Raw genomic sequence first — 144,179 nt, 5'->3', positions numbered from 1 at the left:
AGAATCTCAAAACAAGAGATTAAATAAAATATGCAACAAAATGTATGGGATGAAGAAGTGTAGAAAACGTACCGCCCATTTGTCTACCAATCGCAAACCAGGAGCAGTTTTTCTCGTCTCCAGTATACGTGCAGGGTACGCTGCATCCGCCATTAACTGCATCAAACAAGCTCATCAACTCATCAATAAACAGACTATATAACCCAATAAGATGAACAATATTCACTATAAACTAAACTGAGCTATGAAACCATAGAATCCCCTTTTTACTAATCCAATAAACTTCTTACTGATCATCACTACGTTTATGTGAATGTAACCACAACAATCACTTGAGAGTACCTTGGTAAGGGTGGCGATACCGCTCATCCTCTGCATAAAGTTGAGCACAACTCTTTCAGCAACAACAATCTTGTGAGCGTTTCCTGATACTTTCCCGAACTTTAACCCTTTATGAACATAATCACCATCCTTACGCATCCATTCCACCTTGAGAGATGATTCACAAACATATCTCAAGCACTAAACATCACTCAAACCAAAACCAAAAACAAAAGCATAGATACAAACCTTCAAAGAGGGATCAACTTGCTCAAAAATCATCTCAGCAAGAGCGATTCCAGCAACAATCCCATCTTCTTTCGCCAAGAAATAAGCTTCCACTTCCATATCAAACGGTATCGTAGCCATACACGTCACATCTCCTATCAAATAATTAAAGAACCCATCAAATAAAAATCGAAACTTTATGATACTAATTAAAGAAGTGATGTGAGAGAGAGAGAGAACCTGTGTCACCAGCATCTTCGGCTAGGGCAAGTTCGATGACTGCTTTAAAATCGTAAGTGGGATGTGAAGGAGGCTTTATCGCCATGGAACCGTGTGAAACGGCAGCTTGAGTCACAGAAGCAGACATTTTCACGACACTCCTGAAACAACAGTTCAAGAGAATTGAGATTTAACCGAAAGCGAGGGAGAGACCGAGGTTGGGGATTTGTCGGATAAACCTTTGAATAGCGTAGAATTGAGGCGACAGCAACCGGGAGGAGACAGAGATCATTGTAATTGACTCTCGAGTCTGTTTCTTGGTCCTTCCTGGTGGCAATTCTGTTAATACAAATATGTCCCAAGGGGAAGATAAGAGTGGTTGAACAAAAACTAATTGGGCCTTTTATCGAACCTCAAGCCAAGCCCATTTTAATCAGGCTTCATTAGCCTGAAAATATTTTGAAGTTTGCAAACATTTGTTAATATTTCTGAAATTGTGTTAATAATATATACATTATATATGTTATCATAGGGGACGTTATATATATAATGTCTCCTATGATTTTTTTTGTTTTTGATAACTCTGGTATCTGGGCAGCCACATTCTCAACTATCCCCCGAAAGGAGTTCCGCGCCCTAACGGAAGGGATGTTAAATCCGTTATGACCAAGACTCGAATTCGGATGGCGGAAAGTACAACTGTACCTCTTTTACCACCAAGCTACGAGCGCTTGGTTATGTCTCCTATGATTTATAGAAGTCTAGGTAGACCAATCTCTTGTAGAGGAACAATAAAAAAGAACAGAAAAAGGAAGTTAGACCAGATTTTGCTCTTATGTCTTAACTAAACTTGTCATTTTTGGTTCAACCAGTTTTTCTTGTCTAAAGTCTATATATGATATGAACTCAATAATGTGTTTGACCAAGAAAAAGATATGAGCTCGCTAATGTATCTCTTGAGAGTTTTCCAATCAGTCAATAAATTAGATATGTCCAGACCGACCACCGTAATTATTCTTGTACTTACAAATACCAAGTAACCACGTTTTTTTTTTGTCGTCTCCAAGTAACCACGTTTATGTGTGTGTGTGTTTTTATAATATACAAACCTATTTTATAAGTACCTCTTAAGAGTTTTCTAAACAGTCAATAAATTAGATATGTCCAGACCGACCACCGTAATTCTTATACATACAAATACCAAGTAACCACGTTTATGTGTGTGTGTTTTTTATAATATATACAAACCTCTTTTATAATTCAATTAAATATATTTCCTCCTAACTATTTCAGCATGTACATTTCTAAATTTCTTATTGTTGCATTACTTTTCAATTGACTGCTAGTAGAATACTATTATATATATAATAATCTGTCAAAGTTGAAAACTAGAGAAACACAGTTTATGGTATTGAAAAAAAATATTTATGCCATGGCATGAAATACTAGCCTGTGTTTACGTATATATATATAACTTAAATAAAACAAGTAAATTAATTGTTCTACATAGGCTGCTGAAGTGAATAAAACACACACCAACGTTCAACATAAAACATAAAACATGAAGCAACTAACTAAACAAGTAAGGAAAAGGTCAAACGTTAGAAGAAGCAACCTCTCTACTTCGTTCATTTGAAAAAATCAATAGTATCAAACAGCATTCAAATCAAACCGTTGTCTCTCCCTCATTCCGCATGTGTACTACATATATGTTGCTTCCATCAAAGCTTTCTTATCATTTCCATAATTTCTCTCTTAACTCAAAATATCTAAATTCAACGTTCCTATAACCAACCACCAATCATACCATTCTATTTAGATTTAATATTGCACGTTTCTATATATATCTGACCTACAAGACCGAGGTTTTGCATGAAGCATGAGGATCATGTGGAAGTTTATTATGGTGTTTTATTTTATTGCTTTAGTAGGATCAAGAGCAACCTCTGCGGCCAGGCTGACGATATGGATGATGGATAAAGAAGATGTGGGAAGAGTGTTTGATTTGCAGAACAAGCTCCAACGAGGTCCAGTTCCTCCTTCACAACCTTCTCAATGCCACCATAGACTAAGCCCTCTTTCTCGTTCGGAGGTTTATTATCCCCAATATGTTAGATGTCCTTGATCATTGCTCCTTCATTGACCATGATCAGCCATATTCTTATTCTTTCTATTTTTTTGTATTGTATCAGTAAAAATTTAATCCGACTCATTCAAAATCGAAGAGTCGTATATACGTAAAATATGTTTTCGACATAAATTAATCAATTTTGTGTTGTAGAATTATTGACTTGATCATCGACGACTAACTAATTAATAGAGATGCAATCTAAAATGTAATCTAGGTTCTGGTCTCATAACGCATCACTGAAAAATGAAAGAATTTAACATCTATCTTATTAAAATAGAAATATTACAACTTTTTCTATGTGGATTTTTAAGTTGGACCTCCACATATTAATGCTAAACTAACCTACCTATTATTAAACGTGACTTTTTGTAACCTTATTTTACTTTAATGATTTAGTTTAAATGATCCGATATTAATTAATGATCAGATTTATAACAACCATCATTATTGTTTTCCCTAACGTGTTTTGTTGTTTTCTTATTATTATATGATTTAAATAACCCTACATTTAAGCAATCTATATCTTTTCTATTTTATTAAATCATTTCTTAAATATCTTTTACTTTCCTTAAAAAAATCCAATGATATTAATTTAGGCAAATCAGTTTACCATTGCTTTCAAACGAAAAATATTTTCTAAAAATATAAGATGCTTATAATAACAGAAATGTAATGAATATCTTTTCAAAAATAAATGTTCTTTGTTACTGTGGAGGTTTATATTAATAATATGGTGATATACATAACTCAAATATATGTATTTCCATGTTCGGCTACCTTTAATACATCTATACTATTAAAGTACAAGCATATTTTGGATTTTTACTCTTTTTACCCTTACCGAAGAACCTTTCTTTTGTATTCATTAAGGGTATTCTGGACATTTTGCGCCAGTTTCTTCTTAATTATTTTTTGGTTTGTCATTAATCACCGGTTTCCTAATTTAATTTCGGCCTGCGATTATTTCTTTGTTTGATACTGCATCGATTATTTCCATGTTTGATACTATTATTAACCACCGGTTTTCTAATTCTAAAATTATTAATTTTGTCAACAATCATTATCATTTCTTTGTTTTGGATTTTTACTCTTTTTACCCTTACCGAAGAATCTTTCTTTTGTATTCATTAAGGGTATTCTGGACATTTTGCGCCAGTTTCTTCTTAATTATTTTTTGGTTTGTCATTAATCACCGGTTTCCTAATTTAATTTCGGCATGCGATTATTTTTTTGTTTGATACTGCATCGATTATTTCCATGTTTGATACTATTATTAACCACCGGTTTTCTAATTCTAATATTATTAATTTTGACAACAATCATTATCATTTAGAACGATTTTGAAAAATATAAATATATTTTAAACAAATTTCCAACTTATGATCACCGAATTTGTCTTATCATTAGAAAAAATCACAATATTAAAAATACCGGATTACAAACAGGTAATTCGTTCAACCGCAGGTCCGAGTCGAGTTTCAAAACACCGATCAAAACTATAAAACTGTTATATTGATTTATATTTAAAATATCTACTTCAAAATTAAAAACCTAAAAATACATGTACAATATAGTTTTAACCGAACATAAACCCGGATATAAACCACATATATGAGACGGGTTATATAAATGCATATACAAGACGGATTATATAAATGTGATTATATAAAATTTTCACCAAACATAAACCTGCGCTTTGAAAGCGCGGATCAAAATCTAGTTATAAACATTATAACGTAATTTTGAGGGAGGATACATATATCATGTTCATACGCTTGGAGAATATAAATATTTGGTCGTTATATGACACTATGTGCGACTCAGAATGTTCCACCGTTGATTATAAAACTATAATTGACAAAAAATTCTAATGTTATGAAACTGAAAAAAAAAAATACAGTCATATCGTTGTAGCATTTCCAAATTTTCTTTTATAATATTAAATATAGGTTTTCTGTTCTAAAAAAAATTTCAAAACTTTAAATTTAGAGTTTTGAAGAGTGAAACTTCATATTTGAAATTTCATTACTCAAAATTTTAAATTTGAAATTTTATCTTACAGTTTAGATTTTTGGCTTTACAATTAATTATAATCATATTATGATCCTTAAGCATTTTGTCATTTATCGTTTTACTCCTTAAAATTTTGATATCTCATAAATATTTCAGATTTATTTTATAAATTCAAGTTTTACAAAAAAGTAAATAAATTTTTAAAATAAAATTTATACTACTTTAAAACTAAAATTAGACAACAAAATGTTACAAAAGAGACTTAATTAATTTTTAAAGGCACATGAAGACGTAATTATTACACAAATTTAAATATTACAACAACACTAATAGTCTGATAAATTTGTTCTGGAACCTCCAAAGTTTACAAAATATTGTCCAAAAGTTTTGTGTGTAGCCGAAGATGTAGCATTACGAAGATAATTTTATAAAATAATGCAATATTTTGCTTGTAGTTTAATATTTAGTTATATATTTTTATTTATATTTTTTTATTTATATGTTTTATTTGCAACATATTATTCTTAATTGGTGAATGGTTTCAAAACGAGATGAATTACCAGCTTCTGTAAGTTACTTGAAAGATATCAAGATCGTGAAAAAAGTTTCCACAACTTCTAACTCATTCATATACCAAGAACGATAAATTCAAAGGTGGAGAGCCTCACACGCAGTGCAAGGAATCATCCATCTTTATCATCCATATAGATGCAGAACTACCGGTTTGATTCGCAAAGTCTTCATTAGTATGTTTAGTTTGACGATAACAAAAAAACTATTTTAGTTTAAGATTTTATTAATTAATATTGCTACTATAAAATATGTGCTAGTTATTTGTAATTTTTTTATGGATTTACATTAATTATATTAATTATAACAAATATAAAAACTATATAAGGAAATATAAATAATTTTTAAGTTAAGTTTGAAATTTTGCTTTTGGAGAATAACACTTTGAAATTTCAAATATAAAGTTTTGCAAAATTTAAAATATAAAATCTTTTTAGAGCTACTCTAATCTGACTCTCTTTTTTTTTTTTTTTCTAATCTGACTTTATCCTTGTTTATATTGCGTCAACCTAATCATTAGTTGTCCATTGATTACATATTTACATATAATGGAATTTTGTCATGTTTTAATTTCTAATTTAGCAAAGGATTTTAGTTATACATATCAACCAGGCAAATTAGTATCAACAGTGTGAAAACGTATGTATGATTTCCAAATAGGTGTGAAACGTACGTTAGAAAAGCCTACGTATGTCGCATGCACGCTTTTTTTTTTTTGATCGTGTCGCATGCACATTACATTACTAATCTCGTTAAAATGATCAGTTATTATCGTGTTTCATCAATATATACACTGAAAACTTTCGTTAAATTGATACATTCATGGCAACACCATAAGAAGGCGACAAGAGGAAAACTAGTTGTAAAAAAGTCAGTTTCTCTCTCGCCCTTTTTCCAATGCAGAATTGTTGGTCACTTTCCGGTAGCGCTTCCGTCTTCAAACCACCGTCACCTTCCTCAGGTGAAGCTCCCCTCCCGCCTCCTTCCCCCCCAGACCCTCCAGATCCCCACTCTCCACTTCCCCTCAACCATTACCCATCCCTATCTGAAGCCAAAAAGAAACTTCCTCATTCCGCTTCTTGTTCTAACTCTCCAGCCTCCCCCTCTACTACTGATGTTGTCATGACTCAGTCTCATCAACAATACTCCTTCCCTACTGGATCTGTCTCCGCGGACCAGAAAACTAGCTCAACTTCCTCTGGATCTGAAAAACAGATTTTAGCTACAGTAAACCCTTTACCAAAAGGCTCAGATGCTCTACTAGAAACCTTTACTGTTTTACCTCCTAGAAGTAATTCTCCCCTGCTCACTAATGGTGCCTCTTCCCAAAAGAATCTGGCCCCATCTTTAGAACCCTCACATGTGGCCTCTGCCCCTGTGGACCCGATGGAAACTTCCTCGCCTCATCCTGTTATTTTGTCCTCTCCCCCACTAGTTTCCTCTTCACCCGACATTCAGAATCCCTCTCTCCCTCTCTCTTCTCAAACAAAATCCTGTCCCCCCTTCTCAAACAAACCCAATTCCTTCAACTTAACAAAACTCCGCTTCTCCTCCAGCTCAAACCCTAGCAGAAAAACTCAGAAACAAAGGAGACAAGACCCTCAAACGCTTGGCTCCAGTTACTATTGCAGAAAATGGAAGACCTCGTGTTATGATCCCGGACTCTGTTTTCCAGAAAGGGGCTGATCTACACAAGAATTTCATAGTTTGCTATTTTAATGGGAGAGCTCCGCCTTTTAACCAGATCCAAAGTGTGCTCAACCATCTCTGGGGTAAAGGTAGAAAGCTCGAAATTCACAATAACCCGCTCAACCACTCTGCAGTTGTTCGAATTCAGAGTGAATATCTGCGTGGTAAAATTCTGGAAAAGAATATATGGTATGTTGGTGATTCTATGTTTCATACCGCTCAGTGGACGGCGGGTCACACTGCGTCAACTCCACCACTCCGATCTATTAAGCTTTGGGCGCATCTCACAGGCATTCCTTTGGATCTGCGACACCAAGAAGGTCTCAGTTGGGTGGCTGGCCTAGTAGGGGATCCTAAGGAAACAGATGACTTCACTCTCAATATGGTCAGCTTAACTCTTTCACATGTTATGGTTGAACTGGATCTTACAGTGCCCTGCCATCTGTTGTGGAGTTCACTCGTCAAAGTGGAGAAGTGGTGGAAGTTCAGGTTGAGTTTCCCTGGCTCCCCTCTACCTGCTCTCACTGTCATGAGCTTGGACATGTTGTTCGCAACTGTCTCACCTACACCCCTCCTCCTCCAGTGCTCCCAGCAGACGGAAATGCAGAAAAGTCAGTCAGTACTAAAGGAAAGTCAATAAGCGTAACAACAGGTTCCTTAGCCTCTCCCTCTCCAAAAGCTATTGGGACCTCCTCTCGAACCAAGCAGTATGTTCCCAAAAAGCCAAACTCAGCAAAGATTAAGACTGCCTCTGGCGTTGAGACACACCCTCCTTCTTCTCCCCCCTTACCATTCCTAAACCCACCTTCTCCTCTTTAAAAAATGTCTCTCTCCCTGTAACTCAGCCTAACCACTCTGCCATTTTGCCCTCCTCCCCTCCACCACAAAGTCCTCCTGACAAAACTTATAAACCATCCCTTAAGCGCTCCCGTTCATCCCCTTCAATCTCTCCCCCGTTACCAACTCCCAACCCTCCTCAGTCCCCTTTTCTTCATCCAGGCTTAGCTAAATTCATCTCTGAAACCTCTTCTTTTGTTCCTCCTTTAAATAACCCTTTTTCTGCCCTCACTAATGTTTCTGAACTCCAGCTTGCTGGAGACCCCCCTTTACCTTACCAATGAGCGTCAAGCTCTTTTTTTGGAATGTCCGTGGTCTCAATGATCCGGGCAAACATCGGAATTTTATAAATTGGCTCCATAACTATATGCCTCTTTTTGGTGCTTTGCTGGAAACACATATAAAGGAACTTTCTCTTGCCCAGTTGATGAGTAAACTTTGTTGAGGTTGGCACTTCACTTCCAACCACGCTTCAGATGATGATGGTCGCATCGTTCTTATCTGGAGAGACCCAGCCCAAGTCCGCGTGATCTACCAGTCTAGACAGGCAATTACCACTGAAATCAAGCTCCCAGATTCTCCTCCTTTGTTCTATACTGCTGTTTATGCTTCAAACCAAAGCGATGAAAGGACTGATTTATGGGCTGAGCTGCTGCATCTTCACTCCTCTCTACCCCTTCACGATAAGCCATGGATGATAGGTGGAGACTTTAATCATATCCTTCATGCTTCTGAACACTCAACTATCAGTGATAATGCAAGTACATCGACTATCTATCAATTCCGGGACTGTTTGCTTCAGCTTGGTGCCTTTGACTTGAGATATCAAGGCCCAACCCACACTTGGATGAACAAACATCCAGTCTCCCCCATTGCTAAGAAATTGGATAAATGTCTGATCACAAGTGAGGTGATTTCTGCTTTCCCCCATGCTACTGCAACCTTTCTTCCCATTGACTTCTCTGACCATTCCCCATGCCTCATAGACCTAGCCTTTGAACTACCCAAAGCCGGAATCCAGCCTTTCAAATTCCTAAACTATCTCATAAAACACCCGAGCTTCTCTGAGGTTGTTCGTGAAGCTTGGTTTGAGGCCGGAAGCGTATCAGCCAACCTAACATCTCTGTGTTGGAAGCTGAAAAGCATAAAGAGAAGTTTAAAATTACTAAATCGAGATAATTTTTCACATATCCAGGAGAGAGTGAAAGAGACTTACAGTTTGCTTCAACTTGTGCAGGTGCGTGCTTTAGATGATCCTTCCCCTGAAACTTTTGCAGAGGAGCAAGTCTTGAACCAGAAATTGCAATTCCTGTGTCAAATAGAAGAGTGCTTCTTCCTGCAGAAATCCCGAATTAATTGGTTAAAGGAGGGTGACCTCGACACTATCTTCTTCCATCGTGTCTGTCTCACCAGAGCTAGCTACAATGCTATTCGCTCGTTCCTTCTCCCCTCTGGTACTCTGCTCACTGATCCATTGGCTATGAGTGCTCTTGCTGTAGGGCATTTCAAAGCGGTTCTTGGTCCGGATGGTAGCTTGCCGTTGTTGTTGTTTACACCTTCTGATTGGTTCCAGAGTCTCACTCAGTTCCGATGCAGCCTACAACAGCAACAAAAGATGTTACTTATGCCTTCAACGGAGGAGATTACAAAGCTGATGTTCTCTTTGAATCCCAACAAAGCACCGGGACCCGACGGGCTAACGTCAGCATTTTTTAAAGGAGCATGGAGTATCATTGGAGTGGAAGTGGTGAACTCAATAACTAATTTTTTCAACACTGGATTTTTGCCAAAGTCTACGAATTCGACGATCCTTTCTCTAGTACCAAAATTCCCAGGTGCTTCTAGGATCACGGATTATAAGCCTATCTCTCTTCTGAACACTATCTACAAGGTTATTTCAAGACTGTTGGTTCGAAGGCTTAAACCTATCCTTATTGACCTCATCCTACCGAATCAAACTGCCTTTGTGGAGGGAAAACTCTTGCTTGAAAACACAGTTCTTGATAGTGAGTTAGTAAACGGGTACCATAAGAACAAGGGGGCTAGAAGAATTACCATAAAGGTGGACATCGCCAAGGCTTTTGACACGCTTTCCTGGGATTTTCTCTTTGCGGCATTAAGTAGCTTTGATCTCCCTCCGCCTCTGCTTAATCTACTCAAAGCTTGTGTCTGCACAACAAGTTTCACTGTTGGTTATAATGGAGTAGTAAATGGGTCCTTTAAAGGAAAACGAGGCCTCCGCCAAGGAGACCCGCTCTCTCCTTACCTGTTTGTCATTGCAATGAACTGCTTGTCCATGATGCCCGATCAAGAGGCTCGCTTAGGGAATCTTTCATATCACCATCACTGCCGGAAAACAAGACTCACGCATCTCTCCTTTACAGATGATCTCATGATCTTCATTGATGGATCGCTGGACTCGGTGCAGAGAGTTCTTCAAATCTTTCACGAGTTTGAAAAGCGATCCGGCCTAGCTGTAAGTCTGCAAAAATCAAGCTTCTTCTCTTCAGACATCTCTCAGGAAGAAATCTCAACAATACAGGTTTCAACGGGAATGCCTCATCGTACCTTGCCAATGAAGTACCTGGGAGTTCCAATGGTCACCAAGAAGCTTACTCTCCATGACTGTGAACCGATGCTGCATCAGATAAAACTGAGATTCTCCTCCTGGTCTGCTAAGGCGCTTTCCTTTGCGGGCAGACTTCTCTTAATCAAAACCGTCATAGCTGGGATCACAACGTTTTGGTGCTCTTCCTTCTTACTCCCTAAGGCCTGCATAAACAAAATTAACTCTCTTTGTGGTTTATTTCTCTGGAATGGCAATATTGAGGGACATCATTCTGCACGAGTAGCTTGGGATGTAGTGACACTTACAAAGGAGCAAGGAGGCCTGGGGGTCAGGGATCTACATGTCTGGAACAAAGCGTGTATACTGAAGCTGCTATGGCTGCTTTTCTTCCGTCCGGATTCGGTGTGGGTTTGTTGGTTTAAAGAGGTTGTGCTCAAAGGCTCCTTGGCAAACTTCTGGACAGTGTAACCAAGTGCCTCTTACTCTTGGCTAGCTAATAAGCTCATAAAGTCAAGAAGCCTCTTCTACCCTTTAATAAAGAGACGAGTCGGAAATGGGCTATCCACTAGCTTCTGGTTTGATAATTGGTCGCCTCTCGGCAGCCTTCATGAACTGCTCAATGGCTCCACTTCACGACTAGGTGTTCCAAAGGAAGCTACTTTTGCCTCCCTTCATCGAGCGGGTCGCTGGATTCTCCCTCCTGCTAGGACAGATGATCAGCTAGCCCTTCATATCCACCAAACAACTATATCCCTCACAAACGATGATGATCAGTACGAATGGATATTGGATGGAAAGAAATGCAGCAAGTACAACACTGGAGGTATCTATACTCACCTACAAGGTCCCAAGCCGTCTGTTCCCTGGGCGCTTGTTGTCTGGATCAAACTCGGCATTCCGCGACAGAACTTCCTCTCTTGGTTGGTGGTGCTTGACCGGTGTCCAACTAAAGACAGACTGATCAGATGGGGACTCCCGAATGTTGATCCCAACTATCTTCTTTGTAATACTCATCATGAATCTCGGAATCACCTCTTTTTTTACTGCAGTTTCAGCGCAGCTGTCTGGAGAGCTATTACTGATTGATGTCAATTCCAATCGCCTGCTGGATGGGAAGAAAACTTGAACAGCTTGATTCATCTGAGGGGGAACAAAGAGTTAAGACGACTAACCCTCCTAGCATTCCAATCAACTGTCTACTGGCTTTGGACGGAGCGAGACAAGAGGCACCATCAACAAGTCTTCCGAACAACTGACTCTTTGATCAGGACCATTGATAAGCAAATCAGGAACCGGATACAAACTGTAAGATCCTCTAATCCCCGTGCATGCTCGACGATGATGCAGCTGTGGCTTTTGCGTGCTTGATAGTGATGGTACCGCTTCGGCTTCTCCTTCACCTTTATTCTTTCTCTCGATGAAACCGTCAAGTCTATCGATGGAATTGGACTCCTGCGACCTTCACAAATTTGGGCCTCTACAATTTCTCTTATCTCATCAACTAAAAGTTCCTAAGCTATGTGTCTCATTTTAAAACACTGGGCCGAATCCATTAAGTATCTTAGCCTACTGTAGGTTTGTAATAGTTTTACATTTCCTTTTGTTTTTAATTAAGAAAGAAGTTACAAAAAAAAAACACCATAAGAATTTGCTTTTTCCAGCGTGGAAAATAAAACAAAAAATAGTGGGAAAGTAACAGAAAGAAGCGGGTGAAATTTCAAAAAGGCAAGCTGACTTTATTGTCACTTTACTGAGTTAGTTTGTTAGTAAAAAATAAATCATGTGTATCGTGACTTTATTGTGGGTTAAAAACTTGAGTTGTTCACAATGTGACTGCAGAGGCATGTTAATTTTTGTTCTTCTTTTAAGACACGTTATTCTCTCTTCCAAAATCATTTACTTGGCATAACAAACGCCTACCAACGAAGAAGGAGAATAGGAGTCTTGTTGCTACTGGGAGTTCCTAGGAATATGTTGATGTTGAAGGAAAAAAAAAAAAGTCTCGGATCTTCTATTTGCTAGAAAAAATCAATAGCGCAAGTGAAGTCTAAATACACATTTTAAAAAGCCCATTAATCTGCAATGAAAACCCATTAATGTTTAGGCCCACAACTTCCACGACAAATCTATTTTAAAGAAAACAATTAATTTTATATTCAACTATTGCATTTCAGATTTGACTAGTACATTGTAGTTAGTTATCGACGCCACTGATTTGCCGAAGAAGACAGATGGCGAGATCGTGCTCTATCTGGACGCCTATCTTGATCTCACTTTCTCCGATGACCGGTGATTCAGCTAAAGTTTCCCGGCGACGGGTGATTTTAGCCACAAGTGTAGGTTCTCCTCAGGTTCGTACAACTTCTCGAATAATAGATCGAATTAGTTTTTTTTTTTCTTTTTCTGGAGAAAGATGCGTGCTTGCTCTCAGTGTGAATGAATCCGAGGCTTTTAAGATTAGGTTGTGGTATTAGGGATTGTTTGATCAGGGGGGGGACGATGATGATTCCCTGAAACTCATCTGGTGGACATAATCATAGATTTTGAGTTAAACTGGGCAGTTTCATCGAGTCTGAGCTAATTATTTGTAAATAAAAATAAAATTTGAATTAATTATTTAAGAAAAATTGGTCTTGTTCATCACGAACTATGTCTGCCACTGTGTATGATGAATGTAAATAACATTTGCTCATGACTTCAGCATCAGATGTTTTTTTAATGTATTGCAAGCGTTAGCTTTCTTAGTTTGTGCAGAGCTCTTAATTAAGACAGTTTTGCCTTTTTCTTGCTAGCCTTTACTTGAAGCAAACATTAAGGAACCGCAAGTCATTGATTCCAAAGATGTTTCCAGGAGAAACACGTTGCTGTATCTAACGGCTGGAGTTCTTGGTGGGGTTAACTTGCTCCATGGTGAAGCTGCAGAAGCTCGAGTAGGGAGAAAGGAGAACAGGAGAAAAGCTTTAGAGAAGCTGAGAGGGAGAGCGAAAGAGTCTGAACCCAAGTCAGGAGACGAGAATAAGAAAGAGTTAGACGCTGAAATATTTCCTCTACTTCCTCCACCTCTCCAACCACAAGCTCTTGGACCTGTTGTTGAAGCAAACTTGTTGCCATAAAACCTACCTCTTCTTGCTTTGCACAATGTTGATAATCAAACTAGATTCCATTTCATCATCATCATCCAACAAAATGACACAACATAATGTTCCGTCATTCTGTGTTAGGACTTCTTCTATTACAAAAAGGGAAGAAATATGTAACCAAGAAAGACAAATTATAATGTTCTCTCGCGTATATTAATAACTATCGCGGGCCAAACTATGGACTTTTTCCTTCTGGCATATAATAACTAAATAGTAGCCCACTAAACCAATGTGTCGGATGTGGAGGCCCAATATGGCTTTTTTATATTCCGAAACGTTAAACCCACAGAGCTTTCATGAATTTTAATAGGGAAAATCGCATAAAAATTCATTAGTATAACTTTAAACCTTGAAATTTTTTCATTAACACTTTTAATCTTCAAAACGACTTTTGTATCGTAAAAAATCTTCAGAGTAAAAAGTTGACCTGTTTAGCAGGTAATTTTTCAAAAATAATTATTTAATTAATACAAAAACAAAATAAATAAATTCAAATAATAAATAAAAATCAAAACTTTTAATAAAATTCACAAAAAATGAAAACATAATAAAAAAACTAAACTAAAATTTTAGAAAATTAAATAATTTTTTAAAATTTTAACAAAATAAAAATAACTAAAATTTTAATAATAATAAAATTAAATTTAAATAGAGAAGAACTAAATAAAGTCCAACTTTTTTAAAAAGAAAATTTAAAATAGTTTTTTAATTATAATATTTTTTCAAAAATATATCATATCATCCTGGACAGTAACAATTTCAAATATATCACTAGTGACAATGATGGTTTCTAATTTTTATTTCATTAATGAGTTTTTATTAAATGTTGTGATTTTTGTTTAATTTTCTGATTTTTTTATTTTTTTGTTTAATTTACTTATTAAATAATATTATTTAAAATGTTATTTAATTAGTAAAATAATCAAAAAATTAATTAAAAATCAGAAAATTAATCAAAAATCGTAAAATTTAATAAAAACTCATAAATTAATTAAAAATCAGAAAATTAGAAAAAATCAAAAATTAATTAATATTTAGGAAATTAAAATTCAAAAATAAACGAGATCAAATTAAAAATGGAAAAATAAAAAATTCATATATTTCAAAAAATGAAAATTCAAAAGTTTGAAAAAGTTATTTCTGTCATTTTCAACGATGATGTTGAAAACTATCATTGGAGATATGGCAATTATCGTCATTATTAATGGTTAAGTGAGAAACCATCATTGTCAGTAGTGGATTTTGAATTTTGAATTTTCTATTTTCCATTTTTTTTAAATTGCGAACTTTTTATTTAGTTATTCTCTATTTAAATTTAATCTTATTTATTATTATTTTTTAGTTATTTTTAATTTATTAATATTTTAGAAAATTATTTAATTTTAAAAATATTTATTTAATTTGTAAAATTTTAATTTTTTATTCATTTTGTAACTTTTATTAAAATTTTCTATTTTTATTTATTTTTGGATTTTTATTTATTTAATTTGTTTATTTTATTATTTAAATAATTAATTTTGAAAAATTACCTGCTGAACCGGTCAACTTTTTGCTTTGGAGATTTTTTATGATACAAATATCACTTTGAAGGTTAAAAGTGTTGGTGAAAAACTTTAAGGTTTAAAATGATAGTAAATGACACTTTGAGGGTTTTTTATACGATTTTCCCGAAAAATTTCTATGCTATATCATGATTTATAACCAAGAACAGGGGCATACATCTTTCTTACACCGATATAAAATTACAGATCGAAATTTTTGCTTTGCGTTGTTGTTTATGAACTTTACGGATCCAAATTTTTCGTATCAGATCGAAATAATTAGATTGAATCAATTTAACATATAATATGTCCATCTCTACATTTTATGGATATGAGAATAAATAATTAATTAAATACTATTATTTTTTTGTAACTTAAGATTCAATACTATTATTAAAAGGTAATATATCGTTATTTTTTGTTAGATTTTAATTTAATGTTTATTCGTTGTAACCCTGGTTTGTTTAAGATTCAAAAGAGAATCAGTACACAAAGCCAACACATCAGCTTTTTAAATCTTGAAATAATAGTGTTGATTGATATTTTTCAAAGATTCATCGACACAACATCCACTAGTTACAAACAGATAAACTGCTTGAAATTTTAAATTCAGACATAATAATATTCCACACATTAAAGCTTTTAGTAGTATTTGGTTTCTTGTTGTTTGTATACACACGCATGGCTGTGTTATCCATGAGAAATTAAAGTGGTGAAATGATAGATATGTGAGATGTGAATCTTATGCATGTTAAGTAGTTTGGAACGTTGCATCTAAATGTAAGGAGAACGACCCTACAACCGGACCAGTGTTCGTGGTTCCTCCAACATTGCCCATCACCTTTCTCTCTCACTAGCCCCATTAATTAAGACTATCTATTTTATTCGATTTAATTTTTGTATATATGGTACGTGCTGCTTTCTCATTTTGTTTCCACTTTGTTCATTCCCTTAATTTCAAGCATGTTTCACTCATATTGCTTTAAAAGAAAGCATACAACACAACACACAGAAGAATACATGCAAGGAAATCAACTGATATATTTATGATTTGTATTCTTAACCTTGTAAATTACACGTGTAATGTGAACTCTTACAATAACGTTAAGAGCAATGGCCAAGCTGTCTAACTTTGATGGTCGACTTTTATGTCGTTTTGTTCATCGAAAAGGATATTAAGTGTCCCTTCGTCTTTTTTTTTTCCTTTTTGTAATGAAATTAATTTAATTAATCAAGTATTTATGAGTTGTTAAAAAAATCAAATTTTATGAAAAACTTACTGTTTATACTTATTAAAATTGGCAATATTACTTATTTTACGTACCTAAACTTTGACAGAGTTCGAGATATGAAAATAAAAAAATCAAATCAGTATTACAATAATGAAAGGATAAATTATTAACAATCCACAGATTACTAAGTAGTTTTATAAATTCTGTTATTTAGTCATTCTTAATTTAGGGTCTGGTTGAGGGGTTTAATTAAACACATCACTTGCATGCAGATCCGGTTGAGGGGTTTTTTTGAATACTGACAGTTACGATTTTAAATGTTGTTAAAATATTTGTATAACTGGTACAGTGGTTAGAAATTGATGCATTTGCAGAATATTTATGACTGGTAACTATCAAATATAACAATGGTTATATAAAATTAATAATATTTACTTTTTATATAATTATAAAAAATATTAAAATTTATATTATTAAACATAAAAATTATATTTATAAATTTATGCTAATAATTTTTTACAAAATTATAGAAGATATTTTTGTTTTAAAGATTTGTAATATAAATTAAAATATTATATATGTATATAATTTAGTATTTATATTATTCAATTTAAAATTTTAATTGAATATTTTTATTTATATATAGCTTTTATTAAAAAAATGTTTTATCCTTCTCGTAATCATCTGCAACCACAGACGCTAACTGAAACCAATTTTTAAATTAAGAAGTCTAGAGAATTTTGAAGCAATTTATCGTGTTTTGCAACAATTACTAAAAACGTTAATAACCCTTAAAACTGCGTTTGCGGTTGGTAGTGAAAAATAAGTCATGCCCTTACTCAAACATTCTTCAACATATCCTATTCAATTTTTATTTGCATTTAGAACCTGACTCGTTGATATGCAGTGTTTACGGTTGCTGAAGTTTATGGATATGGATGTTACGGTTTTTAGCGTTATTAAGCGATATGTACGACTAACACAATGGTTAAAAACTGGTGTATTTGGAAGATATTTTTGACTAATTGATTATGAGATACTAAATTAGTTTAATAATAAATTACCAATATTGTATATTATAATATTATAAAATATCAAAATATAATATTGCAATAATTATAATAATTTTAAATATAATATAATTTAATAATATATATATGTTTATATATGATTTTTTAATTTAGATGAAAGTTATGATTTCAATAAAATTTGTTTTCAAGATTTATATTAGAACTCTTAAAAGAATATTTTATTTTGTTTATATATATATATATATATATGTTTAAAAATTATAGTGAATATTCTTAGTTTAAAGTTTTATAACAAAATAAATTATGATACTGTACGCAAATTTAAATAAAAATATAAAATGTATAAATATTTTTATTTATAATATTTTCATTTTAAAATTTTAATTTAAAATTTTCAAAAAATTTAAAATTTATTTTATAGCTATTTATCCAAACGTCTATAACCGCAAATGCTATCGCGACCAATTTTTTTATTTTAAACGACTTGAAATGCACTTTTTGTGATTGTTGCAAAACACTTATAAGTGCTATCAACTACAAAAGTAGCGTTTAGGGATGGCAGCGGAAACCAATCTGACCTTAATATTCTGATCACAAAGGTTTGTTAAAATCGTCCAGTATCTATATATATGGCTCTTAGTCATTTTATATGCACGACAAAAACAAATTAACAATATTGCATCGTGAATCTAGTAGAATAAAGTAAAAGCATTAAGAGAAAATAATTGAGAAATCATGTCTAGAAGATTGAAAAGGGTAAGAACAAAGTTTCACGTGAATTTAAATACTCTTTTAGATTGAAGGCCACTTGACCATAGCATAGAACAGAAATGTCTTTCCAAAACAAGCAAACGTACATTTTGTTAAAACCAAACAACCACTTGTATATAATACAATATTTATACAACATATATCCACTGATTGGATTTTATGAGGGCCATATTGTAGTTTGCATAAATTCATCGATGAGACTCTAACCAGTAGCTTCTGTTAGTAAGATTCATACATATAAACCAAATAGTAGAGGAAGGGTTACCGTACATAGATAAATAACAAAATGGTGTGAACAAACATGAATCAATCACGAATAAATAAGAACACTTACATTTTATCCAAAAAAAAAAGAACACTTAGAGAAAAAATATGATTAATGAAAATATCCTTTTTAGTGTTTATATATTGATTGTATGAATGAATAATTTACAACAGTTTAAACTCGTATTTATACAGCATCAAACTCGGTATTCTTTATAACTTTAGAACTCTTTTTTAATAAAGTGATTTTTTCATAATCTTAAAAGGAAAACCATAATTACGATGTCAATCTATAACGTAGGGATGGGCATTTTACAGGATACTTGACCCTGTAACCGACCCTGACCCGGAAACCGGAACTGAAATATATAGTAAAATACTAACGGGTATTAATTTAAGAGAAATTGGATATTCGAAACCCGAATGAATATCCGAAGATAACCGAACATATGTATTCTTATATTTCTAGTTTACATCTCTCATTTTATTTAGAATATTTATATTAATGCTCATTCACTTAAAATGAAATATAGTTTTTTCATGTATTAACAAAAATTAGATACTGATCCGTGCGCCCGCACAGGTGTTTATTACTTGTAATTAGGGATGTTTAATCAAGCAAAACCAAATTTATCGAATTAATTAAAACTAAACCGAACCGAAATAGAAAAATGGTTTAGATTTGGTAATACCGAACATAACGAATGGATGTTATTTATAAGAAACCGATGTATATAGATATGGTTTGATATATAAACCAATCAAACAAAATAAACTGAATAAACCGATCAGTTAAAATCCCCTAGACTATATTTGCGAAGTGATTTGCCACATGTCCTCTCTATAATCGATTTCACAAAATAAATATGACATGACTACTGAAATTGATGACATGGCTTCCGAAAAAATATGACATGGATAATTTCATTTAATGTTGATTTATATTTTTGGCAAACTTATTAGAATATGGTAATAATTCATTTATTATATTTAATATTGATATTTCTTTTTGTTAATTTTTTAAATATGGTAATAGCTCATACATCATCTATAAAATAAATATATTCATATATCACATTTTAAATTTCGAAATATTATTATTTTGTATAATTATACAATTTGTATTACTAAAACTTTCAAAAATTTCTACAATTTTTATAAAAAATATCTAATCGTAAGATCATTAGTTTCTTATATATCTACAAAATTTATAAATATTTTTCAGGCTAATTTTTTTGATAATTATACAATTTTATATCATTTTATTAGTTTTATACAAATTGAATTAATATATATTTGCCACATGTCCTCTCTATAATCGATTTCACAAAATAAATATGACATGGCTACTGAAATTGATGACACGGCTTCCGAAAAAAATATGACATGGATAATTTCATTTAATATTGATTTATATTTTTGGCAAACTTATTAGAATATGGTAATAATTCATTTATTATATTTAATATTGATATTTCTTTTTGTTAATTTTTAAAAATATGGTAATAGCTCATACATCATCTATAAAATAAATATATTCATATATCACATTTTAAATTTCGAAATATTATTATTTTGTATAATTATACAATTTGTATTACTAAAACTTTCAAAAATTTCTACAATTTTTTTTTAAAAATATATAATCGTAAGATCATTAGTTTCTTATATATCTACAAAATTTATAAATATTTTTCTGGCTAATTGTTTTGATAATTATACAATTTTATACCATTTTATTAGGTTTATACAAATTGAATTAATATATATCAAATTTATATTAAATATTAGTAAGAAAATAGTGAAATCTATAATATTTAATAAAAAAATTAAATATAAGTTAGATTTAAAAATTCCTTACTGCACATGGTGCAGAAAAACACCTAGTATAATAGTATAATTATATGTATATTATATAATAAATAATATATACATAATTTATTTTATAGATATGATCTTCATATTTAAAATATCGATTTTAGTAATTCAATATTTTATTTTAAGTTAAAAGTTTTTTTATTTATTTTTATCAAATTAAACAAAATATTTGTTTGCCAAATATGTGTGCTAATATTTAGTTATTTAATAGTATTATGGGTTACTATTTTTCTTATTTTATTCTATAAAAAGTATTACTAATATTAACTTAATATGTTTACAAATTATTTAAATAGTAAAAAAATAGTCTCTTTGAAAACCAAAATATTTCCGTGCTATATTAAAGCCTACAGAAGATTCACAAAATTGTATAAAAAACTAAATATATTTATGATTTTTGGTATAAAACTGAATAAACAAAAAACCGACGATACATAAACCGAACCAAACCAAGTAGATATGTTTTTAATATGGTAGTTATTTTTTATAAACCAAAAACCCAGAAAAACTGAACTGACCGAACCAATATCCAGATTAGACACTCCTCAATGTAATATATAGTATTATGATTTAATTATAATTTATAGAAAGGTTATAAATATTTATAAATGTCTCAGTTGTTTTTTTTACGGCAAACGGCTATTCTATTACTCAAGCTTGAGGTGGTCTGGGCAACCAGACCGGAATAGAACAACCAATAAAAAGTAGCTCCCTATAAAATGATCTCGCTGTCTTAGCTAGAAAATCTAAAAACTGAGTCCGCGCACGAGGAACATATGAGATTTTGAAGTCTGGAAAGCAAATCTGTAGCGTCTCTATCCTCTCCAGCTCTGTGGCAAAGCTTGGCCAAGCATGAGGCTCCTTGATCATATCAATCAGCTCCTTGCAGTCCGTACCGAAGCTATGACATGTCGAATGTTGAAGTATATTCTCCATCGCCCATTGCAGTGCTTCTACTTCCGAGTGCAAAGCTGATTCTCGTCTAGACATATTCTTTGTTCCCAAGAATTGGGGCCTTTTCACCACTATCCATCCAGACCCACCCACAACCGCTAAATTGATCATGATCTGTCCATGATCCATCTATTAAGCATATATTTTCCAAGCTTATGACTTGGGATTCTTCGGGAATGTTCCCTTGAATTACTGATGGCACCACCTCGTTTGCAGCAAACCAAGCCTGACATTCACTCTCAGCATATCTTACCAGTTCCAGAGAATCCCTATCTATCCCCCTAAAGAGTTTATCATTTCGAGCTTTCCAAATATACCAAATTATCCAAGGGTAAGGATCTCTGTCTTGTTCAGGTTCAATTATACTGTTTTTCCTCCAGAATAGATAATCCATGTTCGCATAGATGCTTGATACTGGAAAGATATCTTGATTCGTTGGAGTCGATGATAGTGCCCAAGCTTGCAAAGCATGCGGACATTCAAAGATATCATGGATTACTGATTCCTCTGGTTCCCCTCACCTTGGACAGTAGTTGTCACATCTCGCCTTACTAAGTTTCTTGTCACAGCCACTTGTCCAGTTAATAATTGCCATATAAGATGACATATTTTCTTTGGCGTCTTGAGCTTCCAAGCAAAGGCTTGTAGCTTAGTTACACTGGGTTCTAGCACTTCATTTTCAGTCTTTTTCTTCAGGAGCATCTGAGCAACCCAATAACCGGATTTGACCGTATATTGACCATTCTTTGTGTAGCTTCAGCAGAATGTATCTCGTCGATGTGTCCTGCTTATAGCCAAGCTCCTTATGAGAGCTATATTCTCAGGATTGACATATTGTTCCAGCAAACCATCATCCCATGTTTTTGACTCCTGATTAATAAGATCGCTGACTCTCATATTTGGATTCATAATTGGCGCTATAGGTGTAGCTGGCCTAGCGGGTGTCGTTGGGATCCATGGATCCTCCCACACTTTAACTTCATATCCAGAATGTATTTTCTGTCTTATCCCCAATAGCAAAAGTTCCTTTGCTGCAGAAATGCTGCTCTACACATATGAAGGACTGCTTACAGTATTTACTCGTAAAGGCGAGCACATCCTGTAGTATCTTCCTTTCAGAACTCTGGCCACCAAAGAATCATGGTATTGTACTAATCTCCATAATTGTTTTGCCAATAATGCCAGATTGAATTCATGTATCAGTCGAAATCGAATTCCATCCTCCTCTCTTGGTAAACAGACTTTTTTCCATTTCGATCAGTGTATTCCTCTTTTTGGGGGATTAGAGCTCTACCAGAATTGTGCAATTGTGCTAGCAAAATTTTCACATATTGTCTCAGTTGTTTATATTGTAATTAGATGTTAAACTAGTGAAAATGATGACTGAATATATTTGATGATTTTTACTACATAGACCATTTTTATATTGTATTTATTTATAAATTTAACCATTTAATATGTTTGTGTATACTAATACGTTAATTTTCTAAGACAAATATTTTGTGGCAAATATTTTTTTTCTTTTTCACACTTACGTGCCTCTTAGTTTATATTGAAAATATATAAGAAACATACAACACTTAAAAACATATATAAACAGTTTTAGAAATAGATAATATTAATATTGAGAATATTATAAATTTTTAGCTGAATATCAAAATATGTTAAATTTATTGGTTAGCTAGATTATAGGAAGTAGTAAATTTTAGTTTAATTAAATAAGGAGATTATATTAAGAATTCTAAAACAATCGGCAAATTAATATCTATCTATTTTTTAAATGTTACCTCCAAACTTATTAATCATTTAATCTATTAAAATAAAAAAATTAGTTAATCGAAAGCTAAATTTTTAAATAAAAGAAACTTAAAAATGAAAAAAAAAATTCTTTCAAAATCTAAATAACCGAATCCGACCAAAGTACAAAAATACCCGAATAAGTTTTATACTCCTATATCAAAATATCTAAAAATCCAAAATATCTGATCCGAACTCCCGCTGGAGTCAATTTTTCCTGAGTTTACGATGGCCACATCATTCACAATGTCCGCCCCAACGAATGTGACATTTAACTAATGCAATGACACTTAATTAATTTCTATAATCAACACAAATGATAAAGATACAAAAGATCTGCTAATTTCAAAGTGGATGCGTAATTGAAGTTGTTTAGTTTATTTATCTTTGAACGGATTAAAAATCTTTTTTCGTGTTACGGCCGATAATATGTGTGGGAATCAGATAAAGTCTACATTTTGACTGTTGATTACTTCCACGAAAATGCTGAGTTAAGTGATGCAATCGAAATGCGGGTAAAACTGTGGTCCACATTGGTATATTTTGGTGCTCGGATCTTGATGTTGGAATACACATGTGGGGAATTTTCTTTTTCATCAAACTTTGAAATATACGTTTAAAGAGTTCAGAACTTTTAGATAAAGAAAGATATCGATCGACGTATGTGTGATAACGAGAAAAATAAAAAGCTTCATATTAATCAATTATTTTAACATTTCAAAAAAGGTTTAGTCGCAAGAAATAAAAAAGGGATACGTTTGTCGTTAAGTGAAGTGCTTCGTCGCTTTCGGAAGAAGGATGCATGTTGGTCGATCTATGCATTCATTGAATTTCCTTTATATCAGCTCTCCATTATTCAGTTTTGATTTAGTTTCGGAATAATTGCTTCCTTTTCCAAATAATATTCCGATGCCTTGTTATTATATGCATTTGTACACATATATTAACGTTACTAGTAATCAATCTCTTCTACGAAAATCAGATAAAATGAGATTTACACTACGTTGATTGTTTCACATAAAATTACACTTGATATTTTCCAAAAACATTTTTTTTTGTCAAAGTTTCCAAAAACACTTGATATTTTCCAAAAACATTTAATGTATAATATTTAAGGAGAAAGCAAATAAATAGAGCTGTTTTATGTTTGTTTGTATGCTCTGATGAGTGTTTATGCTTAAGAGTACTATCCCAGCTTTTAAAAGTTTAGATTTTCTTTTTTCGATTTGTATATATAGTTGTGATATTTGTAGTTTATTTCTTTTAATTTCGGATATATGATCTTTGGATCATAAGGCCGTTAGATAGACCATTTGTTGGTTTTCCGCAGGTGCCACGCAGCTCGTAAGAACGTTGATGCAACTACGTACCATCCCTAAAACACGCCAGATGAACCGTGTTTGATGAGTCAAGGCAATTATAACACATGTACCGTAGTGGAATGTGCTTAGATTGTGTCACATGTAAATTAGCTTTCCGCTAGGTGTTGTGGAACGTTAGCTGCTCCGATAAATGGTGGCTTGCTGGCATTCCGGGTAAGATTGACGCGAAAGCTAGTCACTGGTGAAGTTGATACCTATGTCCACGTGCCATTATCTGACTAGTTAAATAAATTTTCTTTTCATCATTGTACAATCATCAAAATGTGTTACTACGGGTGGAGCATATATATTTCAAATCTTTTGTCAAACCTGAAAGTGGTAGACCGAAGCAACAGCCAGCGTAACTTGACGGTCGCCGTCCGGTTCCAATTCTTCAAAAATATCATAAGTTTGTCTCGCAAAGCCATGTTTGTTGTAAGAAATTTAAATGCATAGCTAATAATACATCCCTTCCACTTCCACCGTACGATCGTAGATATGTATATTGTATATTATTCAAGACTAAAACTCCTATTTTAACATAATTTACAAATCTAATTTTAATTTTGTTGTCATCGATTAGAACTCACACAAGATATCATCACCAAACACATCAGTTGCTTACTTGATTATAAGTCCTAGTAAGCTAGGTTTAGTTAAATGCACAACAGTGATATCATATATGTGTAGGATTAATAAAAGGTGCAAACATTCAGTTAATAAAAAGATATACACAAACACACGGGTGTATCATAGTGCATTACATTTGCTTAACGAAAATCTACAAATAATTAACAGAAAAAAACAGAAAACAAATAATTAAGATCGATGAAAGAGAGGGTTTTTTTGGCGTGTAATGAAGACAAGATCCTTAATCCCTGCAATCTTGTTCACTAAATCCTAAGTACTTTTGTTGTGTTCCACAAATTTGGAAACAAAACCAAAACCAAAAGCATATCTTCTTCTTGTTCACAACTTTACACTCTCCCCCACGAAATCAAAGCTTTTGTTTATTTCCTGGTTTCTGATGAATAAAATAACCAATCTCCGAGGCGTTCTCAAAAGCCAGTTGAAGTTGAAGGCGCAGGAACCGATTCAAAGGCCAAGAAAGATATAGTATACCAAAGTTATTGGTAAGGCTATGAGCATTCCAAATATAACCCTGCATCCATTTTCACCATCACAACATGTGTTATTTGGCTCCATTATATATAACATATTTGACCAAAAATTAACATAATGAAAAGGTTTGGAACTTACGCAGTGCTGAGAATCGTTGGATGCACATTGTACTCTTTTGCAAACACAAACGGGACTATTCCTTGAGGCAACGCAGCCTATATACATAATCAACATCATGTATCATATACTATAAACCTAGATTATCATGGATCATACAACAGAACAACAAAATATTTGTTTATACCTGAACGATGGCTATACGGAGGAGGTCACCATGTAGCCCAATGGCGAGCGAAGCAACAGCCATGATGGCGGGTCCGGTTAGAAACCTGACGGCCATCGCGAACGTGGCGACTGAGTTCCCACAAGCAATGATTTTGGGTTGAAGTGCCATGAACAAACCTTAATCATTACACCCAAAAATTAAATCAATCAAAGGAATAAAAGAGATTGACAGCAGGAGCTAGGTCAGCTTCATGGTGAGCCCACAAATAAGTACACAGACAGCCACTAGCTCGGTGTGGGGACCGGACCCACCAAAATGTCTGTGTCACAAAGATCAGAGGGTCCGGGCTCTCTTTGGGTAAATGCGTTGTACAGTCCATACATATGACTTTTACCAATTTCACGCTAACTAACTAAAATGCCTAGACCCACCATTTGCATTTAATGGCACTTTACAGATAAGATAGGAAGCAACTGGACTAAAAGTTAAGTTTAGAATCTTAGGATTACATCATTAAAGCTTGATCTGCATAATCATTCTCCTTTAAGAAAAGATGAAGCAAGTTTTATTACCTAAGCTGAACATAGCCATTCCAAGACCAGCATCTGAGAGTATGGAGATAGATTGTTGAAGTATTTTGGGCATAGCCACATGCCACCTGCTTCCATAAAACGTCATACCCAATTAGTCCATGTTACAATGCTTCCATATCTAAGATATATTAATATTACTTCCTTATCCAAATCGGTTTGGAAGAAAAAAAATGATTGGACTGACCGGTAAGCAACAAGAGCCCAGATTAGACCAATAAGACTGGAGTAAGTGTTTGGGTTTCTGATGAGTTTTCGCCACACCATTATCAGAATAAGACGCGTCACAACACTTGCCGGTGGCATATGAGTTCCCTTCCCACCGCCACCACCGGTATCTCCACCGGCTGCCTCTAGCTCAGCCGTGGAATTGGACCCCACCTTGTTCAGCCCTGCCGTTGCTTTTTCTATCTCTCTCTGAACCTCTCCAACGTTGATATCATCACCACCTGGCAAAACCAGAACCATGATTAAAAAAACACAAACTATAAGTGGAACACTTGAACTCAGTTTTGTATTAATACAAACCTCTAACATCGCTCTTCCGAGGTGGATCAGCCACAACCATCCGGATCTCCTTAGCGCCTTGTTCAGATTGCTCAGTCGCCACGTGTTCAGGCGATGCGCTCGAGCTCCAGACAAACATGTGAAGCTCCTTGGCGTCATGGCTCCCTTTCTTTTCCAGCTGTTGGTTTTCCGTAGAAGCTTTATTCGGTTTAACCGAACCCGCCGTACCGGAAGAAAACTCCGGATTCGGAACCGGGTACGACCCGGCTCCTCCTCCTGCGGGAACAGAACTGTTAGGGTAAAACCCGTACTTCACAGCGCTGCTCTCTTCGAAGTTGGACGCTCGTGGAGTCGGACCGTGAGAAGACTGAACGGAGTACATATCCGCCGGACCAAAGTTAGACAGCCTCCCGCCGGGAAACCCCATCACCGAGTAAAAATCAGAGTGGTTAAAATTCGAACCTCTCGGAGTCGAACTCATACTATAAATCTCGGCTCCGGTTAGATTCGAAGGCCGAGGCGTCATCATTAGAGACCGCCTCGACGCGTTCGACTTCCTAACCGTGACGTGAAGCTTCCCGTCGTTCCCGATCTCAGCATCGGTCTCAAGAAAATCATGTCCGTCTAGAGACACCACGTCGGACTCCACTTTAAAGGAGACGATGGAAGCCCCCGTCTCCGGGAACTGCTCCATGATGAGAAGCTTGGCGCCGCGGTACTCGAAGAGAAAGAGGAGGAGAGTGTACCAGATGATACACTGAAGCACAACGACTTGGACCATGAGAGATCCGGCTTCGACTCCGTACATGGCGATCAAGAGAGGGATCCCCATGACGAGAGTGTTGGGAAGCGTGCTGAGAGAGAAGATGGTGATCATCCACTCCAAGCTCCCTTTCTTCGTCAGGCTCGCCCATAGGCCGAGCAAGACGAGCATGATGATCTTCTGGAGCGTGTCGGCGGCTATGAAGCGAAGGTTCATGGCGTAAGGGTTGTTGGTGGAGATGAAGTGGAAGGAGAGGAGAGGGACGGCGAATATGGCCACGAAGCGGTTGATGCCGGAGCACTGGTCCGGGGAGAATATTTTCCACCACCGGACGGAACCGTAGGCTAGTATCATGGCGACGTAGAGCGGTACAACCGCAGTGAGAACGGTGTACAAGTCGTGCCACGTAATCATTTTTCTGGTGAGTAGTGAGTGAGAAATAAAACCGTTATAGAAGAAGAAAGTATATACTAGTTTTAGAAGAAGGGAGGGCCTCTTATATAGACTTTAGAGAGGCAGTGATAGTTGTCATCACTCATCATCAGCACACGATTACGTTTAAGTGTGATTAATTTATCGATTGTTTATTAGTAATTTAATTAAATGGTTGTGTAGTTTGAGTGGGGACACGTGCTAAATAATAAGTGGGTGAGTTTCTGGCGGGACGTGGACAGTTTTTATGGAATAGTCGTGTTATGACTGCTTTCGTTAAACACTTGATTACGAGCCATCATACAATACATAAAAAGGTGGTGAAGTTTCCAAAATTTTAAAAGTTGCGAAAAAACTTGTCGAATATTTATTGTTTTCTTGACAAATAGCTATCACAAAGCAGGGTTGTCCAAAAAAAAAAGCTATCACGAAGCAGGAATAATACTGTGTTGCAATATCTTTGTGAGTCGTTTCTTTATATGTTTTTGTAAATGTACATTAATTTTAGATTCCAAATAAATTAAAATTTGTATTCGTTGTTACAGAACAGCGATGAAAAATTACAAGAACAAATTTAGTTAGGTTGTTAGGTCAGAAGTACTGTTGGATCGTTGAATTAAAACACAAACTTATTCAATTGTGATGACATTGATGTTTTTCTTCTTCTTTCCAAATCATGGAACTGAGACTGTCCCCGTAAGTGAAATAGAAAATTAATAGTACTAACTAAGAGGTTAATAAATCTACAACTATACTTATCAGAGGCAGGCTAGTGGCTAAACGAGAGGTTGGTTTTGTTGCGTTTATGATTTGAGCTCTCATGAAAATGATGTTTTGAGCATGTAAAAATTTATTAGCAAAAACAGGTATTTGGTTAAAAGGGATTAGAAATCAGACCGAACCCTTTTATTGGTTAAAATATGGTTAGATATATCGATAATAATATTTTATTTTGTAAATATGTAAAATTAAATTTTAAATCTGTACATAGATTTAAAACGATAATTAAAATGAAAAAGAACGAAGCAAATTATGCAGACCACACAAGGGGACCTCAATTATAACCGACCCAACAACATATACTCTATTTTCTAGACGAATATAGAGTTTGAACTTTGACCTAATACTACTTGATACGAACCAATCATGGGACGCTGCAAATTATTTAAGATAGTATTTGATGAGGCATTTTTGTTAATCAACGACATAATTTTAATACACACCTACTCACATGGTGTAACCGAAGAAACGAGAGCACGAGTCACATCACCAATCATCCCTTTTGTTGATTCTTCACATAACTAAACTACATTAAAAATACAAGCTAGAAGTCTATAATATCACGATTAGTATTACAAAACTAGATTATAGATCGTTGGATCGAAACGTATCGATAGTTTGGCGTACCAACAATATCAATGTCTTTTTCGTTTGCGATATAATAATATTTACAATACATGTTTTGATGTTCGTTATGCAATATTTCACCATTTATCAAAACGTATGGTACATATTATGATCTGGATTCTGGACCCATTAGAAAAAAAGATCACAGCTGTAATTTTCTCAAAAGAGCTAATGCGTCCTTATTCCTTAAGCAGATGTTGATGGGTTCTGCTAACCAGTAATAGTGGTCCACGTGTCTTAATCAAATAATAAAGACACTATAATTATACCACGTGACACGCACATGGTACAGTCCCATGCATGCCTTTCCACCTCGCGCCGGGTCGTCGCCGTCGCTACCAAACCAAGGGCTCAAAAAGTTTTTGTATACAGGTCCCAAATTTTATTTTAAAAGACTTATTTTGGTACTTTAGGGGCCTAGCATTGTAATGTGAACTTCGCATTGGCACATGAAATAGTGATGTTCTCTATATATTTCAAGTGTGGATTATCCAATTATACTTTTAATGGTTTTCCGTTCTTTTCTTTATCTTTTGAAACTGGCTTTCAATTAAAAACAAAAAGAAACTAGGTGTTTTGCCCGCACATGCGGGCATAAATTTCTTATAAATACTTATTAGTTTATGTCTTATTAATCTAAAACCAGCATAATAAATTATTAATTATGTTTTTAAATAGTTAAATCAAACATCAAAATATTTATATATGTCGAATACTTTTAATCAAAATATATACTTATTATTGTATTAAGTTTTTTTAAAACACTCATATCTTAGAGATAGTTTAGAAAATATACTTATATTTTTTGGTTGACTAATATTTAATAATAAATTATTTTGTATCTTATTTTTTTAACTTTTATAATAAAAATATTTTTTTCAGATAGGCACAAGAAAAATAATATATATAGAAGAATTATCTTTTTTTTTATAGTTCTAAAATATTATTTTGTAATCAATTATTTAATATAGCAAACTTTATATCATTAAAATAAATTAGTGAATAGTTAGAAACTAATAATAAATTAATAACTATCTAAAAGTCTAAAACCTAATAAAAATATGACAAATAAGAAAAGCTAATATAACATATAAATTTAATATTAATAAAATAAAATAAAATTTGTTTTTATTTATATAGAATATTCATCAAGATTATTATTTTAAATTAATGATTTAGTGACTCAGCTCAAAACAAATAATACATCAATGATAATTTAGCTTAAAATTAATAAAAATATGACAAATAAGCAAAATTAGCTAAAATCATGGAGAACATGACAAGTAAGCAAAATCAATTCATAAATAATAGTATAGATAAAATGGTACAGCCATTGGTGGCAGAATTGTTTTTACGATATAACCAGATAATATAAGCTTTGCCCAAAATATAAGAAAGTCCATAAGCCCAAGTTGTTGAATCCAGACACATGACAAGAAGCCCAAGTCAGAAGCAGGCCTTTAAAAAACGAAGCCCATATACCTAGGGATCAAAACGATCAGCTTTTGATTAGAGAAAAGCGTTGTTCAATCGTTTCTGTGACGAAGAAAAATATCTGATCAGTCTGGTATCTGCTCAGTAATGATAACCACATCGGTAATTAGCAGGATCATGGCATCAATAGTGAAAACCAATTCAACATGCAGAGACAAAGACCGAAGTAGGAGTTAGAAACCCAGTAAACGGATGATCTTAAATGTCTAGCGAGGAAGCAAGGTAATGCGGCTAATGCCCCCAGAAGAGATGTTAAGAACGATTCGTCATCCACGCTTCATACATTCGCGTGGCAAACGAAGGGTTTGACTCCCTGATAGCAGAGATTTTATTCCTAACCGTGGAATCAAATGATTGAGTCAATCGGTTTGAATTGTTGGCGATGGAGCCTTTCATTCCGCTCTATCCATATGGTATAAACTAGGCATTGCCAAGCTAGTATCAAGACTCTTTGCCGAGCAATAGGAGCATTCCATGAGCTGATGTCAATAAGCGTTTGGGTCCATTCAGAAGTGGGGGTAATGTTAAGCTAGATGGGCCCTCACACTTAAAACCAATTGTGATTAGTGGAGTGACTCATTTATTTTATATATTATTAAAGATTCTTTTCCAATACCCGATGTGAGACAACTATGTGTCTAATACGCCCCCTCGAGATGATGGTTCTCTAAGCATCAATCTCGGAATGTTCGGGCAAGGATCGATGGGCCGACTTTGGACTGGATCGATGTGGATCGGGTTAGACTATATGAATCGGGCTCTGATACCATGTTAAGCTAGATGGGCTTCACACTTAAAATCAATTGGTGATTAGTGGAGTGGCTCATCTATCTTATATATTACTAAAGATCCTTTTATAATACCCGATGTGGGACAACTATATGTCTAATAAAGCCACATCGAGTTGCTACTTGATTCCATACGGCATTCGAGTAAGGACATATAAAATATATATGGTCTCGACTTTCATGAGATGAATTGCATAGAAAGCAAGTAGGGTCAACTTGTAATCCCCATTGGTTTTCCGTTCTTTAAAACACTCATATAACCATTGATATTTTATCATTGCATATGATAATTAATATATGTCTCAATTTATGTGCAAAAGATTTCAGAAAATAAAAGGTAATGATCTCAAAACCCGAAGAAATTGAAGAGTGGTCATTCACCAACAAAATAATAATTAACAGTAATTTTCCCTCGTTTGTTTATCATCTGATATTTTAGGTTTGCGTAAATAAACTAAAAGAATATTTAAAGAAAGTATTTTCAAACCATAAGCACTATTAAACACCTACATAACCACAACCCAACTATTAAAAATTAAACTGCATGATATAAAAGTCAAGTAAAATAAAACAAATAAATATTACATAAAAATTGAAAATGTGATGAAACAAAAAAAATCTAAAGCATCACCCTTCTTTCTTTTTTTTAAAAAGAAAGAGGGAGTAGTGATAACTTCTTTGTTTGATGGAAAAGGGTATACTATTAAGTATTAACACTGTCAAACTATGGAACATTTTTAATTCTCATATATTTAGTTTTATTTCTTGAGTATTTAAAAATAAGTTTCTAAAAATTTCAGGTTCTAATGATATATTATGAAAATGTATCTTGTTTGTGCTCGGACTTGCTGAGACTAGCAAATTTTTTGCATCTATGAAATCAATAATTTGAATTTTAAGAAAAAATTAAAAAATAATTTTGTTCTTTAAAAATATAAAGGGAAATAATTTAGTTGGAAGCTTACTTAGTCCAGTGGTTTGAATAAAAGTTTATTAATATTTCTATATCAGGAAATCTGAGAATCAAGAAAACACAGATTATGCAAATAACGGAGAAAACAAGTTACAAGAAGTCTTCAATATGGTGCATGACGTATCATCAAACATGGATGACGGCTCGGAGTAACACAGTCAGACGTGTATTTTCATATGGTGGTAGAATTATCGGCTGTAAAACCGTCTATGTAATATTTCTCAGCATTATAATAGCATAATTAATCAGATGTTTAAAAAAAACTAGAACTTCTTTCTCTCTCTTCCTATCTTTCTATATCGTCTTTGTAAAATGTTGGTTTTTGGTTATTTCATCAATTCTGCCAAATATAAAAGGCATGTTTTATGGAGGTATTGAACGCTATGATTGGTCTCTTTGTGTTTCAGGTTCATATAATTTTGGTACTAAGTATTATTTTAAATTCATGATTTAAAAGATTGATTTCAATAACATGAGATTGTGAATATAAGATCTGAAATTTCTAGTAATACAAACTGTTTGATAATTTTTTGACGTATGAGATAAAATGAATTTTGACATATGACTAAAAAGAATATGTATTAAATCCAAGACTATGCACATGAGGATTTCACTTGCATTCGGATTTCCAAAGCTAAATTTGTGAAGATCTATCGATTTCAACTCAAACTAATTGATCATAAGTAGAGTGGACCAAGTCACATCTCAACAATCTCTTTCGTGATAATAGTGTGTATAACCGTTAATCTCAACAAAATCTATCAGACTCATTCCGAAATATTGTTTTTCTTTTAGTAATTTAAATGGAATTGAACCTTTCTGGACCACCAATTAGTGGGATAATCTTTCTACTTTTAGGACCCTAATGAATACGAGTGATGATTTGCTTTGTTACTATGATAAGTTTTTTATCTTTCAATTTAAAACTAATTAGTAGTATTAGAATGGTTCGAATCCTTTATATGTTACTCGAGTCTCTTTCATATTTGTAACTAGGGTCGGCCCGCCCTACGGGCGGGAAGTTATAATAAAAACTATTTTGTATAATTTTTTATTAGTTTATGAAGCATTTAAGATCACTATTGAAAATGATATTATAGACAACAAATAAAGAAAAAAATTCTGAGATCATATAGTTATTTTTAATAAATATCTTTTGTTTGATTTAAAGTGATCTAATATACTTTAATATTAGTGCAGTAGATGCTTTATAATCTTAGACCAAAGAATACAGAACAAACTTTCTGTGTTTTGCAAACTTTAAATTTGACTAATATCATCAAAGTGATGCTTCATAATTGCGAGAAAAAATGAATATATCTTGTTTATACTATTTGGGCAGAACATGTTTTTTTACAAATGTTTATTTTAATCTTATATACATATATACTTATGTCTTTCGCATATGCACCCCGAAAATCCTAAAAGATTTATTAATATTTAAATTTTGTCATATAAACATGAAATACACTTTATTTTGGAAGGTTTTAGTAACAAAAATAATTTTTAATATTTATTTTTTGAATTGACTATACATTAATTAAAGAAAAAGATATTTATGTTTATATATATATTTTAATATTTTGGCTTATGTATATTTTATTATGTTTAGAAATATGTAACTTTGATTCAAAAAAGAAATATATAACTTTGATTCAAAAAAGAAATATATAACTTTGATTCAAAACTACACAAAGCTACTTTTAAGTCTCATGTTACATGCTATTTACTATACTACATTTGAGGTCAATTTAAATATGTGTTTTTACATTGTGAATCTTTTATTGTTCCGTGAGAAATTGATGTTTTTTTTGAAATTTGGCATGTGAGAAATTGATGTTGCAGTATAATTTGTAAAAAACCCAGAAGCATGCCAAACTAAATGAAAACACACCAACTAAATCATAATACACTTGTTTCCTTGTACAACAAAATCGTTGTCCTGCGGTGAAAGAGATATGTTTGACTTTTCTATCTGAGTTGAATTCATAATCCATCCATAGCTACCTGTTTTTCTCTAGCAAAACATTCTGTTGTTTATGGACTATATTTGCCTTTCTCCGTTGTTGTTACAGGATGGTCCAACTGAAGCATCGTCCAAGACTAACACACCTTGGCTAAATTCACAGTAATCTTTGACACTGTGTAGTTTCAGAAGTTACTTGAGAGACCATCTCCAATACTCAATCGTTCACAAAATCAAGCTCCTCTCCTGTTTTTTTTCTTATATGAATTGTATCAGACCTAGTATTATTTGTAAGATTCATATAGTTTTAAGTCATTTTGTCCTCTGCCTATCTCAACACTTGCTTGCAACTTGCTTTTTTTGTTGACGGCTTTAGTATCATCTTTGTTTAATAATTTCAACTGATCTTTATGTTGAACGAACTGTTCAGCAATGCCAAAATCTGAGGATATGTCGTGTAAAACAAATCCAAATGGTGACTGCAGCTGATACTTTTTACAGCATTGAATGCTCCCTTTACTTAATTATTCTTCTTTAATATTTTTCAAGTGGTTCAATCTTTTGTAACGCTTATGGTAAAGAACATCACAAAGCTGCCAAAAATTTAATAATTATATCAAAAATTAGCTAACTATAATGGGAGACGATTTTTTACGACAAACAAAAACATGAAAATAAGAATCAACCACAAAAATAATGATTTACACATAATATAAAACCTAATTATTTAGAGAAACACAAATGTTATACAATAAATAGAACAAACAGAAAATTCTATCCAGTTTTATCAACATCCCACGGAAAAATCATATTTTACTGAATAACCAATTTTAAATACAGATCAGTTCCGAAACATTCACACCTTGAAGCAACCTTTATCTTCGTCTCATCCACCTCACCAATGGGAGCCATTGATCTGTCTCCCTGACAGAATGTCATCGGTGTATGTTGCTGTTGCGTTCAATGAGCAACCACTATGATGAAACGATATCGAAGGAGGCGAAGCTATAGGTGGAAGGAGTGTAAAGTTTCACAGATAAGGTGGAGACAGTCACTCAGTCATAATGACAGAAGCGGTGGCATGGAAACTTTTGTTTAAATCCATGTGTTCTTCTTATTTGAGCTACTTCCAGTAATTTAAAACAAAAACAAATCATAGATCTTGTAGTCATAAGAATCATAAGTTTACAAAAAGAGGCTTTTGATTCATAAAGTACACAACTTTCTTATGTATAAAACCAAAAAGAGTAGAGAGTTGAGTAACATTACCAACATCATCATCGACAGTAGGAGGTAACACCAACTTCTCCAAAGTTCTCCGGTGAAGAACAAATTAATAAGTTGAGTATTTTGAAATATTGGGCTACAAACGTGAAACCTTGCAGTCAGAACACAAATGAAGAAAAAAGCCATGGAAAGGATTTGTATGTGGTTTCTTACGACTCGAGAGGAACTGTAACAGTCAGTGGTGATCCCGATGACCCAGTTCCATAAATTCTTGGATCAATTTAGATAGACTTTTGAGCCAATCTAGATGCCATTCGCCAATCCGGCCTAATCAGAGTTTAGAAGATTGATCTGACAGGAACTCCAGACGGTTATACTATAAGAGAGATTGGAGAGATGAAGAGAGTACGAATTTTGGAAGGGAAATACATACATATTTATATAGAAAGCACATCGCTTCGCCGATTCGATCCACGAATTGAAGACATTGCCATGGACGTCTGAATTAATGAGAGTTAACACAAAGATACCATAACGCACACCGTTTCAGAAATCGCGAAAGAGCTCAACCATCACCGGATCGTCACTCGTCGATGGCGTAGGAGAAGGGTTAGAGCAAGCCGCAACATATCGGCCCAGTATAAGGGTTTGCAAGCGTGAAGCCCAACGCACAGAGATATAAAAAAGCCCATAAACCAACGTTTAAATGAAACGATGTGTTTAAGCAGAATGGACACGTGTCAGCACGTCATACAACCAATTTGTGACATGGATGCTGATGTGTCAGCAGGAGAGATCTAACTCTCTTTTATATATATAGATGTGGGATCTCTATCTCCAGCACAGTCTCTGTTCATTTCCTTGACTTCCAAACTTTTCCCCTTAGCTAGTGACTTTGAGCTTACCCAAACTCTTTAATCCATGAATAAGCTTTCACAATCTATTTAGGCAAGCTATATGACAATATGCGTGAGTTAGCTTAGATAGGCAAAGCTTTGAACTATAAACGGCCTGCTGTTTTTCTGCACCACCACTAGATGGCTAATATCACCATTCTGCACTTTTGTGAAACAAATCTATCTTATTAAAGTAGAAGTACTTTAAGCTTTTGTTTAGAAACATAGATAGTAGTAAAAAAATATAATGTTGTTTGGATAAATGGATAGTAGTATATTAAGAAAAATAATAATGGGCTTAATTTGAATCATATATTATTATGGCCTAAAATATAATTAACATTATTTTTGGGTTTTGTATGATTGTTATTAATTTGTTAAAGAAAATTATAAAATTATTTATAGTTTCTTTTGAAGGGATTTTTGAATAAATAAAGAACAAAATGTAATTTATTTATATAAATATATATTTTGTATGATATTTTCTGTTTTCATATATTTTAAACACTTTTCACAAAATTTCTTGATATATAATTTTAAAAATACAGTATAACTATATAAGTGATTCACCTCATGAATTATTATGTGTATTTAAGAGTGAAACACTATTATTAAGTAAAAGAATTATTAAATTACAAAAGTATAAATATTTATAAAATTCTTACTACCGTGTTTACGGGTCACAAATGCCTTTATAACACGATACAGAGCCAAAATACGTAGTTTAAACAATAAACAACAGTAGTAAAACTGAAATCGTTAAATGTTAGTTTTCTAAGTTTGTAAATACTGTAAATTCATCATAATTATTTATCAAAAAGGTATATACATATTTATTCCTAAAATTTTGGAAGATTTTGCGTGGGGATCTTCTCATTTAAACCAAAGTCCAACACTTGATCTCCACGAAAATAGAATAGAGATTAATAGCAACTCGGTTACCATTAATTATTCCTAAATAATTTCACATAAATTTAAATCTAGCAATTTTTAACTAATTTATATATTTGGTCATAAATTTTAGAAAGATTTGACGTGGGTATCTCCTCATTTAAATCAAGATCTCAAACTTGATCGCCACGAGTTAGAATAAAGGTTAATAACTACTAAATTGCCATATCTTTATTGTTCATAATTATTCCTAAATATTTTCACATATATTATTGTTTAAATCGTATGAAATCTTAGCATTTAATCTTAATAAAATCATTTTCGTTGAACACTTCAAAGTTGTTGCTTCTGGTGGTACAATTACGAAATACAAAGTTTAAATAATAAGCAATACAATTTCGTTCAACCAATTTAAAGTTCTGAAATGTTTATATATATCATAAAAATAAAAATCAACCCAATATCCATGTGGATGCGCGAATCAGCTTCTAATATTATTTACCACAATAAACTAAAGTAGTAAAGATTGTACCCATTAACCTTTTGTTTTTCAAGATTTTATATATATCATAAAAATAAATACCCGTCCAGTTGGGCGGGTTAAGATCTAGTTGAGCATTAATGCTTATGCACCTATTGAGAGTCACATTCGAACTAGTGCATTTCAACTTAGCCCACCTAAATTTTAATGGGCCTTTACTATATATCAGACCCCTTTTTCAAATATATCAGACCCTTTAATTTTTTTTTTGTGATCAAAATCAGACCCTTTAATTTTTTTTTTGTGACAACCCCTTAATTGGCCGAACTAGGAAATTTTGTATTGTTTTTCTTAGACCGAGGTTATTTAATTTCATGATTCTAAATTTAATATTTTAAGAAAAAACAAAATCCAACACTTCCATTTAAGAAATCTAATATGTTTATTTTGATTTACTGATATGTATTTTTAGTTGAATGTTATCATAAGGATTTTTTTTGGTTAAAAATGTTCTGCTACGGGCTTGAAAATATTGATTTTGAAAACCATATTATTATATTTCCAATCCAGAATTAAGGATACTAGATTTTTGATTAAAATAGAAACATTTACAAGGATTTGTTGTGCGCGCATAGAATACAATCTCTAAATACTATTTACACGAAATCATGTGATAATTTGTGTGCCTTGTCTGACCCTCGTTAATTAACTTATAAGCAATAATAATTAAAATATGTAAATCAATGTTCACGCTCTTTCAGCGGAAGCGTTTTCTTGGCTGGAGCCGCCATGGAGGGACTCGCTGCAGTGGTGACTCGCTCGCAACGAGGACACATAGTGAGGCTCGAGGCGGTGGCCGCCGTGGATGGCCCCACCTTCATGGCTCTAAGCTCTTCTACTTCTCTGTGGAGCCTGTGGTTTTGCTCGGTTAATGAACCAAACCACCTTTTAAGATACTCGCATTCCATCTCAGTTTGCTTTAATTTGCTCCTAAACCAAACAGAGTCAAAATGGTACGGTACGAGTTAATTATTTGTTTATGTAAATAGATTAAACTGAAAACAAGAATCAAATATTCTTGTCGACGATGCAAATATATATATATATATATATTATATCAAAAGTATATATAATAATGTAAAGGAAAAAGAACCGCATGAAGGGGCAAATGAGTTATGAGTCAAAGGGCATTGATGAGAAAATAAGTACACGATTCTGGACAGAAGGAAGAAAACACATTGATTGATCTACTGGATTTATTAACAAATAATGACATAAAATGAAAGAACAAAGAGGCTATAAGATAAGTATTGTAACAAAAGTGTGGCTATGATTATAGTTATATTTTGGGAAACCGTCATAATAGTTATACCACCAGTTTTGAAACTCTTCTTATTTATTGCACCTTATAGATACCTTTCACATCTGTTCACAATTATTGAGAGATCTAAATTTATAATTTATTTTATATTAAAATAAGTAACATTTTCCTTTTTTAAGAACGAGTGATAATTTATATATTGATTAATACTCTAATACGTTACACCTGAACAAATGAGATTCATGCAGAAACTGAAGAACTATACGTTACCAATAAAAAATGTAATAAGATTAGTGTGAAACATTGAGACCTTGACACAATGACATGTGAATATATAGGTAGGTATATGTTCTTATGTATACACGTATATATTGACGTACACGAGCCAAATTGTTTTCAAACATTACTTACTCCAAGTTACATCACACACTAGAAAAACGTGTTAATGGATCGGATATCACAACTGGCGGCTTCGAATTGCCGTCGTCACTTGTGAAAGTAACCATGCAACAACATATACGCGATGGAACATATATAACTACTTCCACATTAATATAGTTTTTCTATTATCAATGTGTGTGTTTAATTGGATGTCTGTTAATTTCTTTGTGTAAATTGTTTGACTTGAAAAGTTCAGGTCAATTGAAAATTTTAGTTTTCCTTTTGTATATGTAGCAAGTGGTGATTCATGTAAACTACTTTTCGAGAACTTAAGACCTCGAAGGAAAGCATTATAAAATAAAGATATGTTAGAGGAATGAGATATAATGTATGAAAAAGACAACATTAACTTTTTATTATTTAAGGGTACGACTTGTATGTTAACGGGGTAGGTCGAATCCGATTCAGATTTCGTTTTTTTGTTTGCTTTATTTAATATTCCGTCAACGTTTAACGCTTATGTAATACTCCTATCTCAGACTAATCATCGACCACTCGCTTATTGTATTACATTATTATAGTCAGATATTTTTATTCACCAATGATGTAAAAAGGTGAAAAATTAATAAATGAAAAAGAAACCGTACCTTGCTCTACGGTTTTGGAACCAAACTTCAATTTGTCTTGGCCGTAGCATCAAATGCTTTGCAAGTGCTTCCTTTTGTTTCTACATTTTACGAAAAGGAAAAATAGAGAAACATAAGTATAAAACACTTATTATGCTAGAAAACTATTGATATTATTGGTAGGGAATAAAAATTACGGGATTAAGGGTATGATTCTGTCTGAAACTATCTTCAAGAAGACGAGACTGTTCTCTTGTTAAACGGAGTTTCTTTCGCGGAGGAGCAGAACCACCAAGGCTGAGTTCTTCATCGTCTTCAGACGACGGCAATCGATTCATGTCTAGCTTTAGCTGTTCCCTTCCTCCTCCACTTCCTTCATCTGAAACTTATTGTGCGTATAACATTAATAATAACGTTTTATCAAAAAAAAACATTAATAATAACGACAAACAAACGATATATCATGATCAAAGAAGTAAGAAGATGAAAACATAATTATTGTCTTTTTAAATATAAAAACATGGTGATGAAAAACTAGTTACGCATACATGAGATCTTTTTTTTATTATGATATTTCCTTGTAAAATGAATTAATAAGATCGGATCATCAACCAGAAGAATCTGAACACAAGTTTATACGGTAGTTATTTTGTTTTTTTTTTTGCTAAAATATACAGTAGTTACTTATGATCATATTTTTTACATAGTGTATTAGATTATGTATATGTTGTATTTATGGCTTACCGGAAGGAGGAGAGGAAGAAAAGCCTGGAACGGAGATAGTAAGATCCAAGTTTGAATAGTTTTCTGGTAAAATAGCCATTAATAAATTGATCTAGGGTTCTTCGAGAGGAAGAAAAAGGAAAAGGTAAAGTTAGAGAGGGAGACTAATAATAAAGAGACAAACTTGAAGCTGGCGATGCCTTTATATTTATATTCACATTCACATTCATATGCATATATAATTATGTTTATATAATTATATATGTATGTAGATGTGTATATGCGCACGCACGCATGCGTAATCCATATCATAGAGTACTATATGCTAATGCGTACGTATATTATTGCCGCATGTACATAAATAGTAGTTTTATCATTATAGGATAAGCAATCTACATGTAAGGAGAATATAATAAGATGCCTACTAATGTATATGTGTCCACTAAACAAACTTTATATTATTAGTACGAAACTGTATGAACGTATGTAACTTAAAGTAGTTTTAAATTTAATTTAAAAATGTATAAATTTAATTAAATTTACTCTTTGATTAATAAATACAAGAGCGCTGGGCTTTTGACTGATGTTCGCTGGTCAAAGGCAGATGAGAAGAGTATAAATGGCACGTGTCGAACAGTAAATCGATGGCGGAGTAAATGCTGACTCCGTGTGTGAGACTAACCAGCAGGTTTTCTGTTTGTTTATGTTATTAATTAATTAGCTTTTACTATTATCTACTCTGTTTGATTGCTTCAAAAAAAATTGTTGTTTTTATTTTAAATCCAACATTTGGTTACGAAGTCTCCTTTTCCCCCTGAGGAACCTGAGCCGGCTCAAATTTTAGCTTTGTGAATATGATGGAGACCCTGAACACTTCTTACTCTATACGCATTATCTCGCATATTATTTAGCATTTATGTACATTACTTTTTCTTTCATTTTTATACATATGCAGATGATGACGTTTGTTATTTTAAAAGAGAGTGAAAACATAACTGGTTTGAAAATTATTGAAACAGAAACGTCTATTTGATAATCATAACTACTACATTAATTTGGGTTTGTTGATTTTCTTTGTACCGATTATAGTCATTTAATAAAAGATGAGAAAGTAAGATGTTTACAGATTCAATAATAGTACTAGTTTATATAATTATGGTCAATGTCCATCGGCAAACCATGAACGTTTCACTAGTCGATTTGAAAGTTACTTTTAAGTTTTGTTTGTTTTCTCAAAAACTATCTAGACTAGAATTACGCCGAGTTAGAAACACTTTTTTGTATGCATAACTTTTTCAACAATTCACATGCATTTTATCATATTTAAATATGAATTATGATTTGATCCAAAAAAATATGAATTATGATTTTGCAATAAATTATTAAAAATCTGGTAACTTATGTGTATGTGTAAAGCATGTAATTTATAATGATGTGGTGCATTCTAGGCCACCTGGCTGCATGAGTTATATATAGATATGCTTAGTTTTTTGGCATTATGGCATATATAATCTATTGGATTTAATCGCACTCCTTTCTTCAACTGACTTAATTATTTGGTGTCTGCAAGATTATTAGTATATCCAGATATCGTAATCATGACAATTATATAGTATCTGCTTATACATATTTGTGTTTATATCAAATAATATTAGATTTAAACTCTATTATTCTCCTACTATTTTAGCTTAAAATTAAATTTTGGATTTTTTTTTAGATTTGATTTTTTTTTTCACATTTTCTAAATGTACATGTTTTTCGTATCTTAACCATAAGTTTAAAATAAGATAAAATTATGATAAACATAAAATAAAATTTTAAATTATATTTTAGTAGACTTCTGATGAAATTTGCTTAAATTTTATGGTTTAGTAAGTCTACTAACTTTAGATTTATGCATAATTCATTAAAAGTCTACTAGATAATATTTATTTTATTGATTTGAAAAAATTGTATATTTAGAAAACATGAAAATAAATATGAAAAATTCAAAATGGAACTAATAAGTTAAAATAGTAGAAAATTAAACACAGAATGTAAATATATATACTTTGAAAATAAACACAAAATGCATATTTAAAATTTATAGATGTAAATCTTACTTGTGGGTGGAGGCGATGAAAACTGTGTAAGAAAATACATTTAAAATAAAATAAAATTATGAAAAAACATAAGATGAAGAATTTAAAAATAATAATTTAGTAAACTTGTAATGAAGTCTTCTTAAATTTGTGGTTTAGTAGACTTCATTTGTAGTCTATTAATCTAATTTTAAAAATTTCATAAGATATTTAGTTTAGGAATGACACAAATTTGTTTTGCTAAAACAGAAACAAAAACACACTTTTGTTCTATTTTTTTCCGTAATTATCCTTTCTATTTATCACAGAAATAATTTTATGAAATACTCATATACACATGCTGGTAATTTTTGGTTGTAAAACTTGTTAAATTAAAGTTTCTAAATATGTTATATGGCAAGAAGATGACATATTCTACAAAAACAAATTGCATGGTGGAAACTGAATTCCAAGTTAAACAAATTATTCTATTTTCGCTAGAGTTAGTAATCTATTTTTAAATAGAAAATTTGAATATGAAGAATGTAAAGTCTACACATTCTAAAAGTAACTAGATTTACTCTGAATGCAGCTTCTATTTTTTCGAGAAAATTTAAAATTCTACGAATATGAAATCTAAAGACACCTGAAAAGTTTACATATGGTTGAATCTACTTACAAATTAGTTGTATGTTCTCTACACAGCATAGATGTTTCATTCCATGGATAAAAATAACTATATTTCCGAAATATGAAAAGTTACGCTACAAAATATACTAAAAATATTTGAAAATCTTTTTATTTTACTAAAACTGTTTCAGCGATTTTTTTGTTAAAAAACTAAAATTAAAATCGACTTTCATTTGTTAAAAATTCTTTTTGATTTATTTTAAATAAAATTTAAGAATATGTATGTATATATATATATTTAAAATTATAATCTTATATATATTTTCATTTATTTCTTTTGGTTAAGATATATTAAATCAAATTGTAGAAATTTTTTTAAAGTTGATATAAAAATTGTAAAACTATCAGAAAATAAAACATAATTCATATAGTAGCCTGATTTTTTTATTTACATTTTGTTTCATTAAGATTTTGATTTAATTTTTTTTTTTTTTTTTGTTCAAAATTCACTTTTGAGCTGTTATATTAAAGTGTTTTTTAAAATTTTAACTGATAAAGTAAGGGTTAGATTGAGAATTTTAGTAAATATTATACTAAAGTGAATAATTTAGGTTGGTTTTATAATAAAGAGACAAATAGTGTGTGTGTTCTGTTCTATTTTTGCAAATTTCCAAAAAGAAAAAAAATTACTGTAGCAGATAATTTTCAGATCTAGAATATCTTTACATTTAGAAAATGTAAAAATAATTTTAAAACTGAAAAACTTTTAAAATAAAATTTACAGTCTAAAACAGTGGCAAAATAAACAAAAAGAGTTTGAATGTATAAATTTATTTGAATATAAACACAAAATACATTTAAAATTCATAGATCTAAATTTATATTTTTGAGAGAGAGAGTTGAAAATTATGAATGAAAATACCTTCAAAAATATGATACTATGGTGAGAAAGACATGATAAAATTTTAAGAAGTTAAGCTAAATTTTCTCTTCAAATTAAAGAAATTAGAGAGAAGTGTAAGAGTTTTAGAGAAAACTGAGAGAGCAATAGAGAGAACCGTATGTGAACTTTTGCAACTATTTTAGAGAGAGAGAGTGTAAATAGTTTTTATAGAATAAAATTCTAGTTACAATAAACTTTTTTTGATGTTTACTAAATTTAAAATTGTGGAATGTATTTCGTTGAAAGTCTACTCAGTAGATTGTTCGAAAGTTTACTATGATAATTTTGTTATTTTATTTATTCTTTATTGCTTTAGTAGTTTTAACAAAGGATCTCATGATTTTTAAATACTAGTCTGAAAGACTAAGTTTTAGTTTATACAAAGAAATAAAATTAATAATGAAAAAAATAAATTAATTTAAATTGTTTTAATTTTTGTAGTTTCAAATTTTAGTTATCTCATAAGAAGTCTATTATAACCTAAAATCAAGAAAATTTTCTTTTAAGTCTACTAAACCACAAATCTCAAACTCTAATAAATCTCAACTTGATAATCACTGTATCAAATACGAAAAATCTTCTAAAATATTCATAACTCAACATCTATATGCAAATTTAAATTAGAAAAAAAAATTAAATCTAAAATCTAAATTTAAAATACATACATTTTTGAACCTATTGTTACCAGACCATAAGTATTTTACAAACATGGTTAGCAAAACAATTTATATTCTTTCAAATTGTTTAATTATATTAAATAATAATTTATATATCTCATATTAGTTCACACATTGATGATTTATTATAAATCTAAATAAACAAATTTTTATAATTTTTTAAAAAATTATTAGATCAAATTGAATAGTATATTTAGTAAGCTTCCTAAAAAATCTATAACTAGAATTTTCTGTCACACGGGGTAGATTTTGTGAACCAAAAAAAAAACGGGGTAGATTTTTACGTTAAGTGTACGCTTTAGGATGACATAAACAAAAAATAACTTTCTAGTTTTTGTTATAGACAGATAGATAGTGATTTTGTTAACATTTATGTTATTTTTTATTTGATTAAATATGTGGTTTGCTTTTCTATTGAAATTTTATGATATTTTTGAATAATTCATCTTTAAATAATTGATGAAATTTAAAATTATCATTAAATATTATATTAATTTTAAGAAAAAAATAAATATTTGATATTGTTTTACATGAAATTACATAATTAAAAACAGCTAGTTATTATCTATTGTCACGATGGATTAAAATTACTAAACGGTAAACATATTAAATACAAAAAGTAAAATGGAAATCATATTTAAACTTTTACATATTCAAATATTATTATTTGAAAATTACTAAACATCAACTAAATTAAACTTGGTTAAGAAAATAGTTTTGCGTTTGGAGTGTATATCAGAATTTAGCTAATAAATAAATGATATGTTGACAAAAAGGTAACGGTTATAACAAATATATTCGAAACAAAAAGCTTCTCGATTAAAATATATTTTTATGCACCAGCAGTTTATGGGACTAGCATAAAAACAAAAAATAAACTGGTATCGATTTATTTTACATATGCAATTTGGTAAAGGAAAGCTGTTTATATTTGTTGGTGCATGCTGATTTGCGTTCATTACGTTTCAAAAATAAATAAAAAACATTAGAGTCAATTTGTTAATACCAGACCAGATATATTTGTGTAGTCACTAGTGACCAGACTCACCACCACCATATTCTTTGTGCGGTTGATCGCACACAACTACAAACATTCTTTAGTTCCTTTATATCTGTGAACATTAACATGATCCATAAAATACTAATATTGGAAAATGGTAAATGGCTTTAAACAGAAGATTTAAAGTTTGTTAACCTATCATGCCATTTTTCTTTCTTTCAAAGTCGTAGGACCACTAACCACTCTCTTCGGGTGGGATGGATCCAAATATCAGAGATATAGGTTATTTGGATCGCATCCGGATTCGTCTGATCCGTGAATTTAATATTAAAATTTAGATTCGTGATTTTCGGATATCGTACTACTCGTGGATATATCCAAGTTTAGATTCGTAAAAATAACTAAAAAATAAAATATATTTTTAAAATACTAAGATTCTAAAAATAATACATAAACTAAATATTTATACAAAATTAATATATATATATATATATATTTATAATATTATAAAACTAATTTATGTATAAATATTATTATATCAAATATAATTATTAATAAAATAAAATAAATTTTTTTAAAAAGATTTGGACCGGATATTCAAACATAAAAATTAAGATATTTAGATTTTATTTTAACGAATCCAAAATTTTACTATCCGGATCCGATCAATCTTATGTTTGAAGCGGATCCAGAACGAATTTCAGATCGAATCCAGATGTGAATAATAAAAGTCATGCCTATTCTCTTCCACCAAGATCCAAGGGTTGCAGAAGTTAATTTGTGTGGATGTTAAAGCTTCAATTATTACTGTCATGGAAGGAGCATATCCCCAATTTGTACAAACACCTTTTGTAGCTTCCGATGAGCAAATCATTCGTCTCGGGACGTACACAGATTATATCTTCCGACATCACTATCTTATAAAGTCAAAAAAGTTTTTGTTTTGTCTCATAATCATTTTCATTCTACTCTTTGGATCAAACCCCATTCTATTTTTACTTCTTCTTTTCTCCTACTCATAATAAGGTTTCAATTTCAGTTCGCACACAATAGACAATCATCTGTAACACTAATTAACAAATATATTAAGGAATTAAAGGATTGTGGAGTACCTATTATTTATTGTAACATTACAAGGATAAAAAAGCCGGCATAGTTATATGTGGAAGAAAGCTTTTGGTCTTGTAGTGTTCAAATTAAACATGAGAATTGTCGTTTCATGATTGTATTTATCAACCCCCACCTCCCATGCTAATTTCTCATAAAATGGAAATATCGTAATGTAAAATCCCACGATCAATCACAGTATTACCTACTTGTACCAAATTATAGCTCATAACACAAAAACAAATGTGAATATACGTGGATCCATTTCAAACAAAAACGATGATCTCTTGATTATGTTTCGTTTCTCAAAACATGTCTGATATTCTTTAATAACGATCCATTCAATGATCAATCCGTAGATATTGTTGTAGAGAAGCTAAGCTATAATCATACGATGGACAGATTTGCTAGTGACAAGAAGACGCAGCATGATGAAGGACACCGTTTTGCGCACAACAAATGTCCATGAGAAGTGAAACAACTTCACAACACTTCAAGTTTCAATGTGGAAGAGAAGGTCTTTTTGTTGGGTGCAAAAGACAAGGAGGAGACAAGGAGGTTGGTGGGACCCAATCTTTGATGATTGGGTAGGAAACATTTTGAGGCCCACCACTTGTTTCATTGTCCCTCCCCGTGAATCTTCTCATTGGTTGGCTACCTCAGAAAAACTCCTGTGGGGTCCCATCACCATTCATATTACCACTTTCTATATTAATTCACACTCCACAAAACTCTCGTATAAACTAGTTAGTAGTAGTGTATAAAGCAACCACTAGTTTATACTTTTATAGATCCCATTAGTTTCAAGTCACATTCAAATGATACCGCAAAGCTCTGCAAGGAATCAACTCCAACTCCAAGTATCCTTCTTTTAGAACGCAGAAATTAAAGTTAGATGAAATCAATTGTTGATCCATACTTTTAACCGGTGTCAATGCATATATAAATATTAATATTCAAAAAGCTTTATAAAAAGTATAACAAGGATTTACAAAATTATTATACGATATTTTATATCTGGATTTTTACCACAATTTTGTTTGTAATCTTTAAAATATATCTTTCTCCATAAAACAAATTAAACAATCATTCAAAATTGATCTCTATTCCGATTCTGTTGATCTGTCTTCACGATCTTCATTGTTGAAAAAAATCTTTCAATATTTCCAATAGCAACATGCAAAATCAGAATGTTTTCTGTTACTTCGTTTTTTTGATTCGCATGATACTCTAATGTTATTTTTCGATCAGCAGGATTCCATGGTAGATCATCTAAATCATTTTGAAATGGAGATGAAGCCGTTTTTTTAAATTGTTCAAAAATTTCTCCATAAGTATGTCGACAACAAAAAGGTTAAAATTGTTTAAATATATACAACAGGGAAAACAAATTAGATAATCTCACAACACATTAAAATTCAGAAAATTACGTATGAAAAATATGCATCAACAGAATATTCAAACTTTACATAATGCATAGAAAGACTGTTACTCTTGACAAAAAAAAAGAGAAAGACTGCTACCAAAATAAGATGAAACTAGATAGAATCACTAAACATATTAATTTATAAATATAAATATAGACTTGCAAGTTACCAATGGATACCATAAAAAGTCTGTTATATTTTGATAAGCTGCTAGGGAAGATAACCAAGTTTTGGAAGTGAGAGGATAACTATTTTAATTAATAGTGTGTCAAAAATTAAAATTAAGAGGGTTCGGTTTTATAAGAATACATATGGGCATTTCCAATCCTACTCAATTTTCTACTCCAAACATCATTTTGGAGTAAAAACCTCTCCAACCCCACTTCGTTTTCAACTCCAAAATGGAGTAATGGCTAGGGTTACTCCATTTATGGATTAATTTTACACATTACTCCATTTTGGAGTTGAACTTTTTTATTTATGAAATGATCTTTTAAATCTTTAATGTTCTTATTTTTTACTTAAATAATATTTTAAAATGATACAATAACATGAAAAATAAGTTATTTCTTTATTTAATAAATTGACATAAAATGCATAACATAATTAAACAAAATAAATAATATAAAATAAAATAACATAAAATAAAATAAGTGATTTAAATGTCCGATTTCAAAAACTTCTTACTCGATTTAGGAATATCAAAGATTAAAAAGCTCATTTTTTTCATTACGAAATGCATTAGTTGATCATTTGTGGGAAAAATATTCCAGTGCTTATTATTGAACCAACTTATATATTATGTTTTATTCTATTTTTATGATTTCTTATACCTTTTAATAATATATGTTTAATTTAAATAAATTATATTTAAAGCATTTTTAAAAACATAAAATAGTTGGGGTTAATTGGTACATTTTAATATGTATAAGATATTATTAACAATTATTAACTATTTTTTGGAGTAAAAAATGGAGTAATACATTGGAGTAAAACTTTACCCCATTTTGGAGTTGTACCATTTTGGAATAAAATTTAGAGTAATTCATAGGAGATGCTCTAACCGTGACTAAATTATTTTAATTAACAGTGTGTCAAGTGATAGATATCCTATTAATCCATGCACATCCGCCTCTGGATGACACCAAACATGGCATGGCCATATAAAATACTCTGAAAATGACCATACTATACTTCTACAACATGTTTTGTCATGTGGTACCGAAATACCAAACGGCAAATGACATATATAGTATAGTATGTGCTACGAAACCGGTATATACATTGACTTGGTGCAACCTTTTAGTCTCCTAGAAGACAACGTGGCTGTTTCATGCTAAGCTCAACTTCCAGTGCGAAAAACTTTTCTAGGTTACGAGACTCCTAAAACTGAGCATCAAAAGCAAAATATGAATGTAGATAACATAGACGTTGGTTAAAATGACAATAACAGAAGAATGGATGTTAATCAAAGCGGCGGCCATGTCGAAAGTAATAGTAGAAGAGGATTAAGGAAAGAGGTACTTCACCAAGTCCACCTAGCCTGGATGGAGAGAAGTATCTGATTCAATGGGCTTTCGAATCTTCTTAGAGCCTCTTCTTTGTCGTCACTTTTCATTAATATTATGCATCTCAACTGGTATGTATTCCTCTAAGTGGCATGGCATCAGTAAACTGAAGGAACACTGAGTTGCAGACACAATGCGTATTAGACGTTTGAATACATGGAACATGTGAGTTTCTACCTGATGCACTAAAATGGAAACAGTCTACGCAACAATAAACTTATACCAATTATATGCTTGAACCGACCATATCACCCAAGCAAGGCATAGTTCTAAAGGGGTGAAATATATGATTTCAAGTTCCAAGAGAAACCATTACACAACACAACATGACACCAGAGCAACGACAATGAAGAAGAGAGAGAAAGAGGGGTAACAGTTAAGTGAAAACTCATACAGTAACGCACAACAATCAATGGTTTGCTGCTAAACAACTTGAAATCATTTTTTGTTTGTTTGACTAAGAAACTGCAGAGGAAACACCGATACACCTGGAAGCACAGATACTATCACTCCTCACTAGACAAGCAGACCGTTTCGCTGCTGCATTGCCTACTTGTGTTGTCTTCTGTGTTGTTGTTGATGATGATGATAACCCAGTCTCCTTGTTTGGAGTCTGTGGAGGTGTAAACACCACAGAGGACGAAGACGGTTGGGCATGAACCAAATCAGCACCCTCGTCCTCTGATGAACACACCCGTTCTCTGCAACACAACACCAAAACTGGTTATATAACTTGATCCACTAAAAAACTCATGGTAGTTATGTCTCAAGAAGTAAGTAAACTAACCTGGGGAGTGAAGTGTACTTTCTCTGGACAGGTGGGGAGTTACGTTCCTCTTCATCTTCCTTGTGATCTTCAAGTCTGGCAAACTCTTGTTTGAACTGTTCAACTCCGCTTGGGTAAAGAAAATGAGAGTTGATGTTCTCTTCTCCTTGTACATACTCTTGCAACATCTGTGGATGGTACTCCAAAATCTGTTTCATATCCATAAAGAACACCAACTCAAAAATCTCATTTCAATCTCTAAAGCATATGATTCTTTTATTTTACCTCTCTATACATGAGCTCTCTCACATCATCCCGAGTCAACTTCCTCCTTTCAAACTCGAACTCAAGCTTCGAGATAGGTTGTCTCGAGGGTTCATAGTCTACATTTGCCAATCCTTGAAAATACGGATCAGCCAATGCCTGAACAAGGAAGCATCAAGAATCATCAAAAAAATGAAAGGCAAAGGACACTGAAGTTTCTTTACTCTTACCTCTTCAGCAGAGGGACGGTCCTTTGGATCAAAAGCAACTAAACGCTGAAGCAACTTCAGCGCGACAGGATCGATATTGGGGAACTTAAGAGTGAAAGGAACAGGATCCTTTCGCCTCATGTTACTCAAATACTTTCTAGCCTTCTCATTCCGAATCTACATTTCCATCAATAAACAGAGAGAGCCTCATGACACACACACAAAACCAAAAGAAACTTGCAACCAAAAGCAAGTTTATTCTGGATGGGAGGGGGGAAGCCTCTGTATTGCGATTTTAGCTTCCATGAAAGATAGAAAAACAAAACAAACCCTGGAGAGAGTCACTGGGGACGGAGTTCCAAGCAGATCCGTGACAAGTTCAAGCTGGTGCACAACGTTTTTTCCAGGAAACAATGGCTTTCCGGTTAGCATCTCTGCAAATATGCAGCCAACGCTCCACATGTCAATCGCCGGTGTGTACTGCACAAACATACCAGTTCCATAAGCCTCACACATCAAATCATAGTATGCATTAGGCCTAGGCAAGAAAAAAAAACAGAACCAAAAACCCGAACCAAAACCAAACAGATATAACCAAAACTGGACTGAAACCTTCAGATACCCGAACGGTTCCTATATTATACTATATCGGAAATAACTGAAAAATATCTGAAATAACTGAACCGAACGGATACCCGAATATATAAAAAAGTATATTAGTTACTAGGATCGGCCCGCCCTTCGGGCGGGATGCTACTTAAGAAATAATTAAAGTAATTAAAAATATTTAATATAATTTATTATTATTTAAATATATATATATGTATATATATTAGTTAAATTTTGTTCATGTTATTGTATTTGAATACTAAATAAAACATGTTATATGAAATATTATTATGATTTTTTTTTTTGAAAAAATATTATTATGATTTTTTAAAATAAAATACTTGTTAGTTTTAAACATAAATTTTTTTTTAAGAGTGTTCGGGTGAGAAGGGATTATATCTGATAAGATTTATTTTTATTTGATTACCATGTTTGTTTCTATATTAAAATGTTTGGCATGTAACATAGAAGATGTTGTTTGAGGTTTACATGGTATTTAGTTTGTTTGAATAAAAAAAGAAAATTTGAACCCATAATTCCTGACTTGTTTGTGTGTGTGTTATATTTTGGCCTCAGAAAGATGGGTTTGGTGAGTTTTACGGTCAACGTTTCTATGAATAGCATGGCCTATAGAGGTTTGCTGCAGTTTATGACTTGCTGAACATGATACTAAAGAGAGGAGAAGAATGATAGTTCTAACGTAAGTTAATTTTGTGGTATTGAAGTTAATGAAGAGTTTCCTATATGATATGAAACCTTACCAAGTTTTTTGTGTTAGAACTAAAGTGTAAGAATAATGTTAAGTATGAATTAAAATATTATTTGTTAAATTCAGAAAATTCTCTACCCATAATAAGTAGATTATTGTCCAAGTTGAAGAAAACGACCAACATTAACGTTTAGTCTGTCACTGTCCGAGTAGTGTATATAGGATTATTGCGTTAGTTTTTTGGTTATATTTTTTACTATACCGTTCAAGTTTATATGTTTATAGAATCATAGTTTTATAGTTAATTAATAAAAAGTAAGGAAATATCAAACAATATATAGATATGGGCAGTTTTTTACAAACAAATCTACTTATTTTAATAAATAATGCTAAAAAACTTTATATTTTAGGAAATCATCATCAATTTTACACTTTCTACTTTACAATTATTGGCAATCTATATTTCTAATTGTTAGGAAAAAAGATTGAAATATCGTGCAGAAACTAATGTATTTTCACTATATTATTATTTGTTAACAATAAACATTACTAAAATTGTTGTTTGGATTGAAGTTGGAATTGGAATGCTGTAGTAAGCAATCTCGGTTTATATTATACAGACAAAAAAAAATATTAGTTTGACTTATAATATTAAATTTTATTTTTTCATACCAAACTGAACCATTTTTACTGAATTAAATAGAAAGTAAATTTAATCAAAATTGACCAAAAGGACAAAGTGGTGTTGTCCACCAAACCAACTTATGGGAAATCATTTACACATGGAGAACAAACTAAATGACAAACTTTTTAAACAAACTACCACAGAAAGTTTTACAACTAAAACAAATAAAATCAGGCCATGGCTGCAAAATTTAAACACGGCCTCGTGACGAAGACTGAACTGTTTTCTTCATTTCTAAGCTTTTTTGTCGGAAAAGAATGTTCCTCATTGCTTTTTAGACTACTCTTCTGATGAAAACTGAAAACATAGCAGGTATTAAATTAAACACATTCGTGAATTTCTTATCTCTTCCTCTTATCACTCTTGGCTTCTCTTCATCTGCCATTTCCATCTATTTTCTCACATCTAACCTTTTTTATCAGTATTCAATCGACCTTGTTACGTTTTAAATATAAATATACACACATACATATACATATATATGTGGCATGAGTCCAATATGTATGTAGATATCATATTAGATAAATAGTTGAGTGTCAAGATACAAAAACAGCAAGTACGCGATAAGAGAAAAAGATCTTATCCAATTGACTGTGAAAAGGTTAGCATAAGTGAGAGATCAGAGAAATGATATAACTACAGTCTAGAAAGCTACAATAACTAATTGGTATGAAAGATTAACTACTAAAAGATAAACCTGTTGGTTAGAATGTGCTTCGAACTTGGTAGTTTTGATCTCGATTTCTCTGCTTGGTCATCAAGGTTGTATTGCGAAGCAAGAGATTCAGAAGTGTTCATGCATTCACAAAATGACACATTGAATATATAACCAGAAAAAAAAAGCTAAACAGAGAGTTTTGAGGTTTTATAACATTTTTCACAAAACGAACCTGACCAAACCGCATCATAACAAAGTGTTGCAGAATGGTGCAAGGATAGCTTGAATACTGCACGTAGAAGTAAAAGCGATCGGTTAATTACACGTTGAGTCAATATAATAGACTGAAAACAAATCGTCAGTGAGAATATAAGTAAGATCACCAGTCATCTCATATCTCAAAGAATAGTAAACATACAAACTTAAAGCGATCACATCACGGGATCTCTTGTTTAAGCTGTTGAGGCGAGTAATGCTGAAGTTCCTAGCTTTCCTATTCTGAGCAACCTCACCTCCACGTTGGAAGAAACAATTGCCGGATTTCTAATCTGAAAATAAAACAGAGGAGTTAGCCATGATATTGAGAAAATTGTGAGGATGTAGATTCTCAAGGGATGAGGCCTTACCTTTTATAGGTTGAGATCCCCCAATCGGAAGAGGGATATGAATCATTGAATGAATGATCGTGGTTGCGGATGGTGGGAAGAGTTAATATCTCGTTAATGACGTTGAATCAATGCAAGTTGTAACTCATGTGAGGAGAAGAATAGATAACGAAACGACGCGAAACGACATAGACGCAACGATTACTGACGAAGGCGATGAACCTCCATTAATGGCTCATGACCTCCATTGATGGAAAACTTAATTGGGTTTTGCAGTAGGCGATGAATCCTAGACATGAGTTTCAGCTTCACAACTACTAAGAGGAGACACTTTACGGGCCAATAACTCAACAGAAGCCCATCTTCTTTTTGTTTAATGAAACTATGAGTTTTAATATAGCGGACAGGTGTCGGCTTCTGGAGACTCGAGTTTGTGACATGGAATCTGATGTGGCATCACCAGGAGAGAGTAGGGGTCTTCTTTATATATAAAGATAGTTTACGACCCTAACCCAAACTATCTGAACCGAGCCGAACCGAAAATTGGTAAGATACTAGATGGATCTTCTAACCCCTATCCGAACCTACCCGATAACCAAAATACCAGAACCGAACTGATACACAGAAACGAAAGGAAACAAGAAAGTACATTGGAATAGAAGGAACCACAGAGCTCTGGAGCACGATACCATCTTGTAGCAACGTAGTCCTTGCAAAAGAACATAACAAGAACTGGTTACTTAGCAGAAGTACTCAAAAAACCAATTTGAAGTCAAGACATACCTCTCTGACAACATAACAATCACAACTCTCTGCATATTACAATAACTTTTAATGAATCAAGAACTGTAAGAGAGATGGATATAGATACATACGGTCCAGAACACAGCAGAAGGGGAATCAGTGAAGGAGACACGAGCAAGTCCCAAATCACAGATCTTGATCTTGCAATCAGCATTCGCCAGGATGTTCTTAGGCTTCAGATCTCTATGGAAAACATGCGCTGCACACAGACAAACAAACAAGGAGCCACAAAAGATGATAAGAAACACTGTTGATGGACACTAAGGGTTAAAAGGGGACCAAGAAAACTTACCTGAGTGCATAAACTTTAAGCCACGAAGAAGTTGGTACAAGAAGAATTGATGATGCTGAGGAGTGAGGTCATCATTTACCTTTAAGACATGGTGAAGATCTGACTCCATCAACTCAAAAACCACGTATATATCTTTGAACTCCTTCCGACAAGGAGGCAGCATTATATGCTTGATCTCCACGATGTCCGGATGTTTCAGAAGCCTCAGAAGCTTGATCTCCCTGAGTATCCGAATCGCGTCAGAGACGTGTTCAAAGACATTGGTCATCTTCTTGATGGCTACTTTGCCACCAGTGTGTGGACATTCAGCGGAAGCAACAACTCCATAGCTTCCTTTTCCGACAACTTCTTGGATCTGGTATTGGCTTGCTTCACCATACTCTGTGAAAAACTCTTTCTCCAACATGATGATGACTTTTCACTGTTTTAACAAGATTTAATCATTACAAACAATGGTGTTGATTGGACAAAGAATCTAATCTGTGTCGGCTAAATGTGTCTGATCCAATTTACAAAACAAATGAACAAACCCAGAAACATCCGACCTATTGCTATATCAAGAGCCCTAACTTAGAAATTAAAGAGAAAAATTAAAAGAAAAAGGGAATAAAAAAAGACAGACCTTTTGATTAAATCGTTGGAACAAAGAGGAGAAGCTGCAACGAAGATGGATGTATGTCTGAGAATCCAAGAAGAGGCACACGCGATTATATATATATATATATATATATATATATATATATATATAAATAAAATATATGAATCAGAACAGCTCAATTGTAGCTTTATTTTTAACCCACATTTTAAATACCGACAATTTAATACCTTTTAAAACTATTTTCTTATGAACGCGTTTTTTTATTTTAAAGAAAAGTTATAAAAGACAAATCAAAATCCGGAAAGGGATTTATTTTTGTTTGCTGACAGAGAATATATGAAGGGGTTACAGAAAAAAAAAAAGCCTCATAAACAAGCCGAAGACACTGTACAAAAAGTAAAACAATTGAATAAAAATAGGAGGAAAAAGTTTATAAAAATGTGAGCCCCATACCTTATCGTATCTTTGATTCCCAAATTTCATGGAATAATTTAATAGTAATGGAGAGGAACATATGAGAGAGATGATAAGATGCTGAGTCATGGACGACACGGCTCTTCACCGATCTGTCCTTTTTCATTATTTCATCGAAGTCGGTAACGACGCCGTTAGAGAATAAAAGAAGTCTCGAGAAAGTCTCTCCCTCGGTCAGAGGTATCACAGTGGTTTCAAGTTCTCCCACCATCGTTGACCATCCTTGAAATGGTGTCGTTTCAAGACGGTGCTTGCAAGTTGACAACTTGACATGGAACAAAGCGAGGTCGTTTTTGTATTGCTACCTTTGTCTCTTGATTACCCTAATGGGCCAGTAATCCATAAATGGGCGTTTTATTAATGTCAACTTTACGTTGCAGCTAAGGTTGACTTGGATAGTTTTTTGTTTGTTTTGAAAAACATAGTTTTTTTGTTGATTAATAATTATTTTAAAGTCTTAAAAACAATAGAAATAGAATTAGTAGTGTGAAAATAACGACTCGAAATTGATAGACAAATTTTCAATGACATGATTAATCTTTTTTCTAACCTATTTAAAATAAAGTTGACTAAAGGCAAAATGTCTATATCTAAAAGATGACCTATACGTATATAAACAATATTTTCGAGCCACGTAAAAGTTATAGAATAGTGCTTGTTACCCTGTAATTTTCTTATCATTTGGAGATTAACTATTTTGTACAAAAAGTCAATTCATAATTATTTTTGCAAGTGGCAAGCTTTCTTAATCAAATGATCTTAATGAATGAAATCCTATCTGCCCTTTCTTAGGCCATACAATCTAATTACAAAAGCAAGTTACATAAACCATTTGACCTCACTCGACAATGACAATTTATAAAAAGCAGCTGTCTTAAAGACTTCCTAATTTGACAGAAGAGAATGTACGGAACATGACAAGGACAAAATCATATACATTCATAGTGTTTTATTTAGTTAAATTGACTTAGTTTATAAGCATTTATCGAGATGACATAATTTAAGTTATAAAGATGTTTTGAAGACATTTTATATTTGGGGAATAAGCCACTATACGTAAGATGACAAATGGTCTACAGACTACAATTACTGAAGAATCTAGTGTATGTCTCTATTCGAGGATACTTTGACGTTAATAAACGGGATACTAAACGGAGGAGTGACTGATGAACAAAATAATTGTGAGTGTGAATGTGAGTAGAGCTGAGTTTTCATGTATTTTGATTGGTTTTGGTAGGATCCGAACGGTCCGGATCTCTCAGGTAATTAATTTTATATGTCAATAAAGGTAGCAATTGTACTTTGGTTTGGTTTAGAGTCGGATACCATTGATTCCAGGCTGGTACCGGATAACCGCTTAATATTTGTATCATATATATAGTTACACTATGAAAGAGTTCACATACAAGTTGAGATGGTAACGTAGTTGTCCATTCGCCAATTAAATTTTAGTTGCGGCAGTGTCAATTTCGTAACCACTGAATATCGGAATCTTGCATATTTTTAGTTTTGAAGAGTTTAAATGTAAGTTGAAGTGGTATAGTGGTAATGTCACATTTAAACTCTTTTTAGTAACCACTAATGTTGTTACTCATTCACCTACTAGACTCAGTTTTAGTAGGGGCGAGGTCATTTTTTTCTAATATTCTGACCTTTCCGGTCTGGAAGAACTGGTTCCGGTTTAAGTGTCTAGTCCTAAATGTGAGAAGGTGTTAATGCCTCTACGGAGGGGCTTCTATTCTAAAAAAGAGTTTGGTAACGTCTTAGTGTTTCAATCCCATTTATGTATTGACGTAATAAAAAAATTGTCATATTTTTACGGTTCAGACATTAAATGGCATCACACTTCGGCTTGTAGGTGAACCTGAACGAGGCTGGCGTCGCCAAGCAAACCAATTCACCGCCAATAACATGGCCTTGGGTAGGTCTGGACACGGATCGGATATCCGGATTTTTGAAGGTATTTGTGATTTGCTTCGAATGTTACGAATATCTAATTTTCCGATTTGCTTTGATTCGGAAAAATACGGATATTCGGAAAAACGGATATCCGGAAAATAAATAGATATTTGCAGATATTTGCGGATACTTACGGATATCTCATTTGTTTTGATTAATACAAATAATCTTAAAAATTTGATACAATTTTTTTTGGAAAATATTTTTTTTTGGAAAATATTTTTTTTGCATGATATAAAAGATAAAAATTAAAAGATATAGTGAATCTACATATTTTGTAAAATTTTAAACTTAATTAACAATTATAATAACACAAAACTTAAGAAAAAAATTATAATTATCATAAATGTTTTTTTTCTTTTATGTAATACTTTTATATAAGTAATAATGTGAATAGAATCTGTCAAATCATATGTTAGAATAATAATTTTATACATTTAAAATTTTAAATATAATCAAAATATACATGTATTTATATATTGATGGATCATATCGGATATTCGCTTCCCAAAATTTTAATATTTGTTATTTGCTTTGATATTAACGGATATTGAATTTTAGTATTTGCTTTGCTTCGAAAGCTTACGGATATTCGGAATTTTCGGATCGAATAACAACAAATAACGAATCGAATCAAATTTCACGGATAAAATGCCCACCCTTGACCTTGGGGACCCAGAAAGAGAGACACTCAAACAGCCTCTTTGACTTTTGGGTCCACACCTTCTTCGTTCACCACATAAGATCCACGTAAACTTAGAATCTCAAAACGTCCCTACAAAAACACAAAAGAATCTTTAGTTTTCCAGGTTTTGAAGCCCCATATGTTAAAGAAGGCGCTGTTGTAGGCTTGTAGCGGGTTGATATAGCGTAACTGAAGAGATTGTTTCTGTGCACCCATCTGAGGTTTATAAGGATTAAAATAATGATGGATTAGACCAAATACATATTTAATCAATTAAATTTTGTTGCAAATTTGTATCCAAAAATTTACATTCTAAAGCAGCAAAATACTTCTACAGTTAAAGTTCAACCAGTCATCAACAATATAAAAAGGTTTGAAGTATTTGCTGTAAAAAGACAAAATTTGAAACAATATTCTGCGAGGAAATAAAGAGAAATCAATACATTTTGAAACAATTTCATGATTGACAAAACAAAATCATTAGACCATCATTATTGAGGATCTCTCAACTAGATAAATTTGACATGGATCTCTAAACTTTTAAGAAACTTTCATATTAAAACACTATTATTATTTTTGATGAAATACTTTAGTTGAGAAACGTTTGATGCAGACGACCTTAGATTGAAAAGAGTTTATGACAGTTTACTTTTTCTACTCCTACTTGTTTAATCATGGAATCGCGAAAAAATAGTTACACTGAGAAAAAAATAATGAAACTGCTGAAAATTTTTAAAATTTGCAGAATGGTAATATACATATTAAACTGATCAAACTATTTTTATGGTATTCAATTTGTTATAACTAAAAAAATATCAGTAATTAAATTAATTATTACAAATGTGAAAATAACTAAAATTTATTTAAAAGTATTTTAGTTCTTATTATAAATATCTAGCTTATCTTTCAATACACTTTAATAAATAGATTGACATTTAATAATATACAAATTATATTATAATTTTATTTACAACATAACTATTTATCATTAAAAATTATTGCTATATATTTACAAATTTAAGATAGTATTAGCATATAATTTAATAATATGAAAGTGTTGATTTTGTCGTGTCATAATCTACTAAAACTTATTTTTTACTTAATGAAATTTTTCTTAATATTTTTGTCAACAAAAACACAAACCTGTTTTTTTTGAGTTTTTTCACTCCGCAATATTTTGTTGATTGATAAAATACTTATATGAAATTACGTTTCATATGCCATTTCACAAAGTTACCAATCAAAACCAAAGTGTTCATCTACTCACCTAATTTAATCAACCAAGTTAAAAGATTTCTCTTAATCAGAATTTATATTGACTAATCACATTCCAGTGACCAGGACTATTATTTATCTGCATGGAGAATATGATTCAACATACAACGTGCAAGTATTTCGAAACGGACTGTAAAGAGCTAATTTCGATAATCAAAGATCCGACATCATGGCCAGGATTCTTGACGAAACTATCAAAGCTAACACCACTTCAAGAACGATTCTGAGACTTCTAGATCACCCATGTTCCAAGGGCTCAAAACAAGACAGCTGACTCGCTTGTCAAGACTGCACATGCTTTTCATAGGAGCTTATTTTTGTTGGTTATTCTGTTCTACTTTAGATTCCCAGACCACCTCTAATTTGAATGGTAAAATAGTCATGGATCAGTCAGATTGCTCTTTTGCAGCTTATACCTAATAAATTAGTCTTGAATATCAGGAACAACAGAGCAAAATCAACAAAATCTAACTAAACCATAGAATCATCTATAGCTTGTGGCATTTTTTTCCGGGTCAAACTGTAGCTTAGTGCATCTCCAACCCACTCTATTTTTTATTCTAAAATAGAGACTATAGTAAAATTACTTCAATGATACTTTAGTTTTCACTCTATAATAGAGTAATAAATATGTTTACTTTATATATATAGAGTAATATACTTTTTTTTTGTTCATCACTCTATCTTCCACTCTAAAATAGAGTATCATTGGAGCATATCACAACTCTATTATAGAACTATGCTATTTTAGAATGAAAAATAGAGATGATTTTACATGTTTTCTTCCTCTGCATATTCAACAGTATAAGAATGAGGACCTATTGTTTTCTCCCAATAGCAAATATAAAATAGAAATTTAATTGTCTTGCTAATATCTAGCAAGTTTGTTTTTTCTTTGACATCAACAATAGTTTTTTTTTTGTAAAAGAAAAAAAAACTATTGCTGATGTCAAATTTAAAAGCAATAGTTTCTCTTAAAAGAAATACCCTAAGATATCAATAATTCTTTTTGTCGCAAATATAGAATCGAAAGATTAAAATGACCAAAATATTTTATTAAATAGATTATATACATTTATACTCTTGGGTAAACTAATATAGACCTTAGGATTTACAACTAATGGTTGGAGATTTGGAACTGAGGTTTCAAATTTTATACAAAAAAAAATATTAAAAATTTGAAAAAATATTTTTTTTTTTAAATAGTTTCAAAAAGTATTTTAAATTTCAAAAAAAAATTTGAAAAAAATGAAATTTAAATTTTCAAACTGAAAACATATAATCTGAAACTATAAAAAATTATTTTATTTATTTATTTGTATTTATACATCTAGGATATAAGAATTTTTTTACCTATTAAATGAAACATTTTGATCATTTTCCTTCCTATGGTCTCTTTTTGTGACAATTTTTTTTCTGAAATGACCATATTATTATTAGTTTTTTATATATATATATATATATATATATATATATATATATATTAAAAATAATAATAAACCAGACTCAACTAAAAAAGGTTTCAAGCTAGAATTACAAATCAATCCCAATTTTTTATAAATTTATTATATAAATCAATCCCAAAAGGGTTCAAGCTAGAATTACAAACCAGACTCCATCAAATAATCTAGATCAATATTTTACAAATCTAATTTCGAATAACCACCTATCCGGTGCGTTCTTCTAGACAGCTCGATAATCACTAGATTACCAATGACCGTTTTCTTCTATTGATGTTAACTTCAGGAAGGTGGGTTTTATCTCGTTGTCTCGGATGCCGGAGTCCCGAGACATCGCCTGAAGTAGTTGGAATCAGTGATCTCGTCAAGTTTGCATTCTTTCTTGTCGATTAAGCGCATGACAATCAAAGGAGAGACGGAACGAGAAACAGCCATATCTGAGGAGAGCCATCGTACCTCACTGCACCCTCGCCTTTTACGTTAAAAACGGACCTGAACTCGACACCAAACACTGCCTAGAAACTCTAACGACCTGCACTTAAGTTGTCAAGAACACTGCCAATTGTGATAAGCAACCGACACTGGAATGTGCAATCGACTCTTTAACTTAATATATTGACATATACTCCCTCCGTTTCTAAAAGATCCACGTTCTGGAAAAATCATTCGTTTTAAAAAGATATATTTTTTGTATATTTTCAATACATTGATTAATGACAAATTGTACATTTCAAAAAGTTATTATTGTATTTATTAAAATCTTATCGATTAAAGATTATAGAAAATAGTTCATTAAGAAAAACAATGTATTGGTAACTACAATTTTATGTTTTTCTTGATAAGTGTGAAAAACTTAAAACATATTCCTTCCGTTTCGAATTAGATGTCATTTTAGAGCAAAATTTTTGTTTCAAAATAAATATCGTTTTATGATTTTAATGCAAAATTTATTGATTTTTATTATAAGATATTTTTCTATTAGTTAAAATCTGGTTAGGTGTATTGGTAATGATGTTTTTATCTAGTAAATATACAAACTTAAATGTTTTATTAATCTGTGTATCGAAGTTTAGAACGAGAAGTAAAATGAAACGGAAGGAGTACATCTTTTAGAAACATGGGGAGTATCTAGTTTCATTTAATATACTTTTTATGTTCTTTAATATTAGAAAATTGATTTTAGACTTAAGTGAAAGCATCTTGCTTTAAATCCAAAACATAAATTTATTAAAACAAAGAAAACATTTATCTAATTTAAAGTAGAAAATGATAAATAGAGGTTTGTGTTAGTTTAATCAATATTTGCAGATAGTATATAATTTCCTTTTGTCAACCATCGAAAACCAGCCTAATTGAAATAAGTAATTAATTTTGAAAAATAATAAAAGCTAAACCAATTATCTTTTCTTTTTATCAAATAAAAGTACTTATTATAAAACCTACATTAAATTCAGTTGAAAGTTTTCTTATTTTCTGGTGCACTCAAGTCCTCGTAGAGTTGAAGCCACAGACGGGGCAGGAAGAAGAAAGCGGGAGACTTCATGCTTCCAAGCAAAGTGTTCCTTCCTCAAAACATAAAAAGCAAAGGATAAAAAACACCAAAACTAATTAAAAAGAATAAATAAAAAAGCAAAAGAAAAGTTGAATTCTGATTTTGTTTTCCCCTTTTAATTAAATTTTCGATTCCAAAAAAAATTGTTTACCGTTTCCTCGATCTCCTCTCCCCTTTCGATCCAACTCAACTCTCTTCCTCGATCGCTCCGATCATCGCCGCCGCCCCATGGACGACGAGGTAGTTCAGCGAGTTTTCCAAGAGGGAGGACGCGATTTCTTCCAGCAGCAGCCTTCTACTTCATCTTCCTCCTCTTCCTCGATTCTCCAGTCTCTTCCTCTTCATGTGGTACGCTTCGATTCCTCAGAATCCCTTTCCTAGCTTTCTACTAGTCATCGGAGTGGAGTGTTGATTACTGTTTTCTCGTAGGCCTTCGATCATGGATATTACCTGTTGGTTAAGTCTATTCAAGAACTCAGAGAGAAGAAGGACGGCATTGTTACGGTTGGTATAGGTGGACCTAGCGGCTCTGGTAAAACTAGGTAACCGATCCTTTTTAGGTTGGAAGGTGTTATCGTTAGTAGTCAAGCTTGATTTCATGTTTTTTTTTTTTGTGTGTGTGTGTGCACGAAAGCTTGGCGGAGAAAGTTGCATCTGTGATTGGTTGTCCTGTGATTGCCATGGAGGATTATCGTGACAGTATGGACGATGGAAATGAATTGGAGACGTTAGATTTTGATGCGTTGGTCCACAACTTGGAGGTATTTTGATTTTTAACTTCGGTTCTGGATAATGACTTAGGTTTGACTAATTCTTCTCTTGCTGTGAAATAGGATTTGATCAAAGGGAAAGATACTCTTGTTCCGGTGTTTGATTTCCAGCAAAAGCGGCGTGTTGATACTAAGATGGTGAAGGCATCATCTGGAGTGGTAAGTTAGAAATGTTATTTTTTGGGTATTATGACTGCTATGTTCTCATTTGGCTGTGGTTTATTGTAGGTGATTGTTGATGGGACGTATGCCCTTCATGCTAGATTGCGCTCTTTGTTGGATATTCGGGTTGCAGTGGTGAGATTTTCACATCCACATCAACCATAAGGAAATGAGAATATTCACTCTCTTTGTTGATTAGGTTGGTGGTGTTCACTTTAGCCTCCTCTCTAAAGTCCGTTATGATATTGGAGATTCGTGTTCGCTCGATTATCTTATCGACAGCATCTTCCCGTTGTTTAGAAAGCATATTGAGCCAGATCTTCATCATGCGCAGGTTGTTTTTTCTTTCTGTTTTTTTTCCCAGCCTTTATGTGTTTAGAAAGTTTGACATATCCGTTTGCTGGGAGTGTGCAGATCAGAATCAACAACAGTTTTGTTTCATCATTTCGGGAAGCCATATATAAACTGAAATGCAAAAGTGAGGTCTGTAGTTTCTTTCGATTGTTAAATTTTCCAGATGCACTCTAGATTTCTATAATAATGTCAACCACTTAACTACAGTTCATGTAACAGATTGTTACTTCTTTTGCTCAAGGAAGTGAAGTCCAGAAGGATAAGTAAGAAGGATTCTTCTAGCATGTAGGAATGGTTTAAGCTTTTTACTGGATCTTCATATGCATGCTGACATGGTTTCCCTGGTGCTCCTTTCAGTTTTATTGAGATGTACCTCAGACCTCCTTCTGCAAATGAAGAGGCGCGTATAAATGACTGGATAAAAGTTCGTCAAGCTGGTATAAGGTACTATCTGTCGCTTGGGGACCAAAGAATTGTCGACAAGCATTTCATCATACGGCCGAAAGCTGAGTTTGAGGTGAGTTAATACATGCAACTAGTGTGTTTGTGTTTCCTTCTATCTGATTCTGTAAATCTTTATTGAACTTAAGTTATTTTTAGCTCTTTATTCTTGGTCGAAAGGATAACAGTAGGGACTGAGTGTTATAGAATTACGATGTTTAAGGTTTCGAGTGCAGTATTTTTCCTTGATTTTGTCAATTTCTGATAGTCTCTGCTGAAAAGCATGGCTATGGTCCTAATGGCAGCCATCTTGAACATATCTTTTTCGAAGATACTCCCCACAACGCTTCTCTATGTGACTTGATTGCTATTGTCTAGCAGGTTGGACGGATGACACTTGGAGGGTTGCTAGCTTTAGGCTACAATGTTGTAGTGAGTTATAAGCGAGCTTCAACTGCTGTGAGCTATGGTAATTTATCCCTGTCACGTGAAACGATTGATACTCTTGGAGAGACTTTCCTGGTACTGAGAGGGACAGACAGGAAGGTAATAACCCTCAATTCTCTCTTAAGACAACACATCAATCTTCAATGCAGAAAATAAAATTCCTTAGGAAGCATTATTGTCACTAGCAATTAAATCTCGCTTTTCATCAGTCTCCATTTTGCTATATATGTTTAATAGATGTTTTTCCATGTAGAGTGTGGGAGCTGAAGCTCTGAGAATGGGTATTAGTGGGCCATGGATCACCAAGTCATACCTGGAACTGATCCTTGAAAGTAAAGGTCAGTGAATTTCGATAAAGCATACTTGTTTCCACTATGTTTTCCAGTGTAACATAATCTTAATTGCTGCAAGCTAACCCTTGTTGTAGGTGTTCCACGCTTGAATACTCCTCCACTTTTGCAACAGTCTCCTGTGACCGTTAACCAGGAGAAGCAAATTGCTGCACCAAAACCGATCCGAACTACCCCAAACATTGTCACCCGCCTTGAGGATTTATCGCAGCCTTGGACCCGATCTCCGACCAAATCTCAAATGGAACCAATGGTTGCAACTTGGCATTTCACCTCTTTTGATGCACCTCATTCAGCAAGCTCTGGTGTAGGTATGTTCATCTTTCTTTTAAGATAGATATTTTTCCCTCTTAGTATTATATCGTATCAAATGTATTATCAGTAGTATTATCGTTGCATTTATGCTTAGACTTTCTCATCAAGCAGCCACAGATTCCTCTTTCAGGGATAATATGCGACTTGTTCCTATGCCTGATTCATACGACTTAGACAGAGGTTTGCTTCTTTCCGTTCAAGCAATACAGGTAAGAAAGAGGAATCTCTTTCTGTTAAGTAGAATAACTGCTTCCACTTGCAGATATGATTTCCGCAAAGACTGCGCTCTTTCTGGTAATGGTCATTTTGCTTGTGATCATTGTTTCAGGCGCTGTTGGAAAATAAGGGGCCACCTGTTATTGTGGGAATAGGTAATATTTCTTGTTCGCTGTTTATGTCGTTTTACTTTTGAGGCTGAGCCGAAAAACTATTTCTTATACTATATATTTGCCACTATGCTTTCACTGAAGGCGGTCCTAGTGGGTCTGGTAAGACTAGCTTGGCTCATAAAATGGCAAATATAGTTGGCTGTGAAGTGGTTTCCCTTGAAAGTTACTTCAAGTCTGAGCAAGTCAAAGATTTCAAGCATGATGACTTTAGTGCCCTTGATCTGCCTTTGCTCTCAAAGGTAACTTTTGATTTGAGGAATTTAAAAGGAGGTAACCTATCAGCCTTTGGGTTATCTTTACTGGAACTAAACATCCCTCCCTACTTCATTTGCAGAACATCGCTGACATAACGAACAGTCGAAGAACAAAACTGCCTGTATACGACCTGGAGACTGGTACCAGATGTGGCTTCAAGGAACTTGAAGTTTCTGAAGAGTGTGGAGTGGTATGATCATATTCTTCTCATATGATATTTTCTGTAGCAAAATGGTTGTTGCCTTTGTTATCATTTGATCATTTTAACATCTCATTACCGTTTAGATAATCTTCGAGGGGGTATATGCGTTGCATCCAGAAATCAGACAATCTTTAGACCTTTGGGTTGCTGTTGTAAGATACTTTTCTGCTTCATTATCCTTTTTTCCATTCATCTTGTTTTCTTATCAAGAACAGACTAATTTTCTTACCTTCATTAAAAAGGTGGGAGGTGTTCATTCACATCTTATATCTAGAGTCCAGAGGGATAAGAGCCGGGTCGGGTGTTTCATGTCTCAAAATGAGATAATGATGACCGTTTTTCCAATGTTCCAGCAACATATTGAACCACATCTAGTGCATGCACACGTGAGTACACTTGGGACTCTATATTTCACCTACTAATATTGTGCTCTATTCTTTGTTTGTACTCTCTCTTCTTTTTCTTTCCTGTGATTGCAATTAGCTTATGAAAAAGAAAAAAAAATCTCAGTTGTATAGAAGTGATTATCTCGGCCTCCTTTCTTACATTACCCAATAATGCAGGTCAAGATTCGAAATGATTTTGATCCAGTTCTCTCTCCCGAGAGCTCGTTGTTTGTTTTAAAGAGCAATAAACAGGTAAGGGACAGAATATAACAACACATTATGAGGTTCCATAGATATTGTTTACAGAAACACTCACGAGTCTGTCATGTCATTGATAAGGTTCCGTATCAGGATATTCTCAGTATCCTTGATTCCACGAAATTCTGCAGCTCCGTTCAGAATTTTATCGATATATATTTCAGGCTATCTGGGCTTCCCGCCAATGGGCAGCTGTCAGATAGTGACTGCATACGCGTTAGAATCTGTGAGGGTAGGTTTGCTGTGCTTATTCGTGAGGTATGCTTAATCTCTAGTTCCATGATTATGTTTTGTTACTCAGCGGATCTATTAATTATGTATCATGGCCCTTTTTTTACCGTGTCACAGCCAATTAGGGAAGGGAACTTCATCATTCAGCCCAAAGTAGATTTCGACATTAGTGTAAGTACTGTGGCCGGTCTTCTTAATCTGGGGTGAGCAAGAAATCAAATAAGTGTTTTATACCAGTCAATTACCCTCAATAGTTTTCTGTTATCACATTCATGAGATGATCTATATATGCTCTGTTTTTTTTTTTTTTTGGTTTCAGGTATCAAGCAGTGGCGTATATCGAAGCCTCTGCCTTTATTTACCAAGATGGAAAGGTAAGTATCATGTTTGAAAAATGCAAAAACAAGCTTCTTGAGATGAATAAGGTCCAATAAGTCTCCCTCTTTATTGAAGATTCTGATTGAGGTTGATCATCTCCAAGATGTGCCAAGTCCATACATACAAATCAAAGGCGCAAACAAAGAAGCTGTGACTGCTGCTGGTTCAGCTCTCAAACTGGATGGTTCATACACAACAAAGGTTCTATTGGCTTTTTTTTTATATCCCGTTTCTTCATCTCCGTTTACATATTATTATACAAACTTAAATTGCTTATTTGTTTTGTTGCATGAAGAGTTACCTTCAAATAGTGTTGGAAAGACTACCACCAGTCCAGAGAAGTTCAAGTGGAATCCATACACAACAAGCAGCTCGGTTGCAAGAACTTGTGGAATTCATACAATCTCAGGTAATCAAAAAGTATCCTTGATCCTCTTCTCTCAAATATGGGGGTCTCTGTCTCTAAAATGGTTCTTCTCATTGCTTTTTTTTAAGGGAAATAGTAATAGTGCGTCGGAAGCATCACCAAGAAGAGATGGTTCTTCCATAGACAACGTTTTGGACGATATGCAGTCAAGAATCAAACGACTCGAGCGTTGGCAGGCCATCAATACGGTATGACATCAAAGTTCATCGTGTATTAGAAGACTAAATACAATCTTTTCTTCCTTTACTATGTATGATTAGAAGTAACACATATGGTGGAAACACAGGTACTGTGGACATTCTTGATGTCCGCGCTCGTTGGTTATTCTCTCTACCAAAGGAAGCGCCAGTAATGTTCCGTTCTTATTAATTTGCTTCTTTTTTTCCAAGATCTAATCACAGAAAAAAAAGAAGAAGAAAGGTTATATGCTAACCTGTGTGAATTATCAATATATTATATATACAGGGCTCCCTTTTTATTTTATTTACCCAGTCTTCAAACATTGTAATAATTATTGTTACGCTATTAAATCAAAGAAGAAAGATGGAAGTTTTTTTCCCAAAAAGTAATGTCTACTTATTGTTTGTAGTTCAATGAGAAACATAAAAGATCCTTGTTGATGCATATACTACCGCAGTTTACTGCTTACGGTGTTAATTTACATTATTATTATTTATTACTGTGATGTATAAAAGCATTTAAGTTTCTCGTAAAGGTGAGGAAGAATCCCTTCGATTTTTTCTCACAACACAAACGCAAACAGCTATAGCTGAAAAAAGGAGCAGATATGCTGGTTTCAAGCCGTTCGGATGTACCTTTTCGTAATGATCCCCTTTGGGTAAAGTAATAAGATACTTACATTTTCCATGCGTTTTTTCAATGACGGTTAGCTTTGTCCTTGAGTCAAAGGATATCAAGTCTAGATAATAAGTTCCGTTTCTTCAGCATGATCATTGAATCTGTAAAAAAATAGATACTTAATGAGTAGGAAAAAAAAACACCTTGAATCAGGGGAGAAACTCAGTGCGGTGAATCATCATTTTTGTTGAATCAATTATCAAAACATCTCCTTCCATGTTTTCATTGGCATTAAGAAAAAAAGGTTATGACAACCAAAACTAGAATTGAATTACTATTTATCTGTTTGTCCCAAAAGTGTGTTAGAAAAAAAACTTACAGTGCTAGAAGCTTCCCATCAGCTGAGACATTAAAGGCCGATATGTACTAGTTTTTCATAAGCTTTGAACGTCTTCTTTTCCATGTTGTTGTATCCCATGTTATAATACTCTCACCACGTTCTACTCTAAAATAAATCAATTCTAATCGCTAGCTTTAAAAAAAGGATCCAAGATTATATGTTTTTGCACTGTTAGATTGTAAGTTTACCAGTGTTTCAAAAAAAAAAAAAGAACTTCATTGCCTGCATTGTCGACAGAGAATCTGCAGTAAACAAATATCTCGTCCTGCATTGTAATATTCAGACTCATTACATTTGGATACAGATAATGTTGGAAGTATGTACACGAAGTTATGAGATACAAATTAATAGCACTATTTAATATCATTTTACAAAATATATTCCGTAAAAAAATGTTAATTTTCTCGTTATGTTCTTTCGAATAAATGTTTTCAGAACTATTCTTCACTACACAGAAATTGCGTTATTGTCGTCCGGGAAAAATATATGACGTTTATTTCTTTGTATTTTCACTTAACTGGTAGGAGTATGCAGAACATTTCCGGCTCGATTACCTGGACAACACATTTTTCTATGCTAATTGATTTACCTGTTGATATTGTTAAGACTGATTTTGACTCCAAAAATTAATGAGACAATAGACAAATTGAGATAAATATATTTCATCCTATGAATAAATAATCTTTCCAGAAAATTAAAAAAACAGATCGAAATTGACAACAACTCATATGCATATAGATATTTATTTATTATTTTTGATGATTTTCAATGGGGAATACATTTTAGACATAATATATTTAAAAGCCACAACAACAAAAATCCTCTCCAGGAGGCCCTACACATTTGCCAGTTTTGTATCCTGACCTCGAGCAAGAAGTCACACAGAAATCCCGATCGCCATAACATATCTCATCCAAGCAATACAACTTGGCAGTTTCAGTTTTCCCTACATTTTACCAAACCCAAAATAAATAAAAGGAGTACATACTGAGGTATAGATTAAAAAATAAAAAATAGATATGATTTGATGTGAAGCTCATAAACGGATATAACCTTGGGCCGTGATAAACAGGATAATCATGGAAGAAATCAATACGAAGTTCAATCCAGTTTTGCAATTCATTTTCACTTTTTTTTTTAAATTTTATTTTTGAAAGGAAGATTTGTAAATTATTTTAAAGTTTTAATACTATATGCTTTCATATGTTGCTATGAGTTATTTTTATAGTGTTTTTGAGTCAAACAAAATCTTTTAATGTATTTGTTTCCATTTACTGGAACTTTTCAAATATTGTTTTGCCAATTTAGTTTACTTTATGTTTTTAAAAGTATCTTTGAGTCAACAAATCTTTTAATGTATTTGTTTCCATTTACTGGAACTTTTGAATAATATTTTTCCAATTTAGTTTACTTATGTTATTAATTGTGTTTTTGTTAATATGCAATTTTGTTAATATATCTTGACTCTAAATTTGAATGTATTAATTTTGGTTGACTTGAACATTTCAAACTTTTTCGAAAATTAAGCTAATGAGATCTTGATTTTTTATAGTTTCTCAATCTATTATGTATTGGATTGTAAATTTTAATTTACAGAAGTCTAAATCTACAATTTCAAAATATTCTGTGATGAACATGGAAATAGAGAAGATCAGTCTTCATTCACCAGAACACGGTCCAAGCGTCATCTCATCATTTTTTTCCCTCTTCTTTTTTTGCAAGACATTTGATTCCAGGGGCAGATCTAGAAAAAGATATAACATGTGGCAAAATATATAAATATTGAATATATTATAATAAATTAAATTAAAATATATTCTTTCAGAAATTACATTAATATTTAAAATTTTGCATTAATTCTTAAAAATATATATCTTATTTCTAAAGAATAAAATAAAATAAATATACAAGTTTACAAGGTACTATTCAGTTTAAGATAAAAATAAAAATAAATAGTATATGGCATACAGTAGTTCGGTATAAAATAGTTATTTATATTTAGTCTAATTGATAAAAAAAATTAATTAAAATAATAATTTGAGTAAATTTTTAATAAATTTTATATTTTTGAAGAAGCAAATACTAAATAAAGGAACAGAAAAAATTTATATAAAAAATAATAGTCTAGGTAACACGAAACAAAGTTAATAGGGAAAAATATTTTGTGTCAAAGTGATTAAAATGTTTTTAAAAGTTATTAAAATGTTTTTAAAATTTAAAAGAATAAAAACAAAGGTAAAAAAATAGTTTAGGTGTCACAAAAATAAAAGGAAGAATATTTTGTGACAAAAGGAATAAAAATGTTTTATTTTGTCTAGTCAGTAAAAAAAAATAATAATAATTGTTTGAGTAAATTTCAAATAAATTATATATTTTAAAGAAACTAACTAGAGTTTTGACCCGCACGTTCGTGCGGATATTTTCATTTTACAAATATACAATTTTGATATTGTCGTAAAAGTTTTAAATATATGATTTTCCTTTAGTATTATAGATCGCATAACTCTATAATTTTATTATTTAAGCTTCTTATTCGTGATTATTAATACATAGTGATTTGTTTTTTTTTGTCATATAGTAATTTGTTTTCATATTTTTATTGATTGTTATTACTTATTAATATATTTTTGAGTTCGATACAGAAACTATAATCTGAAATAATCAAATATATAACCTTATTGAATATATTTTTGTAAGTCTTACAATTTGCATACAATACATTTTATAATTTATTTAGTTATAAAGTAGATTGATATTTGCTTATGATATATTATTCCATGTTGTGTTTAAACATTAATATTATTCCATGTTGTGTTTAAACATTAATATAGTAAATACATTGTTATTATTTTAGTAAATTTTTTACATAGTAGTATCTATTATATTATATTAATAAATTTTATCAATATATGATGTTTTGGATGTTATGATATAAAATTTTCTGATTTTTTTTATTATTACATTAAGATTTAAAAATATTATATTACTTTTATTTTTACAACATAATTATTCTGTTACATTTCAAAAAATATATTTTATTATCTACAATTTTTTATTTTATAAAATAATATATATATTTGTAGATATAAAAGTGTAACATATGTTAATAATTTAATTTCTGTATAAAATATTACATAACTTACGAATTTTAACCCGTTTTCGATGAATGTAATTTATTTAAATGAAATTGTTTAAAAAACATTTTCCACCAATTAAATATATTTTTCATATTTAACTTATAGAGCATCTTTATTTTACTATAATATAGACTATACTGATAAATTTATAAAATAAAATAACTTTTATTTTCTTTGTTTTATGATCAAAATTTTAATTAACATTGATTATAATACTATTGTATTACTAATTTACGAAATTAATTAATGCATTATTTTATCAAAAACATTTAAAATGTTTGGTAGGATTTGGTTAGATCTTTTAACAGATTTTGTTATAACTAAAGTTAAAAATTAAATTTATTGTTAAATTTGATTTAATATTTAATATTTTTATTTAGTATGAATATTTATATATAAGTAATCAATAAAACATTAAAAATTAATTAAATAGCTTACTAAAAAACTTGAAAGAGTCCAAAATTTAAATGACAACATAAATAGTAGATAAATTTAGAACTCTATTTTAATAGAGTAGATTTGTTAAATCTGAATTTTAATACATCTACTATTTAATTTATAACCAGATAATGAATGAAATTTAGAACCGAATCTCTTCCATAACCCACCACGAAGACCTCTCAGAGTTACAGTCTATCTGGAATTCAGTCTGTCTTGAGTTAAGCACAACGCGAGACATAGTCAAGAAATGCTCTGTTTTCTCTTATAAATTTGCTGTACTTTTTTGTAGTCTCTCTGTTTACACAATTATTATTTCATATGTGATTTCGACAGATTCAAAGATGAAATAGAACCATATTAATACATGATTTTGAGTAGATTTTGTGAATATGTACCAACTCGTATTAATGTTTGCACAGTCAAAATTCAAATTAAAGAATAAACCTTTGTTAAAAGGATATATATTGTATGATCTAAATCATAGCTGTACCTAAATAAAAGGGATGTTATATAAATTTCTAATGAGTTGTGAATAGGTCCAAAAGTTAAATAACAATTTTTTATGGTAGATAAAAATAGGACCCTAAATTAATAGATTAGATACTAAAGAAAAGAAAAACAACTATAAAAGGAAAAAAAGCTAGGTACCACAAAACCAAAAGTAAAAAGGAATTTTTTTGGGAGAGTGATTAAAAGTGTTTAAAAATATAAAGAAAAAGAGTGCATTAGATGGGATTCGAACTGGGTAAGGGTGGGGCACTATGCGGATGAATTAGCCGATAGAGCCAAGAAGATTTTTATGTACGGTTTACACAAAATGTTTTTATTCTCGAGCATGTGGCACGTGCTACACTCCTTTTAGGCATGGGTCCGCCCCTGTTTGATTCCCACGTGCTGGGAATTCAAGTAGTCTGCAATTCTGATCATATTATTAAAACCTATAGAAGAACATGCATGTCTTAATGTGTTCCCTTGTTTTTCATGATTCCACATATTTCATTAAGGGGGGTGTATTGAATTAGTAGTTTTAGGAGGTTTTAGAGTATTTTAGTTTTTGTGGGATTTAAATGAGTTTTGAAGTTATTTGGGTGACTTTGATTACATTTCAAAAATACAAATAAAACTATTTAGGTGATTTGATAAGATGTCGTTTGTAGATTTTAAAATTGTTAAGGTGATTTGCAAGAGAAAAATAATAGTTTTGGTAGAAAACTTTTTTCTTACGGGTTCTGTACATATCACTACGAATATGCATAAACAAATCAAACTTGGCTATTAAGTATATTTGAAGATGACGATGAAGATTATGAACCATGGGACATTGAGATTTGAGACAAATTATGAAACCCAATTAAGACACAAGCATCCTGAGAATGACAGAGCAAAATCATCGGAGCTTGCGTGTAAAGATGATGGTGACAAGAGACTACTTCCTTTGTGAGTACGTCTCATATTTGATTCCCAAATAAATATTTTAATAAATCAAATTCAAGTAGAATATGATGCTTATCTATAATTCACAAATGATTATCCATACTTCCTTTGGCAGTTTTGTTGCTCGCGTCCTAAGAAAGAAGACCGCATGAACCCAGAACATGTCTCTGTTTAACAGAACATATATTTTTTTTTTGACGAATCACAGAACATATATTTGCTCTCCAATTATTTTCATGTTCTGTAAATTTTCAGATGTAAGTGAAATCCGAGAACCATAAAGTTCATCAATTTATCACTAATTCAATTTGTCCAAGGCGTCCATTTTATATTGGGAACCAAAAACGAGAGAGATGGGAGGGAAAGATAAAGAACAAACTCATAAGAACTGGTTCTTCTCTAAGAGCCTCTGAGTTGAAAAGAAAGCAACTTGAAGCGATCAACAGTTCTCAGCAAAACGGTGGTGAAAGCTTTGAGATATGATAAATCGACCGAGATCCATGAACGTGCCCTCATTCTCTCCGTCATGTTCTCTAAGATGGCTTACTCAATTGAATCAATATCCGAGATGCAGGCGATGAAATCACCCGTTCAGGTTTCACACTGGTTTAGGTTAGAAAAATTTATTACAAAGTAGGAGGATTTTTTTTACGACAAAGCAATGCTTTTTTTTTCTTTTAACTCTCTTCAAATAACAACAGTAGAGGTGATATTCTACGGGAGGTGTTTTTAACTAAAAAATGAAATAATGTATTCTCAAATCCTCTTCACAAGGTTTTATTTCTAAATACTATCTACCTTTGAATAACACTGGATTTGGTATAGTTTTTGTAAATCATTAATTCTATATTGAATAACAGGAGATTTCAAGTGGTATTTAATAAATTTTCACAAATTCTATATTGAATAACAGGGCATTTGAAAAAAAAAATCTGAATCATTAATTGAATAACAGAGAATTTTAATCAAATCCCAAAATCTTCTAAAATTCTTGGTTCAATACACCCCCCTAAGATTACAAACCATGGTTCCATCTTCACTAGGCCATATCTTGTCAGTTTTCCCATATGTGCTTCCTAAACTTTGGCATTGGGTCCCCATATCCAAAACTTAAGAAAACTTGCTTCCTCAGAATCTCTGCCTCTACATCAACCATTATAGTAATCTAATCACAGAAAAAAAAGAAATGTTATATGCTAACCTGTGTGAATTATCAATATATATACAGGCTCCCTTTTTATTTTATTTACCCAGTCTTCAAACATTGTAATAATTATTGTTACGCTATTAAATCAAAGAAGAAAGATGGAAGTTTTATCCCAAAAAAGTAATGTGTACTTAATGTTTTTAGTTCAATGAGAAACATAAAAGATCCTTGCTGATGCATCAATCTATATTATTAAAACTGAAATATCTTTTGGTAGTTTTTGGAAAACATGTATAGTAGAATAAATGAAAATTGTTTGGAAACATGGATAGTATTAAATACTTCTTTTTATTTGCATATTTAGCCATTATATTTATAATAAATTAAGTACTTATTTTTCTGCATTTCTTTTATTTACAGGTTGTGTTACTGCATTTAAAATCAATTAATTACAATGGTTCTTGTTTCTTTGTGGTGAAAATAAAAATAAAAATACAAAGTGAAATATATAATATATGTTATATAAAAAATTTAAATATAGTATTACTTTATTTAGTTTAGTCAAATATAAAAAATTTGAGAGTTTAGTTTTCAAGAAAACAAATATCATAAAATTAAATATCTCATAGAAAACTAATGAAAAAATGAAAAATTTAGTATGTTGTTTCATTTTAAAATAAATTAACAAAAAACAACAGATTAATATAGAAATAGTACAATACATCAAATTGCATCAAGTTATAAAATTTATAATATAATATTATGTACACATAAAAAACTATTACCCAACATCTATATTATAAAATAATATATTACATTCTATATGTAAATTACAAAACATAAAAATATACATGTGATTTTTTTTATAAAACCAATATTTTATGAGTTTACGTTGAATAAAAGTTAAATTAAACACCGCGCGGAGGCAAGTATCAAGTTCTAGTATCTTTATACAATTATATGTTTAACAACTGTCCTTTACCATTTTTTATTTTAACGTCTGATTAGTTATGCATTACATCGATGAAAAATATTAGATAGACGATTGTACAATTCTACCACCATATGAGAATACACGTCTCATTACGCCACTCTGAACAGCGTCCTATGAAATTCATGTCCACTGATCATGAACCATGCTGAAGATTTCTTATAACTCTTTTCTTCATAATCTGTATAATTTGCGTCTTCTAGAGTTTGAACCCAATACCTCTTGGTATTGTCAGAAATTGTATTAGTTGCTCAAAGAAATATTAACAACACATAAACTGCTTAATGGTTACATACCATGGCGCAGGCCATTCACCGCTCTCACGATCTTCTTTATTATTTTCTTGGTTCTTCCAATTATATATCTTTCAAAAAATAATCACTGAGAAAACATTCCATCAATAGCAAAGACAAAACATGAGTCTAGATATGACAACGCCAGAGGAATTGAAATCAAAGAATTCGAAAGCATTCATTCTCCTTGAAAATACAAGGGTGAGTTCGTATTTTTTATATTTATAAATAAGAACAAGTTATTTTGAACTCTATTTCATTTACCAGTGATAATTGATTCCAGAGTTTTGTTGATATTCTTCATGTATGGTTTGGCGTCACATACTTGCCAGGTGGGTGCAATAGGAGGCCCATTAGTTAGGTGCCGTGTGTATATAAAGAAACCCTTCAGTCGTTATAAAAAAAATCTATATCAAACAAGTATTAAAAGGGGAATATGAAGCCCTCTGAGCTATGCCACGTTGGATTATAAATTCAGCCAATGAAAGAGTTTGATTTTGCCACATCACTATCGCTGACTCAGAATGGGCATTTCGGGTGGGCTACGTAAATTATAATTCTGCTCATCTCATCCCAAAACCATATTCGTGTACAGCTTTGCATTCTCTTGCGCTGACTTTTCCACTTCCTCTTCTCCGATCTCTAAATTCTTGCATTGTCTTAAACAATCAATGATGATCTTTAACATTTTCTTAAATGTTTCGTTTCACCTCCCCTTACTCCTCCTCCTGTATAAAGGCCTATGTCTAAACTAAAATCCACCAGAAAATCTCGGCTCTCCACCGTAAACGGCCGTTGATTACAACGAAATCTTACCAGGACCAGTTCACTCAGATCAATCATGCATGTGAGTTTGATCTTATCCACAGTCTCAATTCTTCTGTTTATTCAAGGAAACTAATGTATTTTATTTTCAGATAATTTTCTCTGTTATATTGGTATGGTTTTAATTGGTTTTAAGTTCTGTTTTCAATGTTGTAATTCTCTGTATTCTCAAAAACGTTGAAAAAGAAGAAGCAATGTTTTTTAGCTGCTAGAGCTTCAAGAACAGAGACTCGAGATGATATTTATGCTGCTATGGTTGGAATACTTGGTAAGTCCAGAGAGTCGAGAGCTGGTATTAGAGAGATTCACTTCTTAGGATTCAATCCCATCAACATATAAAAATGCTAATGGAGACTGGCACCAAGTAAGCAAAGGGGCCTCCAGAGCAGGTACCTACAAACTGATTTTGTTTACATGTTAGAACACGTTTCCTCTTCAATGATTAAACATGTAAAACCTTTTTTTATTTTGATGAAATTCAGATTCTTACTCTTTCCAACAGAAGAGCTGATCTGAGGAAGAGAGACCACTTGGCAATCGATAAGTATGCTCGGTCATTAGCTGTTCCAAGACGGATACCTAAGAAAAAAAAATCTCTGGTGGTCCATGGGAATTTGTTGTGGTTGCCTATGTTTGATCCTCCACGACATGATAGTGCAGCACCATTAGAAGAGCTTCAGACCTCTGTGTCAACATCAATGATCACTGGTTAATATCTATTTATACACTTTTATCTTTCACTTTAATCTTCCTTATATTGTTCTGGTTTTATTAAAGGTGATCATTTTGCTATTGCCAAAGAGACTTGACGTAAGCTCGGTATCGGATCAAACATGTATTATGTATCCGTAGCATCACCTTCTCTTCTTGGATAAGAAAGCCATTCGAGGGATTTTAGGCAACCAAGTGACATTTTTATAATCTCTTGATTCCAAGTAAGTTTGTAAGTAGTTCTACAAATTCTCGAAATCAAAAACCATCTGAGAAAGTTATCCTAATCTTTTAAAATTGTTCACTGCAGACTCTGAGACATAACATTAAGCAGAATGCAGAGAGGTTTTAGAGAGGCGTACGTTGTTTTCAATAGTGATTTGGTCTAACGACTCAACTATTCCGGGTAATAATTTCTGATATATACTATTTTGACATTTTTGGGTGGTGTTCTACTTCTTGACAATGGTAGTTACTGGTCAACAAGCAGATGAAAGGAAAGGACTGAAAACTCTGCTTTTCTCAGTTTAAATCTATAAATGTGGTATTAGTATCAGGTCCATAATGATCACTTCTTGTGTGAAGATGGTGGATAGATTGATTGAAACTGGAGATGGTGAGCACACTTTTCAGAAAGCAATCATGGAGCAAGGAAGAGGGCAGGTTGTTATTTAGGTTTTGGCAAGAGCGTGACTACATCTGCATCAAAACAATTGTTAGTTTGTTAGGTGTATCTCCAGTTAGGTTTTTCCTGCCTCTGTGCATGCAGATAATAAATTTTGGATACTCTGGCTGAGATTTAGGACGAGTTGTCTATTAACATGATATAAGTCAAATGCTATTAAAAAGTTAGAAACTAATCAAATACAGGGAATACTCAAATTATATTGAAATATTAAAATATTAAGATTAAGAGAAGCTAAAATCATTGATATTGGTTAAAATCAAAATTTAATTAATATTTGTCATAAAGTTTTGAGAAACTGATGCATCACTCAAAAAAAAAAGTGTTGAGAAAATGTGTCATCACTGGTAGTTATTCCAAGAAAGCAATAGAAATGACGTTCAAATAATAAATAAATATTAAATCATGAAAGAATGAATACATGATATATACAGACAGCAACATACAAGTTCTTTGCAAATGGATTTTCATATATAATTTTACCAAAAAAACAATTCATATATAGATTCAAAAACAACTAAAAATATATGTCATCAAAATATATTGTATATTTGTGATAATTTTTTTTCAGTCACAAAGAATTTATAAATATTATATACGCTACTAAAAGAATATTTGATCCTTTATATAATAACAAAAATATAGAATGAAGATATAAAAATTGGAAATAGCAAGTCTCTGCAATTAAATAATAAGGTAATAAAATTTAAAATAAAACATATACACAGAAAAAAAATTTTTGTAAAATAAAATCATAATATAATTTCCTTAGTTGGTAGTGCCCAGTTACTCTAAATTTTTTAAATTTACAACATACAATTTTATTTACATCTTTAAACCTATTACCTAATTAAAATTTATTCTAAAACAAATGACAGCATGAAGATTGGAAAAATTAAATAAAAAATATAAAATAAAATATAATACATAATGTTAAAATTGTATTATCATTGATCAATAAAAAACAATGTTCGTAGCAATAAAAATGAAATGAAAAACACATTTATTAAAACCCTAAAATGGCACACAACAAGGTGTTATTAGATATACAAAATACAAAATAAATATGCTCAACGCAAACATATATAAAATGAGACACCATATTTTTGATATATTTGAATAAATATTTTAAATATATTATATTTTTGGTAATTTTAGAATTACTTAAAAAGAAACTAAGTTATTAACAAAATAATATACAAATAAAATAAATCAATATAACAAAACAATAATAAATGAACAAAAATATACTGTGTTAATATAAAATATTTTAGATTTTACAGACTTCTAACTCATGTAATATTTAAATTCAAATTTTTTTATTACAATTAATATTTTACTATTAGTAATATTAAAATAATATTATAGATCAATAATCAAGTATCAGTTTCCAACTATTACAGGTAAAAAATATTATCAAGTATTTTTTATTTTTTTTTTGAAAAGGATCTTACATATTTTGAGTAGGTTATTGGAGAACTTTCTCTTTTTATGAATTTATTCCGGATGAGATTCTGATCTTTTAAACTAAGCCAATTTAAATTCTATATATAATTATATTGTTTACATAACTCAAAAACCTCTCACTCCATTCTTCATATTTTATTAGTTAATTGTGTTACATATAATACAAACATATTTGACAATAGTATAAATTTTATGGTATATTGATGAAAATTATATAACTAAATCATCCATTAATACCAATGAATTGTACTCAAATAATATTTTCAAACTGGTAACACGAAAAAATCAAATTTAAAAATTAATCAAATATAATTTAAAATGAAAATTGAAATGAAAATGATAAATGTAGAAATTTTAAAAATATTATCCGCGCGTAGCGCGGAAAAGGATCTAGTTATACTAAAAGGCAAATACCCTCAACTCTCAAGGTATCCACATCACTTAATTAAATCGACCAATAGGACAAGAGCTTTGCTCCACGTCAGACGGGTTTCACTACTTTGTTTGGGTTTCAACTTCTCTGGCCCGGCATTATTTCGTTTGGGCTTCAACTTCTGACCAGGCATCGCTTCACCTGCTTACAATTAATTCCATCCCCACTCCTGTACAAGTTTAATCTCATTAATGGATTCTTTTCGATTTCCCCATCTGGGATTCTATTTAAGTTTCCTACTTTGTTCATTTTTTTCATCAAACTTTGTGAAATCCTCTGACTGTGCAATTGCGATGACGATTTCCTGTCTTTCCGACTCAGTGAAGACAGAACAGTGAAGCGGCGGTTCCCTCGAGTCCGGTTAAACCCGTCGCACAAACCGGTGTCCCTTCCGGTTTGAAGAACAATAGCGACTTCCAAGACACCATTTCCGAATTGAAGCCGGAGCCTCGCAGTCGAATCGTTGTCTCACGCATCTCCGTTTTGGGAAGCTACCAATGTGAAGTATATGTGATCGCTGCCGATCCTCAGGTGACTGTCTCATCTGTTTGATCGGAAAACGGTTCTATGCTAAAGTAGACAGATTTCGATTGTGGGTTTAGTCGAAGACGTTTTTATTCAGATGAGAAAGAGTTTAGTCGGTGTACAAAAGAGGAAACAAACGGTGAGGAAGAGAGACCGGAGCTCGGAAGCTGTCGGTCGGAAAAGTACAACGGCGAGAATACAAGATGAAAACCCTAATTCTAGCCGCCAAGTGAGTGAGCGTGATTTCGGATCCTCTCCTCGTTGTCCCTTCGTCCTCTTTTATAGCTGACGTCCTCTTGATCCCATGACCTAATCTTCGTGACCTAAGCTCGATGGGCTTTTCGTCCGTGGGCCGGGCGTCGTTACTTCAACTCAACGGGCTTTGTGGCGCCGTTCTGTCGAGAGTCGGGCCGACGCGGAGCCGTCAGTGGGCCGGGTCATCTATTATTCGGGCCTTGTGGGAGGATGTGAATCCTGTCCCTACAGTAAGTCCCCCCCCAGTTTATTGATGGGAGGCGCGAGCCGAGCTCGATGAATTGTGAAGGAGATGGTTTGAATGATAGATGAACCGAGTTATGGTGACGCGGGGTGAACGGTTTCGGATGTCGACGTCCACTCGGTACTGCAGCTTTAATTTGTTGGTTTGGAGATCGGTATCGAATTCTCTCTGAACCGTTGGCTCTTTCCGGTCAGTTTTGGTTATCGCGGGAAATCGGACCGGTGTTTCGGTCTGGTGATTGTCGGTTTAAACCGACGGTTCGTTACGGTTTACTCCGGTTCTCCGAGAAGACGAAGCGACGCGTTGGTTTAATGAGGCAATTAATGTCTAATCGAGGCCCAATTAGGCCCAGGTAGACCTAATTATGATGCCTCGATTAGACGCGAATCCTTCTCTCCTATATATAGCGCCCTTCCTTTTCATTTCTCTCATTTCTTCTCCGCGAGACCAGGTACTTTCTCTCTCTTCCTCCACTTCTCTCTCTAGTTGTTGTTGTAGAATATATAGCGGTATGTCGGCGAGTCGGAAATTAACGAGAGAGCAAAAAGGGAAGAGGGTGGCGAGTGGACCCGACGCGGGAGCTGGGGATGAGGCCAAGCGAATCCATCGAGAGGCGATGATGGATACGGAGAATATGGACCGTGCTCAGAGGTTGCTAGTGTCCGAAGCAGCGCAGCTTCACAGAGAGGAGAGAGGTGGGACGGCCTCTCGGACTCGAGAGTCCGGGAGGGATGGTCAAGGAGGAGCGAGAGACCGGGATCCCGTCCCTTCCTACATACCGACGGTCTTTTTTCCCGAGGGAATCTTCGAAGAGCTCTCGGCCTTGCCTCCTGAATTCATCCGTTCGCCTGACGTGGCGGGGCAGGACTGGGACAACGTGGAAGGAACTCGATCGACACCGAGCAGTGTGAAGAGGTTACTCCGTGATTTCCGAGGGACCGGGGTGACTTTCCTGATCCCTTCGTCTGATCAAAGGCCGTGGTCTCCTCCGCTCGGCTATCAATGCGTCTACGAGTCCTATTTCCAGAAGGACACTAAGTTGTGGTTCCCGATTCCCAGATTGGTGACTTCATATGCTAGACGTCGGGACGCGGCGATAAGTCAGTTTCTGAACGGATCGTACCGACTAGCCGTAGCGCTGATGGTTATGGCCGCCGAGAACGACGTGTCGTTAAGTGTTCGGGCCTTCGAGGAATTGACATCCGTTCAGACGATGAACGATGGGCTTTGGGTTGTCAAGATGCGCCCGAGCTATAACGTAGTCACCGGGTATCCGAGCAAGACGAACGATTGGCAGAGATACTACTTTTATATTAGGGCGGATGAGTCGGCTTTCGAGGATCCTCCAAATGACGACTATCGGGTCCTATGGAACCCTGATATTGGTAGATCGTCTTTGATTATCTCGGACGCTTCTTCAAGTTGCTGACCTTATGTTTTTTTTTTGTTTGTCGTTTATGCAGTTGATCATCCGACATCGTCTGTATACCCGGAGGATTTTCTTACGAGCGCTCGTAAGGTTGCCTTGCTTCATCAGGAGTATTGGAATACGATTACTCGGGAGAGGATTCGCCGGAGCATCGATAGAATATCGAGAAGTAAGTATTGCCTTCTTTCCTTTACTTGCTCCATTTTTTTTTTAGTTTGCGAGGGCTCGCTCCGATGGCTAATCTTTTGTCGTGTTTTCTCGCAGGGGATTGGGATTCGAGCATTCCCTTGGGTAGCGTTCCTGGTAAGAGACGTCTTTCGCTTTTCATTCCGCGTATTCAGAAGCTAATCAACGACGCTAGGAAGATGAGGCCTCAGCCGAACTTGAGTGAGTTGATAAGGGCTCAGCTAAACCTCCCGAGAGCCGATCCTCCGCGCCGTGTGTCGGCGCCTGTTGCCGAGAGTCCCCCGCTAGCTGTCTCGAGAGACGGATCTCCGGTTCTTGTTGAAGACCTTCCGATTGAGAATCCAGCTGTGGACGTTCAGCAAGTCGTGGAGGCTTCCGAGGACGCTCCGGTGATAACTCCCAGTCCTTCGAAGAAGAAAGGGAAAAAGAGGTCCCGGCGCGATTCTTCGGCTAAAGTGGATCAGGAGGAGGAGTCTGTCGGTTGTCCAGATGCTGAGGGTCCTCCTAAGAAGAAGAAGAAGAAGGGAGCTAAAGCCGGCGAAGGGCCACTTTTGCAGGAAAAGACTGGTCCTCAGGAAGGTGATGGTGGGGATGCGGCTGCTGATTCCGCGGAGGAGACGGGACGTTCTTCCCCCGAGGCTCAGTTGCTATTGAACAGGAAGAGGAAAGAAACGGGTCCCAGCGAGGGGCACGCCCAAAGCGAGGATCCGCCGGCTCCCGTCCTTACGACGGCCGTGAGTCAGCCATCGACTTCTAAGCCTCCGGCTGGACGAAGCTCCGCCCCGAGGAGAGGTCCTCCCGAGTTCCCGGATAAGGTGTCTTTTGAGTATGACGGGACGACTCCCCTTATCTACGCTCCGGGCAAGTGCGCGGAGCTGATGAGTCAGATTAACGGTGGTCCCCGGCCACTGCTCTTGAACGATCTTATCTTCAAGAAGGAGTACACTGACGCTGCTCAAGCCAAGCTTCGGGTAAGGATTCTTCTTGTCTTATAGCTGGAAGTATTTTCGTCGAGGTGTTAACCGCAATTTTGGTTTTCTCGTTTTGCAGGGTGATGGGAGCATGAATTTCGTCGTGGAGTTGTACGATACCGAGCTCAAGGCGACTCGTACTGAGCTGCGGCGCTCGGAGAAGCTGGTGAAGGCCAAGGATGCCTTTATTAGAAGGAAGAAGGCCGAGTGGACGGCGGAGACCGATAAACTCAAGGCGAAGGCGACTCGTGCGATCTCTCGTCGGAAGGCCCAGAAAGAGAAGTTGGCTGCTACCGAAGCCGAGCTGGGCGTCGTTCAAGAAACCGTGGGGATCCTTGAAACCGAGATAGCTCTGATGAAGGAGAAGGAAGAAGAGACCGAGAAGGATCAGGTACGGATCCTTGAGCAGTGCCAAAAGAAGATCGATCACCAGGCAAAGGAGATCGAACGATTGAAGCGTTCTCGGGTCTTCGAGGTGACGCAGGAGCGGATTCGCGTTCAAACTGAGATGATCGCAAAATGCAACAGGCGGTTTCGCAACATAATGGACCGGGAGAAGCGTCGCGGACCTTTTGATGATGCCAACGCCATGTACAATCAGGCGTTTGGAACGAGGTCTTGCCTCGAGGTTCTGCTGGAAGCAGGCCGTGACATCCCGCAGGACACCATTGATATGTTTGCGGCTCGGGAGAAGGATTACGATCAGGCGGCTAAGGAGCTCGAAGTGGGAGATATCCCAGAAAGCGACCTCACTCTCTCTCCGCTCGTGTTGCCTTCTCAGTTCGTTGACGAGAGGATGTTAGCGGGCCTTAACACCTTCGGGTCCAACACCAATCTGATCGATCCGAATGACGCGGCTGCTCTTTCGGACTCGATCGCTGAAGGATGTGAACACAGGGAGCTCGGCGACGGTTCTTCGCGAGAGATGGTTTCGGTTGACGATCCTACCGGCGCTTTGACTTCCACGGACCGGCCTCTGGAAAAAGGAACCTTGGAGAAAGAGCCTGTTTCGGACGTGGCTGGGAAGGGATCTCTGATCCTTCTCGTGTCGGACACTTCTGCTGATGATCAGGCGGACGACCAAGGAGAGGAGGAGGTCGAGGGATCTGGGAAACAAGGTGAAGACGAGGAGCATGGATCCGGGGGACTGGGGACGGAAGCTCGGAGGTCCGAGGAGCAGGGACCGGATGTGACCGAGGATCTTGCTAAGTATTAATCCTCTCTTCTTCTTCCTTGTTATATTTCTTTTTGTGCCTTGTTAGGCTTTGCTTTTAAAGCTTGTAGTACTTTATTAAATTGCCTGCCGATCGACTCAGCTTTGGGGCAAACGATGGCTTTCTTTTTAGGGAACGGTGGATGGAATCCAAACTTTTGTTTAAAAGGATGTGTGCTATTGTTTTAATCTTTATCGCTTCTTCTTTTGAGAATGTAAAGACGAGTGTGGGACTCTTTTAAACTTAGAGAAAATTTTCAGACATTGACGGTTCTATTGATTTCGAAGTAATTCCAAAGTTTTCGGTTGGCCAAACCGTTGCTTTACAAATTACGAAGTAATAGAGTCATTGCCTCGGGCGCGCCGACTAGTAGTAGCGACGTGACCATGTTCCCACGAATATGTGTCTGATCAGGACTCATTCGCCGATGGAGCGGATATCGTTGTACGTTTGCGAGAAGGCCGGGCCGAGCTCGCGTATAGATATCGCTATGAGGGGACGGGCCCTCGTGTTATGGGATTTTCTTCTAGGAGAAGGATTGATTTTTTTTTTTGTTACAGCTGGACCGGTTAAGGCTGCCTACGTACCTCGGATGAGGATCAAGCCATTCGTAGTTCGGGTTTTGTGAGTAAGAGTGACCGTGAAGTGCACTTACTCGGTTGTACGGGCAAGAGTGACCGAAGGATGCACTTGCCCGGGTTTTTTTTTTTTTTTTTTTTTTTTTTTTTTTTTTTTTTTTTTTTTTTGATGACGATCACCTTACGAGTAGAAGCGTCGTAGATGCATGGAGTTCCAAGCGCGAGGTACTGCGTCTCCATGAGAAGTTTCAAGTCGGAAAACTCCGGGCCTTATGACTTGTGTAATCTTGTACGGGCCTTCCCAATTGTTCGAACACTTTGCGTAGGACGAGGTCTCCGAGTTCGAGAGGTCGGGATCGAACCTTCTTATTATAATAGCTCTCGATCTGGTTCTGGTAATTCTGGATACGGAGTAGCGCTTGGTCGCGTCTTTCCTCGATATTGTCCAGAGCGTCGAGGAGCATGTCTCGGTTGATCTCGTTGTGTAGAGGCATCTTGGAACGTCTTAAGCTGGTGACGTTAACCTCGGCTGGTGCCATTGCCTCAACTCCGTATGCTAGCGAAAAGGGGGTAGCTTGTGTTGCTCCCCGAGGTGTCGTGCGGTGAGACCATAGTACGCCATCTAGTTCGTCTGCCCAGCATCCTTTTTTGAGGTCGAGTCGTTTCTTCAGACCATCGATGATGGTTTTGTTCGTTGACTCGGCTTGTCCGTTGCACTGCGGGTACCTCGGCGTCGCGGTGTTGAGACGGATTCTCCATTTCTCACAGAACTCACGGAAGTTGTGCGAGATAAATTGGGATCCATTGTCGGTGACTATTTCATAAGGAAGTCCGTGACGGCAAATGATGTTTTTCCAGACGAACTTCTGTACTTCTTTGTCGGTGACGTTTGCGTATGCCTCTGCTTCCACCCACTTTGTGAAATAGTCAGTTAAGACAAGGATGAAGCGCTTTTGCCTGGAGTTCGGCAATGGGCCAATGATGTCCATTCCCCACCGCATGAAAGGGTATGGTGCGGTCATGGTTCGGAGGAGTTCGGTCGGACTGTGGATCGTAGAAGCGTGGCGTTGGCATTTGTCGCAGTGACGAACGTAGGAGTCGCAATCCGTGTTCATTGACGGCCAGTAGAACCCGAGATTCTTGATCTTCAGAGCGAGAGCTCGTCCTCCTGAGTGATTACCTGCCGCGCCTTCGTGGGTTTCGGCCATAACGAGCCTCGTCTGTTCGCCATGGATACATTTGAGGAGAACTTTAGTGGCGGTCCATCGGTGGAGCTCACCTTCGGTGACGACGTAATGCGCGCTGCGTCGCTTTAATCGCCTTGCTTCCCATTTATCCGTGGGTAACGTTCCATGGGCGAGGAAGTTAATGAACTCGAGACGCCAGTCGGTTGTTTGATCATCGTCAATCATCGTGGGGGAATCGTCAATGGGAGATGCCGCTTCGGTGACCGAAGCAACGGTCCCTCCTTCCTGATCAATGCTGGGCTTCTCGATTCGGTGGATTGGAATCGTCCGCTTTACTTGATCGTGGAGCTTGCTACCAAGGGCAGCGAGAGCGTCTGCGCAGATGTTCTCCCCTCGGGGGACTTTCGTTAGTTCAAAGAACTCGAAACCTTTGGCTAGGTCTTGGACGATGCGAAGGTAGGAATCCATTCGGTCGTTTCGTACGTCGTAATCTCCGTGGTACTGACTGACGACAAGCTGGGAGTCGCAATACGCGCTTAGTCGTTTAACTTTGACTGCTTGGGCGAGACGGAGTCCCGCGATGAGAGACTCGTATTCTGCCTCGTTGTTTGAAGCGTTAAAACCGAAGGTGAAGGATTGTCGGATCAATTCTCCGGTTGGCGACTGCAACTGGACGCCTGCGCCCGAGCCTTTGTTCGTGGAGGAACCGTCCACGTGCAGTATCCAGTTGTTACTGGGTAGGACGAGGTCTTGTTCGAGCTCTGGCGTGAGCTCGATGAGGAAATCAACAAGGACTTGTGACTTGGCCGCTGTGCGGTTCTTGTACGTTATGTCGTGAGCGCTAAGTTCCATTGCCCATTTAGTCAATCTTCCTGACTGATTCGTGTTCTGCATCACCGTCCGTAGAGGTTGGTTGGAGAGAACCTCGATACTGTGTGACTGGAAGTAGGGGCGGAGTTTTCGAGCCGAGGTAACGACAGCAAGGGCCATTTTCTCCAGAGTTGGGTAGCGGGTTTCCGCTTCGGTCATGCGTTTGCTGATGTAAAAAATGGGTTTCTGTTCGCCTCGGTCTTCTCGGATGAGGACGCTGCTAACTGCTGAAGAAGTGACTGCGATATAAAGAGACAGGATATCACCGACTTCCGGTTTCGCGAGGACCGGTGGTGTAGTGAGGTATTGCTTGAGTTGAGAGAATGCCTCTTCGCACTTATCGTCCCATACGAATCGTCTGTTCCCTCGCAACAACTCGTAGAAAGGAAGACACTTGTCGGTTGATCGGGAGATAAACCTGTTGAGGGCCGCGATTCTGCCCGTTAGACGCTGCACCTCTCTACTGTTCTTTGGACTGGGTAGGTCGAGGATTGCTGATATCTGCTTCGGGTTGGCCTCGATGCCTCGCTGGGTCACTATGTATCCGAGGAACTCGCCCGAGGTGACGCCGAATGTGCATTTGGCCGGGTTGAGTTTCATCCCATACTCGTTTAGCGTCGTGAAACAATCGCGCAGATGGTCGAGGTGATCGCTCGCGTGAAGCGATTTGACTAGCATGTCATCGATGTATACTTCCATGGTGTTGCCCAGTCTGTCAGCAAACATCTTATTGACGAGGCGCTGGTAAGTCGCTCCAGCGTTCTTCAGGCCGAAAGGCATGACCTTGTAGCAGTAGGTTCCCCGATCAGTGATGAAAGCGGTCTTCTCTCGGTCGTCGGGGTGCATCATTATTTGATTATACCCCGAGAAGGCATCCATGAAGGTAAGCAGTTCGTTGCCTGCTGTTGACTCGACCAGTCGATCGATATGGGGGAGTGGGTAGCTGTCTTTCGGGCATGCCTTGTTGAGATCGGTGAAATCTACGCAGACACGCCACTTCCCGTTTTTCTTTTTGACGACAACCGGATTTGCTAACCACTCGGGGTACCGGACCTCGGTGATGGATCCTGCTGCGAGTAATCGGTCTACTTCCTCGTTGACTGCTTTCGATCGATCGGGCCCGAGTTTACGGCTTTTCTGCCGGATTGGTTTGAAAGTGGGGTCGACGTTCAACTCGTGCGAGGTTATAGTCGGATCGATTCCCTTCATGTCTGCTGCGGACCAGGCGAATGTTGAGGCATTCTCTCGGAGGAAAGAGGTGATATGGGTTTGCATTTCATCCGAGAGAAAAGCGCCGATTCGTACGACCTTTGTCGGGTCGTTTGCGTCGAGCGGGACCTCGCGGATTTCTTCCTTCTGAGGGTATACTTTATGGATAGGTTTGGAGACGGAGTTGATGAGGGATACGGATTGCTGGAGTTTCACCGTTGCAATGAGTATTTCTCTCGCAGCCTGCTGGTCTCCACGGATGGTTTGCGTACTGCCGTCCTTGCCCGGGAACTTGACACACTGGTGGTAAGACGACGGAATGGCTCTCATTGCATGGAGCCAGGGGGTGCCAAGAATCGCGTTATACGGCGCTCTGGCCTGTATAACGGAGAATTTTACCGTGCGAACGATGTCTCCTGCATAGACGGGGAGGCGTATCGTACCGAGCATCTGCTCCGAAGCTCCGTTAAATCCGGTAAGGGTGCGAGAAGATGGTTTCATGTTCTGCAGATCAACGCCCATCTTATCCAGCGTGTGGCGGAAGATGAGATCGACCGAGCTCCCGGTATCGATCAAGACTTTGGTGACTTGACATTCTCCGATCCCGATGTCGACGAGGAGTGGATCGTTGTGAGGCATGTGGACGCCCCGTGCGTCGGCGCTGGAAAATGTTATTTGATGGTCGTCTCCAGCAGACGAAGGCCAACGTCTGGAGGTAACGGCTTGTCGCCTGTAGTCTTTGACTGCTCTGACGGAGTCACCGCAGAGGGGGGATCCTCCCATGATTACGCTGATCCGGGGGAATCGACTTCTGCGTCGAGATTCGATCTGTTCGCGGAGGTCGTTAGTCCCAGCGTCGTCTGCAGTGGTAGTGGAATGGCGTTCTTTCGCTTTTTCCAAGTGCCTACGCAGGTCAGATCGTTTGGAACGGTTGAGCTTTATCCTCAGGTCGTCAACCCTAGAGTTGAGGCTGTCGCGTAGATCGGAAACTTGGAAAGGGTGATCCGGATCGATCCTTCGGGATTTGGACGCGCTATCTGTGGGACCGTTGGACGGAGCTTCGGTGGGTACGAGGATCGCTGCAGTTGCGGCCTTTCGCTTTAGCAAAGCCCGAAGGTCGGTCCCTTCTGCGTCGGTAGCGTTTACTCGGGGAGGAGTCTGCGCAGTCTGCTCGTCGTCCGAAGAGTCACTTATTTTGGAGAGGATGACCTCTACTCGCCGACGGTTCCTCGGCTGTTCTTCGTCAGCCGATGAGTCGTCTTTATCCTGAGCATCCTCGTCGTCCGCTTTGGCTTGAGGTTGCTTCTCTTTGGATTTCTGAGACTTCTTTTCCTTGTTTTTGCTCCAGCTTTTGCCGTTCTTGGGCTTTGGTTTGGGGGGTGGCTCGATCTCCAGCTTTCCACTTTCCACGGATGACAAGAACTGTTTGTAGAGAACGTTGCACTCATTCGTGTTGTGAGTGTCGACTTTGTGATAGGCGCAGTACTTGCGGGAAGGGGGTGCGTTAGGGCCCGAGGGCTCGGGCGACGTTGGGCCTTTCAGATCGTTCTCGGAAGATGGGCGGTTGTAGACGTTCCACCCTTTTTCTCGGACTGCGGCAGTAGATGCGGGATCCGCTTCGTCAGCGACGGCGTACGCGAAGTTGCGCTTCGGATTGCCGGAGGAATGTTGCCTCGGCTCCTGTCGGTTATCACTCGTCTTAGCTGAGTTCTGCTTTGCTGCTGCGTCTTTTGCAGCGTTCTGTCGTCCGATGATTGCCTTCGTGTCTTCCTCCATTTTTATGAAGTTATGGGAACGCGCTATGGCATCTGCGAGAGAACGCGTCGGGTGTCGGTAAAGGTCGGCTCGGAAAGTAGACTTGAGGTGAAGGGTGTTTTTCAAGGATTCGACGGCGATCTGGTCGGGGATGTCTATCTTCGAGACGACAGATTTGAACTTTTCCATGAAGTCGCGGAGACTCTGACCGTTGGCTTGGGTTAGGTTCCACAGATCGGAAGCGGTTGCTTCCTCGCGAGTGAACATGATATAGTTCTTCAGGAAGGCGGTGGAGAGGTCATGGAAGCTGTTGACAGAGTTTTCTTTGAGGCCGGTGAACCAAGCCAAAGCCGTTCCTTCTAGGGTTTCGACGAAGAGCTGGCAAAAGCCGGCGTCTTTCTCTTCGTCGGAGAGATTTGCACGGCGCATAGCGATGTTGAACGATGTGACATGGACCGTCGGGTCAGAGAGTCCGTCGAAAGTCGGCAAGCGGAGCTTGTCCATTTTTCGGAGCCTAACATTGGTTATCTTCGCGGAAAATGGGGTTCGGAGAGACTCGGCGAGGACGCGTTCGATCTGCGGAGCAGATGTTGTCACGTGGTGTATTTGCGAGCTGATGTCGAGGATGGACTGCTTGAGCGCCGCGAGCTCGTTGATGGTTTGCACGTCGGAGGCGTCTCCACGAGCGTTGGTTGTCTGCGCTGGCACGCGGTCGTCGGCGTCGGGAGCGTCGTCTTGAGTAGGTAAGGCGCCGGCCGTCCTCTCGGTGGCGAAAAGTTGTCGCCGGTACGCTGCCGTCGTTGCGTCGGCGTTCGCGGCAAGGGGGGCGATGAGAGCAGCGAGAGCAGTGAGCTGGTCGGTTACTGCCTTTTGGGCGGCGTCCTGTTGAGCTAGACGCGCCATAATGGTGTCGATAGATGCTGGTGGTGGCACCGGCAGGGGAGTCGCCGGTGTTGGGGTTGGAGTCGGCTCACGAGCATCCTGCTCTTCGCCGGAGGTGGAACCGTCGTTAATCGATCCCATCTGGTGTTGACGTTACTTCGCTTTGCCCCACGGTGGGCGCCAACTGTTTGATCGGAAAACGGTTCTATGCTAAAGTAGACAGATTTCGATTGTGGGTTTAGTCGAAGACGTTTTTATTCAGATGAGAAAGAGTTTAGTCGGTGTACAAAAGAGGAAACAAACGGTGAGGAAGAGAGACCGGAGCTCGGAAGCTGTCGGTCGGAAAAGTACAACGGCGAGAATACAAGATGAAAACCCTAATTCTAGCCGCCAAGTGAGTGAGCGTGATTTCGGATCCTCTCCTCGTTGTCCCTTCGTCCTCTTTTATAGCTGACGTCCTCTTGATCCCATGACCTAATCTTCGTGACCTAAGCTCGATGGGCTTTTCGTCCGTGGGCCGGGCGTCGTTACTTCAACTCAACGGGCTTTGTGGCGCCGTTCTGTCGAGAGTCGGGCCGACGCGGAGCCGTCAGTGGGCCGGGTCATCTATTATTCGGGCCTTGTGGGAGGATGTGAATCCTGTCCCTACATCATCTATATAAATTGAAACCCCAAGTAAATACCGCAATTAACTATACGTGTTTTTTGATGTTTCACAGATAATTGAGTTTTTATGCACTGCCAAAATGAATGAAACTCATGCCGATAAAGGTTGGTGTTATGGCTGCTCCACGTGTTCAAAGAAACTGGTGCGAGAAATATCTTCATTCACATGTCTCTTTTGTAATAAGACTAATGCTGTGGGTGTACTGAGGTAAGGGAAATTGATACTTTGTTCTCCATCTTATTATAACCCATTTTCCATATATTCCATGAGGCTAATGCTTTTGAATGCACTATTTACAGGTTCCGTGTGGAACTCTCTGTGTCTGACCAGACTGGTTCAGCTTTCTTAGTGGCTTTTGATGAGGAGATGGCCACAATTACCAACAATATTGAAGCTTTTTAAGCTGCGTATATTGTGATATACTCTGATAATAATGTCTTACTATTGACCTTAGCTATTTTTAAAGAACCACAATTTCAAAATATATATTTTTCGGGAATTGCAGAGGGTAGAGGTCAATGCTAAGGTTGATAGGGACCTCCATCAGTTCATTACTGAGATTTGTAGCACCTACACATTCCAGCTCAAGCTAACCTCTTTCAATTTCACTTCAAAGCACCAAACCTTCACCATTTCCCCTATATTTACTGTGCTGGATCGTCCACCTGTGTCAGCCTTTGTTATAGAAGTACGTCCCCATTCCTAACTTATATCTGCTGCTCTGACACATATGTAATCTCTGAATCTTTTATGGTCTAAATAGGGAGGTTCAAATGTCCCTCAAGCCAAGCTGCCTGGAGTGGACACAAAAGGATCAGCTGTTATACCAAGTGATGATTGCGGTGTTTCAGTATCAACCAAGCAGCAACTTGATCCAGAAGAAAATGGACCGAAGATGGCACATTTGGAATAGGTACTCTTGATTGCTGCACCACCTCAAAATGAACTTATGCAACTTTTGGCTTTAGCATATTCTCAATTACTGTTTTCCCTTTTTCCCATGGTTTATCTCATGGTGATTTCAAGTACAAGAAATACCAAGTTCATTAAGAAGCTCTCTCCCCATGAGTATTATCGTATTGCATTGATCCCGTGATTCCCACTGCTTATGGTGGTTGTGGTGGACCCATTGGTGTTTTTTCTTCCTGCGTTGCTTTTTTGAGGATCAGTTGGACGTGTAGACCGCGAACGTTACATAGTAGCACACTTTGGTATTAGAGACATGTTCTAGAGAAGCTTACATGTCCCTTGATCAGTACTCCAGTGACAGGTAAAAGTCTTAATATCTTTGTTACATTATTCAGATTGACTTGCTTTAGTTGTGTGACATAAAACCCCAGATCCATTATATACTTTTCATAGGTATGCTGCCTTCGCAGATCAGTTTGTTTGCGGTGATAGATACAGTCGTGGATCACATCCTCCAACGAGTTAATACAGAGCCCCATCTTTTGACAGAGACGTAGTCCTAAGTGCAGGAAGTGACAGCTACTATGGTGATAGAGTTGGTGAGCCCATATGTGGAGGAGATGAGGGAAGAGGATATAGAAGCCGAGCCAGTGGTCCTTATGATAGGCCGAGCCGAAGTGGTGGTAGTTATCCATTGTCCTCCACTTTTAACATTAGTAAGGCATGAACGAAATGATATTTGATTGTTTGCTTGGTTAAGGTTTAGTTACTCTTATGTGGTAACTGTTAAGGTTTAATACTAGTTAAATAAATTCAATGGTTCATGTGATTAATTGGTTGCCTAAATTATCAGTTTGATACCATCACTAAATCTAATATCAAATCACAGAATTTTCGTTTGCAAGTTTCAGAAAAAAAAATATGTTTGCCAAAATCATATAATTAAAGGTTAGCTTCATATGAATTATGATATCTTAAAATGTAATTTTATATCAGACATGTATTTGTTATCTTATCCTAAAGAAACACAAAGAAGTGTTGTGACTTTATAATTCATACATGCATTTCTATTTAATCTCTTTTCATATTCAGGAAAAAAACAAAAGATAGCGTCCTGTTACGTCAAAATTAATTATAACACCAGTTTTATAATTAATCAAACTCTCAAAATAGATTTTTACTAGGGGTGGGCGTTCGGGTACCCATTTAGATTCGGTTCAGGTTTACTCGGGTTTCGAGTTCAACGATTTCAGTTCCATTCGGATATTTCTAAATCTCGGTCCGGGTTCGGTTCAGGTTTGGATAACGCATTTAAATTATTTTACAAATTTTAAAATTCATTATATACTTCAAATTTCTCAAATCTATAAACAAACAATATAATACATAGAGATATAAATAACAAATGTCAAAATACCTAAACATAACATATAAATTAGTTCGATTTGAATATTTGAATAAAAAATCAATAGATATTTTAAATATTTTTGATGTTTTGAGCATACAGCTATTTTAGACATTTACTTTTAACTATTTGTATATATTTTCAAGTATTTTTGAAAAATTAAAAGTATCTTATATATTTTGGATGTTTTAGTATACATTAAATCTAAAAATGATTAATATATTTAGGTATATAAATCTATTTCGGATATATTCGGGTATCCGAAATACTTTGGGTACCCAAAATACTTCGGTTCAGATCGGGTTCGGTTTTGGTTCTCTAAATACCAAAATTTTGAACCCGTTCAAATATTTAATTCATTTTGGTTCGGGTTAGTAACTACTTTTTTGGATCGGATTCGATTCGGTTTTTCAAATTCGGATTTTTTGCTCAACCCTAATTTTTACTCTCAATTCTTATTATTTGTCCTTTTCTCCAAAAATAGGGAGGAGATAGCAACAATTTTAACAAAAAAAAAATCCAACAAAATCCAAATAAAGAATAAGGGTACAAACACATTTTAAGATTGTAATATAAGGTTTATGTTTTTGTAATATAAAGTTATAATTAGAAAATGCTAAACTAATTATCATCAAAATTGTTTATTATAAAGATAAAATGGACGTATGTTCTTTTTTGAATAATTAAAGGTGCGTATATTTGTTCTTATAAGAAATAGACTCTGAATACACAACAAAAAGATTTTTTTGTAGGACTAAAATTAAATTAATTATTAAGAACTCAAGCTTAAAAAGTTGGATGACAAAAAATACTTATGAAAACAACATTATTTTATAGGTTAAAAATATAATATTAAATTATAATAGTTCTTATCTTTAATATTTAAACAAATCAATTATAAATTATCTTTAATTATATATTATCCGCGCGTAGCGCGGACCAGAGCCTAGTAAAAATAAAGAAACCCTAGAACGAAAGGAAGGAGGACTTGTTGTGTGTGTGATTAGTTAAAAGGTTAGAAGGATGGCTGAAGACGCTACGGCTAAGAGCATCTCCAACTCATTGATATATTCACTTTCAAATGCTATAATAGAGTAAAAAGTGCTCTAACCCATTGCTATATCCACTTCTATTATAGAGGAATGTTATTTTTTCCTCTATAAATAGAGAAAAAAAATAGCAATCCTCTATTATAGAGGCATACTTTTTATTTTCAAAATAATCCTTTAATTTTTAAACTTTTATAGTTATATCCAAAACAATTATTTTTATAAAAAATACAGTTTTTATAAACATAGAATCACACTTTTTATTTACCTAACAATCTTTTAATGAAACTTTTGTTTAAACAAAGTTAAAACTGCATGAAAATTTTATAGAATTAAAATTAAATAGGATTGATTTGCAACTTTTAAAAATAAAAAGTAGTTGTTGTAAAATAAAAATAGAATCTTTTGAGAATATTCTCTTTTAGAGGTAAAAATAGAGGAATACATTGGAGAGAAACACATCTCTATTTTACAGATCTTCTATTTTAGAAATAGAAATAAAGGAATACATTGGAGATGGTCTAAGATAGCGGTGTGGTGGGACATGAAAGACTGTCCGATTCCGGAGGGTTATGATGCTGGTCGGATCCGACAGAGTTTAGAAGGGGCGTTCAAGGAAATAGGCTACTCTGGTCCAGTCTCCATCACTGCATATGGCGACCAAACACAAACCCCACGTCACATCCTGAAAGGGCTCTTTTCCGCTGGAGTCTGTGTAGCATCCATCATCTTTGGAACTTTATATGTTTATTATTAGTTTTGGATATCACTAATTAAAATACATGTACTTACAGAAAGCACAAACTACCTCATGTATCGGGATATGGTGGAATGGCGAGGGCAAAATCCTCCTCCGGCTTCGATGATGATCATATCAAATCAGGTGGTAGATAAATTCTCCTGGGATCTGGTCCGGCTACAACAACAGACGCTATACAACCTTTTTCTGGCTTATTCAGTTAGGCCCGAAGTAGTTATTGTCCTCTCCACAATTGAAGAGTGGGGCTGGGAAGAATTGCTACAAAATAATCCAAGCGCACCACTTGTTGTTGATGGTGGCAAGTTTTATTGCAAATCGTGCAATTTCGATAGTCAAAGCTATAAAAGATTCAGGAAGCATCCCTCCCTCCCTCCTGGGAGAGAGAATCTGCAGTAAGCAGACATCTCGTCCTGCATTATAATATTCAAACTCATTACATTTGGATACAAATAATGTTGGAAGTATGTACACAAAGTTAAGAGATGCAAATTAATAGCACTGTTTAATATCATTTTACAAAATATATTCCGTAAAAAAATGTTAATTTTTTCGTTATGTCCTTTCAAATAAACTAGGTGATTATCCGCGCCCTGCGCGGGATGAAAAGTTAAAGAGAATATTACTTTGATTATATAGATTTTAAAATTATGTATTTCTGACGGGTTCACAAATATTAGATAATTGGAAATATCGAACGAAAGTGTGCAGTATTATATAATGTATATTATGGATTTTAGATAAAATAAAATATAGACAATAAAATTATCACTTCATTAATAAAAATTATTTTTAAAATATAAAACGTAACAAAGGTAATAGAATAATAAAACATAAACAAATAAAAACAAAAACAAAAACGATAAAAACACAATAACACTGAAAAATTTATTCAGAACTCCTAATTTGCAATCCTATATAAATAAATAACAAAAAATCAGCTTACGAAACTAAACAAACTTATTTCTCAAACTCTGTAAAATGATATACCTATTTCTGAAAGCATCGATTTGTGGCACATCATTGGGTTGAAAAATAATTAGTGAAAACCCATAAATGTTAGTCACGTTCTTCAATCGACCTTATCAAGATAAACAAAATAATGTTAGCAAAATATTAAAGGAGATATTAGCTGAACAACTTTTATGTGTCGAAGACCAAGTATATATATACGTCTGAATATAGTTGACGGTAATCATCAGATTTAATGTGATAAAATCAAATCACTCTAATTATAGGAAATTATCAATAATTACGCTCTAAACTTGGGCTCCAATTTAAAATTATAACTTGCTTTTAACCAAAATATATTTAATAAAAACATATCGAATAAGATACAGAAAACTGAATATTACAATGATGACGCCAATTAACTTTCTAAAGCTTCCTTATTTTACAAATTTGTTTAAAAATAGTCAAACTATCCTTTTATACAAAGTTAATTGCCGTTAGAATCAAACCCTCGATTTTGTCATATCAATTAACTTTGTCATAATTGTTTAATTATGCTAGTCAAAGGAAGCGGTACTTTGATTTTGTCATATCAATTTACTTTCTACTTTTAAAATCGTAATTATATCGATATTTACTAACCTTGGGCTGAAATTTAAAATTTTTGGAATTTTGATAAAATTTAATTTATACATAAACAATTTGAAGTAGCTGTGGTTAGATCAAATAATGCTCAAATACATTTCGTCTACTATTGTTTACCTATAAGCGCATCTAGAAATATATATATATATATAATTATGACATACCCAAATTAAATAGTTACATATACTATATATATACACATATACAAAAATGTAAGGTTGCATGATTCAGTCCAAGTAATAAAAATAGTTTTTAACTATAACTATAACTAAATTACAAACAAACAATAATTTAATCCATATAATTAAATTTAAACTATATTTATAAGACTATATAAGCCTTTTCTATTTTAAATTTATTAGACTATATAAGTCTATCTATAACTATATTCATACTTTAATTTATATAATTATGATATACCCAAATTAAACAGTTACATATATATATATATATATATATACATAATTGTATATAAATAGGATGAGACTATATCACATGCAAAAATGTAAGGTTGCATGAGTCTGTCCAAGTAATAATTTTTTTTTAACTATAACTATAACTAAATTAAAAACAAACGATAATTTAATTTATATAATCAAATATAAACTAAATTTATAAGACTATATAAGCCTTTTCGATTTTAAATTTATTAGACTATATAAGTCTAACTATAACTATATTCATACTTTAATTTATATAAGAACATATATATAATTATGCCATACCCAAATTAAACAATTACATATATTATATATATACACATAATTATATATAAATAGGATGAGACTATATCACATACGAAACTGTAAGGTTGCATGAGTCTGTCAAAGTAATAAAATAGTTTTTAACTATAACTAAATTAAAAACAAACGATAATTTAATTTATATAATTAAATATAAACTAAATTTAAGACTATATAAGCCTTTTTTGATTTTAAATTTATTATACTATATAAGTCTAAGTATAACTATATTCATATTTTAATTTATATAAGAACATATAAAACTATATAAATTACAACGAAATCATAATGAAGCTGTCGTTTTCTGTATCTTTTACAACAAAACTTTACCAAACCATACGATGCAACCTTGCATGACCAGTCTGACTTTTATATTTTATCTCGATTCAATAAGAAAGCAGTACATGCGCAAGTTTAATATATAAGTTGGAAGTAGTAATAAATTAAGATGTCTAATAATTGGTCCATAATAATGGCAATGTTTGTAATTATGCTAGTCAAAGGAGGGCTTTTATTTAAAGGGGCTGAGAAGAATTATAGTGATGCCACATAGGAAATGGCATAATTGTTATAAACACACGAAGAGAAGGTTACTTTTTTATAATGCTTCTACTTTAATACTAAGGGGATGTTTTCAGAACTATTCTTCGCTACACAGAAATTGCGTTATTGTCGTCCGGGAAAAATATATGACGTTTATTTCTTTGTATTTTCATTTAACTGGTAGGAGTATGCAGGACATTTCCGGCTCGATTACCTGGAGGACAACACGTTTTGCTATGCTAATTGATTTACCTGTTGATATTGTTAAGACTGATTTTGACTCCAAAAATTAATGAGACAATAGACAAATTGAGATAAATATATTTCATCCTATGAATAAATAATCTTTCCAGAAAATTAAAAAAACGGATCGAAATTGACAACAACTCATATGCATATAGATATTTATTTATTATTTTTGATGATTTTCAATGGGGAATACATTTTAGACATAATATATTTAAAAGCCACAACAACAAAAATCCTCTCCAGTGTTCCCTACACATTTGCCAGTTTTGTATCCTGACCTCGAGCAAGAAGTCACACAGAAATCCTCATTGCCATAACATATCTCATCCAAGCAATACAACTTGGCAGTTTCAGTTTTCCCTACATTTCACCAAACCCAAAATAAATAAAAGGAGTACATACTGAGGTATAGATTAAAAAATAAAAAATATATATGATTTGATGTGAAGCTCATAAACGGATATAACCTTGGGCCGTGATAAACAGGATAATCATGGAAGAAATCAATATGAAGTTCAATCCAGTTTTGCAATTCATTTTCACTTTTTTTTTTTAATTTTATTTTTGAAAGGAAGATTTGTAACTTATTTTAAAGTTTTAGTACTATATGCTTTCATATGTTGCTATGAGTTATTTTTATAGTGTTTTTGAGTCAAACAAAATCTTTTAATGTATTTGTTTCCATTTACTGGAACTTTTCAAATATTGTTTTGCCAATTTAGTTTACTTTATGTTATTAAAAGTATCTTTGAGTCAACAAATCTTTTAATATATTTGTTTCCATTAACTGGAACTTTTGAATAATATTTTTCCAATTTAGTTTACTTTATGTTATTAAAAATATCTTTGAGTCAACAAATCTTTTAATGTACTTGTTTCCATTTACTGGAACTTTTGAATAATATTTTTTCCAATTTAGTTTTCTTATGTTATTAATTGTGTTTTTGTTAATATGCAATTTTGTTAATATATCTTGACTCTAAATTTGAATGTATTAATTTTGGTTGACTTGAACATTTCAAACTTTTTCGAAAATTAAACTAACGAGATCTTGATTTTAATAGTTTCTCAATCTATTATGTATTGGGTTGTAAATTTTAATTTACAGAAGTCTAAATCTACCATTTCGAAATATTCTGTGAAGAACATGGAAATATAGCAGATCAGTCTTCATTCACCAGAACACGGTCCAAGCGTCATCTCATCATTTTTTTCCTTTTCTTTTTAAGACATTTGATTCCAGGGGCGGATCTAGAAAAAGATATAACATGTGGGTGGCACAATATATAAATATTAAATATATTATAATAAATTAAATTTAAATATATTCTTTCAGAAGTTACATTGATATTTAAAATTTTTCATTAATTATTAAAAAATATATCTTATTTTTAAAGAATAAAATAAAATAAATATACAAGTTTTACAAGGTAATATTCAGATTAAAATAAAATATGGCATACAATAGTTCGGTATAAAATAATTATTTATATTTAGTCTAATTTCTAAAACTATTTTAATTAAATAATTATTTGAGTAAATTTTTAATAAATTTTATATTTTTGAAGAAACAAATACTAAATAAAGGAACAGAAAAATTATATAAAAAAGAATAGTCTAGGTAACACGAAACAAAGTTAATAGGGAAAAATATTTTGTGTCAAAGTGGTTAAAATGTTTTTAAAAGTTATTAAAATGTTTTTAAAAGTTAAAAGAATAAAAACAAAGGTAAAAAAATAGTTTAGGTGTCACAAAAATGAAGGGAAGAATATTTTGTGACAAAGTGAATTAAAATGTTCTATTTTGTCTAATCAGTAAAAACAAACTTAATAAAAACAAACTTAATCAGTAAAAACAAACTTAATAACCTGTGTGAATTATCAATATATATATATATATATATATATATATATATATATATATACAGGGCTCCCTTTTTATTTTATTTACCCAGTCTTCAAACATTGTAATAATTATTGTTACGCTATTAAATCAAAGAAGAAAGATGGAAGTTTTATCCCAAAAAGTAATGTCTACTTAATTAGGGTTCATGCTTTCCAAAGGGTTTAGGGTTTAAATTTAGGGTTTAGGGTTTAATATTTGTCGACGGATTTATCAATATTAATAAAATAGTTTTTTGATAATTTCTACTATTTTTTATGTATCTAAAAACATAATTTTATTTCATTAAATTCTTATTATTTGGTTTTCTTTTTTAAGAGATATCAAATCTCAAATAACTAAATCTTATTGGTGGGTGAATGTAGAGGTTCACTTTAGGAGGTGAACCTAAGTTTTGTTCTTTATAATACTTTTTAAATATTATTAATAGTACTATTCTTTTCAACATTGAAGTTATTTAAAAGTTTTCATAAGATAAACAATATCAAATCAAGTAAACCATTAAAAACCAAAAATGAGAACTGTTAGTATCTTTTTTTTTATGTAGGCGTTCTCTTTCTTTTGTTAATATATGATTAGTTGTAATACAATAATAATGTTTTTTTCTTTTTTTTCTAAACGAAATCTCAAAAATAATAATAATAATAATAATAATGTATTTAGTTGCTTACATATACATTTCTTTAAAATGTATGCTTTTATAGTATAAAAGATACCTCTAACTATTTAATCATTCTTGATAAAATATTTATGTCATTGCCCCTAAACGGAAACTTAGGTGTAATTACGTTTATTGCTCGAAGCTCATAAAGGGTAAATTACTTTACGTGTACATTTTTTTTTTACTCTAAATTTCCATTTCTTAACTAATAAAATTGCCTTTTTTTCTCCTGGGGGGGGATTAATCCACGTGGCAACCCTTTCTCTTCTTGGGCCAGCGTTATTATTTAGTTTCATCCAGGGCCAGAGTAAATGGGCTTATCTCACTTAATTTCAGTCTGCTAATTAGAGCATTGGTTTCTCGTCGCCTGGTTCTTCACCTAAGACACGATTTGGTTTCCTCCGACGACGTTACAGCTTTCCATCATACCGCCGCATTGAAGCAGATTTGACAGTCATCGAATCAATCTAAATCTCTATCACCACTATCCGATAATGGCTAAGCAACAACTCCATTCTCGGAGCTCAAGGCAGGCCAGTGTAGGAACTTGGTTGTGACAAGGCTCCTTCGGTTCTGGGAAGCTCGCAATGCCAAGAAAGGTAACTGAGTAATTTTCTTTTCTCAATTCTTGATTCTTATATTACTTGATGTTGTATTTTGAGGATTGTATCTCTGTTTTTGCAACTGTTTTGGTCCAAATGATTCGTTGTCCATTATCCATCTCCTTTGCCTACAATCTTACAATGCTACTTCTTTCGCAGTGTTTATTTGTTGATGTTGCTAAGATTTTAATGTTCTAGGTTGTTTTGGTTTCTCAGTGATACTGAAAGTAATATATCTAACTGTTGTGGTCTTTACATGAAGGTCACGACAACTCAAGCGATGACATGCCAGGACCTGGTTCTGATTCAAAAATTCCTTCAGTTGGCGCTGACTTGGTCTCTTCCTGACACCAGCACGAGAGTCGCTGTTGACAATGTTGTTACTGTTAACAGCAGAGGAATCATCAATGGCGTGGTTTTCGATGAAGGTGTCTCAGGAGATGGGTGTGAACGCAATGTCAAACCTGTTAGGGAAGGTGGCTCTTCTGCAAAGAACCAACGTCATGTCTCGAATCTGCACTATCATAGTGTGGGACAACTACTCCAGTCACTCTGTTTTCTCTTTTGAAATTTCCTCAAAATAATAAAAGTGTTCCTGCAACAATCTGTTTCCGTATTTTTGATCGTTTAGTTTTAAAAACGTATTATGTTCTCAACATGGATACGCTTTTGGCAACCTCAAACAAATATTTTTATTGAACCCATCTACTAGACGAGTTACCAATTTCTTGCGAATATATTAAAAACATGCCTTAACTTCTTACTGAGCTCAGAAAAGTTAATAATAGTCCCTGTTTACCAACAGTTCAGTTTTTTGGTTTTTTTTTTTTGAAAGATTGTTAACATGTTTCATATACATCAACCCAGAGTGATACCATCTTAGGTAATGGTTACAGACTAGACCAAAAATAGTGAAACTATATGCAAAATTCGGAGTGCCAAGTAAATCACTTTTCCCAAATTTAGAACCTGGTTCCAGCACACACGTCATAGCTAAAATAACCATTACAAATATTTGTCCACACACACAAAAAGCCACACGTAAATAAAAAAGAGTAATTGCAAAACATAACTGCATAATTTGCATCCATGTACTTTTTGTCTTTTTCTGCTTATGTGTTTTTTTTTAATGACATTTGCTACCTCTATTTCTATCTCATCTCTCCTCTTTCCTAACTTAACTTTTTCTACTATGTCGACATATCATTTATCTTACTTATCTCTTTCTTCTGAGTGGCTTAACTCTTTTATGTCTCTTGATCTCTCTTATCTGCTTCTATTCAAATTTATCACCTTCTCTCATTTGTTATCGCTGTCACACCGACACACCATCTCACCGTCATATTGTCACGCCATCACACCATTACCTCTGCTTAAACTCACTGTCACACAGTTACCTCACCTCTGCTCAAGCTCGCCGTTGCCTCACGTTTGCTGCAGCTCACCGTCACCTCCCCTTTGTTACAGTTGACCTTCATTTCAGTTAATAAAGAGAAGGAAGATCCAGGATGTTATAGAGGAGGAAGAAGAACAAGATGTGAGATAAAAAAAAAGATGAAAGAGGATGAAGAATCAAAGATGCATTGTCTGAATCCGTTTGTAGTGAAATCTGAAATGGATTGAAGAAGGCTAAGATGTGAGTGGATCAGAAGGTGATGATGATAATGATACATCAGGGATCTCATGGTTTTGTAATTCGTCTAACAATAATGATATCCGGATAATTGATATATTATTTAATTTATGATATACATTTAGCTGACCATTGATTGAAAAATTCATCTAACAATAATGATACCCGGATAATTGATATATTACTTAATTTATGAGAGTTTGAGTTTATAATGATAATCGACTACTAATCGAAATATCCAAATAATAATAATATTATCCAGATAAATATTTAAGTTAGCCAAACCACTAATATAATAACCAGTTAAGATGGAAAATATTCGGATAAATTGGAATATAACCATTTAAAACGAACATAGATTTGTTAGATGTAAAATATCCGGATACATTGAAATATAACCATCTAGATCGAAAGTTGGTTTGTTTCTTCCTTTTGTGAACATTCATAGGGATAATCATGTAATTTTACTACGTTTTTCTCTCTAACTTTTACTGTTTTTCCATTTGTGCAAATTACTATCTTATTTGATATTTTCTATGCAAATGGCTCAATAAAAAACACATGCTATATACAAATAAAAAATTCCAAATATATAACTTCACCAAACACAAATAACACCTACACATCAAAAACCCACCAAATGTACACCTACAAAGAAGTTACAAACAAAAACAAACCCCAAAACAAGACGCTGCTTCTTTGACAAAAAAAAAAAAACAATACACTGCTTCCCTATCAGCTCAGTCACAACTAATTAAAAATAACAACCCAACCATTCCAATTTCACTCTACAAATTATATAGTACTGTATATGCAGCAAACTCTCAATATTAACACAACCATCAAAATCTAACTTAAACAATCTTAACATTTATAAACCATCCACGCACAAATATACTTTTAAACCATCAAGTTATTATATACTACTCTTACAAATCATCAGTCACTCAATTTACTACCTTAAGAGAATGAAAGAATTTGTTATCTCCATTCAAACAAGATAGTCGCAAAACAAACATATGCATTTATATGTTTTCTTTTTGGAACATCAATTTTATTTTATATTTTAAATTCAACTATATTTGTTTTGGTGCAACTATCAGCGGAATGATATTCCTTTTTGATCTAAGAAATTTCAAAACAAAGCAATATACAATTTGTCACTAGCCACTATCAAATGGATCAAAAAATAAATTTGAACTCATTAAAAAAAATGCAAATCCGGCGCTTAGCGCCGGAATACCACTAGTATTAAATAAAACCAACTACAAAACGAGTTCAGACCCAAACGAGTCCAACTCAAAAACCTGACAGAACCAGGCTTAAACAAAGAGAAAGAGAACAAAATCTAAACTGCAAAATTTGAAAACCAAACTGCAAGAACCGAGGGCTGTCCCGGAGCAATAACCTGTCTTCTAGCCAGAGGATCCAACCTGAGTTTAATAAGCTGCTGAATTTCTGCTATAATAGCTACTGGAGGCTTTTCAACTGCTGTATGAATTCTCTTATTTCTTTCCTTCCAGAGTAAGTACAAGACCGCTTGATAAATGAGTCGAATAATGAGAGTAACATTATCATCATGTGATGGCGCTTTCAGCCAGATCAATACCTCCTCAAAAGCTACTGGCGGCGACAAATGCAATCGTGAAACAAAAAACGACCAGACTTGGTTGCTGAAAGCACAATAAAAAATAGGTGTTGACGGGATTCCTCATTACCTGCACACAGAACACAGCAAGCCGGAACCGACAACCCCATCTAATCAGTCTGTCTCTCGTTACCATTCTATTCCGAGCCGCGATCCATGTGATGAATGCGTGCTTCGGTATCCTTCCTGCAAACCACACTGCCTTGTGCCAGGGAACTTGTAAAGGAGAGTGATACAACGCTTTCCAAGTTTCAGTAGCTGAGAAAGTGCCGTTCTCTCTACCCTCACCGGAAACCAAACATACCTATCATCCACTTCAGAGGCTAGAATCTCTTGTGCATTAGGCAAACACGCCCTTAGCAAAGTGATTACCAGGCTTCTGCTCCTACTCCGATCCAGCCACCAGCCATCGCTTGTTAAAGCATCTGCCACAACTGCATCAATGCTCAAACCTGTCACTAGAGGACCTCTTTCACCTACCAACTCAATAAGGGGGCCAGCATTAGTCCAATTGTCCTGCCAAAAGCTAGCAGTGATCCCAGACCCCACTTCACAAAGCAGCAAAGGCCTCGCCTCCGACCTCAACTTGCAAATAGCTCTCCATATCCAACTACCTTACGAGTAGGATCCAACACCCAGAAATTCTCTGAGCCTAATGTCATTGGATATGATTGAATTTTAGTTAAAACGATATGATTGAATTTTAGTCAATACATAATATCATTGCCAAGAATAGAATCTTGATTGAAAATTAAAAATAAAAATAAACAAAAGTAGGGGAGTAGTTTTGTTTTTAATATAGAAATTCTTACTTGATTCCAAGTTCAACCTAATGGACGATCTTAATAAGTTACCTCTTTGTTTGCTTTATAAGTTTAGAAGATTTGAGATTGCCGACAGTGGCTGTAGTTTAGTGGTGAGAATTCCACGTTGTGGCCGTGGAGACCTGGGCTCGAATCCCAGCAGCCACATTTTTATAAATCCAATTTTTTTTCCTTCAGTACTTCATAGATGGGTGGGCTTCCATCAAATTTATTCATCCTTTTTGAGACGGGCTTCCCTTCTTTTAAACTGGAGTTTGTTTTCGAATTACTCAAGCCCAAAATATTTTCTTAACGTACAAGTTAGTAAAATCTCACCCTAATTTGAGACAACGTTTCCTTTTATAATTTCCTTTTTTCACGTTGCGTTGATTCCTTTTTCGTAAAAAGGAAAATTATCGTCTACAAAATCAGTAGAATTTTTAGAACCTAGCAATGGAGTTATACAATCAAATAGAGTAGCCTTTGTGTCAAGGGATCATAATCAAAAGTAGTAAAAATACAGACGTAACTGAATATAACAAAGTTAACGTTCCATTTATAGAACTCTAGACTCACCACCAGATGGCTTCTCCCTCAAGCTTGTCAATAAATATTCCATCAACAAGCTTATCTTTACCAAACCACAAGTCTTGTCATCTTCTTCAACACTGTCCCAACAACCCAGAATTTTAAGTACATCTCCTCTCTTCTCCTTCCTTTCATCACCACTCTTGTTTTAAAGCAGCACCTTCATCCTTCTCTCATGAGTGTTTTGGAAACAGAACCAATTTCTTCTAATGATGATGAGTCAGATGGCATATGGAGGCAGAGTTGATGAAGGAACAATGTAACCTGATTCAATCTCTCGCCTCAGGCATCATCATCTGTATCAAACACTGCAGCTTCCGCTCTGATAATCCAAACCGTACTTGAACTTTAGTCTTTCTTGAAGTTACTCTCATGTTATAACCTCCGGGGTTTTCCTCTGTTAGATTCTTGTTCTCTCCTCCAATGGTTTCTGTGTGCTCTCACACCATTGTTCTTGGACTCTGCTTCTTCTTCACACTGCTAGGACAAGAGGTGAACCGAGTTACTCTGAAAGGTAGATAGATCATCAGAAGGATTCTTCTTGATCCATTTCTTATCTGATATCAACAGAGAGATACTAATGACAGATCGAGCTGTTTGCGTGATGAAGATCAAGAGAAGAATCTAGAACCTTGATGGTGAGTGAGAAACAACGACGAAGCCTCTTGGAGAATTGATGAAAGAGATTCAACATCTTTCCAGAAAGAATCTTGTGCAAAAATGTTATCTACTACTTCCTGGTGCATTGCTAAGCTCTTTAGTTCTTCCACAAAACCGGCAGGTTTCTCACCTCCTTAGCAGATTCACTAGAGATGGACTAGATGCAATTTGAGATTCTAAGTCCGTCTTGTCATCCACCACCTTCCTGTTTCTTGTCTTGGAGATGCTCTGATCCTATCTTTTGTTGTTCAGATTCAGATTCATTTTTTTTGACAACTTCAGTCTTCTGTTTCACCTTCTGAGGCATCTTTTCCACAACTACAACTTTTTTTTTGGTGTTATCCTTTCCTTGCTTACAAGCATGAGCAAGGAGAAACACACACCTCCTCCCTTTGGAAAGATCTCCGGCATAGACAACAGAAACCTCGAAAACCTCTTATGTCCGTAAAAGTCTTCTTCACACAACGGTAGACTTGTCTTCTTCAGCTGCTTACGCAGCTTTGTAATAGCTAGCTACTCCCTTAGGATACAAACCCCAAAACACCAAACCAATCTCCCTAACAACTTCTTCCGGCACAGGACTAGATTCCTGCAACTCTTCTTGTATCCTCACAACACTAGCACAAGCCTCTTGCTTGGTGGGTCGAGAAGAGGGGTTTTGTTTTGTAGTGACCATACCAAGAGTTGTAAGGAGCCATCAGGTGGCTGGTTAAAGCATTTTACCAGCTAAGCTGTCCCTCTGACCAAAGCATGATGGAAGCAGCGCTGCACAACACACCAGGGGATCTTTCTTGGTAGCCAGCGAGCAGGATGTTGTAGTTGCTCATCCTGAGCTTGTGTAAAACGGTGGAGAAGTCTCTGTCGCTTGAGATGAGGAAGAGGTGAGCAACCCAACACATTAGATCCGTGATCAAAGACCTATCCCTACTGTTCCCATCTACATACCAAAATATATATACACATATATATATATATATATATATATATATATTAGGAAACTTGAAAGCTTGAGAAGATATTTTAAATGATACTTTATATAATAATATGGTTTGTTTGATATTTTTTCTACTATTTCATAGATGTCTTTTTGTACAAGTATTTATATTCCAAATAGCAACAGGATGACTGTATAACCACTTGCATAAAACATTTGGATTTTTTTTTTAACTAACATTTGAATATGGATGGATTGTATCTTTTTCTTTTAAATGATTTTTGATAAATGTATGTAAAATTTTACCTCATGAAACAAAGAGACTGAGAGATTGGCGTTTCCTGTGTTGGTCATCCTCGACATCATCATCGTCATGTCTCGCTCAACCGGAATGAGATCCTCGTCGGTATCTTTGAGAACCTTTGGCTTGATGGCACAGTTTCCCATCTCGCCAAACACAGAGAGCTAGGGATGGTCAAAGAAGATTTGATTAAATATGTGTTTCCTCATAAAAACAAACAATAATGAAAGACAGATGTAAATTGTTATAACACAAAACATTGTAAAGTAGTAAAGTGTATATTCGAATCTTTTTATCTTGATGCTTAGTCTAATTTCTTTTGATACTGAATCGTGCAAAGTGTATACTGTGTCTCTTCCTTATTCCAAGTTCATATTTTATATTCTTCTTTCTGGCATGGAATGGAGTTTTATACAACTTCTATTTACGTAGGACGTCTTACTTTAAAGTTTGAAGTCGTATAATGGACGGATAGCAAATGGATTTCCGCCCATTAAAAATCTGATTCGGACCCGAAAGAAAGTTAGTTTGAAAAGAGCTAGACAGACCAGGCAAGAATAGGAACTGTTAAGAGTGTGTGTATCAGCTTGATGGCAAATTGAACTTGTTGCTACCACGGCTTCCATTTTAGCCGAATCGCTTAATCTATTCAAACCTATATGCGACTTGATTCTTGATGTGTGTTATGGATAGTATTCGAATATGTATGAGTTAAGAAGAAAGCTATGTACACAAGACTCTGAAACAACAACTCTAGACATATGCCTTGAAAAACAAACCATATATATAGCCTTTGTTTGAATACTACTGCATCTTGATTTTGCCTAACTTAGAAAAAGCTACAACAAAGTAAGCTAAAAAGCTTGAACTTCATCATAACCATATATATATATATATATATATATATTCGGATGCAATACTAGTCGTCTCACATAGTCAAAATTCAACATTTAAAACCATCATATAAAGAAAAAAAAAAAACATCTCTTACTTGTCAGTCTTCACCTTCTTCTTAGACTTACCGGACTGATCAGAAGACCCTGAAGCATGTTTGCTCTCTGAATGCTTCCTTTTCAAAGACTTGGGTGTCTGGGTGAACAAACTCTTGTCTTTGTTGGAGCCTGGATGGCGAAGAGAAGACTGTCCGCTGCTTTTACGCCTGCTACTCAGAGCTGGGTAAGAGTTTTTAAGAGAGGAACTCATCATCACTGCTGCTCTTACACTCTTCTGCTGAGTTTTAAATGTGGCAAGCAGCTCTTCTGGTGCAGGGAACCGAACCAACGAAACTCGCCGAGAAATCTTCCCAACTACCATAATAACAATAATCATTAAACCTGCAGGCAGAAACATATAACTCTTTCTTTCTGTGTAAGCAAGCAATGAGAAAGGGCCAGTACCGATCTTAGATTCGTTTTCAGAGGGTATAATCACAGTTGCATCACCTTCTTGAGAAGCAAAGCTAACAAGTGCACTGGATGAGCCAAAGCTCCTTGGATGATGATCCCGTGAAGTCAACGAGGGGCAGTAAGTTGTTGACTAGGAACTCTTCTGAAGGTTTGTAATCCATCTCTCTAATCTCACTAACGACAGAAGGAAGACTATAAATTGAAGAAGGAAGAACGCAATTGGAGAAGGAGGGTTCTTCACCTGAGAGCGAAGGGCTAATTTTACGGAGAGAGAGATTCGATGCCCTAATAGAAACCCCTTCTCAATATATAACGGACATATAATTCAAAAATGTGAAAAGACATATAAGGACTTAATGAATCTGAATAATTACAAATCCAACCATGCTTCAATCGGATTATCCAATCCAAACCCAAAGCATATGCATAGAGTTCAAATTATGCATCACATATGTGTTAACATATAATTAATTGTATTTTATACGTACCAGCATAAACGTATTCGTATAATTGATAGTATTTTATACATACCACCATATAAATAATCACATATATTATATTTTTAAAACTTAATGAAGTTGGTATCTGAAATTGAGTTTTGTATTGTATTTTTTCATACATATTGAGAACATTTCTTTAAAAATGGTTATTGTAAAATATTCTTTTAATCAATTTTTGTATATATGTATGTTTTTGAATCAATTTATAAATCCACTGTAAATTATTATTTTGATTTAAAATATGTAAATTAAGTTTAAATTTTGTTTTTATGATTATTTTAGACAAAAGATGTTTTTAGGTAATTAGATTGTCTAATTTTCATATATTTTAAATCTGGCCCATTAAAGATAGTTTCTCATAATATAATGAATTTCTAATTTTACTTAATAAAATAAACCCATTATTTTTTTCTTAATATACTCCTATCAATGTTCTCAAGAATATTACTCTTTTAATACTGCTTTCCATACAAATCTATTTTTCTTAAAATTGCTATCTATATTTTCAAATACACATATTTTTTAAATTGCTATCCATGTTTTCAAACAACTTCAAATGTATTTGAGTTTTAGTAATATACTAGAACTTAGAACTTGATCTGCACCCCCGCGTGAGTGTTTGATTTACCTTGTGTTCAACGTAAACTCATAAACTGTTGGTTTTATAAAAATATTACATGTATATTTTTATGTTTTGTAATATACATATAGAGTATAATATATTATTTTATAATATAGATGTTTGATAATTTTTTTATTTGTACATAATATTTATTAAAACATTATAACTTAATGCAATTTATTGTAATTATACTGTTCATATATTGTTCATATATTAACCTGATATTGTTTTGTTAATTTATTTTAAAATGAAACAGTATACTAAAAGTTTTAACTTTTGCATTAGTTTTCTATGGATTATTATAATTTTATGATATTCTTTTTATCTTGAAAATTGAGCTCTCAAAATTTTCATATTTGACTAAAATAAATAAGATAATACTATATTGAAATTCTTTTTTGTATAATATAGACTTTATATTTCAGTTTGTATTTTTATTTTCACCACAAATAAACAACAACCATTATAATTAATTATTTTAAATTGATTTTAAATGCAGTGGCATAATCTGTAAATAAAAAAATCCAAAAAGTAAATACTTAATTTATTGTAAATGTAATGACCTAATGTGTAAATAAAAGGAAGTACTTAATTTTCTATCCATGTTTCCAAACATTTCTCATTTATTTTTTTATCCATGTTTCCAAACAGTACAAAAGATGCTTCAGTTTTAATAATATAGATAATAGACTTGGATCCGTGCACCCGCGTAGATGTATTTTTCTAAAATATATTACTACTTGTTTTTGATATCAGTATTAGGGCTGGGCAAAAAATTGAAATCCGAAAAGCTGAACCGATCCGGATCCAAAAAAATACCAAACTTGTACCAAAATTGATTAAATATTCAAATTATTAAATTTTTGGTATTTAGAGAACCAAAACCGAATCCGATTCAAATCGAAGTATTATAGATACCAAAATATATTTGAAATAGATTTAAATACTTATATATATTAATTATTTAGATTTAATGTATATAAAACATCCAAAATATATATGGTACTTTTAAGTTGGTTTTAATACTTGAATATATATATATATATATATAGATATTCAAAAGTAAATATCTAAAATAGTTAAAGTATACTCAACCAAAAACACTTGAAATAATTATTGATTCTCTATCTAAATATTTAAACCGAACCAATTTATATATTAAATTTAGGTATTCTGGCATATGTTATTCAAATTATATGTAATATATTGTTTTGTTTATAAATTTTGAGAAATTTAAAGTATATAATAAATTTTAAAATTTTAAAAATAATTTAAATGGATTATCCGAACGGACCTTGCAAAGATCTGAATCGAATCTGAACCAAAAATTAGAATATCCGAATGGGGCTTAAATATTTGATCCCAGAAAACCGAAACCCAAATAGACCCGAATCAAACCCGAATGGGTACCAAACGCCCACCCCTAGTCACGATTATATATTATATGTGTCATCATATAATTAATCATATTTTTATGTACTATCATATAAGTAATCATATAATTAATAGTATTTTATATATACCATCATATAAATAATCACATATATTATATTTTTAAAACTTAATGTGAAATATAAAAACCATAATTTAGGTTGGTATATGAAATTAGAATTTGTATCGTATTTTTCTGATATATATTGCAAACATTTTTTAATAATGTTATTGTAAAATATTTTAGTGAAAATAATTTTTTGAATATATGTATATTTTGAATCAATTTTTGATATAAATCAACTTTAAATTATTGTTTTTATTTGAAATATGCATATAATTTTTTTAATTATGATTATTTTAGATGAAAGATGTTTTTAGGTAATTAGATTAACTCATTTTCTTATATTTTAAAATTGACACAAATAGATAGTTTCTCATAATATAATATATTTCTAATTATTTTAATAACATAAGTCTATTACTTTTTTATTCTTAATATACTGATATACATGTTTCCAAACAACATTATTTTTTATAATACTATTCATGTTTCCAAACGAATTTCTTCTTTAAACTGCTATTTATGTTTTTAAACAAACCTCTTTTCTTTAAACTGTTATTCATGGTTCTAAATAAATCTCTTTTTAAAATTGCTATTTATGTTTCCAAGCAAACATAATTTGTACTTTAGTTTTAATAATATAGATGGTATATTTTCTTTTATAGATAAAAATGTTTTAGTTGTCTCTTAATAAAGAAAAATAGCATTCCTCTGTAAATAATAGAAAATATATGTATATAGATGAATATACATTGTAACAAAACTATTATTTATATTTTAAAATGTTTTATCATATAAAATAAATATAAATATTATATATATATATATATATATATATATATATATATATATCGGACCTTTGAATTTTTGTGGACGTTAGCCCACGACAATTAACAAACCAAACTGAGAAAGTTTTAGAACAGTCAGAGAGACATGTTGAAGTTAGTTTTTCGGAGGATTCTTTTGTAAAACACTGTTTAATATCAATTTACAAAAGATATTCCGTAAAAATTTGTTAAATACGTTGTTATGTCCTTTCGAGTAAATGTTTTCAGAATTATTTTTCCCTACACAGAAATTACTTTATTATCGTCTGGGAAAAAATATATGAAGTTTATTCCTTTGTATTTTAATTTAATTTGATACGAGTTATTCATAGGTTCACCCCCTATTAAAGGTGCACCAACCAATAGAAAGTTGTTATTTAGATCAAATATCTTTTAATTAAGGAAATAAAATAACTTGCCAAATTATATTATGTTTTCAAAATAAAATAAAAAAATAATAAAAATAGTATATAAAACGAATTAAAAAATTAATATTGTCAACAAAACACTAAACCCTAAATTCAAATCCTAAACCATAAACCTTTGGGTAAACCCTAAACCTTTGGCATAACCCTAAACCCTCTGCAGAACATTTCCCGCTCGATTACTTGGACAATACGTTTTCCCATGTTAATTGATTTAGCTGTTGATATCACTAAGAATTATTTTGACTCCAAAAATTAGTGAGACAATAGACACATTGAGATACATATACTTAGTGCTATGATTCAATAATCTTCCCAGGAAATTAAGAAACAAATGAAAATTGACAACAACTCATATGAATATAGATATTTATTTATTGTTTTAATGATTTTCAGTGGAGAATACATTTTAAACTTAATATATTTAAGAGCTACTGGCTACAGCAACAAAAACTAACTTCATCATCCTCTTTCGTAGGTACACATTGGCCAGTTTTGTATCCTGACCTCCCGCAAAAGAACAGACAGTAATCCGAAGACTTACATGGTTCCTCCAAGCAATGTAACTCTGCGGCTTCATCTTTCCCTATATTTCACCAAACCCAAAATAAATAAAAGAGTACATACTGAGGTATATGATAAAAAAAAAATAAGATTTGATGTGAAGCTCATAGACGGATATAACCTTCGACCGTGATAAATAGGATGATTATGAAAGAAATCATTATGAAGCTCAAGAATCCAATTTTGCAATTCATTTTCAGTTTATTCTTATTTTTTGAAAGAAGATTTTACTTTACTTTGAAGTTTTAATACTATATGTTTCTATGAGTTCTTTTTATAGTGTTTTTGAGTTAAACAAAATCTTTCAATGTATTAGTTTCCATTTGCTGGAGATTTTCAAATATTATTTGCCAATCTAGTTTACTTATGTTATTAATATATTCTGATACGTTTCAATATATTAATTTTGATTGACATGAACATTTCAATTTTTTTTGGAAAGAGATCTTGATTTTATACCTTTGCTATTATATATTGGGTTGTAACTTTTATTTTACAGAAACTAGATTTTTGACCCGCATAAAAGATGTTGTTTTTCATGTCAATATTAGAGTTGGACAAAAAAATTGAATCCAAAAAAATCAAACCGATCCCGATCAAAAAAAAAAGTACCAAACTCGAACTGAAATTGGTTAAATATCAAAAATGTTGATATTTAGAGAACTGAATTCTGAATCTGATCCGAAGCGAAGTATTTCAGATACTCAAATGTATTCGAAATAGAGTTATATACTTATATATATTTAATGTAAATAAAAAATCCCTATGATACTTATAAATTGGTTTAAATAATTGAAAATATATATAAATAGTTAAATGTAAATATCTAAAAAGTTAAAGTATACCCAAATCACCAAAAATAATTAAAGTAATTATTAATTATCTATCCGGATATTTAAATCAAACCAATGTATATGTTAAGTTCAGGTATTCTGATATATGTTATTCAAATTTATATGTAATATATTATTTTGGTTATATATTTTGAGAAATTTAAATTATATAATGAATTTTAAAAATAATTTAAATAGGTAATCCGAACCCGAATAAACCGGCAAAGATCTGAATCGAATCCAAACAAAAATTTAGAAATATCAGAATGAAATTGGAATCTTTGACCCCGGAAATCCAAAATCCAAACAGACCCAAACCAAACCCGAATGGGTACCTGAACGCCCTCCCCTAATTCACAATCTATTTTTTTCTTTAAAAACACATCAAACATATAACTAATAGTATTTTATATGTACTATCATATAAATAATAACATATATTAAATTTTTAAAATTTAATATGAAATATAAAAATCATAATTTAATTTGGTATATGAAATTTGACTTTGCATTGTATTTTTCTTATATATATTGAAAACATTTTTAATGATGGTCATTGGAAAATATTTTAGTAAAAATAAAATTTTGAATATATGTATATTTTGAATCAATTTTTGATATAAATCAACTTTAAATTATTATTTTGATTTTAAATATATATATATATATATATATATATATAAAGTTTAATTTTTGTAATGATTATTTTAGACAAATGATCTTTTTAGATAATTAGATTAGCTCATTTTCCTATATTTTAAAGTTGACTCAAATAGATATTTTCTCATAATATAATAGATTTCCAATTTTTTAATAACATAGTTCATTCTTTTCTTAATATACTGTTATCTATGTTTCCAAATAACATTATATTATTTTTATACTGTTATTCATGTTTCCAAACAAACATCTTATTTAAAATGATATTTATGTTTCTAAATAAACTTATTTTTTAAAACTGATATCCAAGTTTTCAAACAAATATTTTTTAAAATTGTTATATATGTTTTCAAACAAATCTAATTTGTATTTCAATTTTAATAATATATATAGGTGAGATATTGACGGTAGAAAAATCTAAACTAAATTATTTGAAAGCGTGATTTAAAAGTTGTAGAATAGAAATATATTAAATATTAGGAAGTAAAGATATACACGGTTATACTTTTTTTATCATTTAATGGTAAGCATTTTAAAGTTAGAAATATACAAAAGATTTTGTAATGTATCTATCCTAATTAACCTTGATTAGCAAGTATATATTTTGTTATTAATGTGATAGCTTTAATTTAGGGCCTTGTTATGTTAATTAGTAAGATATTAAGATAGTCAATGATCTTAGCAACTAACACAAACAACCAATGATTTGAGGATACAAAATAAAGGTAGTAAACGTGTATTCCTTATTTTAATTAGTAAGATAGTCAATGATTTTAGGAATAGTTAGTTGATCTGTTAACAGTGTAGAATATACCATAGCAATAGGATCGTTGAAGTGATATTTCCAGTTCATTTGTATCTTGTTTTAATGCTATTTCCAATTAAATTGTAAGAAAATATATAAACATTGATTTTCTATTTGAAAAAAGATCGAATCCCATTTATTTACAATTAGTATATACTAAACCGAATTATTTTATAATTTTATCTAATTCATGTAATACATATAATCCGGTTTAGTAATGTGCTCAACAAATACAGTACTTGAATTTTCTAATAGTTCTTGTGTGTAATGTTAATTCAATTATTAGATTCTGACCCGTCCTTAAAAGGACGGGTATATTCTTTGCTTTACATTTTTCTTAAAAATTTAATCATCATATTTGTGTTTTAGTCATATTTTTATTTTTAATTTGTATAATACATTTTTAAAAATAATTAATAATTTTTTTAATAATTGTATTAAATAATTAGACCACACCTATATAATAGATCATGTTGTTGTTTTAATATAATGGATCAAAACATCTTGCTAATGATTTTAAAATATTTTACAAAAGTACGATTACAAAGAAAAACATAAATACACCCACCCTTTCAAATTAAGACATTACTAATATATGTGTAATCCAACTATTTTAATAGAATATATTAAAATTGTTTATTAATCATTTTTAAAAAAATATATATAAATAAAAACACAAATATGACTAAAAAGACACAAATATAAAAAGTAAATTTTCTGAAAAATATAAAACAAAAATATACCCGTCCTTTTAAGGGCGGGGCATAATCTAGTATATGATTATTAGTGGGTCATTAACTGAAATGTTCTCTAATAATTTTGTTATTTTTTCTCGAGCCATCAACAATACTGTTAATTTTTTTCAAATATTGATTAACAATATAATGGTCCATGAATATTTATAAAGTAAGGGGGGTGTATTCAACCGAGAGTTTGAGGTGATTTGTATTAAAATGACAAATTCACTGTTATTCAAACATGAATTTTAAAAACTCATTTAAAATCTACTGTTATTGAACTTGACATTTTATAAAGTACTCTGAAATCCACTGTTATTGAAAATATTTTAACGTGTGGAGTTTTAAAGTTTTGAGATGATTTTAGGGTGTTTGGGCGGAGTTTCTTAGTTAAAAAAATTAAAACTCAAATCCTATGGTTTTAGGTGATATTCTAGAGTAGTTTAATAACAATCATCTAAATCTCTGCAACTTATTAAAATCATCTAAAATTTCATTAAAAATCAAATCACATCAAATGTTAAATTGAATATACTCTCCTAAGTCAATTAGTTTAGGTTGTTACACAATTTTGTAGATTTGTCAATTAATTATGGGCCAAAAAATCTTTTCAAATATTCCCGAAATACTAATAAGATATACTAATCGAATATGCAGAATTAATGCCCTGATTTTTTAATGTACTAAATAACATATGCTGAAGTTAATGTATTTTCCATATAAATTTAAGAAAACGTGAACAACCTATTTGAACATGGAAAATCCCCAAAACAATTTATAGTTAAGATTTTACAAACGAAGAATTTTGTTAAACAAAAAGTTTATAATTAACTTTTTAATAATGGATTAGATAGTTAGGTAAGCTTCTGAAATTGGTGGGTTTAATTGATTGTTGTGAAATATGATTATTGTAAACATGGTTTCTGTATATATTATCTAGTGTTGTATTAGATTACATAATACAAATATCCCCCAAAAAATCAATTACATTACATATAATTAAATAACCATATGTACCGTAATTGTTGGACTAACGATATACACCATAACAGGGAATTTTTAATGCAATATTTTAAATAAACCATTTTCAAGGTGTAATCAGCCATGTATCATGACTAAAACACCCGAATCCCAGTAACATCTTTTTTTTTGGAGCAACTCCCAATAACATATGAAGTGAATACTATAAATAATAGAGAAGAAGCCAACCATACTGAAGCAATTAAAAAAACCTGTATAGACCTTAAATTTATTTTGCCGTATCCATAATAAAAGTATGAGTTTGTAATTTACTTGCTAATTACAACGACCGAGAAAAAAAGGAGCCGTTTAGATCATTAATCCTCATTGTAAACTTTTCAATACATTTGTATATGACTGTATCTGGCTGTATCTGGCTTTACAAAAAAAAAATATGACTGTATCTGTAGTTTATATAAACATGAGCCCTAATAAATAAACTAGAGCTTGACCCGTGCGACCGCACGGGTATTTGTTTTTACTTTTATAAAAAAAAATTGTTTTGTATAAATTATATAATATAAGTTTACAGCTTAAACATATTATACAATTGTGTATATAATATATTTAAACTTAGCAATTCTCTTAATATATTGAGTAATTATATTTGTTTTTAAGAGTCAATTGTATTATTCATATTTTTATCATAATTTATTGTGTTCGATTTTCAGTTGACATTTGTTTATATGAAAATATTCTACCAATGGAATGTTATATGTTTTATTTCTATCTTATATAAACGATTATATAATGTGGTCTTTACTTTTTAATTATTACTAATAAATAATGAGAAATATAACTATATATTTTTAGAAATATATTGTGTTCTAAATTTAGTAAACATATACCTAAATTGATTTCTTTGGTTTTTACAGGTTATTTTACGTTTATGTAGGTTAATTATTTATTTAATTTTAATATTATATCACATTTTGTCATGTTTATTAATTAATAACACACCCATTTGTATTCTAAATCAATTATATATAACTGAATCAAAATGTAATAATCAAAACAAAAAAAGCTAACCAGTATTTAAGATTTAAGAAATTTGAAGTATAAATGGATTTAAATTTTAAAATAATTTAAACGGATAATCCACCAAACCCGAACCAAAATTTATAAATATCTAAATCAGACTGAAATCTTTAATTCGGAAAACCCAAAACTCGAATAAAATCAAACCGAATCCAAACAGATATCCCAATACTCACATCTAACCTAGGTTATAGAAAGTAATTCTTAATCAATTGTACATTTATTTAAAGAATATAATTAATTGTTTAGCTAGATTGTAGGAAGTAGTTTAGCCCCAAATATATGGAGATTATGATTTAAGTAACAAATTATTATTTTCAATTTTAGTAAATAGGGAATATTCCAAATATTGTTTGTGATCAAAATTGAATCTATTGTTATTTATGATTTAAAATAAATAACAAAATTTTGTGAACAATAAAAATCGTTTGTTCTAATTTCAAGGAATATGTGGGGGTGTATGTTTCCTAAATTGAATTGTTTGTTATGATTAGGGTAACCGAAATGTTTGTATATTTTTTTGACAACAATGTTTGTATAGTATATGTAGTACTTTTTAAAGAACAATATAATATATGTAATATAATATATGTAGTACCTAATGCATTCATATATATATATATATATATATATATATATATATATAATAGTAAATCTGATAAACAGTTTTGTTAGTGCAGATTAAACATATATGCATGGGTGAATAAATTAGTTTTTTTTTCATTTTTTTGCTAAAAAATATATTAAATGTTGATATTAGATGTTCCATTAGAAAAAAATAGTTTAGAGGTCATAAAATATATAACTAATTAAAAACTTTGAAATAGGTTTATTGTATCAAATGGACGTATATTAATAAAGTTTCAATAGACGACATACTTCATATTAATAATGGATGTCTACCTTATCAAAAGTTTAATGGGTTCTAGAAATTAATTATAGAATAATCTGAATTTGTTGTGTATCCACATATTTGGAAATTAAATATTAATTTCGAAAAAGACAATAAATACATAAACTTAAGAGTAGTTATTACTTCAGTGGCATTGAAATGTAAATAAATCTAATCTATTAAAACTGAAGTACAAATATTACTTAGCCCTAACTTTTCCTCAATAATTACCATCTAATGCCACTACCTAAACCAACTCTAATTACTTAAAATGAACCAATTAAAATTTTGGTTTACAACTAAACCAAACATCTAATTTATTAAACATAACCATAACTAGCCCATGTGGCTTAATACGACGACAAAAAAAAGACATAACCATTTTAATTCAATCGCCTTTTTTTAACAACTTAACCAAAACCACTTCAATTCAATGGTTCGGTCAATGATTAAATGATTACACGGCTTATTTCACCCACATTGTTCAATTGATACAATTCAAATTGATCATACATGAATTTGTCTTATTGTACTACGGTACAAATCAAATTGTCTCGAAAACAAAACAGATTTTCTATGGTTTGAAATTAACCAAAAGATTATCATAATTAACTAATCATCGATTTGAACATACATATATGAATATTCTTATTTAAACATCCTGAATGTATTAAAAACAAATAGATATCTATAATCATAACTAATCATTTATAATATAAAAAAATATTTTGGCCCAACAAAACTGAAATATAATTTTGTTGCTTAGTTAAATCAAAAACATACAAAAACCTTTCATATTTGTAACTATTGTTTGTTCGATCTTGCAAAAATCAGCTTTAATAGATCAAACCATTAAATTTTTTATATTTCACATTAAATTTAAAAATTACTCCCTCTGTTTTTTAAAGATGTATGTTTTGATGTTTTCACACATATTAAGAAAACACATTAACTATACATCATTTTTAGAAATTATCAAATTCCAATGCATTTTAACCAATAGTCTTTCAATAAATTCAATCAATTTTATTGAAATTTTCAATTTTTGTATAGGAAACATAAAAAATACATCTTTGTGAAATAACTTATTTTTCTAAAACATCTATCTTTAAAAAACAGGAGAGTATAATATATGTAACTATTTATATGATAATAAATATAAAATATTATTAATTATATGTTTGTTCTGTTTTAAAAGAAAAAATAGATTGGGAACTATGGGTGTACGTTCCAGTGCACATTCGGGTTCGTTTGGGTCTGTTTTGATATTTCGAATAATTTGGATATTTAATTAATTTCAGGTCAGGTTCGCCATCTTTTTCTGGATCGCTTCCATTTTTTGGATTAAGATTTTTTGCCTAACTTTAATATTAACATGAAAAACAAATAGCAAAATATTTTATAAAAAATACACCCGCACGGGCGTACGGGTCCAAATCTAGTGTTAATTTAAAGAGTAAGTTTATATTTGTACTTCTCTTTTAATAATATAGATAAAAACTTTACACCAGACTAAAGACTTCTGTATCTATTGAATACATTTTCTCATCAGACATCTCAATTGAAATCTCAAAAATCTAGAATTTCTTCATTTTTCTGGAAAAAGTTGTATCATCGTTAGTGTTGCTCTTTTTGCTCCAATATTATCTAAAAGTAAAAACACTATAATACGTACAGTTCTGATAGCATACATAAAGGGGAAAATTTGGAAAAATGCATTTATATGAGATTCAAATTTGAAAACTACATTACTATCCATTTTTTTTTTAAAACTACCTTTTTATTTATACAAAATGACTAAATTATCCAATCAGTATACTTTTACAATCTTGTCATGTACAAGACGATTCTCCCGTCTAGGGAAACTAGCAACATTATACCATCGATCATCTTTTGGTTTGTTAACTACAAAAAAAGTCTGTGTGTATCACCAGCGTAATCATGCAGAGTCTCTAAATTTTTTGTCACATGAGCTAACTTTCATTGAAATCCAATTTCTCATTGGCTGCCACTGTAACTAATTGTACAGCTATTCCATCTACATTTAAAGTATCTTATTCAACGTGCAGTTGAACACTGAGGAAAGGGATGTCACCTAAACTGTTCAGCTTATGGAACAAGAACAAGATTCGAGATATGTTTCGTTCACGAAACGAAAAACAGAGGAACCCTGACTTATGATGAGATGATTCCTAGAGGTAAAAAAGGACTAAAAAAGTTTCAGGTTAAAACTTGTAACAAAACGTCCATTGAACTATACATGGACTAATAAAAGAACATATCAAGTTACACTTCATTTCGTTTTTATATTTTTAGAAAAGACAAAACTAAGAAGACAAAATTTAGATATTCTACAAAATTTAGATAAAGAACAAAACAGAGATAATAAATGATTGAATGAAAGCAAAGAGCTATTCTACAATACTCCGTTATTTATATATTACCTTCTCCTTGCAACATAAAGATCCAAATATTAAGTTACAAAAACCAAGAATACAAATTTATCAAATCAACTTTTCCGTAAGAATATTGATCCCTGAACTCATCAAACATACCAGTACAGTCTATTTCCAATGCATAATTTATGAGATCCAGTGAAGAATGCAACATAAAGTTCTTTGATGTACAGTAAAACCTCTATAAATTAATAGTGTTGGAACTACACCAAAACTATAATTTTTTATAAATTTATAGAGATTATTAATTTATTGATGTATTAATTGAACCAAAAACTCAATTTGAGATTATAAAATATATTAATTTATAGAGATTTTAGTGTATATTAATTTATCGAGTATTAATTTAAAGAGGTTATACTGTACCATCATATGTATAAAGTATAGTAATTTTCGTCAAAGGGACATTACTGAATATCGTATATGATGTACCTGATCAGCATAATTCACTTAATAAGGACGTATGAATATTCTGGTTTATAACTTATATGATTTAAGTCTTTGTGATTCAATAAGGTGTATTAGATTTTGATAAACTTCAAAACACGGGCAAAAAACATATGAACCCAGAAACGCATAAATAATTTTGATTTAAATTTAATTCTTCTTAAAAAATCAAATCAAAACGAGGGTAAAATGTCATTTTACATACAAGAAAGTGTAGTTTTCAAAAAATATAAAATAAAGTGTATTTGTCAAATTTCAAAACACAAATAAGGTACTTTTCAAATTATCCCTACATAAAGTGTTTGGTTAGATTTAATAAAAGGAAAAGGAACTTAAAAGTAATTAGGTGTTGCAATAAAAAAGAAAATCGTTGAATATATCAATAATAAAAAGCATAAATTTAAATGATTCAATGGCAGAGATCTGTAAATATATTCAAAACAGAAGGACACCTCAAAAAAGGGCCTTCTGTTTTAATAGTATTGATAGATTTAAATGATTCAATGGCAGAGATCTGTAAATATATTCAAAACAGAAGGACACCTCAAAAAAGGGCCTTCTGTTTTAATAGTATTGATATTTTGGCACTTGATTTAATAATCTCGTTTTTCTAATTTATGTAAACCATTTCATGTAGATAGTGGGAAAGATGAATCCTATTTTATGGGTAGAGTCTGTAGAGATACAAATGCAACTATTGGATAAAAAAATGTTAATGGGCTGGTCGGATCGTTATGTTAATATGGCGTGAAAGCCTTTTCTAAAAATTAGGGAATGTATAAAGTTAATGTTAGTGGCAAAGATTATAAATATTGTGAAAAAATTAGGGTTAAGTACAAAATGTATTTCAGTTTTAATAGTTTAGATTTAAACCTACCATTCGAAAATATTCTAAAAAAAAACATGGGAATAGAGTATGCCAGTCTTTATTCGCTGGAGCACCCTCCAAGCGTCATCTTATCATTTATTTCCCTCCTTTTCTTTGCCAAGACATTTGATTTCCTCGGGCTAGAATCCAAGCAGTCCATAATTTCTGATCATATTAAAACCCATAAAAGAACATGCGTGTTTTAATGTGTCACCTTGTTCTCATGATTCCACATCTATCTTTTTTTTTTGACATCGAACCCCATGTATTATTAATTCAAAGCGAAACGGTTAGCCTGTGAAGCTAGCCAACTCGGAATTACAGAGTTTACATAGGAAAATAGAGAATTTTGGGATCGAGCTCCTTTGGCAAGGAGGTCAGCCCTTACATTGTGCTTTCTTGCAATAAAAGAAATAGACAAATCAGTAAACATAGCTCTTTTGTGATTGAATTCATTCCACTCTGATGCCAATATAGGCCAATCTTCTTCTTCATTTAACAGCTTAACAAACTGTAGACAGTCCGATTCAAAGGACATTGATGTATAACCTAACTGCATAGCAGTTTCCATTGCACACAGCAAGATATTAAACTCGGCATGCAAGGGGGATAGAACTTGGTCTATCCCGAAGGAACCGTAGAGGGTAAGCTCTGGTTCGGCTTCGATGATACAACCACCACCCACAAAACTTGAGTTTTTCACCCAAGACGCATCCACTTGGCATCTTGGTAGGCGTGAAACCCTCTCATCGTCAACATGGTCTTGTATTGGTACTTCACGTGGTTGCATCTGGTCAGATATGCATTGTGCTACTCTCCATTCTTCTTCTTCCCGCGTCGCGTGCTGTACTGTGTCCGGTGGGAAAATAGTATCACCGTTGAACACTTTTTCATTTCTCGCTTTCCATATAAACCACATAATCCATGGAAAACGCCTCATTATAGTCTCGGACACCCCTTTATTTTTTGCCCGGAGTAGGAGATAGTCAAGATTCCCGTATAAAGATGCGCTCGGGAATTCACCCGGAGATGTCGGTATATCCGATAGTGCCCAGGTCTGTAGCGCCGGTGGGCATAAGAACAGGAGATGGTTGATGGTTTCATCGTGCTCTCCACATCGGGGACAAGTACGCTCAATCCCACAGTGTCTATCTACGAGTCTGCTACACGAAGCTATGCAATCAGAGGCTGCTTGCCATATGAAATGCTTGATCTTTCTTGTCGTCTTTAGCTTCCATATCAGTGCTTTTAACGAGTTAGTGCTGGGCTCCGACACCAAACTTCCTTCACGCTTCTCTTCCTTTATTTGCGATGCTAGCTTGTAGCCAGATTTAACCGAGTATAAGCCCGATTTCGTATAGATCCAACAATAACCATCTTCTTTTGCGTTGTGACTGGGTCTTAAACTCCGTATTAACGGGATATCATCCGGATCAAACAAAGCGTCTAGCATATCGGTTCTCCATTGGTTCGTGTCCTGATCGATAAGATGTTTAACGAGGAGATTCTGATCTCTATGTATTCCGACATCATTGGCTGCCCGGGCCGGAGTTGTCGGTATCCATGGGTCTAGCCAAACCCGGGTACTGGCTCATGTGCCAATGGTTTTCCTCAAGCCCTCTCGTAGGAGGTCCTGCGCTGCTAGCATGCTCCTCCACCCATAAGAAGGAGAATTTGATTTCTTAACTTCCATGGGGCTTATGTGACGATAGTATCGACCCTTTAGGACTCGGGCTAAAAGGGAATCTGGGTGATGTAGTAGTCGCCACATTTGCTTGGCTAGGAGGGCAATATTGAAGTCATGTAGATCTCTGAAACCTAATCCCCCTTTGTCAAAGGGGATGCATATTTTATCCCATGCGACCCAGTGTAAACCTCTATGATTTGCTTTTGTGCTCCACCAGAATTTAGCAATCGCTCCCTGTAGCTTTTGAATAATCTCCTTTGGTAATAGGAAACATGACATCACATATGTTGGTAAGGCTTGGGCTACGGATTTGAGGAGTACTTCTTTGCCTCCCTTAGATAAGAATTTTGCAGACCAAGAGTTGATTCTGTCATTGAGACGATCTCTTATGAATGCAAAGACCTGACGTATAGAACCACAGATCTTTTCGGGTAATCCTAGATACATACCCATTCCTCCTTCTTTGGTTATTCCAAGAGTATATTTTAAGGCTCCTTTGATCTCATGACCAACTCTGTTTCCAAAGGAAATTGAAGATTTATTTAAATTGAGCTGCTGACCCGATGCCCTCCCATATAATTTAATAATCCTCATTAACTCAGCACACTGCTGGACGTCCGCTTTGCAGAAAAATAAGCTATCATCTGCGAATAGTAAATGAGAAACCGCAGGACTGGCTCTTGCAATCTTTAAACCAGTAATCCTACCTTCATCCTCTGCTCCTTTTAATTGAGAGATAAGTGCTTCTGTCATCAGTACGAACAGAAAGGGAGAAAGAGGATCACCTTGCCGCAGACCTCGGGTTGGTGAGATGCTCCCTTTTGGTTCGCCATTTATTAAGACCTGGTAGGATACCGAAGATATACACCAGTGTATCCAGGCGACCCATCTTTCCGAGAATCCCATTTTTAGTAAGAGGGCTTCCAGAAAGTTCCATTCGACGCGGTCGTAAGCTTTGCTCATGTCCGTCTTGATTGCCACGAACTTCGCTTTACACATAGGATTTGTACGCAGAGCATGGAAAGCCTCTTGAGCTAATAGGATATTATCTGAAATAAGTCTTCTCGCCACAAAGGCGGATTGCGTCTCTGAAACCAGCTTAGGCAAAATTTTCTTCAGGCGCGAGCATAGAATTTTAGAGATGATCTTATAACTTACATTGCATAGACTGATTGGTCGAAATTCAGTCATCTCTCTCGGCCTCTCCGACTTTGGTATGAGGCAAATATTTGTTTGGTTTAGCCTCTGATCGAAAGAATTTGTACTGAAGAATTCTTTTACCATCTTTATGATGTCTGATGCCGTGACTTCCCAGAATTGTTGATAAAATAGGCTCGTCATACCGTCCGGTCCTGGCGCCTTATCGGGGTTTATCTCATCGATTGCCTTTTTTATTTCCTTATCAGATGGGCTTCTTGTCAATGTTGCATTCATGGCCGGTGTCACTTTTGCCGTGATATACCTGAGGGCTTCCTCGAAATCTCCTGGTAACGAGGACGTGAACAGGTTCTGGAAGTACTCCGACGCAACTCTTTCTATCCCTTCATCACTTTCTGCCCATCCTCCATTCGGGATTTTGAGTTTAGTAATACGGTTTCGCGCTCGTCTCTGCTTGGTTATGGCATGGAAGAACTTAGTGTTCTTATCTCCATCCTTAAGCCATAGAGCTCTACTCTTTTGTCTCCAGTATAGTTCTTCCTCACGAAATGCCGTACATAGGTTCCATTTTAGGTTCAAGATCTCTTCACTCGTCACATCGTCATCAGATTGTGCTCTCTCTAGTTGTTCCTTTATAGATGCAATCTTTTTCTCCGTATTTGTCGGGTTAGATCTCTTCCAGCGTGAGATTGCCTTCCTAACATCCCTTAGTTTGATGTGTAGAGGCCGACTATCCTCTCTCTCCATAGGACCCCATCCTGCCTCTATGGCTTCTCGCAAACCATCCTTTAGAAGCCATCGGCGATCAAATTTAAAGCTCCGGCGTAGTCTGATCTCACGAGATTGAATACGGGTCAGTACCGGCCTGTGGTCCGACCCCCAAAGCTTTAAGTACTCCACATTTGTGTGGGAAAAACAATGATGCCACTCTTCATTCCCGATGGCACGATCCAGCCTGCATTGAACTTTTCCTGATTTTCGATAGCCTACCCAAGACATTGGGTTACCTTTATAAGGGAAGTCCACCATTCCACAGTCAGCTAGCATAGCTTTAAAAGCTAAAAAAGATGTCTCTGGCCTTTTCCTTCCCCCTTTTTTCTCATGATTTCCAACAATCTCATTGAAATCGCCGCACATAAACCAGGCACCCGTTCTGGTAGTACTCATACGGGTTAAGCGTTCCCAAACATAGTCTCGGCATTCAACGACCGGATCACCATAAACAAAGGTTAGAAAGACCTCATGTCCTTCAATAGTAGCAGAGATATCAATCATACGCTTATCAAAATAGAGAATAGTCACATCATACGAATCCATATAAAAAAGTGCTAGTCCACCGCTTTTACCTTCCGGTTCCACGGTGAACAATTTATTATAGCCAAAAGAAACTTGAAAGTCTTGCAAAAAAGAACGAGTATTTTTTGTTTCAGAAAGAAAAAGAAAAGAAGGAGCGAAAAAACGATGCAACTCTCGCAGGTGTCGCTTGGTCAAGTAGGCTCCGGCCCCTTGACAGTTCCATGAGATGGTGTTCATATCTTCTTACTGGGTGGTTTCTGGGACCCCACCGAACCTGAAACAGCAAACGACAATGTGCTTTTAGCAGAAGGATACACCTCAATACGAGGGACATTTTGAGAACCGGATTTTGAAGCGATACCGGTCCCTTTTTGATACTTCCGTGGAGAAGGCTTACCCCTTATGGCATTTAATTTCTTTGACGCACGAGCTCCCTTGACGTCAGGGCTGCGAGGAACCTTCTTCTTTAAGTCAGCACCACTCGGCTCCTCCGCTTGTCTTCCTCCCTGGCCCTTCTTGTCTCTCCCGGAAGTTAAGCTCTTGGGTTGCTCTTTACCTGAATACTTGTTCACCTTAGCCTCCTGTTCTACATGTTTACCATTCACCTTGGCATGGTGCTTGACTACTTCTTTGGTTTGACGGGTCGCAGCATTTACTGGAGATAGTTGTGAGATAGCATCAATGATTTCTTCATCATAACCAGGCTCATCCACAAGGAGATCATCATTCTCTAACATGTCCTCATCCATGTCTACATCACCAAACTCATCTACTAGTTTGTCTACTTCAGTTTCCTCCTCCCTAGTCAATACCATATTCTCTATTTGTTCTGAGACTTTCAGTTTATCCAACTCTAGACTCAGGTTCTCTTTACGAAGATCCGACCTGAGCTGAGGAGATTGATACCTGGGTGATACAACTGTAGAGCGTGTACCTCCTTCTCGAATTGTCACCGTACCTCTGTCTCTAAGCAGGATCGCGGAGGGAGTAGTCTGTTTCTGCGTCTCCTCCACCATGTGTGCTTTGCCCTTAAGGCGTCGCATCCTCTCAGCTGATGTTTCGTTTTGGTGTACCACTAGGACTCCGTTTCCTTGACTATTGTGTCCATTACGATCTGGGAGTATCCCCGAAACAGTTTGCTGTGAGTCTGCCTTCTCCGTCGGAGGGGTTTCCATATGATTTGGGTTAGTGGCCGTTCTGGAGTAGTCATTACTCTTCTCGCCATATGTCTGTGCCTTAGGCCTCCAAGCTTGTTGGGAATTTGGTGATCCTTGACCGGATTTGCGGTACCTTGCCTCATATGGAGCGTGTCTATGGAGGCTACTCTGTGTGCCCTGTACTTGAGTTCTCCGGTCATTGCGGGAGTTATATTCCACCAGTTTCCTATTTGTCGTATGATTATCCAGACGGCTCCATACGTTGTCTTTTTGTGTAGTATGTTGGTATCGATTGTGTTTTGAATCTCTCCGCCATTCCGACTCTTGAACTAGGTTTCCATTGTCTCTAGTCAGTCTCGAAGTCCAATAGTTCTCAGACCCTTTTGTACGTTTGTCTCCTCTGGAATTTCCAGGAAAGTAACTTCTATTTGGAGAGCCTCTATACGCCTCAGAGGTCGGGGATCGAGGCCTCTTGTTATTAATTCCATTGTTGGTTCTGTTATTCCCTAAAGTACGAGAGGGGCCATGATGCGTCATTGTTGTTTTTGCGTTGAGCTCCCGATATTCTTTGATCAACCTCTCTTTCTCCTCCTCCGGAGTCTCCGTACACGCATAGATATCATGAGAGATTCTGTTGCATCCATAGCAGTATCTGTCCAGACCTTCGTACGAGAGCGTCACTTTGCCAATGTCTCCGTTTGGAAAGCCTACTCTTTTTTCAAATTGGAGAGGTTGGTCCGCATCAATGGACACTTGGATACGAGCATTTTTATCATCTATGGTCATCTTCTTCCCCAAGGCCTTTGCGATTTCTTCAAAGGTCCTGTCATTCCAATAGTGCACTGGTACCCCAGTGACTTTGATCCAGAACGGCACCGTGTTTGGGAAGCTCTCACTCGTGAAAGGTTCCCATCTCTCCAAGGCAAAGATCCAGCGATTAAAGTGGCACGGACGCTTGTTTAAGACCATCTCAAGATCTTCTTCCTTATCAAAATCAAACTGAAAACGCCCATTACCAAGATTTACTCCCCGTACTCTGCCTTCTACGTTCCAAATACGAGCACGGGGGAGAAAGCCAATCATTGCATCCACACTTCGTCCTCCCAGGTGGAGAACTCTTCCGATCAGCGTCTTCTTAAAACGTTCCGACGCTACTTCCAGATCACAATCCGGGATCTTGATGATTTCGTCCTCATTGTCCCGCTCCATTCGCTGACTTGTGGAAGAAGCAGTTCCTCGACGGATCAGGCTTGACTGGGGACTCATGATTTTCCGATAACTCTATCACTGAAAACGTAGCACAAGGCTAGAAAGATCACAGAGATATCTCAAGCCTTTGATAGGTTAGAGATTTGCTTGAGAGAAAACTTAGCAGTAACGCTAGATGAGAAAAAGTTTTTAAAGTCACTTCCGAAACCCCTCACCGTCGGCAAGAAGTGTATGTAGTCTTCCTTGCACGGTAAGTTAAGGTTCAGAGATGTACGCCGCCGTCGGATCTAGATCTGACAATCGCCGTTTTTTTCGCCCAAAACCCTAGGAGACATAACGTTATTAGCGGATTCCACATCTATCTAAACCATTAAAACAGGATTATAAATATGAATTGACCATGAGTTTTACTAAATATTTACAATCTAAATACCACTGAAAGAATAACTTTTAATCACTGTTAAAGTAAATTAATTTATTATCTAAATTAATATATGCTTCGCCTTCTGCATACATATCCACTGGGTAGTTTTTGCATTGGGTTCTCTGCTTGATTCCAATAATTTGTTGTCTTCTTAGGGTATCTCCAACCCTATTCCATTTTCTACTCCAAACATCATTTTGGAGTAAAATCCTCTCCAATTCCACTCCATTTCCAACTCCAAAATGGAGTAATGGCTAGGGTTACTCCATTTATGGAGTAATCTTACACATTACTCCATTTTGTAGTTAAACTTTTTTTATTTATGAAATGGTTCTTTAAATATTTAATGTTCTTATTTATTATTTAAATAATATTTTAAAATGATACAACAACATAAGTTATTTCATTATTTAGTAATTTAACATAAAATACATAACATAATTAAATAATAAAAATAATATAAAATAAAAATAATATAAAATAAATGATTTAAATATCCGATTTCAAAAAAAATTACTCGATTTAAGAATATCAAAGATAAAGAAACTCATTTTTCATTACGAAATGCATTAATCGATCATTTGTGGGAAAATATTCTAATGCTTATTATTGAACCAACTTATACATTATGTTTTATTCTATTTTTATGATTTTTGTACCTTTTAATAATAAATGTTTAATTTAAATAAATTATATTTTTAAGTATTTTTGCAAACATAAAATAGTTGGGGTTAATTAGTAAATTTTTATAAGTATAAGATACTATTAAAAATTATTAATTTTTGGAGTAAAAATGGAGTAATACATTGGAGTAAAACATCACTCCATTTTGGAGTTGCACTATTTTGAAGTAAAATTTGGAGTAATACATTGGAGATGCTCTTAAAGCTCCAAAATCTTTTTTTTTTCTTCTCTGATTATTGCTCATAAATGTATTTATAATTGGAATTTGAGTTTTTTTTTGGGTTTCTTCATTAAGTCTTGCTCATTACTTTGATTTCCTCATGGACGAGTTGAAAACTAGGGTTTCTGTCGCCATTTCCCTCAAGATGCACGTTAAACCATACCTGTTTTCGGCTATTTGGGTCAGAAGCTTTCAGTATTGTTCTTGAATCGGATATTTGCATCGATTGATTTTGGGATGGTTCTCTGATATTCAACACTTGTGTAGCTTTTATGCTTAGTATAGCCTCTACCTCTGTATGAAAGCCTGATTCTTTGATTTTACAGCCTCGAGTGTGTTTGTTTTTCAATGAGGTCTAATGTTTTATTGAGCTGGATTGGAGAGTATCCAAGTATTTTCATGACTGGCGAAGAAAGAAGAGACAGGTCTATTATTAAGCGAAGCTACTTTTGCTAGAAGATACTACTTCTGCTGGGAGATATATTACCAAACATTTTCAAAAAAAAAATTCTAAAGGTAAATAAAACTCTCCTAAGTCTTGTTATTTGGAATTGACTAATGTGAAACCAGAATCCCACAGAGGGTTGGTTAGCAGATTGGTAAGAGACAAGAAACCAAATGCATAAAGCTGTGATTTGCACTAATTGAGAGTGGAAGTAGTTTCAGGTAGTGAGGAGATTTATTCAGACTTTTGGGAACATAGTGTTTCTTGGGAGAAAACATCGATATATGAAACTTATACTGTCACGGTTACATAGAGAGAAAATGTCCATTGATGAACATATGCTTACCCAGTGAGCTCTGGAGATTCTATATATTAGCCAAAAATCTTAGAGTTTCACAATTCCTAAGCTAAGGAAGTTGGAATCATCAGGTATTTATGTTAATAGGAGAGTTGGTGATGCGAGTAGAAGATCTAATAATAGGATTGGTAAACATCTTGCTCTATTTTTATAAACAATACATTTGTTTATTTACTGACAAATGCACAAAATACACATGTGCAGCTAGATTTCCGTTTATTTTTTTCCTTTTAGGATCAAATGATGCAGCATTGCTGCAATCCGTTGGGATTTTGGTTGCAATAATGTCATCGTTTGTAGCAAACCAAACAAGAGTACACTGGTAGCGTAACGTCTATTGTTTGTCCATCGGTTTGCTCATTTTTTTTTGCAGGTGCTCGGATGGCTGCATTATCGATTTAATCACAAAGTATGAACTTCAAAGATTCAATAAGAATAACTCAACTTCTTATTATGAACTTAAGAAAACCCTCTAGAAAACTTAAGCTCTCACAAAAATCTCTCACAAACTCATAAGTTATATCACAAGTTGATATCTCCTTATATAGATCTTAAAACTTCCTAAACTCTCTTAACAAACCATATTTCCTTTTCTCTGAATCCTAACTCAAATAAGATTAGTATAGTTTTTCCTCCAAGTTATCTCTTAACTTCAAGTTTACTTCCAACAATCTCCGCTTTAAACTTGAAATCTTCTTTCTTTACTCATGAACTCAAATAAGATCCCTCATTTCTTTGAATTTAATTCTTCCCAGAACTTTAGTAAGTATGTCAGCCTTTTGCTCATTTCCAGGAACGTGTTGAACCTCAATTTGTTCATTCTGGACACATTCTCTGATGAAGTGATATCTCTTGTGTATATGCTTGCTTCGACCATGGAATACTGGGTTCTTTGTAAATGCAATTGCCAACTTGTTATCAATGTAGATCATCTTATTTATTCTCGTATGCCTCTTGTTGCAGCTTTAGCAACCTGTCCGACAACTGGATGCGAAGTGTCCAAGCTTATCACAGCGAAAACACGTCATCTTTGATATGTTTATATCTCTATATGATCTGCCATGTACACGTCCTCCTCGGCCTCTGTTTCTATAATCTCCTTGGTAATATTTCATATCTTGTTTTGATTGTGGCTGTGGTGTTTCGCTGTTCGCATACATCAGTTTGGTATGGTTATCTTGACTATCTTCTTCTTTTCACACACACGTTCTTCATATGCTTTTAGTCGACATATTATATCCTCGAAGGTTGTGGTCTTAAGGCCTTTTTTTAAGTGAGGCGACTATATGACGTGGACATGGCAGATCGTATATCTGAATGGCGAGATACTCTTTACATCTTTTATTCAATGTGGTGTTCATATTTTAATATAAATGATGGCAATTATATTGTAGTAATGAACATATTTATTGTTTGTTGTTCTCATTTTATTTGTTTGTTTGTTGTTCTCATTTTATAGTTTGGAATACATGTACTTTTTTATGTGAAGATCATAATTCATAAGTTTTGTTTATTGGCAAAATTATCAATCAATTATACACAAAAAATATAAACTGTTTGTATTTATGTATGTTCTTTAATATGACTTATATACATATCATTTGTTTTGCTTAAGATATTATTGGTTTTATTTAATTTAATTCAATTTTAATCATTGGATACTGGGAATATAATTTGTTTCATGATATATGTCGTATAAAGGGAATATAATCTTTTCGGTTAGAATAGGTTTTCACAAAATCGAGACTGATTCTCCAATTTCATTCAAAAATAAAGTTCATATAAAGCTCAACTAATCCCTTAGTTTAAGCACATTGACTTAGTAATTAAGAAATCATCATAAATTATGAGTCAATTTTAAAAGTTCAAAATGGATAAGTTTATAGTCAAGTATCATGATTAATAAGTCAAGAAAAACATGAAAATAGCAAGATAAATCAAGTAAATATAGGGAAAAAATATCATAAATCTAATAAAATATTATTTTCATATATTTACTTGATTCATTTTGTTAATTTTACGCTTGACCATAATTTATGTAGTTGCCAAAAATAGGAAGCTAATATATGCAATCCTCATAACTAGGAATGTCAAATGGACCTGTGGACCGCGGGACAGGCCCGTTTAAACCTGTGGCAGGGCGGGTTTGGGCCTAAAGATTGTTATCCCGCAACGTTGCGGGCTTCGCGGGAAAGGACTTGTGCGGGATGGGTCTTTTGCGGTACGGGCCCAGATAGACCGCGGGATACCCATTTCCGGCCATGGTTTCTTCATAGACGGTGGTCCTGGGCTCTCTTGCTTCGATCATACACCGGAGCTTCTCTTTCACTGCATGCATGTTCGTTTTCTTCTCCATTTCTCCTCTCTATGTACTTATAATTTTTTTAAAAAATTATTATTGATCTATGTAGTTACTGATTTTTTTTTCTTTTTGTAGTCTAACAGTTTGACTTGGTTTAACTTTTCAGGTGTGTTCTCTGAAGCTTCGATCCACCACTGATGCTTCATTGCTTCTTATAGATCCAACGCCTGAGCTTTATATGTTGTAAGATCCACCACCTAATGACTACACCTTGTTTGTCTATGTGTCGGTTAGGTTAGTTAAAATTTTAACTTAAAACCAGTGTCCTAATGTGTATTCGTTAAGTCTCTATTTCGGTTAGATTTAGGATTCAACTTATGCTGTTTTGTGTTCAGTTTATGATTAGTGTTTTGTTTTTATAGGTGAAAAGAATAGACAAGACAGAGTTGAAACTACAAAGCGAACAAGTAGGCGAATGGTGGTGACGGTAAAGCTGATGTAGGCTCAAAACGATATAGAAGGTGTTCAGTTGATGTAAGTTTTGGTCGTACCCCAGCTTGAACTGTCGCCACCACCTGCCTCCTTGTTTAGTGAAGAAGAAATCCACACCGTTACACCGAGCTGCAAAGATTGTAAGGTGTTACCAATCTGAAACTTTAAGCTTCTTGAGCTGCAAAAGTGTGATTTGAGTTGATGTTTATTTGAGTTGCTGTTTCTTTTGATTTGGTGTTTTCAATTGCTGTTTTTTTAATGACATTGTTTTTAGTACTAGCAACTTTGAATTGGTGTTTGATTTTAATTTTATAAATTCAGAAAACAATAGCATTTGTTTTTTTATGAAATTATGAGTTATGTTTTGATTCAGAAAAAAATAATTGTGTCTTAAACTCTTCACTCTTGATCATGTATAACAGGACATAACAAATTAACCAATGATTCTAAAGTGGACACGACATACATATCACTATATCATCGCCAAACTGAACTAGTAACATGTTTTTTCCAAATTAACAGGATATGTTTAGCTTGGATCATCGCCAAGCTGGATCATCGCCAAGCTGGATGCAGATTGAAGTTATCCCGCGGGCCGGCCCGTTAGTACCAGGACTTTAGGCGGGACGGGATTGGGCTGAGGCTTTGGAGTACCGCAGCCCGCGCGGGACTGGACCGCAGTGAACCGCAAATCGACGAGCCCGCTGCGGTCCGGGACGGGACGGGACGGGACGGGACGACCTGTTTGACATTCCTACTCATAACGCATTCTAGTTTCAGTTAATATAGGAAAATTACTATTAATTTATTTAAATTCTCATAGCTAGTTTAAAATCATATAGGATAAGGATATTTTGCCATTAATCTCGCGGTGTAACATAATTGATTGACTCAATTATTGTGGCCGAAATCCTATTAGTTATTATATATATATATCATATAAGTAATTTATTAAATAGCCAAAAATAGGAAACTGATATACACAATCTTCATAACGCATTCTGGTTTCGGTTAATATAGGAAAGTTACTACTAATTTATTTAAATTCTCATGACCAATTAAAAATTATATAGAAAATTGTAGGGGTTTTTTACCATTAACCTCGCGATGTAATATATTGATTGACTCAATTATTGTGGCATAAACCCTATTAGTTATTACTATATATATCAGAGTAAATTTTTATCTACCGTATCACAACCTATAAGCTTCAAACACACACAAAGATTATGAGTGATATAGATTTCATTTTTGATCCGAAGCCAAGTTACATCTCTAACATGTAACCTTCGTTCGACAATGAATTTTAACTTTCTAGTATCTATTAAACTAAACATTTTAAATTTTTTTAGTTCATTCATTATGTGCAAGTCACAAGTAACCACCTACTTATTATGCATTTATTTTCCATTTTCCATTTATTATACTAAAACTAATTGAGGTAACTTATGGGGCATGTTAATTTATTTAGTTGTTGATATTTTTTTTTGACATCATTTAGTTGTTGATATCGTTACTGTGAGATAATAGACAAATTGAGATACGTATACCTGCTCCTATGAATCAATAATCTTCCCAAGCAATTAAAAACAGATCAAAATTGACCACAACTCATATGCATATAGATATTTATTTATTGTTTGTGATGATTTTCAATGGAGAATACATTTTAGACATAATATTTTTAAAACCCACAACAACAAAAACGAACTGCATGATCCTCTTTCGTAGGAATACATTGGCCAGTTTTGTATCCTGACCTCCTGCAATCGGTCACACAGTAACCCGAAGTTGTACATGGAGATTCCAAGCAATGCAACCCAGCGGCTTCAATTTCCCCTACATTTCACCAAACCCAAAATAAATTAAAAGAGTACATATTGAGGTATATGAAAAATAAAAATATATATGATTTGATGTGAAGCTCATAAACAGATATAACCTTGGACTGTGATAAATAGGATGATTATGGAAGAAATCATTACAAAGCTCAAGAATCCAATTTTGCAATTCATTTTTACTTTGTTTTTTGTTTTTTCTGAAAGGTAGATTTCACTTTATTTTAAAGTTTTAATACTATATGCTTTTATATGTTGCTATGAGCTCTTTTTATAGTGTTTTTGAGTCAAACAAAATCTTTTAGTCTATTAGTTTCCATTTACTGGAACTTTTGAAATATTGTTTTGCCAATTTAGTTTACTTATGTAATTAATTGCGTTTTTATTAATATGCAGTTTTTAATATATTTTTACTCTAAATTTGAATGTCTTAATTTTGATTGACTTGAACATTTCAAACTTTTGGGAAAATTAATCTAAAGAGATCTTGATTTTACAGTCTCTCAATCTATTATGGGGGTGATTGATTGAGATTTATCTCCATGCTTTAGCTTTATTTATTTTTAAATCAATTAACTTTACCAACCATGTTGTAACTTTATTTTTAGTATTTAAAACTTACATCAAGTTTCTATAATTATTTACCAATCGTGCTTTAACTTTATTTTTAAAGCCACAACAAAAAAAATTAAAGCAAATCTTTTCCTTATGTATTTTAGGTAAAAAAAAACTTAAATCTTTCTTTTATAGGCCGTAGAATCTGTAAAATAAAAAAATTATCTATAATATCAAATAAATTATATAATCATAACTAATCCTTCCGCTGTGGACTATTATGGGCTTACCTTTGAAGCTCATGACCTGCTGTGCACTCGGATAGCCAATAGCTTCCACTGTGAAACGCCAAACAAGAAAGTCAGAGTCTTAGAATATATAGAAAGATAAACAGAGCAAAGGATCATCAAAAGGGTGTTTAATTGGGTGTTTTTTAAATTATTGAAATATTTTAAATAACATAATTATTATTTACATATCACATTTTAAATAACAGTAAACTTTGATAATTTATAAAAAAATATTAATATAATTATTTAATTTATAAAAATTATTTATTTTATATATATGTTGCATATTTTCACATATTTTATTTTAAAATATCTACAACTTATAAATTACAGCTACAACAAATTTAATTACAGCAAAAGTATCTGCAAAAAATATAGAGTAAGAACTTTACAGCTACAACTAATTTAAAACCACAGTTCAACCAATCATCATCTATATATTGGATTGTAAGTTTTAATTTACAGAAATCTAAACTTACCATTCCGAAATATTTTGTGAAGGAACATGGGAATAGAGCATGCCAGTCTTCATTCGCCAGAGTACGATTCAAGCATTGTCTTATCATTTATTTTTCCCCGTCTTCTTTGCCAAAACTTTTGATTCCCTCTGGTTGGAAATCCAAGCAGTCCGTAATTTCTGATCGTAGTATTAAAATCCACAAAATAAAATGCATGTCTTAATGTGCCCCATATTTCTCATGATTCCACATATTTGAGTAAGATTACAAACCATGGTTCCGTCCTCACAAGGCCATATCTTGTCAGTCTTTTCTGTACTCCCTAAACTTTGGTAAAAATACCATAACAGGTCTCCATATCCAAAGGTTAAGAAAACTTGCTTTCCCAGAATTTATGCCTCCACATTAAGCATTATATTACTCTTGTATAAAATTTTAACCCTTAGAGTCATTATTGTTGTAAAGAGCTAATCATACACTTGCCCCATTTGGGTATACCGTAAACCAAATTATCAAAACCAAAGTGATATTGAAATCTTTGAACAAAAGTGAAAGCTTGTTTTATTTTTGATAGAAATAAAAAAATCAGGTTTATGTTTGTACCAAATCTCTGTGAGATAATTTATTATTTATTTATTTTCCATTCCCCTACAGTTTTATTTGAAAACTCCCATAAAAACAACCAAAAGATGATAGCTCTTACGAACTGTATAATTGGGTATAAAAATTCCCTTTAAACTTCATTTAGGGGGATGTATTGAATCTGAAATTTGAAGTGATTTGATTTTTAATGAGTTTTTAGATGATTGTAGGAGAATTAGAGGATTTGGTATGATTTTTGTTAAAACACTTTGAAATTTCATCTAAAACAGTGGGATTTGTATTTTTATTTTTATAACTAAAGAAATCACCTCAAACACTCTAGAAACATTTAAAGCACTCTAAAATCTCTAACTTAAGTTTTGTTCAATAACAGTGGATTTCAGAGTGTTTTATAAAATGTCAAGTTCAATAACACTGGATTTTAAAGTGTTTTTTAAAATCCACGTTTGAATAACAGTAGATTTGTAATTTTAATACAAATCACTTCAAACTCTTAGTTGAATACACCCCTCTTATATCTTAAATTTTTTTTCTGCATTACTATTTCATGATGATATTATAACCTGAACTTCAAAGCACCAATGTTGTTTTCATTTGGGGAAGGAATGTAGTACATTCAAGTATAGTAATGATATATTTTCTACTATAAATAAAAAATGTTGTATTCGTCTCTAATAATATATATATATATATATATATATATATATAATTAGCATCCTTTTGTAAATAAAATAAAATTAGGTGTTTTATCCACACATGCGGGTATAATCTTCTTACAAATATTTCTTAATTTATCTTTATAATATTATTGGAGTAGTCAATTTCTTATGTGGCACACTCACGTAACTCTCACGATGGTTAATTATATAGATATTCTTAATGAATTAAAAATATTATATACGACTCATATCAGTAATGTATTTCCTTTTTCATAATAATATTTTAGTTAACTTTTTACTTTAATTTTACTTTTGAAACCATACATAAATAAAAAAAAGGAAATATTTATAAAATATAAACATAAATTTTTTAATAAAAACGAACTCTAATTATATTTGACATTTTCCTTAAACGAAATATAAATAAAAAGCAAAATATATAAGCTTTTAATATATATATATATATATATATATATATATATATATATATATATATATATATAAGCTTTTAATATATAACATAGATTCAAAAAAATTGTAAATATAATTTTTTGAAATTTTTTTTTTAAAAAGATAATGATATTTTTATTTCACTATATTAAATTTAAAATATTTATTGTTATTTCTTTTTCATAATAATATTTTAATTATTTTTTCAATTTAATTTTAGTTTTTTCAGAGCACACAAATAGAAAAGTAAATATTATAAAATATAAACATAGATATTTTACATATAAATAAATTTTATTTATTTTTCTAAATTTTCTCAAAAAACACAAATAAAAAGGAAAAATATATAATGTTTTATTATATATGTATAAATAACGTAGCTTCACAAAAAATTAAAAAATATATTTTTTTTTCAGAAATATTCTTCTAAAATAATATTATTTTTAATTTAACTATAATATCTTTAATATATTTTATTGCTATTTCCTTTTTTATTAAAACATTAATAAGTTTTTTTAACTTAAATTTCTTTTTTTTACAAAGCACATAAATAATAAAAAAGGTAACTATATATACATATATATGTATATAAATTATATATCATTCTATATAAAGAAAGTTTTTATTATTTTTATTTTTTATTAACATAAAAAGAATATATCAACTTTAATATATACTTTGTAAAATAAATTGAAAAATAAAATAATATAGATATCATTATTAAATTATAATTTTATTATATTTATATTTTTATCAAATGATAAAAATAATTTTAAACAAC

The 144,179-nt window shown here is 33.5% G+C and overlaps 10 protein-coding genes, 4 long non-coding RNA genes, 1 other non-coding gene and 2 pseudogenes across 27 annotated transcripts in view; 9 read left to right on the top strand and 8 right to left on the bottom strand.

The window, feature by feature from the left end:
* LOC108812199 (nicotinate-nucleotide pyrophosphorylase [carboxylating], chloroplastic) overlaps nt 1–1,135 on the bottom strand; it is a 2,152-nt gene extending 1,017 nt beyond the window's left edge. The window contains exons 1-5 of the mRNA XM_018584388.2: nt 1,008–1,135; nt 790–929; nt 571–704; nt 343–489; nt 73–156 (exon numbers count right to left, since the gene is read on the bottom strand). Coding sequence (XP_018439890.1) covers nt 73–156; nt 343–489; nt 571–704; nt 790–929; nt 1,008–1,060 — 558 coding nt within the window. The 5' untranslated portion in view covers nt 1,061–1,135. The remainder of the gene's footprint in view (nt 1–72; nt 157–342; nt 490–570; nt 705–789; nt 930–1,007) is intronic.
* A 1,409-nt stretch (nt 1,136–2,544) lies between these two features.
* LOC108808015 (uncharacterized) lies at nt 2,545–2,915 on the top strand. Its single transcript, XM_056988807.1, has one exon. The coding sequence runs from the start codon at nt 2,648–2,650 to the stop codon at nt 2,891–2,893; it is 246 nt and encodes an 81-aa protein (XP_056844787.1). The 5' UTR covers nt 2,545–2,647; the 3' UTR covers nt 2,894–2,915.
* A 9,824-nt stretch (nt 2,916–12,739) lies between these two features.
* On the top strand, nt 12,740–13,787 carry LOC108812201 (uncharacterized). The gene is made up of 2 exons (XM_018584390.2): nt 12,740–12,928; nt 13,370–13,787. Exons 1-2 carry the CDS (start codon nt 12,809–12,811, stop codon nt 13,688–13,690), a joined length of 441 nt encoding a protein of 146 aa, XP_018439892.1. The 5' UTR covers nt 12,740–12,808; the 3' UTR covers nt 13,691–13,787.
* Nucleotides 13,788–25,242: 11,455 nt separating this feature from the next.
* On the bottom strand, nt 25,243–28,294 carry LOC108813231 (auxin efflux carrier component 4). Its single transcript, XM_018585723.2, has 6 exons — nt 27,073–28,294; nt 26,732–26,993; nt 26,527–26,612; nt 25,973–26,130; nt 25,807–25,883; nt 25,243–25,708 (listed from the first exon to the last, which is right to left on the bottom strand). The coding sequence occupies exons 1-6, from the start codon at nt 28,226–28,228 to the stop codon at nt 25,642–25,644; spliced, it is 1,806 nt and encodes a 601-aa protein (XP_018441225.1). The 5' UTR covers nt 28,229–28,294; the 3' UTR covers nt 25,243–25,641.
* A 10,635-nt stretch (nt 28,295–38,929) lies between these two features.
* LOC108809689 (homeobox-leucine zipper protein ATHB-17) lies at nt 38,930–41,610 on the bottom strand. 2 transcript variants are annotated; one of them, XM_018581847.2, is made up of 4 exons: nt 41,442–41,610; nt 40,895–41,082; nt 40,719–40,798; nt 38,930–39,359 (listed from the first exon to the last, which is right to left on the bottom strand). In XM_018581847.2, exons 1-4 carry the CDS (start codon nt 41,518–41,520, stop codon nt 39,110–39,112), a joined length of 597 nt encoding a protein of 198 aa, XP_018437349.1. In that variant the 5' UTR covers nt 41,521–41,610; the 3' UTR covers nt 38,930–39,109. The 2 variants fall into 2 exon arrangements, with proteins under 2 accessions (XP_018437349.1, XP_018437350.1); XM_018581848.2 differs by having other exon boundaries at nt 38,932–39,359; nt 40,895–41,076; nt 41,442–41,609.
* Nucleotides 41,611–51,096: 9,486 nt separating this feature from the next.
* On the bottom strand, nt 51,097–57,112 carry LOC108812088 (mitogen-activated protein kinase 17). The gene is made up of 9 exons (XM_056989883.1): nt 57,056–57,112; nt 56,434–56,854; nt 56,213–56,340; nt 55,987–56,046; nt 52,402–52,551; nt 52,093–52,248; nt 51,884–52,021; nt 51,620–51,807; nt 51,097–51,533 (listed from the first exon to the last, which is right to left on the bottom strand). Exons 2-9 carry the CDS (start codon nt 56,837–56,839, stop codon nt 51,290–51,292), a joined length of 1,470 nt encoding a protein of 489 aa, XP_056845863.1. The 5' UTR covers nt 56,840–56,854; nt 57,056–57,112; the 3' UTR covers nt 51,097–51,289.
* Nucleotides 54,085–55,980, bottom strand: LOC130497040 (uncharacterized). Of its 2 annotated transcripts, none has more exons than XR_008936077.1 (4): nt 55,359–55,980; nt 55,116–55,280; nt 54,965–55,021; nt 54,085–54,820 (listed from the first exon to the last, which is right to left on the bottom strand). It is a non-coding gene; the product is annotated as an uncharacterized LOC130497040 (long non-coding RNA). The 2 variants fall into 2 exon arrangements; XR_008936076.1 differs by having other exon boundaries at nt 55,151–55,280.
* A 7,257-nt stretch (nt 57,113–64,369) lies between the features above and the next one.
* On the top strand, nt 64,370–70,366 carry LOC108812085 (uncharacterized). Of its 3 annotated transcripts, none has more exons than XM_018584242.2 (26): nt 64,375–64,784; nt 64,866–64,978; nt 65,071–65,197; nt 65,270–65,365; nt 65,435–65,503; nt 65,568–65,702; nt 65,783–65,851; nt 65,942–65,985; nt 66,080–66,239; nt 66,542–66,709; nt 66,864–66,948; nt 67,038–67,271; nt 67,393–67,484; nt 67,604–67,646; nt 67,746–67,903; nt 67,999–68,109; nt 68,205–68,273; nt 68,364–68,507; nt 68,685–68,759; nt 68,847–69,023; nt 69,114–69,199; nt 69,316–69,370; nt 69,450–69,575; nt 69,670–69,783; nt 69,870–69,989; nt 70,088–70,366. In XM_018584242.2, exons 1-26 carry the CDS (start codon nt 64,665–64,667, stop codon nt 70,151–70,153), a joined length of 2,856 nt encoding a protein of 951 aa, XP_018439744.1. In that variant the 5' UTR covers nt 64,375–64,664; the 3' UTR covers nt 70,154–70,366. The 3 variants fall into 3 exon arrangements, 2 of the variants coding, with proteins under 2 accessions (XP_018439744.1, XP_018439745.1); XM_018584243.2 differs by having other exon boundaries at nt 64,376–64,784; nt 66,545–66,709; XR_008936075.1 differs by lacking the exons at nt 69,870–69,989; nt 70,088–70,366 and having other exon boundaries at nt 64,370–64,784; nt 69,114–69,167; nt 69,670–69,692.
* Nucleotides 70,367–78,870: 8,504 nt separating this feature from the next.
* On the top strand, nt 78,871–81,336 carry LOC108812089 (uncharacterized). Of its 7 annotated transcripts, none has more exons than XR_008935800.1 (5): nt 78,871–79,656; nt 79,750–79,975; nt 80,045–80,202; nt 80,289–80,384; nt 80,469–81,331. It is a non-coding gene; the product is annotated as an uncharacterized LOC108812089 (long non-coding RNA). The 7 variants fall into 7 exon arrangements; XR_008935797.1 differs by having other exon boundaries at nt 78,871–79,289; nt 79,454–79,656; nt 80,289–81,328; XR_008935799.1 differs by having other exon boundaries at nt 80,564–81,327.
* Nucleotides 81,337–85,233: 3,897 nt separating this feature from the next.
* On the top strand, nt 85,234–87,449 carry LOC108836203 (uncharacterized). The gene is made up of 2 exons (XM_056987994.1): nt 85,234–86,173; nt 86,253–87,449. The coding sequence occupies exons 1-2, from the start codon at nt 85,250–85,252 to the stop codon at nt 87,387–87,389; spliced, it is 2,061 nt and encodes a 686-aa protein (XP_056843974.1). The 5' UTR covers nt 85,234–85,249; the 3' UTR covers nt 87,390–87,449.
* A 7,118-nt stretch (nt 87,450–94,567) lies between these two features.
* Nucleotides 94,568–96,123, top strand: LOC130496479 (uncharacterized). 3 transcript variants are annotated; one of them, XR_008935620.1, is made up of 5 exons: nt 94,568–94,742; nt 94,835–95,223; nt 95,299–95,448; nt 95,562–95,805; nt 95,898–96,123. It is a non-coding gene; the product is annotated as an uncharacterized LOC130496479 (long non-coding RNA). The 3 variants fall into 3 exon arrangements; XR_008935619.1 differs by having other exon boundaries at nt 94,569–94,742; nt 95,299–95,805; nt 95,915–96,123; XR_008935618.1 differs by having other exon boundaries at nt 94,569–94,742; nt 95,299–95,805.
* An 8,619-nt stretch (nt 96,124–104,742) lies between these two features.
* Nucleotides 104,743–105,662, top strand: LOC108809974 (uncharacterized). The gene is made up of 2 exons (XM_018582107.2): nt 104,743–104,948; nt 105,214–105,662. The coding sequence occupies exons 1-2, from the start codon at nt 104,937–104,939 to the stop codon at nt 105,517–105,519; spliced, it is 318 nt and encodes a 105-aa protein (XP_018437609.1). The 5' UTR covers nt 104,743–104,936; the 3' UTR covers nt 105,520–105,662.
* Nucleotides 105,663–107,849: 2,187 nt separating this feature from the next.
* LOC108808011 (uncharacterized) lies at nt 107,850–110,369 on the bottom strand. Its single transcript, XM_056987045.1, has 5 exons — nt 110,255–110,369; nt 110,130–110,180; nt 108,366–108,846; nt 107,993–108,257; nt 107,850–107,891 (listed from the first exon to the last, which is right to left on the bottom strand). The coding sequence occupies exons 1-5, from the start codon at nt 110,367–110,369 to the stop codon at nt 107,850–107,852; spliced, it is 954 nt and encodes a 317-aa protein (XP_056843025.1).
* TRNAH-GUG (transfer RNA histidin (anticodon GUG)) lies at nt 109,132–109,203 on the top strand. Its single transcript has one exon. It is a non-coding gene; the product is annotated as a tRNA-His (tRNA).
* LOC130495625 (uncharacterized) lies at nt 109,610–111,664 on the bottom strand (annotated as a pseudogene).
* Nucleotides 111,665–112,435: 771 nt separating this feature from the next.
* Nucleotides 112,436–113,180, bottom strand: LOC108808009 (mediator-associated protein 2-like; annotated as a pseudogene).
* A 25,073-nt stretch (nt 113,181–138,253) lies between these two features.
* On the top strand, nt 138,254–139,181 carry LOC108811095 (uncharacterized). The gene is made up of 3 exons (XR_001943229.2): nt 138,254–138,347; nt 138,476–138,531; nt 139,122–139,181. It is a non-coding gene; the product is annotated as an uncharacterized LOC108811095 (long non-coding RNA).
* The last annotated feature ends 4,998 nt before the right edge of the window (nt 139,182–144,179 follow it).

Source organism: Raphanus sativus, chromosome 6 (genome assembly GCF_000801105.2).
Source record: "Raphanus sativus cultivar WK10039 chromosome 6, ASM80110v3, whole genome shotgun sequence".
In the NCBI taxonomy this organism is placed as follows: domain Eukaryota; kingdom Viridiplantae; phylum Streptophyta; class Magnoliopsida; order Brassicales; family Brassicaceae; genus Raphanus; species Raphanus sativus.
Note: the sequence above shows the minus strand (reverse complement) of the source record. Positions and strands in the feature narration are given on the sequence as shown.

What these genes read in the sequence shown, in the direction of transcription:
- LOC108808015 (XM_056988807.1), top strand. Translation starts at nt 2,648, where the DNA reads ATGAGGATCATGTGGAAGTTTATTATGGTGTTTTATTTTATTGCTTTA.
- LOC108812201 (XM_018584390.2), top strand. Translation starts at nt 12,809, where the DNA reads ATGGCGAGATCGTGCTCTATCTGGACGCCTATCTTGATCTCACTTTCT. An exon ending in CAAGTGTAGGTTCTCCTCAG is followed by an intron (nt 12,929 to 13,369) that starts GTTCGTACAACT and finishes TTTTCTTGCTAG; the next exon opens with CCTTTACTTGAAGCAAACAT.
- LOC108813231 (XM_018585723.2), bottom strand. Translation starts at nt 28,228, where the DNA reads ATGATTACGTGGCACGACTTGTACACCGTTCTCACTGCGGTTGTACCG. An exon ending in TCGGAAGAGCGATGTTAGAG is followed by an intron (nt 26,994 to 27,072) that starts GTTTGTATTAAT and finishes TGGTTTTGCCAG; the next exon opens with GTGGTGATGATATCAACGTT. An exon ending in AATGGCTATGTTCAGCTTAG is followed by an intron (nt 26,131 to 26,526) that starts GTAATAAAACTT and finishes GTAATGATTAAG; the next exon opens with GTTTGTTCATGGCACTTCAA.
- LOC108809689 (XM_018581847.2), bottom strand. Translation starts at nt 41,520, where the DNA reads ATGGCTATTTTACCAGAAAACTATTCAAACTTGGATCTTACTATCTCC. An exon ending in TTCTTCCTCTCCTCCTTCCG is followed by an intron (nt 41,083 to 41,441) that starts GTAAGCCATAAA and finishes ACGCACAATAAG; the next exon opens with TTTCAGATGAAGGAAGTGGA. An exon ending in TTCCAAAACCGTAGAGCAAG is followed by an intron (nt 39,360 to 40,718) that starts GTACGGTTTCTT and finishes TGTTTGGTTTAG; the next exon opens with GAGCAAATTAAAGCAAACTG.
- LOC108812088 (XM_056989883.1), bottom strand. Translation starts at nt 56,839, where the DNA reads ATGTTGGAGAAAGAGTTTTTCACAGAGTATGGTGAAGCAAGCCAATAC. An exon ending in CTTCTGCTGTGTTCTGGACC is followed by an intron (nt 56,047 to 56,212) that starts GTATGTATCTAT and finishes TTCTTTTGCAAG; the next exon opens with GACTACGTTGCTACAAGATG. An exon ending in ACCGTCCCTCTGCTGAAGAG is followed by an intron (nt 52,022 to 52,092) that starts GTAAGAGTAAAG and finishes TTCCTTGTTCAG; the next exon opens with GCATTGGCTGATCCGTATTT.
- LOC108812085 (XM_018584242.2), top strand. Translation starts at nt 64,665, where the DNA reads ATGGACGACGAGGTAGTTCAGCGAGTTTTCCAAGAGGGAGGACGCGAT. An exon ending in TGAAGGCATCATCTGGAGTG is followed by an intron (nt 65,366 to 65,434) that starts GTAAGTTAGAAA and finishes GGTTTATTGTAG; the next exon opens with GTGATTGTTGATGGGACGTA. An exon ending in AGTGAAGTCCAGAAGGATAA is followed by an intron (nt 65,986 to 66,079) that starts GTAAGAAGGATT and finishes TGCTCCTTTCAG; the next exon opens with TTTTATTGAGATGTACCTCA.
- LOC108836203 (XM_056987994.1), top strand. Translation starts at nt 85,250, where the DNA reads ATGGCTAATCTTTTGTCGTGTTTTCTCGCAGGGGATTGGGATTCGAGC. An exon ending in CTGCTCAAGCCAAGCTTCGG is followed by an intron (nt 86,174 to 86,252) that starts GTAAGGATTCTT and finishes CTCGTTTTGCAG; the next exon opens with GGTGATGGGAGCATGAATTT.
- LOC108808011 (XM_056987045.1), bottom strand. Translation starts at nt 110,369, where the DNA reads ATGCACCAGGAAGTAGTAGATAACATTTTTGCACAAGATTCTTTCTGG. An exon ending in GTTTCTCACTCACCATCAAG is followed by an intron (nt 110,181 to 110,254) that starts GTTCTAGATTCT and finishes TGTTGATATCAG; the next exon opens with ATAAGAAATGGATCAAGAAG. An exon ending in ATCCTCTGGCTAGAAGACAG is followed by an intron (nt 107,892 to 107,992) that starts GTTATTGCTCCG and finishes TGGTTCTGTCAG; the next exon opens with GTTTTTGAGTTGGACTCGTT.